Source organism: Diadema antillarum, unplaced genomic scaffold (assembly GCF_040938485.1).
Source record: "Diadema antillarum isolate AM-2024a unplaced genomic scaffold, OU_Dant_1.0 seq00000814_RagTag, whole genome shotgun sequence".
In the NCBI taxonomy this organism is placed as follows: domain Eukaryota; kingdom Metazoa; phylum Echinodermata; class Echinoidea; order Diadematoida; family Diadematidae; genus Diadema; species Diadema antillarum.
The window spans coordinates 466,137-582,892 of NW_027271693.1; the positions used below are offsets into that span (position 1 = coordinate 466,137).

Below are 116,756 nucleotides of genomic sequence, written 5' to 3' on the forward strand. Positions count from 1 at the left end.
CATATGACATGATTTAGGGAAATCTATCGTAGGATTTTCAACGCAAGTCAGAATATGAGTTACTCAAGTCTGTGACAACAGGCAATGCTATATATGGGGAAAGGTTTTTCTTTTTTTCTTAAATACATTGTAGAATAAATAGGAATGACTTCTTTATAAAAATCTAAATGTAATGGTTCATAGAAGACAGCGTATATAAAAAAAGAACAATTGCCATGCATGGAAATATGTTTTATACAACCATCACAAATGAAAACACTACCATACTGACTTTCTTCCAACGATCTGTACACTGTATTGGGAGTGGAACATGTTTCAACAACTTGTATCTACCTTGCAGTTCTATAACATAATGTATCATATTAGGCAAGTCTGGTCTTATATTACAGCATCTATAACATGACTTGGTAGAAGTGGCCACGAAAGTGTGTACTAAATAAGAATCCTAAAAACTTATGAAAGAATGAAAGGGAGAAGAAGGTTGGAGTCTCAAAAAGCAGCCTCTTACAGACATTCACTCTGGGTCACTTTGACTAGTGATCCGGAGTCATTTTGACTAAGTTTCTGACTCCAAAATGAGTGTGACCACAAATAAAAACAAATGTATCATCTAGAAGATACAAAACAAACAAACAAAAAATTAGTATATGACCAGTCAAAAATTATATTGAGAATAGAGTCAGAGCACAAAAAAAAAAAAAAAAAAAAATGCAACTGCCACCTATTGGCTTTCAAATTCACATGTTTAAAAAAAGGATAGAAATTGTTCCCGTGTCCTCAAAGCAAGAATACAGAATAGCAAAAGTTTGCTGGTCGCATCTCATTTTGATACAGTATATGTGAATCCATCCAAATTCAACTTTCTGTTTTAGAAATGACAAAATACACACAGTCTCAAATGTTGCTACTAGCAAAGTGAAAAGGAATTTTGCATGGAGAAAAACCCTTTTTGGAGAACGTTGTTGCTGGCAAGCTCAAGTGCAAAGAGTTGGCATTAAATCTGAAATGTACCAACAACAGGTTGTGACATAGTCTGCTAAATATCATCAAAATTTATTCTATCGGAGAACGTAGCATTGGAGCTTATTAGAAATGCTTTGATGACATGTGCATGGTACATTGTATCACACACTTGCATACCAGAGTGAAAACAATCATGGTAATTTTGACTTTCATGCCCGCCAATTTCAGCAGACTTCCCTCATTTATCATTTTGCAAGTGAGAGTATGATCTCTACGGATTGTAATATCTCTGTCTCAAAAAAAAAAAAATCATGTGTTTCGATTTCATGCTAGTTTGCCAGAGTGCAAAATTCAGAAAATTTGCAAACTGAAATGAAATTACACATTAACATTATGTGAGAAAATGATACATGCTAGACACGCTTCAGGATGAATATCTGGGAATCAGGGCAAAGGTTCAAAAGCAACTGGGAGAGAAACTGTAAAAGAAAAGGGGAAAAAAAATCTTGAATTATCTACTAGACTTTTGAAGAAATTGACACAAACTAAGGACTAAGGGATGCTTGATCTTTGTTCATCTCTCTCTCTCTCTCTCTCTCTCTCTCCACCATCTTCTGGTATTGGTCCCATCATATACAAATAAAGATCAACTTCAAAAGTACATCGATTTGAAAACATCACCTTCTTTTTTTTTTTTACCACACACTTTTTCTCTGTTGTTGTTGTTGACACAGACCTAAATGGCTGCAGACCCACAACAAAATTTTCAGCAAGCATGTTGAGCACCAAGAAGAAAACATTTAACGTTGGCAATAAGGCATACTTTATATCATTTGACAGGAAATTAGTATTTCATATTTTCATACTTGATAGCAAGCACTTATGCCCCGATATCTAATGGTACATCTACAACCATGTCAAAGTTACAGCTAAATAAAGTTGCATCGCATGAGAATCTTTCTGCCACTGGTCCAGAATATTTGATCATGAATGAAGTGAAATTCCCATAAGAGAACATGATTAGGTAGACCAGTTTATAAGCAAGCAAAACTAGGGTACCCTTGCCACTTAAGACTATGCACAGTAAAAGCTACATGTGTACAAACATAAATGCCAATATGTGGGGACAACATACTATATGTGAGCACAATTTCTTTCCAGTGAGTAACAGTGAAGCTATCTGATTTAAAACAAATTGGATTTCAAGGCAATATTGGTAGAAACAACGCATGGAGGTTTTGTGTTACACACATAAAGCGTTCTTCATGATTACCGGTATGTTGATGGAATGAACAGTCAAAAAAAGGAAAATTGTGTATGGTCTCCAAAAACTGTTAATTGCAATTGTCACACATAGACTAATGAGATCAATGAAAATGTTTGAAATGGCTGCAGTATAAACATCAACATGAATCTACATATAAATATCTCATATTAGGCCCAGTTCCAGACTAGCCCAGACAGACGTACGATTTGTAAAGAATTGTCACAGCTCAACGTCGACATGATCGACATCAGCACGAGGTCAACATTCATCACTATTAAGCATCTGTTTAGAACTGCATGCAACACACACACAGCAGTTGACTTGCAATACGCAAACAGACATTGCATTTCTAGTATCATATAAAACTCTTACCCGAATTTTGAGAAGGTTAAAATAGGCATCATCAAAAATCTCCATCCCCCTTGAAAAAATGAATTGAAAAAGGGGGAAGTGCTATTTTTCATAAAAATGGTATGCTTTCATAGTAGTTGCATGGTGACATATGTCAATGATGGTCACTTTTGTTTAATTACATATGATTATTTATCCACACTGTTGTTGGCAGAAGAATATATATTATTACTAGTCAAAAGTGAACAATTAGTAGTAATGATTGTATTTGCATAAAATGCAATTGAAGGGAAAGTGTGCAAGGAGTGCATTGAAGAGTGAAAATTCACATTCAAAATTTCAATATTTAAAAATTGAAAGTGATGCTTAAATGCAAGAAGTGAAATATCTATATCAATCATGACAGAAATGTATTATACTTCATTTGTTTGTTTGATTGCTGTTATTTCATTTGTGGGGTCTTGCAAGAAATTCTCAAGAAATTCGCTAATAGTTCTGAAGAAGTTTGAAACTTATATAGCTTTCAAAGCTTACATAGCTTACAAAGTTAAGAGTTTATTTTGCCACTTTACAGGTTCCGTGATTGCGACCTACTCTAGAAATAGTTTCAACACTCTGTACCCTTATTATCATATTGTGACAAGTGATAAAAGCAGTGAGAGTAACATGTGTACATCATATACTGACAAGACAGCAAAATATGTATTTCAACACAATCTATCCTTACATTTCCAAAACACATAACCACATAGTGCAATCACAATTCACCAAGTCTTGTACAGAACATTATTCCTTTATAAAATATAGAAATTTTATATGTATATATAAATATGATAGTATTCTCTTCTATTTTTCTTTTTCTTTTTTGTTCATATCATTTGATATCATTGAAAATAAGAATACATTTGTGAGAAACATTTTTTTTTCTGCTCCTTGCAGACAGAAAGAAGCATTTCAAATCACTTGAATTCTCTAAATGATTTGAGCAAATGCAAGACAAGCATATGTACTGCAAAATTGGAAATATTCGCGGTGTTGAAATTTTCGCGCATTTCACGCAACCAGAAACTAGCGCGAAAATAAAAGCACGTGAATATTTTTGCCTGCCATATGTTCCAGCAGTTAAGGTCTTGATTCCGCGGAATTAAAAAACATGCGAAACTCTCCTTACCCCGCTGAGTACGAAAAATTAGAAACATGAAAATATCCACTTTTACAGTATGCATAGCCACTACCCAATCTGATAGGCATAGCACTTTTGGGAAAAAAAAAAACATGAAGTTCCTATACTCGAATCAAAAAAGCTAATCACATGCGTGAACATTGTGTAGAGCTAGTATTAAAAGGAATGTTTTGTATTTCTTTTTCCAGAAGTAGCAAAAACTGTACAGCGTACAAACACAACTTTGCCGCAAAATGTCCCATCAACTTTCAAGACGTGTTGTGATCAAAGCTACATTTGAATTTTTAGTTCGTACTTTAAAAAAGACGAGCAAAGACAATTTTCTGTGAGTTTAAGCTGCACAGCATGCGCCATGAAGATATTTTGTGCTGCTTTGGTTGCATGAACCAAAGACTTTATGTACTTTGATGCCAAAAGCAAACCGCTGAAATGAATAACATAAGAAAAACGAGACAGCAAATTACAGAAAACTGACTGTGCAGTTGTTCAGCACTACACATAATGTACATGTACTTCCATTCGTCAAGACCGGTATATTAGTTCATGGGTTAACAACTACACAATTCAGATGCTAATATCAATGAGATATTAGCCACATACATCTACTGTACAATTTCCAAACATGGTCAAACATATTTCAAGTGAAGTTCTTTTAAGATAGATACACTTTGTAGATTGAACCAAATAAGAGGGAAATGCATTGATCAATATTTGGCGGCTGATATGGCGGGGAAAAAAAGACACAAAAACTGATAGTTCTTCACTTAACTCATTCTGGTCGACCTCTCAACTGCACAAATTCTCCTGAATATAAGTAGTCCTTCATGTCAGAAAACAAAACAGCAGAAATACAAATAGGATGAAGACCCGTGTCGCTTTCATGCAGGTCCTTCCCCCCGAAAGTCCAAGAACTCTTGTGGATATCGGAACGCTCGTCTGTCTTGCCCCATTGATCCTCTAATCTCAAAGAGTGCATTCTCACAAATACGATGGCTTCCGCACCAAAATTGGTTCAGACTGTGCCCCACGGGCATGGCATTCTGAAGAACAGTTGATTGATACCGCTGTCTAGAACTGTGACATTTAAGCAATGCATCAGCCTCGCATTGCTGGAAGTAACTCAAATATTTATTTTCTCCTAGCTCTACGCACAAAAACACAAACAAACAAACAAACAGTCAAAACAACCTGCAGCGACAATGACGAGATTGTGATACTATTCCAGGAGAAGGAGTTGGACCAGACAAACGCGCAAAGCTGATGATTGCTTTCCAATCCTGCTTGTTTCACACATCCAACATTTCATACATGCTTTTTTAATGTTTATCTTTCAATAAAACAATAAACTATTTTTCTTTTTGTAAACCAGCGGCAAACAAGAGATATTTAAAGAGCGACGTGTCTAGCGTAGAGTCTGGTCTAGGAGCCATAGTCAGACCAGGCTGGCGGACCCAGCCGACAAACGATTCCTGTTCCTCTCGTTTTGCTCCTCTTGCTCTGAATGGGTCATCTGGTTGTGGTTCCGCCGGTTGCCATCCCGTCTCATGGCCATGGTATACTGTGAATGTGCGACGAAAGTTGAACGACAAGAATGATAATCTTTTTCATAAGAAATACGTATCATTTTGGTATTTATATTCAATAAAGTATCATAATTATTATTACCTCATTGGACATTAAAGTAATTATAATTATCATTCAAAATGAAAATTTCAGGGCGTTTTAGGGGGATAAAATATGGGATTTGTATCTCAGTCATTCTACACTTTCGGTGTTCAAATTCCTTGGTATTCTTTTGATGGTTATTCGTATTGCTTGTAAATCCCAACAAAACTTATCCATCCACATTGTATACAGAGAAATAATGAGAAAATTGAATTGCACTGAACTGAACTGAACTGAAATTTGACTGAAAAGACAAAAGCTTTTTTGAATGAGTATGATGAAAGCAACTTAACAGGTCAATAAAAGCTTGAGCGAAAGCAGAAATGCATCACAAAAGTTACGATGTCAGTCAGTAATTTGATATCATGTAATACAGGGACCTAAAAATAACTGCCTTGATCATGTTACTTTGTAGTCACTTGCTTAAAAATCCTCATTTTGTTCAATACCAGACCAAAATATAATTATTTTTGGACTTATATGAAGAAAACCTACTTCCCTGTTTAAAGGTCTACAAGTCCTATAGTACCCCTGAGGGTTTTTTTTTTTTTTTTTTGAGGAAAAAAATGTGTTTTGAAAAATTTGCAAATTAGAAGCATATCATTATACCATCAGCTGAGAACCAGAAGGGCACTATTGCATTTTTAGATTTGAGCATGAATACAAATACAACAATCAATTTTAATGATTTACATGAGCATTGTTCCAAATATCAGGTAAAATAGTGCCCTTGTGGATTAAATTCTGAACATTTTACTGAAAATGTGAATAATTCAAACTTGACCTAAAAATGTAGAGGAGATCAAGATCTACAACGTGATAGCAATAACTCGATACCCCCAAAATATAGCGATAGTGCCCTTCTGGTTCTCAGCTGACAATATTCTCAAAAGCATGAAGTGCTTTTGGTCAAGCACGGTCAGTTTCATCTGACATCACTGAATATTTGCAGGTAGCCATTGAAATACATGGATGCCATATGACTCTAATGACAATTTAGATGGTCATAACTCTCTCACAGAAATCTGATATCGCTCAAGCTTTCATCTCTGAATCTGATTTTTTTTAAAATCATTATTTCAATGCCATCATGTCAAACAAAATATCTTCTCAGGTTACACTAAATTCATAAATGAGTGATTCACTGAAAAATATCTCCATGACATTCATGACAACATACACACTAGCACAACACACACAAACAAAAACATTGTGTGACAGGCTAGAGGCAAAAGACTGAGAATGTTCAAGTCATGGCGAGGGCTTTCACACTTACGAGGAACTCGTTTGTGAACATGTTTTGTTTGTTTTTTTGGTGCTGTTTCTCTTTTGGTAAGTATGCAAGCAAACTTGAATAATGTCCTTTTGCCACTTGAGTTTTGTTTGCAATTTGAGAGGTTGGATGTCCTATGGTCTGATCAAGGAAGTGGTGCGTAGCATGTTTTTGTATTCACTATCACTGCAGTGCATCAATATATCACACGTTCCTCACAGTTAGAAGTCAGCAAAGAAGACTATCTTTGTCGCTCAATGCTCAATAAATTATAAACAAGCTTAGAAATGGATTCCAGAAACGTGATTATATCCAAGTTTCTTTTGTAAGTGTGAAACCTCTCCATTATTTTTCCTCCCTTAATGACGTGAGATTATCTGAGCAATCGCTTTGAGGCAACCGGACACCGGATCTGTTTATTATCATTCTCGATCCCGCATTTGCGTCATCTTTCGCAAAAACACCGACGCGAGGAATGTGATATACCGGGCGTCATGATTTGTGCTGCTCACACACATCCTGCAGCAGTGGGTAACCAAAGATTTGTCGGAAAATCCACAAAAGTCACATCCCATATGATGCAATTTTCATCTTTGTTCATTACCTTCCTTTTTTTTCCCAAAATTCTTTGTGGTTCTCAGCAATGACATCCCGACATGTTTTGACTCAAATCATTCTCAGTAAATTGCCACATAGCCCTCTTCTCTCTCTCAAAAAAAAAAATTACAACCACCACCACCACCATTCCCATAGTTTTAATATCATAATAGGAAAATACTGAGGGACTGGAAGACGAAGTTAACACAGACAACAAGACAACAACGTACAATCACTCACAGAGTTCCACAAGACCCAACAACATCGTGACTCAACAAATCCAGCCTGCTCTTTACAAGGTTCCTTTCCCTACTGAACAATGTAAACCTTTCCTCATCACGAACTTTTCCTAAGTAAGGAAGATGCCTGCTGCCTCTTGGTTGTCTTTTGATATCAACTACGAAAAATTCAACGAGATTTCATCAATTAGGAATCAATCGCAGGAACAGACTCTGAGAGAGCCTAAAAGTGCAAGTACCAGTGATTACATGGGGGATATCGTCATAATTGTGAGATTCCAGATTATGATATTAGATCATTTTGTAATGCCTCAATCTTGCTATAGTAACAAATGTACATCCTGTCAAAACCAGTGTGATTATAAAAACAACAACAACAACCAATTTCTTGTCTGCCTTTTTGTATTTTTTTCAAAGATCAATTTGATAACTCGAACACACACTGTAAATTTGTACATACAAGGAACAGGTTATGAATCCCACATTGCATTTTTTGCAAGCATCAATTGTCAGGTTTAATCACTGTTTTATTGTGTAGCAGTTATTTGCTTGATACCCTACATGGCTTCAACAATTCATCACATTTTCTCCATTTCCCACAAGAATGGACCAGGACTTAGATTCAAGGGCCAATCTTAAGCCCCCACTCATGTTGTAAAAGCTTCATTTGTCGGTATCTTGTCTTTTGTTCACAGTCATGACAACGGATGCATCACCTAGCATCTACTCGCACTATTACAAGTTCTGGTAAACAGCATATGGACGAATCACCAAAATACCACACAAATCACATCTGGACTAGCAGACAGTGGGATAAGCACATCTCAATTAACTTGACACTCATTCAAATAAAAGAATACAAATTATGTCATAACAGCAGTAAAACACAGACACGCAGGCACAGAGAATAAAACTTGACTAGACACACACATTGCAAATGCACAAACACTCTGGTGACCAAAAAAGTCATGAAACTATGTGTGGAAAGAATCTTGCTGGATAACAGAGTCACATAACTTTTGAATGGTACAAATATTGAGTGATGCTACTTCTTTTCAATATGAAGAATGACCATTAAAATGTGTTCATTTTGATGCTACAGCACAGGGAGTAAAATCGGACAAACCAAACGGTAGAAGTTTCACCAAAATCAGGCCATAAATATGAGCGTGATGGAATTTTTAAAGTTTTAGAAAAGGTTTTCACCAAATTGTGATCTTTTAGAAGCAACGATGCTCAAATTAAGCTTAAGTTGATGATGTCTTTAACTCACAAACCTCTCCTCGCATTTTGTTAACAAAAAGTTTTGTATAAATCCTGTGTTTTGGTCAATGACTTAGCATTTTAGCCTTATTGCTGTAACAGTCAACACTGCTAGATTATTGCATCACAAAAACTTGAATGCACTGGCTACCATAGGATTTTTTTTTTATTTCATGCCCCCCCCCCCCCTAACAAAAAAAGAAAAAAGAAAATAGCACAGAAATTTGGCAAAGTTTTACAAAAAGGATAATGGGATAATTGCATAGCCACGACAAAATGACACCTCTGTTTAACGCTTTGCATGTGGTTTCCAATTGTGACCCTGTTTTATTAAAACATGGAACAACACTCAAAAAAATTCCATAACTCTCATACTCTAAATCCAATTTTGATAAAACAAATCTGTTCTGATTGATTTTACACCATTGATCCAAGCCAACACAAACACAATATGGAATTGCACTTTTATATGCTTCACATTTGAATAGTAATATCAACTAAAAAGTAGCATGAAAATGTTTGTATGTCCATCACTTGATGCGGATACTAGCTACAGAGTGACACTACAGCTACTTTACATCATTGTGTATTTTACGTATGTAATTGATTCAAAGGTGTTTTCTTTTTATTTATTTATTTTTTTTTTTGGGGGGGGGGGGGGCTATAGTAGTCAAATCTCATGTGGAGTTGGGCAAGTAGTACATGGCTTTGTAGGGAATGTGCTTTATAGGGTACTCGTGAACGTAAACACATCCTCAATTGAAGTGAATGCTAAATATCGTCTTGCACTGACTGAGTATTACAAATTTGAAAGTGAATGCTGGAGTGCAGACATGCAACAGGGCTGTGAATTTCGCATGACTTTTATAAAACTCATCCACATATAAGCACTCGTACTATTTGCAAACTTCTGTCTCAAACACGCACAAAAAATAACAACTGACAACACTGCACGCAGAAAACACAGCAGTGAATAAGATGTGGATACAGTACTCTGTACAATGGCAACAGAGGCAACACTTAACAAGTATTCATGCATGTGGGGGAGGGGGGACATGTGGGGGGGGGAGGGGATGATGGGAGGGGGTGAAAGGGAGGGCGGGGCTAAGCAGACAACACAGACGAGGGGGAGAGAGACGGAGAGTTTCACGCTCGCGACACTCACAGAAGGAGGGGGAGAGTCGTAGACGCCCCTTGAACTTGCCGGGTCTTCCAAAAAACTGTCGCGCTGATGGGAGACATATGATGCGCGACCCGAGGGCCGCGTACTCGAGATGTCGTGGAAGGGACTGTAGGATGGAAATCAGACAGGAACGAAAAAGGACAGAGAGAACGAGAGAGAGAAGGGAAGAATATGAAGAAGAAGAAGAAGAAGAAGAAGAAGAAGAAGAAGAAACCAACATTGATTTTATATATGTTAAATGTGTTGGGCTACTGGTTCAGTATTGCCAAATTTTCAATAGTGCCTTAACATTATCTCTACACCTTGTTTGACTGTGTTGTGCGTCTTACCTTTTTTCTTTTGTCAGGGAGAATGAAGAAATATAAAGATAGAAGAATTCTATCATTTGGGGGGGGGGAAGAAAAATGTTAGAGACAAAAAACTGAAGGAATGGAAAAAGGCTATGACTAATAGAATGAAGCAAAAGCAGACAGAAAAATAGACACAGAGTATTACAGAGAGGTATATTGACAGATGGTATATAGAAAGAGAGATATACAAGAAAGAGAGAGATATATAGGAAAGAGATATAAAAAGAAAGAACGTGAGAGAGAAAGAAAGACAAAGACAGGGAAATACCAGCATATAAGAGAGAAAATTTCTACCCAAAAGATTCTCAATATTCATAATATCTTAGACGAAAACACAGATAAAATTCATTTAATTTTGGTTCCCTTTCTTTAATCTATTCCCAGCCTTGATCAATTTCCTACTATACATTTCACGGCCTGCGTGGATTGATTTAAAAATGGGGGAAAAAAAGAAGAAAAATGTAAGAAAGATATCATTCAGAGGGGTGAAGGTCTAGGTGTTAGTTTCTTCAATTTGTCTCCCTCTTTAAATTAAATTTAAGATCGCAACTGCTGATCTGTAAATCAACAAACATGTCGGAAAAAAAGAAAAAAATGTGTCAGGTATTACTCTCCAATAACTGCATTGTTTGTGAATAAGTGCATGAATGCATGCAAAATTTTGCCATGTGTTTATATCAAGTTTTGCCTATTTTGAAAAATATTCTGAATATGTTACTTGTGATCATGTCTACCTCATTACAGGTAAGAAAAGTGAAATGATACAAGTCAGATATTACAAGTCAAAAGAAAGATGGTGGCTGAATACTGCAGTTTTTGCATTCAGAGGTGTTTCAAGTAAGGTTGCTTGTTGTCAACACTTTCCATGAGGTAGAAGACAAACATATGTCGTATCTCTGTCGCCCAAGAGTGAAGTAGTGACTTTATATATATATATATATATATATATATATATATATATATATATATATATATATCTAGGCTTGTATATTCTGTGAAATGTGAACATGGCAAAAACAGCTGTGACATCCCAGTATCAGTTTAATCTGGAGAGAATATCTTGAAAGTGACCTCTCTTGTTTTGTGTGTGCAGAATTTGAGAAAAAAATAAACCCAAGAAGTCAACAAGCCTTAAAGCACTGATCAATTCAGGACTTATTTGTGTCGATGTATGGCAATTTGTCAATCAGTTGCAATCAACAAGCCTTTTGTTCTTACACCAGTACATCATCACGCCTGACATTAGTGGTTAGCACTTCTGCATGGCATAACACTGCAACTATGATGCTGGGGTCCCTGTAAATCTTCCCTTCTTTTCATGAACAAAGCACAATTTAAAGTTGATCAGTGATAGTATCTCTTTGTTTGTTTTTTTTTCCTCAGAATGAAGGTGATAGAATTAGTTTTTACAACCTAAATCTTAAATTGCCATCATTCAGCATGACGGATGAATTGAGGGGTGGGGGTCGAAACCAAGGATATGAATCTCTCCTTTTTTGGACAGGCAAATTCTGCCCTTATAATTCTTTGAAGATCCACTGCCCATAAATCTCCTGTGAAATAAGTACAGTGTTGTTGCTGTGTTTCTATTCCTTCCTTCAAAAATCAGTACCTCGACTGGTTATCCAAAAGGTTTAAAAGAGCACATTAATTAATAAAGGTAATCAAGGTAATACATAAGGGCCACAAATCACATACATTTTATTTAAACAAAAAACAGATCCCTCTTTTGAGATCCATTTTGATCATACAGCTAGCATTCTTAATACTTTGCCGACCAAAATACTGAAAAAGAAGGTTGTTTTTTTCTCAATCATTTGATTAGCAATTTCACAAAAATCAAAAAGTAATTCTGTACACATTTGATAAGACTAGATAATATCACTAAACTTTACAGTTCTTGTTTTAATGTGGCTTCTCCTACGCACTAAAGCATTTTGAAGCCTAATCATTCCTTGTCTCTCGCTTATATGTATCTCATGGCCGAACGTCAGTTTCACAATGTATTCAGTCACCACCTCGACATTGTAAATCTAATTAAAATGGTATGTGATCCCTTAGCACAATGTCAAGGGGAAAATGATGGTTAGGATTTTTTTTACTAATCATTTTTCACGTACCACACGACCATGATGGTGTTCTTTGAGGTATCATCTTACAAAACGTTTGGATTATCTCCGGTTATTCTTTCTATGCTCTTAAAGCCCATGGAAAGTTATGAAATAGGCTTAGATTTGATGACGTCTGTTAAAATTTGTTATGAACAATTGTGCAAATTCCAATTTGAGAATGTAGGATAGGCAATTTAACAAATGACATTTTTCTCAGTTACAAAAAAAAAGTTTTCATTAAAAGAAAGACAAACTTGATCCAACTTTGAGTTGGAAAATCATGTGTGCATGTGTGTGTGTATCTAGGCTGAACTGAAAACTAATGTTAATTGACATTCACTTCCAAATCGTTGTTGTGAAATACAGGCAAGATAGTGCCATACTTCCACAAACGGTTCCGTTCCCCTAAGAAGTGCTGGTACTTTTTAAAAAGGCCACTGGTACTTGTACCTTTTGGATCAGTTTCAGTGCACTAATCCCTAGGCATGCAATTTCTCATCTTTTCCCAGCATGTTAGTGTGTCATGTTACCCACAGTCCCACACATTGCAATTATTGTTTGCTATGAAAATTGCTCCAAGATGCACACAAGTGGAATTCATACCGTACTCCAAGATGAAGAGTTTTTGTGTTCATGTATCCATGATTGTCTCTAAATCTTTCTCCAACCCATCAAACCAATATCTCTTCATCCGAGTGCCATTCCATATCAATGTTTGCAACATCTTGCCATGGTGACAAACAAAACACTTGCTGCTGACTGGTTCTGGTAGTTACCACACTAACATGGAAATTGCAACTATATTGCTCCTCAAAGTTTTTGTTATACATGTCATTTGAATAGGAGCCTGGTCTCGAGTCTGTACAAATCTGAAAGTGTAAAAGCCTTTGGGATAATTTCCTGGCTTTCTTTTCGCACTGAGATCTTGTTTTGATGTCTCATGTTCTCAATCATGAAAAACACTACCAGCTTGATGACTGCTATTCTTTCATCAAGACTTTCTGATTAGTTTAATTGGCTGCAACTTAATTTCTGAAAAAGTTGTTGTTGTTTTCTTTCTTTCTAGCCATAATGTCTCCCATCAAGATCCATCAAAATGCAAGGTGTGCACAGGAGGGTGGGAAAAGGAAATGAAAAAATTTAGGAAATGAAAAATGAGTGAAGATGAATATAAAATGAAGGCAAAATATGGACCAGGTACATCGATGCAGGTGACAAAATTAACACATATATCAAATGCAGGCATGAAATGAAACATGGGTATATATAATATTTCTGATGCAAGATGACAAACACTGAAGGAAAAAATCAAAAGGATGAAAATAAATCATATTGCAGGCTGGTAGGGAGGTTAGGAATGAGCATATGGCAGGCAATATCAATATCATACAATGATGACACGGCCCAGTGCATTACTCTTTGAAACATTGTCCGATCTTCTGACTGACTGTACTGATTGCACTTCTTTGAATGATTCATCAAATCAAAAAAGTTAAAATGATTCTTTTTATTGTTTCTTTTCTTTCTTTCCTTTTTTGCTATGAATTCCATTGCTTTTACAATTTAGTATCGGTATCACTGATGTTCACTGGATATTTCTGCAGGGAAAATGAAACAGTTCATAACACTTTTCATTTTCAAATCTTTACTAGCGAGAATATTTTTTTCCTTTTTTTGTGTGTGTTTTAGAAACACGTCTTTTCTCAGAATCAAAGTGACTTATTTTCAAGATTCTGATACTTTGTTCTACGATTTTGCTTGGTCTCTTAATTCTTTCAGTCCAGAACAGCACATATTTACCACTAGCATTTTGATAACGTCACGAGAAGAGGTGTCCCTTTAACACACATCATGTACTTGCGGAGGATCAGACAATATTGCAAAGAGATGCAACGGTACGCCGCCAACACCTGGCAGGCAAGTCTAGCATGACACATCGCATTCCCACAATGCTCTTGTGGAGGCAAGCAGCCCGAAATAAACGGTGCCCGCCACGAATTGGGATACTTGCGGCTCATATCTGTGGTACCTAGGCGGCGAAGGCATTTGGACTGACCTGTGGGACAAAGGTTTTGCGGCACATCTCTCATTTTTTACAAGAAACAAAACACTGCACACCTTTCAATATGTGGGACTGCATATTAGAATGGATTAATAGTACAGTTGCAGACGTGTGCTCAATCTTTATTTCAGATGCAACTCAGACAATCTATAACTGGGCATTGTGTTGCCAGATTAATTTGCTTTAAAAAATCAATTTTCTGATCATTAGATTAGTTTTTCCCTCTTTTTTTTTTTTTTTTGCCTTCAGTCATAATTGCTGCTGTTTTTTGATGAGCATTCAAAATCTGTCATTGTTTGTTGAAGTTATTGCCTCAAGGAATAAACTGAAGGCTTTGAATTATATAATCTAAAGACAAACATGTCCTTGGTTTCGAGTTTAATAAAGACTGGTCACACTTGGGAATATAAAAGACTCGATTAATCAAAAGCATTGCATAATAGAGAGAGATTGGGTAACAATTCAATAATACACAATACATTCGTCACTGCAAAACAATAAGCAAAATTGGGGTCAAAGGTTAGCATTGCACTGCAAATTTTTGTCGCTGTTAAAAAAAAAAAAAAAAAATATAAATCACTTTGTAGCAGGTAATCTTTGAAGTGAACTAAACTGATTGGGAATTTAATTTCTCATGCACGGAAAGTTGGTTAGTCCCATGAATGGTGGGATGTGTTAGTTCTTGGCATGGATCATCAGGCATATTGCTAATAATCCCAATGGTGATGCTAAAACATGGTTTCAGTTCACTTCTCAACACTGTGTTGAATGGGCATTGAAGGTCCTGGAATGAATGATTGAGGTGAGATGCCTCAATAATGAAGTTGTTGCCTTTGAAATGTGTTAATCCACAGAAAAATGTAAAAATATTTTGTGATTAAACTGTGGTGTTAACATGAACCTGTCAAAATCTATTGGGTATGATTACAACATGTTGAAGGCTAGATGTTTTCTCATGGAGTGGATTATTCCAAAGTTGAATTATGATTTGTGCTTAGATGTCACAGTCAAAACTCCATCCCACAATGTTTCCCAGGAGACTCTTGACACTTTGCAGACAGAAAAAAAAAGTAGAAATGATGAACTCATAATCTTCCAGATAACCAAACAAATGATATGAAAAAAAAATCTTTTGATAGCTAACCATCCCCCCCCCCCCCATAAAAAAAAGAAGATGTAAAAAACACAATATCTGACATGGTCAATATTTGTTACAAAATGTTTGGACCATCTACTGCAGTGGAGGGGAAGTATCAAATATACCAATTAAGTTTTCCCAAAATCTCTAATTAGTTCATGGATTTTTTTTTCCACAAAAGGTGTATGACAGGGAAAATTTGGCACCAAACAAGAGCCATTTTCATGACACGCAGTACCAGCAATGAAGGACAGTTCCTTTATAGTCACTCTGAGTTGCTTGTTACTAATTGGAATAACTATTCATCTATAGTCATCTATTTTACAAAGAACAAGATGGCATATATGTCTGTCTTTGGTCCATTCATTATATATCATCACTAATTCAATAGACTGTCATAATTGGAGCTAGCTGTTATTTCTTCCTGCTCTACTGTTTCGGTTGATTATTCATCTTCTTTTACGGATTCATGCCATCAATTAGTAGGCAAACTAAAAACTCCTTCTCACCATCCACAGCGATTAAAGTAACATCCTTCAAAATCTTACTTGATTCCAAGTTATGATTGTGTGAAACTTTCTATTTATAGATCGACGTTGGTCAATGTCTGGTGTGTCAGATTACCATTGCTAGACATTTTGTGTTTTCTTTTCTTTCTTTTTTTCTCTCTCTTTTTTTTTCTGACAAAGTTTTGAACTGAGGAAATAAACTTTACTTTGGTTTACAACTTAACAGGACATGAATCCCACCACTCCACCTGGTATCATGGGCCAGGCATGAAATATTAGGGAAATTGTGTTTCAATCATGAAGGGATATTTTAAGAAGCATCAATCATACTAGAAATCTTTAAAGCAAGAGTTACTAGGAGGCATTCAAATGATAGTAGGAGCAGCAAGCACAGGATTGAAAAGGATTTTATATTTTTGTAGGTAGGCCTTATATAACACAGCATCATAATTCCCTACAACGCTGCATTGTGTTTAGAATTCCACAGCAAATCAAAAAGAAAACATGCTCAAGGTTAGGATGATTAAAACCATTTCTCGACAGCACAAGCTTAGACTTTGGAGGATCATTTTAAAGGGTGTTGCAAAATACACACTTGATACGTCTTAAGAAACTGACAAGTTATCTCAAGTGTGTGAGGTTCTGTGGGAACTGAAACTTTATTCACCTACATGTAGCTTTCAAGGCAACAATATCATCAAGTTTCAATATGTACAGCATCCCTCATGTTATGTGTGTAAATGGACTGTGAAGAAATGTGCTTTCGTGTTGTTACTACATGTCATCAATGCAAGAGATGTAATTGCTGGGACTAATCAAGTTTTGGCATACTGCTGGGGGGAGAACATTTTGTCTCCACTGTGGCATGATTGCAATACATCTCAAAATAATAAGCCATAGTGTCTCTTTGACAATTCATTGGACTTTGCTTCATATCCACTACTAACACTCAATTTATATACATCAATGAAAAACCAGTAGCTACGTGTACTTCTGGAATCTTCATACAATATCCTTCAGATTTTATCAACAATGACAGAGACATATTTCAGCCTATAAACATCTCGGGACTGTGAAGATGAAATTTTTGTTGAATTCCTTTTATACTATGCCATCCTTTGCAGATTACAAAAAAAAAAAAAAAGAATTTGAAGGTTGATTTCACATTCATCTTCAAATAAGGGAAAGTTGTATTCTTGAACCATGCTATAAATTAAATTCGAGGGAAAAAAATACAATTCTTTGTAAATATTTCCTTAAAAGAAAAAATTCGTGACAAATTTTGATAAAGATAAAGTGTGATATCTATATCATTTAAAAACATCCTAATTGGCAGCTCTATTGAAGTAAATGGCAAAACTAGCATTATACTTGTCGGCCAAGGAGCACCTACCCGAAGCCATGTGATGATTGGGGTCTGGTGGGCGAAATAGGGGCAAGGGGTGGGGGCGTCTCTCGGGCGGAGTCGGCGGAGTCGTGCCCTCTCCGTCGGAACCTCTCAAGGGTCGCCGACGACGTCTGCGGGGGCAGGAAGGGGTCCTCCTGGTCCACCTCGTAATTTATTTTCCTGCAGCGGGAATGAGAGTGGAGAATGGCATAACAGGGAATGGAAATGGGAACATGAAAAGGGAATGGGAATGGAAAATGATAATGGAGAATGGTAATAGGGAATGGGAATGAGAAGGGGAATGTGGAATGGGAATGGGAATGGGGAATGTGAAAAGGGAATGGGAAATGAGAATGGAGAATGACAATAGGGATTGGGAAATGGGAATGGGAAATGAGAATAGAGAATGGTTAATAGGGAATGGGAATGGTGAATATGAAATGGAAATGGGGAATGTGAAATGGGAATAGGAAATAGGAATGGAGAATGGTAACAGGGAATGGGAATAGGGAATGTGAAATGGTAATGGGAAATGAGAATGGAGAATGGTAATAGGGAATGGGAACAGGGAATGAAAGCAGAGAATGGTAATGGGAAATGTGGAAAAGGGAATAGTGACAGGGATTGGAAAAGGTAAATGGGGACAGGAAATGAACATGGAAAATGGGAATGGGAAGAGGAATGAAAAAAAAAATGAAAAGCACTTCATTGTAGTAATATTTCCAAGTCATGTGTTGGTTAAGTGAAAAATTCATCACAAAGGGAAAATTTTTGTATAAATGATATTTCATCAAACTTCCAGGATCCTTTTCTAGTGAGGATTGCAGGCATTCCTCTCTTGAGATAAAAAAGCACACTGAGCTAAATGACAACAAAAGTATTTTTACCATTATCAGTGGGTGTAAAATCAAAATACACACACGAACATTCCTAAGTGTTTCCACTCTATGTCTCGAAGACTACAAACAACTTATCCATTTGCTTTTTGCATCCTTCTGCTTGCAACAAGAAAGAGATATTTTAGTATGTTTTCATATGGTGACTTTGTGGGACTCTTCTATACAAACAATAATTGAGAAGGACATGTTCCCCAAGTGGCTGGCATTAATTCTTTGAAATTAACTTTGTGAAATCAAGCTGGGATGTCATAAGCATCATGTAACAAAGCATATCCTCGTATTAGTTAGAGTGCAATTCTGCACCAGGTTCAAATTGGCTGTGATGAATAAATAGAGCGATATCACATGAACAGAATGGTTGATGTAAATGTTTCCTCAAAATTTGACCTAAATCTAGATTTTTTTTTTCATGGAAGTTTCAAGTTTCATGTGTTTTTATGACGAAGTGATACTTGAATAAACCACACCTACATCGTGACAGAGATGATGTCATCGCTGCACAAAGCTCTCACTAATTCTTACGCGAATATCCACTACACTTCTCTTCTTTTATTTCTTCCACTAAAACAATAATATATGTTACATGCATCAAATTACTGTGGTTTTGTCGTAACTGAGCAAACAATGCCTTTTCAGGGAGGAAGTGATTGTGGTTGATGTATGTCTGATCAAAAACATGATTTTCAATAACGTTTTTTCATGCACAAACCTTCGGAAGAGAAGTGCACAAATTTGTGCAGACTGTTCCTATTTGCTTGCATCTGGCTAAAACGTGAGAAAATTCCATGACTTTCTTACATTATGTGTAATTATCATGAAACTTCTACTTTTTTTTTATCTGACTTTATTCATTAAAATCAACTTGAACATGCAGTGGGAATGCACTTTACAAAAGCTGCAGTGTGTGACATAATTGACAGAACAGGCAACCTGCGAATTTGGCATCCTGTTTGCGAGAATGAATGAACAACCATCTGGAGAAAACAACAACAACAACTGTTATCTCCAAGGGGGATGTAATTCAATTTCTAGGTGAAAGTGCTCTTCTTTTAAAATGTAATGCTTCTCATTGCTTTATTTGCTCAATTTTGAGGCAAAATATATCATACTTTGATAGAAAAAAAAAACCACCCCACTGCATGTGTATATCAGTAAGATTCAATTCCTATTAGAGATGGCAAACTTTACAAATTTTCCCTGGCTTAAAAATATAGTATGTTTGCTTTTTTGTAATCTTTCCCTCTCTCTCTCTCTCTCTGACTCTGTTCTACATGGATAATTTACCTGTAACCTCACAAGGGAGCTTCACGTTAAGAAAGCTTAGCATTCACATCCATGCCGACACGCGTACGCACAAGCTGCAAAACATTTGCACCAGCACGTTTCCACAGCACGCATTACGGCGGGCTTTCAGGATTAATTCATTTCAATCTTTTCAAATGGAATTTCACTTTCCCTTCATTAATTTGATTTGTGCTACATGTCTCGGCTTGTAGATTTCACCTGCTGTTATGTCAAATGCACATCTGGGTTGAAGTGCATCATTTGATTGACGGACCAGAGAATGTCAAAATGTTGTTGTGGAACAATTCAAAAGAATCTTCTTTATTTCTTGTATCTGTAGTTATGTTGAGTGTGTGCACTCACATTTTATTTTCCTTCAATAAGAAAATATAGAAAGAGCTGTTTGTTAGAATCTTTGTATATGTATAGACACACCAGGTAATTCTATTTGAAATCTTTTACATTAACAATGACTGACTTTAACTCATGTGCTTGATAATTTCATCTCACATTCACCACAATCATAACATAGAATTAGGTGGCAGCACACGGCAGCTTGATAACTGTTTTTGGTTGAACTTCAATGTTTCATCATTTCAGCATGTATTCAAGATCTGATGGCTTTGTTGCATGTTTCTTGTAAATCTTGTGTACACTCATGAAGACTGCAATTATTGTAGGCTGCATAAGGCACATAGTAGAAAATACTATATATCATTTGTTTGCCACGATTAACCCATTGAGGACAGTCTGATTTTACTACAACACGCATTTCCCCTAGACACCTGCCCAGGACTCGTCCTCAACGGGTTAAAAAACAACAACATTGATACAATACATGGAGAAAGAGAGAGAGAAAACCACAAATTCTCAATATTCAACTGTTGCTACTCTGTATCTGTCCTTCATTATGTCGTACGCCACACGCACCATTCATAGGGAGTAGCCTGGCACAATTAATGTGCATGGACATGATTACCTGCCATTGGTTCTCACTGATTATCACACACACACACACACACAAAGTTTGAATTAATTGGAAATGTAAACTTGATGTACTATCAAAATGGTCAAGAGCACTATTATAATGAGATATATTACGCAGCTACTATACCATGGAATGATATACTGTATACGCTTTATTTTTGCGTACAGATATTTTCGCGAATGACTAGGTCACAGACATTTTCGCGAGATGTTGTTTTCGTGACAACGCCGATGCTTTATGTTAATGCTCTATTAACACATCGTATGGAGTCATTTTCGCGGGAATTTGCGATCCAGCTGTGATTCGTGAAATTCGCAAAAATTAAACCCTCGCAAAAATAACAGACTATACAGTACTCTACTGCGCATTACAAAGTAATGTAATCATTCATGCACAAAGAGTTTGGAATACAATCAAGCAGCCATTCTCATTTGGCAACGAGAACTGCCTCTGACGCTCAAATCTTGTTTTCCTTGGTTTACACTGCATAACGTCAGAAACAGCAGGAGGAAGAAAGAGGATGCATCTCACACGTACGTCATTTCTTGACTGAAAACCGAAAGCTGTGAAATATGTACTTCAAGAACGCAACAAGCCTTCATCATCATTATCTTATGGTCCACTCAGAGCTGGACTGAAGCCATACTCCATTAACCATTTGAAAATGAGATGCCCGTGGGTCCTGTATAAACTTTGTGGGAATCTCACAAATCTCATATGAAATGGGTTAAAAAGTTGCTACACTTCACATCACCTCTATCCCCACCCTGTATTATGAAACCCAGCAAATAAATCACCTTCCCACTTGGTGAATCCCACGTTATTGAAACCAAAAGATGATCTGATTAGGACAGAGAGTGACAGACTCATGAATGATTGCTCACGTTCGCACTTACTCATCGCGATTACTCTGACGGTTCATAGACTAGCAAAACCTACATTTGTTTGGTTTTTGTTTGTTTTTTTAATGGCAGGTTATCACAAGTTCATTTTAGGGCAAGAGATCCTCCCTATGTATTGTCTCTTCCCCTGAAGCCAAACCCCCCCCAAAAAACGTCATCTATGCAAATGAGGCTCTGTTGTGGTAGGAAGGTCCAGTGAGAGACTACCGACCTTCTGGCGATCCTGGAGGCCAGGGTGGATGACATACAGAGCACCAATGTGAGCACCAGACCCAGAACGACTCCACTCAGCAGGAGGAAACCAGTACCAGCTCTGGGAGACAAAAAAAGGAGAAAAGAAAGGGGGAAAAAAAGGACAAATTTTAACAAAACGACTCATAGTCAACCCTACAATCAACATCATCGTAAGGGTGGCAAATGTTAAAGGACAAGTTCACCTTCATAAACACAAGGATTGAGAGAATGTAGCAATATTAGTAGAACACATCATTGAAAGTTTGAGGAAAATCAGACAATCTGTTCAAAAGTTATGAATTTTTGAAGTTTTTGTGCAGTAACCGCTGGATGAGAAGACTACTGCAGTGTGTAATGTCACATGCGTACAACAATATAAGGACAATATAAAGAGAGTTTCACAAAATATCATCTTTTGAAAAAAGTACACATTCCCTTGACTCGTTACCAACATATGTTATGGGTAATATTATTCCCCCTGCCTTTAGAAAGCGGCAAGTCAAGTGCTCTTTTATTATGCGAAAAAAGTGAAAATATGTTGAATTTTCTTTACATTTTCTTTATACGGTTGTACGCATATGACATTACAAGCTGTAGTAGTCTCCTCACCCAGCGGCTCCAACACAAAAATTTTAAAAATTCATAACTTTTGCATCGATTGTCCAATTTTCCTCAAACTTTCACTGATGTGTTCTATTAATATTGCTGCATTCTCTCAATCCTTATGTTTATGAAGGTGAACTTGTCCTTTAATGCATTATAGTCAAGGAGATCCATGATATGCTTCTTCACATATTAACATTCACAAGTCACATATTTACAGATAATTTTTTTTTTCACTGATACATACTAAATTCTTAAGTTGTGGATGATACTGGGTAAACCATCATAAAATCGACGGAAGATAAATCATAAAACTAGTTTATGACAGCTGAAACAATATTTCACAGCAAAAATGGCCAGGCATATTCCTTACAGAGTGACAGTAGATTATCATCACAAGACCGTGTTTTCCTTTGACCCTTTGTGAGCTCTGAGGCACAGAAAACCACATAGCAATTCATACACTGTCCAAAGTCCCTGGCACGAAAAGGGTTAACGAACTCACAGTGTGTCGTAGCAGATCCCGTGCACCGCCGAGATGTAGTCCCTGTGGATGCTGTTGCAGTCCACCAGAGCCGTGACTTGCTGCGTGTACCCAATCACCTCTTTCAGGGTATCATTTACGCTGTTGGCATAAGACTGCAAAAGACACGGGAGAAAGGGAGAAAATAGAACCACCAGTAAACTAAAAAATGAAAGAAAGTGAAATGAGTATACTGATCTCTTTAATTTTGCCGTTTGAATTGAAAAACTCCACCAGATGGTAAAAGTTACAAAGAAACTTATGGCTGTTGTGACAGGAGAGGACAACAAAATTAGATATGTCAGTATTGCGGATATATCAAATTTCTCAGACATGACCTTTTTTTTATATGAATTATGAAGTTGGTAACGTAAAAAAATGAACATACACTGTTCATTTTAATAACATCATCAAGTTATCTTGAACTGAAGAAGCTATGACGGTCAGTCTGTGAAGATGATACTATCACATACATGTGTTTTTCTGTGAATAGAGTGGTATAAAGGAAATGAAACATATATCAGTTTATTCCAGTAATCTTGTGTCATGTTTACTCAATGGACTTCCAGTTCAAAGAACATAAATACTTCTCTCAAGCTGCACACGAAAATTCCACTTAGCCTATTGGTTTTCTTGAAACTCATAGGTGATTATGCCCCACGTTAGTATCACGTAACACCCGGATAAGATTGTATAGACTGGTCTCAGTTCTGATATATCATTTTGATATACATTGCACATTACAAAGTTGTAATTCATGCCTCATCAATTGTCAGCAGAGTGTGCATAAGACTGAGTTGTGATAACTTCTTCTTTTTATGACAAATGTACAAAAACATTTTCTCTCTCTCAGACCCATAGTCACATTTTAAATTCCCTTAATAGACACAGGTAACTGAAGAGATCTAAGTTTGACTAAAAAACAAAAAACAAAAACCACAAGTGTAATTTTTAGTTGAAGTTTAATGACTAAAACAAAAGAAAAGATATTCCAAATGCAATCTTAATAACAAGCAGGCCAGTGTTACGTTTCTCCAAGTTTTGCTGTTTCAAATGAACGTGGTATGAAGTATTATGAAATAGGTTTACAAATAAATAAAAATAACAAGCTCACTTAATAAATAACTGAATAGATAACAACAAATATGTATGGCATTGAGGTATTGAATGAGGAAGTCCATAGCGGCATGAAACCAAGTCATATACTTCATTGAAACCTTCCTTTGATCACCTCAATTCCTTTTTTTTTTGTTAGAAAAACAAAACAAAACATTTTATAGCTTCTAAAATGGGAAGTTAGGCACTCATTTCAAAAGATTTGTTTTCCAGCTCCGCTTGTTGAACAGTTATGTATATTTGTCACTGTGAACATATACCTTTTTGTATGATTTTCTTATACTGCAATTAAAAGAAAAAAAAAGTTACATACTTCTGACGAGGGAGAGTACTGCTTGATGAGGGCTTCTAGTGAGGCCAATGACTCCTGCGCTGCTGCAAGCTGGTTGTTGGCCTGCGTTATCGACTGCAAGGGATACGAGAGAAATGAGAATCAGAAAAATCCGTGATGAGATGTTTGATGTATGAGACATGATGAAAAAAAAACAACAACAACAACCAAGTACTATGGTGAGACAGTCCATTTAACCCATTGACGGCGGAGTGATTTAGGGACGACATGCATTTCCCATAGACACCTGCTCGAGTATACTCGGGGCTCGTCCTCAATGGGTTAATTAGGGTACCAAAGTGATGAAGTCCCAGTCTTTTGTTACAACATGGGGTGGAATCAGGTGCGAGCACGGTTTGCATCAATAGTGTTCACAGATATTTGGGCCAGGTGAGGTTGTTTAGAACCAGTTTCCATGGCGATGAATGGGTATGACATCACATTTTGGTACTCTATGATGATATCTGCAATATATGTCAGGGATGCACACTGTTCTAATCCATTTTTTCTACTTGTCTGTCCCTGTTGGACCAGTAGGTACCCAGTTTTTTACTGGTTCATTCCTGAAAAAAAAAGTTACTGGTCTGACAGTGATTTTCACTGGTCTGGACCATCGGAACAGTGCCAGTGTGCAGCCTTGTTAATGTATATATACATCTTCAAAACCTCAAGAGATCTTGAGGCATTCTCTCTTTTTTTCATTCTTTTTCATCAGATTTCAATAATCTATCTAAACTTGACCAACAATGTGTAGCTGTATAGTAAGCAACAAGCCCACTGTAGCAACATGCCTCAGACCAACATGAAGATCATGGTGACACACACAAGAGATTACTGATTAGGGGATTAGGTAATCTGCAGTCCTTAATGATCAATTGCCAGACATCTGCACCAATCAGCAAAAAAAACCCCAACAACAACAAACAACCAACACAAAAACAAAACAAAACAACACAAAAACAACAACAACAACAACAACAACAACAACAGCAACAGCAGCATACACACTCCAGCGTGTGTCCCAATCAGCAAATGAGACACAGTACGGGTTAAAACACAGTTAAAAATGAGCACAATTCTATCCATGCACTCATCTCTACATTTAACCCGTTGAGGACGGACTGATTTTGCTTCAACACGTATTTCCCATAGACACCTGCCCGAGTATACTCGCGACTCGTCCTCAACAGGTTAAGAGTAAAATAAAGTGCAGGTAGTAGTGAAAAGATGGGGGGGGGGAGGGAGACAGAGGGGTGTGGACAAGAAACCCGAGGTTGTAGTCATAAAGAGACATTGCACGGGCCAAGTGGTAAGGTGAGTTTGGGTTCAATGAGAAGGTAAAACTTATCGAGAGGGATCAAGTAACCACATTAAGCCTTTTGACTGGTACCCAGCAGAATACAGTTCTGGCACATCAGTGACACTGAAAAAACAGTTGATATTGTACAACTCTTTCCTGCTACTGTCTAGGAGACAATTAGGTTTCCTACTGGTATCTTTACTGATAAGCATGAAGAGCAGCAAAAGCACAAGATCCACAAATGATACCGAGTATCTAATGGCTGAACATTTTAGTGTGAAAGGGATGGGAGAAATATAACACCCCCCCCCCCCCCCTCTTAAAAGGCGCTTTGATTCAGGTTAAGTGAGTATCTAATGGCTGAACATTTCAGTGTGAAAGGGGTGGGAGAAATATTACCCCCCCCCCCCCCCCCCTTAAAAGGCACTTTGATTCAGGTTAAGTGAGTATCTAATGGCTGAACATTTCAGTGTGAAAGGGGTGGGAGAAATATACCCCCCCCCCCCCCTATTAAAAGGCGCTTTGATTTAGGTTAATCAACACTATGGAAAGGAACAGGAATAAGAGTTCAGCTGCCTGTTAAATTCTAGTGAGCAACCTTGTAAAAATCAAACAAATATTTGAGATATACAATAACTGAATACATAATATATTTTGCAGTGTTCGCATTTTTCTTTTGTTTAATGCAAATATGATTAGATAACTTATATCTATTCTTCTTCTTTTTTTTTTAAAGTTATGTGTCACCAGCACTGCATTTTTCACGTTGAATTTTACACAATGAGAAACTTTCTAGAAAAGACCACTATCTTATTGAAAATACAGGTGACAATGTGGTGAGGTTGACTTGTTTTGCTTTGTTTCTGCGATTGTTCGGCCATCCACGTAACTCAGGAATTCCTGGTGTTAGATATATAAGGGGGGGGGGGGTTTCATCTCGATTGTGTGTCTTTACCAAGAGTGCTTTGGAGTCAGCAGATATTCCATGTGTACAGTAGCAAAAGTTATCGCAAAGCAAATAAATCACGTCTCAAAATTTCCCACAGAAATAACGGTAGTACTAGTGCTTGGACAAGGAAGTGACATTTCAACATAAACTCCTGCTTCCCCCCAAAAAAAGTACAGTTATCAAGGATGAAAGTAATGTATCATATATCATTTTTTAGTTTCCTCCTCCAGTTTGCAGGAAATGTTTACGTAGGATTGCACAAATAGCAATATTTAAAGCACATGATAGCATTCCAAGTAAAAATTTAGACAGTACACTGCAAGTTGTTGTTTTTGTGACTTTCATGTCACTTACGTAATATGTTTTTCATAATGCATAGGTGATAACGATGTAAAATCATCTTTTAGACATATCTTTTTTCAATACTCCCATATCAGAAAAACAGAAAAATAAAGTAGGAATTTGTCTTGCTACATGAACAATAGTTATGTTATCACTCACAAAAACAATAGTATCATGACCATTTGCCAGTAAGAGCAGCACTTGCACGAGTGTCGGTCCACTAGTAGTCACAAGGTTTATCATCACAACAGAAAGCTATCAGCCATTGTCTTTTACCGGTGTCTGTATCACATTTTCACGGAAATGTGTTTTTTGGTGTGTGTGTTTTTTTTTTCCAAAACAAAACAAACCCAAGTAATAACCTAACATTAGATACAATGTACGTGTATGTTGTTATTGCCTGCTTTACAACTTGTATAAAGACTACACCCATCCCCTAAAAAAAGAAGGCCATACGGAAATATTCCTTCTACATACTGTCTGTAACATGGATGGTAAAAGTGAATGGCTAAGGGATAATTGCTCTATAGGGTGCAATCTTGCAGATCTTTATGTACCTGAGGATTTATGTTTTGGAACCACTGTAACCTGTATAGAGCAAGAAGTGACCCCAGCAATGAAACTAACATATCAAAATATTTTTTATTTTTACACTTCAGGATAAGCAATTCCCATACAGGTAACAGAAGAGCTTTTCTCATTTCTTTTTTTAGAGTGAGGGAAGCCATAAGTGCATGCTATAAGAGGAGACACAATTTTACTGTGTGCCATCTACACATATTTTGTGAAACAACAATCCTTAACACTGTTGGATTCAAAAGCAGAGGAGGCGTTTAAGTGCCATTGATTATTATAATCTTCATATTCGACAATCACCTTGCACAGTTTTCACATCTCTCCTGCCTACTTAACTACTGAATGCCCGGGCAATAACTATGACTGAGATAAACCATGCAGAGTGGCTATTTGATCCTGACACAGCGGGACATGTTTTCAATTCCTGAAGCTACCTTCCAAGCTGTCATTTGAATTCAGTTCGATTCAATTCAAATCGTTCAAATCATCATCTCTATCAGCCCATGGACCTAGTCCATGATTGGCTGCAGAATGCAGAAACTTGCCATATATGGTATATATTTCTATCAAATTTTGTCAGGGGTACACACATCTGACACATAATGCTGAGAATGTAACAGAACTGCTCACATGCTCTTTTGAAAAGGGAAAGTGTTATTCTTGTGATATCAGATTTCATCGGTGCAAAGGCAACACCCTTAAAGGTGAATATAATGGGCAGATGAGAGTTAGAAAGGGGCGTGGTAACATGAGTACTAAGTGCTACGCTAATACTTCTCACAGTCACACTGGCATCGGGTAAAGTACTCACCGAGCTGAATGGGTTTTTGATGCTGTCTGAGCATTCGATGTAATATCTCAGGATTTCTGTGAGTGAATAAGATAGAAAAGGAGGGTGGTCAAATAACAAATAATAATAACATACAAAACCATGCTTTTAAAGGAATGATGTAGTTTTGGCTGAGATGAAGATTTGGATTTTAACTTTTTGCGAGATAATTAGAAACCACTTACATGAAATATCTACGAGAATACAATTCTAAGAGGAATTCAAAATTTATTTGATGAAGATCGGTTTTGAAATGGCTAAGATATCCAAAAACAAAGTGGTCTTGATAAAACATGGGATCCATCTTTTATTAGGACCAATGTGTGTTGCCTTGTTTTTGGATATCTCGGCCATTTCAAAACCGATTTTCATCAAATAAACTTTTAATTCCTCTTAGAATTGTATAGTTCATATAAGTGGTTCAGAATTATTTTGCAATAAGTTTAGACCCGAATCCCCATCTCACCCAGAACTATACTATTCCTTTAATACACAGAATGAAAAAAAAAAGAAAAAAGAAGTGTATACTGCTATACTTTCGGGGGTTCAAAGGGCAAATTCTCAAGCTCATTTTGAATGAATTCAACCCTGGCACATATACCACACCTCATAATCCTTACTATCTATGAAACCTGGATGAGTCATCTTCTAAATATTAACATGACACAAACTCTGCACATAGTTTACGATGCTAAAGGGCCACATGAAATTTTGGGAAAACCACACACATACTTTTGTACATGGAAAAGCAAAACGACACCACTTCCTTTTCCCTTTGTAGCCTGGATAAACGGGATGTCACCTGATGAAATCTTGTCTACAATTTTCCATTTGCCTTTTTTTCGGGGGCATTGTAGGTGGATACAGACTGTGACAGATGTGTTTACATTGTCCAATAGCATTGTGTCATTTCTCATAGCTGCCCAAGAAGGAATTAAGCCAGGGTAAATCCGTACAGAGGCTGGAGCAATGCCACTGACGTTCACTGTCTATACACTTTGCTTATCTAATTCATTTTTTTTTAAAGTCTGAATAACTTCTGGCAGGACAAATACCACAGGACACAGAGCAATACCAGTATGAAAATAAATACCTTTGAATATTTCAGTAGCATAGTGTGTTTGTAGTATTCAAAAAACTTAACTCAAAAGTAGGAAAGACAGAACAGTTCCCATAGGAGTGCATAGTAAAATCATTGAGAAAAATAGAAAACTTCTTCTGAATCAAGAGCTGGGAATGGTCTAAATTAAGATTCTTTTCTCCAAATTTAGAATGGCTGGGAGGTCTGATAAACAGATAAAACTGATAAGATTGGGAATCAGTCGAATAACCTGCAGAATGGAATCAATCATTCATATGCAGGCAGTACAATTTTGCCAAGATCAATACACACAGACAATGCGCATTACACCATCTGTGTAAATGATATGAACAAAGCGCTCTGCTCTGCATTATATTTTGACAACATGAATACGGCAAGTGAAAGTGGTGGTATAGTTTTGGATGAGATGGCGTTTCAGATTCTAACTTTCTGTGAGATAATTAGAAATCCCATAAGAAATATTAAAGAGCACACAATTCTAAGAGGAATTCAAAGTTTATTCGATGAAAACTGGTTTTGAAATGGCTGAGACATTCTAGTACAAAGTAAAACAAAGATGTTCTTATAAAAGGTGGGTTCCACTTTTTACAAGAACCTCTTTGTTTTACTTTGTCTTTGGAGGTCTCAGTCATTTCGAAACCAAATTTCATCAAATAAACTTCTAATTCCTCCTAGAATTTTATCCTCTTTAATATTTTATATGAGTGGTTTCTACTTATCACTCAAAAAGTTACAATTCTGAATCCCCATTTCAACCAAAACTATACCATCCCTTCAAAAGTTTATTTGAGAAAGGGAGAGTGCATCATTTGCCAGGATTGCCCAAGTCAAGTCAAACACTTTCTTCTCCTTCTTTAAGTGCGACATAAGCACACAAGATCTTCAAGTTAATTAATTATTCAAGCCAGGGGACGAGATGCAACCCTGCGATGAGAAAAGGTGATTGCATCGAGAAAAAAAATATATGTCACTGTAAGCCTGCATCGCAAGATCTGTGTGGAAAACGGGAGGGTAGTTTGTAAAAATCGTCACCGCAGTCTTGAGACTGTAGGATCTGATGTGGTGATTTGAAAATCTGCATTGCAAGAGACAATGTAGTGGAAGGTTCATCCCAGAATTTCTCAAGACAGTTTCTCTTCCACACCCTTTCAGTCCTCTCTCCATCTCTCTCGTTCAATCTTATCCAACTGTCCATCAAATTTCCTGTACCATTTTTCTTTCAATCAACCTTCTTTCCAACTAATCAATATTCTTCTCCATCTTTCCTCCTCATATCCCTCGCTTCCTCTTCATCATATCTTCTCTCTCCCTCCATCTCTCTCGTAAGGTCTCTTCTGTGCTTCATTATTAATACCTCCCCTTCCAACTATGCCACCCGACATCATTCATTAAACCCTCTACCCATCTCCCTCCATTTTCTGTGTACTCTGTATATCTGTGTTCCGTTTTCTCTTACGTCGTCCTCTCTCTCTCTTTGTAACCCGTTGGAGACGAATCCCGAGTAGACTCGGGCAAGTGTCTATGGGAAATGCATGTTGTAGCAAAATCAGTCCGTCCTAAACCGGTTAATACTCATCGCTTCTGTGTTTCATTTTTAATTCTTCCTACTCCATCTGCCCCACCCCTATCATTCACTGAATCCTCCTCCATCCCTCCCCTCCATTTTTTATTTTCTTTATATCTCTTGCTCTAACATCTTCCCTCTCTCCATCCCTTCTTTCTGTTTCCTTCCTTTCCTTCTTCTCCTCTTCCTTTCTCCTTTATAATTTTCTCTATTCCATCCTTTACTGACATGCCCCGGAGAACGTCATAGCATTCTAATGACAGCCTGTTCACATCCAGTTTCTTCCCATAAATATTTCATCTGCAAGCAGAAAACGCCAGTCTAATAGCACCTTTTAAATATCACATATCCCCGCCTCACTGGTTCTCCCATCGAGTGCTCCTACATGCATCATATCATTTGCATCATCCTGTGAGAGCGCATCACGGATACGGCTCTTGATTCTTAACCCGTTGAGGACGGACTGATTTTGCTCCAACACGCATTTCCCATAGACACCTGACCAAGTAGATACTCGGGACTCGTCCTCAATGGGTTAAAGGGATGGTACAGTATTGGTGGAGATGAGAATTGGACTTTTAACTTTTTGCGAGATACCAAGAAAACACTAATGATATAGTACAGAGCATACCATTTTAAGAGGAATTCAAAGTTTATTTGATGAAAATCGGGTTTGGAATGACTGAAACATCCCAAAACAAAAGTAAAACAAAGCGATCGTAATAAAGTGTGGGTCCCACACTTTATTGGATGGAATCGCTCTTTCTTGGATATCTCAGCCATTTCAAAACCAATTTTCATGAAATAAACGTTGAATTCCTCATAGAATTACAGGCTCTTTCATATTTCATAAGAGGTTTCTCATTATCTCACCAAAAAATTTTAGAAACCTGAAATTAGGTCTCAATCAAAACTATACAATCCCTTTAAAGACCTGGTAGCATGGGCATACCATGGAGTGGGAAGGTTGGCCCAGCTTGGATACATTGTATATTTGAGAATTCCTGTAATGAATTGTGTAAAGCTCTATCACTGATCTCTGGGTAAGTACAAACACAGCCAAAGAATCTCAACTGGGGTCGAGAGTTACCAGTGAGCATACGCTTTAATGCACATATTCGCTGACCAGTGCTAATTTTGTTTTCGAATGTACCAGGGTCGGCAGTAAATTAATTGGGATGAATGCCCATGTACCCAGGTCTGTAAGTACAAGATCCCAAGTTCGAATCCCCCATGGTGTATACAACCTGGGTCAAGATGCTCGACCCACCATGTCCATCATGGGTCTGTAAATGGGGGTACCAGCCAGTTGCCAATGGGGAAGGGTTTTTGTTTTTGTTTTTGTTTTTGTTTTTGTTTTTGGAATATAATAACTACAAAGCCCACTAAGAAGCAGTGCCATGCCTTGAACTGGCTACACTAGGTAAATGAGAACAAGGTATTATCATTATCATTAATCATTTATCCACTCACCCAACTCCTGCTACATCCCTTCAACTACCTGGTACCATCCTCGCATCATCTACCGACCTGCTTCCCATATTACCCTTCCCCCCTTTCCATTCCATCCGATATCCTCTTCAATAAAAATATCCCCATAAAAGCTAATATACAGTATGTGTACATGCATACAATGGCAATGCTGGGGTAATGGCAATTTATATAACAGAGCTCCATGGAAGGATGGTGCTGCCAGCATTGAAAGATATGCTACCCTGGATAAAAAAAAAAAGAAGACCATAACATTTCCATTAGCATCATTTATTCATAAACTTGGTCCAACAGTAACCACAATTACCATTCTGTATCATCCCTCCAGCAACCCCCCCCCCCTTCCCCCCTCTCCACTTTCCAGGGATGCCAACCTCGTAAACAGCAATGCAGTATATTGAGGGCTGAAAACACATCATATTTTCTTCTTTTGGGAGAAACAGTATTTTCCATGAAACCTGCAGTATCTTTTTGGCAAGAAAACAGTACAATTTCTGCAATAAAAAGTAGGGCCTAACAGGTGGCATCTCTGCCTCCTTCCATGGGTCTCAAAAAATATTATTTTCTAAAAAAATATAACATATTTGACTTCAATCTTTCCCAGCAAAGAATTCTCTAAGGCAGCCATCTAATCTCCTCTACCCAAACATGTAAAAAAGTCTGGTTAAAGGTCCTGTTTATACCTTTAGGAGCAGTGATTTAAAAAAAAATGGTAAAGATATCACTTTTGATGCATATGTGTAGGTCTGTTGTATCACAAAACATCCTACCATATATAAAAAATGTTTGCAATAAAACCAATAACATAAGGAGATATTAGTATTTTTCTCATTATACCATAACTGTCCACAGTTTAGTCTGGAAACATTTCTATTACAACTGTTGTTCACATTTTGTGTATTCAACCATACTTAACATTGACTATATTGATTCAAATTTTTACAGTGGTTGTTTCTATCCCTAACTCACATTTTAGAACTATTTCAAAGCACTAATGCTGGTTTTTTTTTCTTCTGCAAATGGTAGATTATACCTTTATTGAAAAATCCCAGCTGTTTGCTGTTGTTAGTTGTTCTTTTTTCTTCATGAGGGAAGGGGGGGGGGGGCTTATTCTACTTTTTTTTCTTTATTTTTTGCTGGCTTTGTTTTGTTTTGCACTCCTGATGGCCAGAGAATATTTCACACTTCATCTTCTGCGGCAGCTGACAAATTTCTTATGGCTACATTTCTTTTCCATCTCAGGTAAATCCATTCACATGGAATAAGCATCTGCAAAATGCATTGCATCTGTTGTAGTGGTGTCAATATTACTCACATACACTCCATCAAAACCTAGGAGGAAAAAAATGACAGAGATTTCACATTCTATACTTGACAGTTCTGTGTCACTCACCCCCTGTTGTTTACTGTTTTCACTATGGTTCTTATGCACACTAGTGTTACTGTAACCTCTCTTCTCTACTGCCGTAAGCATCTTTGTTTGATGGAATGTGTGCGCCCGGGAAGAAGCCACTATTATCATTATTATTATCATTATCAAGGATTTTCTCTCATTTTTCAGTATTTTGTTATTTGACATGCAAAGGGTCTGGAAGGCAAGAAAATTGCTCGTAAACAATATTCCTACCGATGAGGGATCACTCAGTGAATATGGCAAGAAGATTTGCAAGGTCTCTTTTCTAATAGCACTCCATGTGACAAGAAACAAGTCTTTCCCAACATTAATGTGAATAGGACATACTTCAAGAAATACATAACAGGACGATAAATAGAAAAAAAAAGTGCAAGAGAGTATATGTTGTGGTGACGGATTGACCATTCAGCAAATATATGTCTCACACAATCTATCCAATATTCATTTCAGGATCAATGCTCAAGCATGTGTTAATGAAAACTGAAAGCAGATTTATGGGACTCTGCTTGAAGAGTTGGGTGATTTTGAAACCTCAAAAAGAATTATTGGACTTATCTCATCAGTGACAGCTTGGTCTTGTTGTAATCTCTGCAAATTTTACCCTCTCAGTTTCGTTGGGTAATACTTTCCCCTAGACTTTTCAAATATGGTGGCAGACGAAAGTTATATTCTATTCATAATAAAGTGACTCCTGAAAACTGCTCGCAGAAATCACACAAACTGGCTAAGTTTTGCTTTAAGTTTACTTCATTTTTTTAAAGGGGGGGGGGGGTGGTGTGGCAGCCTTCCCACCATATTCAAGAGCTGCACCATCTAATTTTGCCCATATTTGATCTAATACCGGTTCCATCTCCCCACATACCAGACTCGTTTTTTGCAATCCTCCCCCCCCCCCCCCCCCCCCCCTTGTGATGCCAGGTTTGGCAGAGTCGAGGGTGCGGAATCGAAGAAAGGGAAGGTAAACATGACCCTCAGATGTCCACTTGTTGACATAGTTTGGGAGCTTGCAACGGTTTGGGAGAGTCAAACGTGCGTTTTCACTCACCCCTTGTGAGGGAGCGCTCTAATACACGCTTCCATCCTCACCGGGGGAAATCAGAGTGGAAAGCACAGAGTGGTAATCGGAATTGGAATTGTGAGAAAAGAAACAGAAAAAGAGAGCTTGGCAGGAAAACTAACAGATGGCCCATTACTGCCACATCCAGATTAACAGACTAAAAATGTTTGATTTCTCAAATATGTGTTTGCTGGGGTGAGGGTACGGTGGGGGTGAGGGTATGGTGGGGTAGGGGGTATAAGAATGATACCGAGTAGATACTATCCTTGATATATGCAATCATGGTGGTGATGAGTGCAAGATGTTTACAAACGACATTGAATGTTACCCCACACAAACAAGTTGCCATCATATAGATCAAATCCACCCATCATCACCACAATGCAATAAATTACAAATTGTGTGTCTCTAATTTTATATGGCAACATTACATATTCCTTTAATCCTTTCTGCAAAGAACTAGAGCATTGATTACAATATCATACAAACTGAACTTCTTGCCCCCCCCCCCAAAAAAAAAAAAAAATAATAATAATAATAATCAAAAAAAAAAAATGAGAAGTCCCTGTGTCAGCCTTTATGTAATGGAGCTTGTCTTGTGTTACACCTGCTCCATTTGACACACAGTACGAGTCAGTTCATCCCACAAAGTTGGGCAGGGCTTTCAACTGCTGCTGAGAATGTCTTCCCCCCCCCCCCCCCCCCCTCCCCCATGATGGGAAATGATGTATGATACCCATTAGCTGGGCTCACATGCCTCATTACAAATCTAACCACTGCATCACTCATCTTGCTCTGCAAGCATATACAAAGAAAGATTACTTTTTAGAAAGTGCACGCTATCGATGCTATCAGTGTTGTTGGTTTTGTTTAAAGTGCTGTTGAAGGCTAATGTTCTACAAGCTCTCTCTCTATTCTTTTTAAGTCCAACTGCCTTGTTGTTGTGTTTTTTCTCCTGATCCTGTAATGATTTACAAGGGAAGGGATGAAAAGCATGGTAAAATTAACATCTGTTTGGGGACAAAAAAAAAAAATTAGAACACAACAGTAGAGAGGGATAAGGAAAGCGATCCCTTTCTCACAAACATCATTTTCGAAGGGGGGGGGGGGGAATATTTCCTAAGTTCTTTCAGCTACAACAGGATATGACCTTAAATGATCCCACATTGTTCCCCATTTCACCTTCAAAGGATAACATACCTATCCATCATAACAACATCCCTTTCTCCTATTTCCCCCTGTTTCCTACTCCCTGAGATACCAGCAGATCAAGGTTGAGTTTCAGGCAGGGGGGGGCACGGCCACCTCCTGGCCTGCCTGGGACAGGGGGCGGTCTTGACCAATTTATCCTGCCCTTAAACTCCCCTCAGATCACGACTCCTGGGTTTGGCTTGGGGTGGGGGGAGGGCTGAAGAGGGCAAAGCTCCAGGATTCACACCAAAACTGCGATATCATAATCCAGGTCATCAGGACACTGGTATAGAATAGCCTCTGCCTGACAGTATCAACACAACTATTTTACCACTCCTTCCCCCCCCCCCCCCTCCAACTCCAACTACCCTCATTCACAACTACAGAGTTTGACCCGGATGGCCTGCTCACAGGAAGAGGCTGCTTTCTCAATTTACTCCTTTATAATGTAAAAGTTGATTTTTTTTTCGCACTCGGCCGGGCAAGAACAGTTTCATGTTTTTAATTCCGCGGAATCAAGACATCATCTATTGGAACATACGGGCAGCAAAAAATATTCGCATGCTTATATTTTGAACTAGTTTCTGGTCGTGCGAAATGCGTGAAAATTTCCACTTTTACAGTAGTTTCTGGTATTCACACACACATGGCACAACTAGAAAAATGCCAAGCCCACTAGCATTAACAATCTTCATGCAATACCAGGTTAGTGAACTATGGCAGATGTTGAGTGACATTGGCTGCTCAAGATATCATCAATACATTTTTAGCTTGCAAGAGGTAGCATCTATATGTTCCCCTGGAAAACTGTCTTTTTTTTTCGGGGGGGGGGGGGGTCCATGTAGCCCTATTTGATTATGAACTATCTTCTCCCAACTTTCAAACTCAGAGGTGCTTTTTTTTTATCCACAACAGGTCTCTCGAGTGATTCTTACATGGTGAAAAGCAGCTGCCTTGAGTAAAATGCTAGTGTTATGACCTACGTGTATACCAAGGTTAAAAATGACAATACTCTGTCTTTCAATAATTAAAAGTGAGAGAGAGATAAGGGACAGAGAGGAGAGGGTGAGACTGAGAGACCGAGAGACCAAGAGACAGAGAGAGAAGGAGAGACAATGATGAGATATTGCTGTCATTGATGAGGGTATCACTTTCATTTTCAGTCATGTGCAGCTCTGATAGAATTCAATGAGCTTCCTGATTGTCATACCACTGACGGCAATTCAAGTGTTTGTGGGTGAAGTATCTCTTCCCATCGGTGCAAACACCACACCCATGGCATCTGAGTGGGATGGGTCAAATTTTTCCTCCTTGGGGTGAAAACTTTCATGGTGCACTCTCTGGTTTTGATTGGGGGGGGGGGGCATGTTCATATGGCACCGTATCGTTAATATTAACCCGTTCCATATGGGAACGAACCTGGTGGCCTGTGTATACAGCCCATGGGGGTTCCAAAATTCAGTATGGAACAGGTTAACTACCAATCAGGATGGGATAAATGGCACCATTCACCATAAGCTCTTTCATGCACTTGTGGGGGGGGGGGCGATGAGGATTATCTCTTATTATGGATCTATCCATTACATGGCTACAAGAACTCTAACAGGTTAAGAACATTGAGATAACTTCAAGATAACCCAGATTGAATAAAGTGAGAGAGCATTCACACAGATGTTCAAACTTCCTCATGGCTCAACTACAATCAAATTTAGCTAACCCCTGTCAACTTAAAGTTAAGCTAGCTCAATGTGATCTTGATTAATATTTTTGCATTTCTTGTGCCAGCTCATTTTTCATTCAATTTCCTTGTCTTCTTTATCCTCAAACCATCTACAATGTGGGCACTTGAATATCTACCCTTAAGGTGCACTTACTCTTCATACATTCATATTATTTTAATATACAAACTTATGTCAAACAAACAGACTTATAAATGTTTAATCAAAATCACACAAAAAACAACAGTTGGCAACTCTGCTTGACATTTTTTCAGCCAAACTAGAAACACATCACTTTCCCTAAATGCTGCTTTACTCTCGATGATAGGAAACTGATGAAATGGTGACGTAATTTTAAGATGTGTTTCCCATGCCACCGGCATTACCATAACGAAAACAATCGCTCCAACAGAATGCCCTCCGGTGTCCTTGCAGGAAGGAAATGTGGCTCACATTACGTTTCCTGTTCAGGTGTCTTTGCAATGGCAGAATTTGGGGGAATCCCCCATAGATCGAGCGGCGTCAACCCCCAAGCAGGCGGATGAAAATATTTTCTCACATTGCAGGGAGCACAAGACATAAAGATTCTATGAAAATAAACAATCTCCTTTCATACGGATATGCCCCTTGTGCATTACTACAGGGAGGTGATAATCACATAATGTAGATGCGATATAATGGTAAAATTAGCCGAGCGACCATTTTGCTTAATTAGTGTGAGGCTTGCTGTCATTGCCAAAATTGTGCGACTTTTGTCACACCACTTCAACTCGATAGCTTGATTACTTCCCACGGCCAAACGCAAAATGTGAATCGCAGCCAGGCTATTGTTTTCAACCACATCCGTCGTTGCATGCAAGACTGCCAAAACCATTATGCAAACGCATTACCATGGCGACCAAAAACTAACAATTTTCAATGAGTGAGTAACATCGCAAGTATCTGTTACTGCATGGCGGATGGAGGATGGTCGACATGGTAATAGGTTTGTCTGTTGTATCATTTCCCTACAAAAATGGACCCCTGGTGAAATACTCTAGAACCCCATAAACTTTCTACATACATTTATAATTGTTGATCTGGCATCATGCCACCTTGGGGGATTTTACATTTTTCACACAATGATGTACAGAACAGAACAAAGAATTGTCTCGACCAGGCTACGGTGGGGGTGTGAGGCATGGGACATGGGGGGGGGGGTGAGGTATGGGACAGTGGTAGTGGGGGAGGGGGATTGGGAGGGTTGAGAGGGGGCTGGGATTGGGCTGGGGGAGGGTAGGGTATGAGGGTTGGAAGGGGGAGGGGTACTCACCTTCTGATATTTCGGATCGTTTCGCAGCCTCCGAGATGAGATATCGATTTGGGTCGACACAGAGGTCACTCATACCCTGCACGAGCGACGATCAAAGCCCCAGGAGAAGAAAGAAGTACGAGGGGTTGAGTGATGAGATAGAAGGCGAAAGATAGATAGATAGATAGAGAGAGAGAGAGAGAGAAGGATGGGGAGGAAATAAGAGGAAGAACACAATAGGAAGAGGAGATATAGAAAAGGAGTGAAAGAAAGAAGGCAAAAAAAAAAAAAAAAAAAGGAGAGAATTAATCAATACAGTGGAAGAGGTCACCAAAGGGAAAATAACAGGTCAATGAAATATTCACATATACACAGAATATTACATGCTATGACAAGGTATGAAATACACATGGATATATATCTGGGGCATGGATGTTCATTATACAGTACATGTACCTCTATATTGTATGCACACACAGATACACAACCCTCCCCTCCCCCCCCCCCCCCAAAAAAAAAAAAAAAATAAAATGGTACTGTGATAAGATAAATCATGGCTTCAGAAGTTGTGCTTTCCAACCAAGACCATAATCAATCACAGTCCATTACAATTACTCATTAAAGTACCTCATATATTTCTATACACCCCCCCCCCCCATGGTTGGACATGTTTCACATCCTTACAATGTTTAAATCGATCATGTATACTCACAAATGGGGGGTAATTCTACAAGAACACCTTTTAAATACCTTTTCAAAAAGAGGTTAAAAATTTAGACAGAAATTGGTTCTTTATTGCGTCATCTGTCCACTCCGCAGCCAAAGCAAATGACACTGGTATCTTGACAGCTTAGGGATCTGGATACATCATCTCAGGATTGGGGGAAGGGGGGAGGGAGAAGAACATTACTGCAAGACAAGCTTGGTGTTTCCCAGGGTACTCCAACAGAGAAGAAAACTCTCGTTGTCATGCTTACGATTTCCGCGAAGAGTTCGGCGGCCACCATGCACCAGATGATCAGCAGACAGACGATGCAGAGGATGCTCGATCTGTGGGTGGGGAAATAAAAACGGCAGGAGAGAAGTGAGATGCAGTAAAGGTGCAGTGAGTTGCAGTAAAACAATGTTCAAATGGACGTAGACATGGTACAAAAGTCTTTAACTATTGTACTAATTCAGTAAAAATGTGAAAAAAGAAAAACATATTTTTCCCCTCAGTACATAGACAATGGAAAATAAGAGCCTTAAGTTGGCATGATCCCATCTAATTTCTGTTTTCACTTTAACGAGCGAAATTTAGAAGAAATTGGGCTGGCTTGAAGAGGGCGACTGCTACCTTTAAACTGAGTGTCTTTCAGACCGGCGGAAATTCTGCCTGGCCAGCCACCCACTGGGGAAATCACGATTCACAGAACGAGACCGAGACCGGAGTCTCTGGCTAATGTGAAGCGAAATCAATTCGTGATTTATGGATCGGCAGGTGACTACCCTTTGTTTTGCCCATCTAGAATTTCAACACTCACTGCACATTCACACATACGCACACTAACAAATACGCACACATGCACACACACACACACACAAACAACAGACACATACATCTATTTCTTGAAGATTTTTTGAGTAAAGAGAAATGCCTCCAAAGCCTCCTTTGAACCATACATCAAGACATGTCTCAGTAAATTGGCCTTCAAAACTTCCAGAAACTCCTAGAAGAAATTATACTACGGACATCATGATAATATCAACTAGAAAAGCACACTGAGAGCCTTTGTTATACGTCATCAACTCTCGCCCTAGCAGAAACTAGAGCACGCACTTTTAGTGCACGTATGAACACCTAAAAAATGCGCAGCTTGAACTCTGAAGTTCATTGACCCTCCCTGCCAAAATATTGAAAACCCTTCATAAAATCCATAAAAATGTCCGGATCACTACCAAAATTTAATCATCTGTTCCTTGTGTCATTCTCAACCTTTCCTGCGAGTTTCATCCAAATTTTTTCCCATCTATTTGAATTATATTTCACATGGACAAACAAACCAACGGTAATTAAAACATAACATCCTCCATTGGCGGAGGTAACGATAATGATGACTCTGACTCTGATAATGATAAAAATAATGATAGGCCTAATAGTAATCATCATCTTCATATTTACATTTTCAATAAAGCAATAAATGCATATATATTTCTCACTGCTTATTGAGAAAAAATGAACAACTAGAACTAGATTGTACAGATGAAAGGAACTTAAGAGTCAATCAACTTGAGTATACATTAAAGACATAAGTGCAGAAGTGTGTACTTGCTGCTAACCAAACAACTTACTCATATATGTGTCTAAGCGTGTGACACTGTGTGTATAACCTATTACTGACCAGTTTGACTCGGGCACTCAATTGAGTACCATTGGCTCAAATTACTTTTGAACTGCTGACTAAGAATCATATCACAACTTAGCATAGCCGAAGACTCTGCTCACATATTCAATACTGTAATGTTAAAATTGTTAGAAGTAATTGTATTACACCATGATTAGTCACCAGTGTGAAAGAGCAAATTAACATTATCCCCTTTTTAAGGAAAAACAAAAATACATGTACATTTTTCAACATTCATCATCTCAAATCACTTGTCTGGACTGAGCAGTCAGTGAAAAAGTAGATATTTTGTCCCCAAACAAAAATCACGGATTCAACCTCGCCTGAAAATAACATTATATGAGCATGACTAATGCAAAACAATATTTGCCACTGACGTGAGCATGATCACAAAAATGCAGCATTTAAGCAAATAAAACAAAACAAAACAAAACAAAAAACAAATCAGTCAAGAATTTCACTGAAATCTGACTCTACTTCAAGTCAAGAATGTAACTGAAATCTGACTCAGTCTACTTAAAACGTAAGTGACAGACCGCTTATAGACTTCACATTGAATTCATCAAGCAGTTTTGAAAACATTGCTCTTGTTTCGATGAGACTATAGCATCTCACTTTCATCACAGATTCCCAACATTTGATCGTGCAAATTTGCACTTACGCATGGCTGATCCTAAGAAATTGGTACCCTCAATTCTGATAACCGATGACTCGGTTTTTAACCAAGGAGGTTTAAGAGTTGGAGTTCCAGCTAGCTGTAACTATTCAAATAGTTGTCAGTTTTCTATTGATGTACAGAAGAATTCCACAGGTGCATTTGTGCCTTTGATGATCGATGTTCGATGCCACCGTCTTGCTGAGCAATCTGAAGATTCATTTTGAACGTTAACATAATTGTGGCTATATTTTGCTTGTTTATTTATTAAATGAAATTAAATCTCACTTCATGAAAAAGCATATAAAACAAAAGCCAATCCTGTCCAGAAAATGTGTGCAAAAGTGTAAATCAGAGCTGTATCATGGGAAACTATTCCATCCTGGGAGGCCAGTTTTATCACTTTTCCACTTAATTCCCACAAATAAAACTGATATGGAATAATCTTCAAGTATAATTCTTTTTTGACAGATATATCATATTAGTGCCCAGACATCTCGACTCGCATAAATTTCAGTTTTATTTCATTATTTTTTGTCCAATTTGTATTCGCGCATCCCCGTGTCCTTACCATTATATATCACCTATCTTTTATAAGAAGGGATAGCGAAAAGTAATTACCATCACAATGACATATCTTCCCCAGAGAGTGGCTGGTGATTATGATATGAGACACGAGTCAATTGTCTTCCTATCGCGCGGCAGTAGCGCGGCAGATCCAGTTTGGCACATGCTTCAAATATTTTTGAGTGGCGGCATCGAACATCTAGCAAAGGATATAAGACGGTTGTGACTCCATTTCCCTTGAACCTTTTTGGTTTAACTCTGGACAATCAATGCTTGAACATTACAATTTGCACTCACTGCATGCTATCTAAACTTGCATATAAATGAAGGGAAAATTACATTCTTTTTGCCAGACTGAATCCCAGCTTTGAAGTACTAGTAGGTTTTACTTACTTCAGACGGTGATCCTTAACCTCGAGGAAAGCTATCTTCAAGAATAAGCTCTGGCCCCCTAATTAAGATGTGCGTTCACACATCAAAGCTTATCGTTGAAGGTAGCCATCCTTGAGGATAGGTTTACTGCCCCACCCATCCCCCCCCCCCCCCCCAGCTATCAACAGGTGCATCTACACAGTGCTTAACTACGAGCTTATCCTCGAAGATAGCTACCCTCCAGGTTAACAATCACCGTCTGATATGAACGTAACTATAAATGTACATGCAGATTATTGCAAATTGTGGGTTCGATTCTTGCAGTTGCTCATAAACGATTATGGCAGAAATCATTACTTTGGTCCTGCATTCATTACTGTTAACAGAAAAGCACCGTTTTGCTGGACAGTGTCTGTGGGATACCAAAACAGTCCTTCGCTTGACCCCTTCTGTGCATCACTTGTTCAACACCCACACTGATGAGGTGATTTCTTCGCTGATTGGTACAGATGTCTGGAAGCCATCAATGGGTAGAGATTATCTTATCCCCCTAATTCCACTTGTTTCACCATGGCCTTCCTGTTGGACTGAGGCAAGTTTCGACACCTCAGTTGGCTTTGTAATCTACAATTACTAGGCCAAGCTGGGATAGATGAACTCTTTGCATGCCACGGTCCCACCCCCGACTCAATGGATGGCAAGCTAACTTCGCAAATTTTGCTCTATTAAACATGCAATCGTGCACAAACTGATCAATAAATCATGATATGCCAGGGTGCATTGAAAGTATCATGCCTGATTCCGTTCCCCACACACGGAGCTTGCCGTGTGTGGTGACTGAATAGCAGTGTTTCATAGGACTTTTTCGAGTAAATTTTGATAGTAATGACCCCCCTGTCATTCTCATAAAAGTACATGAATTATTATAAAGAGTAAAGTTTTATAGTCCGTTTTGGAGGTTCTGTTTTGAGTTTACTGCCCGCTTGCACTAAAATAATCATAGCTTTGTCATTTAACACTGACATCATAGCAAAGCTGGCAATTTTCTCTTTACAACTTTGCTGTACTGCATTTCTCGCATAAACAGTCTCCTATAAAAAGTGGTATGGCTTTGAAAAACAGAATGTTTCCAAAAAGCATTCATTCATTCATTGTGGTCCCAGAATAATGTGGCGTAAAGGAGGTTAATACCGTGGCACACAAACAATCAATGAATGCTGTTGGAAAGGCTTCGCAAGTTAAGCTTAAGGTGCCTGGACATATAGTTAACGGAGGATGTCAGTTAGACAACATAGGTCATTCAGCAACAATTTGGGGGTTTCTTTGCCCTTGCTTTTATGGCTTTTTGGCAGTATGAAAGTGAGATAGTGAACCATTGTTTCCCTTGTACCTGAAAGCTTCTATTGCATCAAGACACACCACAGACTGCAAACACCAAGGTCTGCCTACACTGCTTTCCCATAGATGCGTTTATTGTGTGGACGACAACTCTAAATCACAAGCACGAAAAACGTTGCCCAAAGAAATTCCTGTGCTTTGTCTTCTTTTCGCTCTCTCTATCAAGAGCTTATGCTCTGAAATCAAGTTGGAGGACAAACAGCCTTATTTAGGCTTTTTTTCTCTTCAAATTTTGATAAAGGTATTCATCAAAATTGGAGGACAAAAGTACCGCAAGTTTATTGGGAGAAATCATTTTATTTGTATTTTTATAGTTTTTTTTTTTTTTTTTTTTTTGGGGGGGGGGGGGAAACAGGGGAAATCATTTCTTAACTTTGTAATAAAGATTTGCCCTCATACTGTACAATGCATTACATTGCAAGCTAGGTATCAATTTTCATGAATATCTTCCGTAATATTACTACTCTCTGTCAAAATCTATCAAATAATGTGAATGGGGGAAAGAATCTTGTAACTGTCTGTAATTATTTTGTATATCGTATAGAATGAGGCAGTTTCTCATGTATGGATGGAGAAAGCATGCCATATATAAAGCGTGGCTGGCTAAAGGAAAGCTTTCACACTATTAGCATAATACCCATGTACATGTAGTGTCACTAAACATCGCCCTCGCTCAAACAAGTCCCTATATTTCTCTCAACCGCTCGTTAGTCGATCTAAATCCCCCCCTGGAAATATTACGGTGGATTACTTTGCTGCCGCGGCTGCGCCGACTGATAGCCCGGCGAGGCAGACTATTTCCAGCACTTCATCTCACGGGCATCCGCTCTACCGCGACATTGCTGGTAAATCACCACTGTCACATGTACAGTTGCGATCTCACGACTTGACGGGGAATTACCGCCAAAAGCCCTCCACGTAAATCGTCCCATCTCCCAACAGAGAAAACTTTGATACAGAGTTTGTTCCCCTTGGGAGTCAGTTTGGTTGTAGAGTTTTAACCTTATCAATACTGCCAGGAAAAGTTTGCCTTTGGAGTAAAACACACTACAAGCCATTTCCTGCGACAATCACATATCTCACCTAATGGCCAAATCTTTCATATTTCAGATTGTGGCCCAAATCCCCAGTGGGATTTTAGCCATGACTGCAGATCATAGTTATATATCACCGGTAATGAGGCAACAACACACACTTCCCTCATTCATTCATGCACATCGGTCGTGACAACTCTACGACTACCTGCTCATTTAACAGTGTATGGAAGCTAATCAAATCTGCATTAAACATGGTAATGAGCTCTGAATGGGAAAAGGAAATATAATTTACGCTAATTGCTGTATCATTGAAGCAATCACATTTTATGACGGAGATATGTTATTCCTTCTCACAGTCACATGATTAAAGCTGCATTGCATCTATTTACATATCGTTGCTGGGGTGACAAGACCTTGTATCTGCAATTTTGGTGAAAATGACTTTTTTTGATTAATAGTAAAATTATGGGTTAAGTGATGTCCTGTCCAAATCCCAACTGTCTTACTCCAAAAATGAAGCCACCACGGCATGTCAAAGGAAAGGCTATCCCATTCGCTATAGTGCTTTGGCCGCCATGTTTTTTGGCTCTCCTGAACATTTGACATTTTGTAGATACGAGGTCTTGTCGCTCCAGCGACGATATACTCCATCTCTTTCCAACTCTCCCCATCCTTCTCCAATCATTCCTTCTTTCTCTCACTGTCTATTTATGTTTACATAATATATTCATCTCTTTATTTCCCTATAAACCTCTACATATCTCTTCCTGGATATTCCAAAAGGAAGATGTACCCTGCTATTAAGCACATTTTCCAACTGGGACTTCCACCAGATTCTATGAATAGTCATTTTAGAAGGGCTGCACACTAACCCATTTTTTCTACTGGTCCGACCTGTCTGTTGGACCAGTAGGTGCCCAGTTTTTCCCTTTTTTCCTGGCCATTGCTGAAAAGGTAACTGGTCCTGAACTGTCGGACCAGTGCCAGTGTGCAGCATTGTTTTTGGTCATATCCAGTTTATTTTAGCTAATTTTTACCAAGGGTACCTGAAAAGGAATGGTCCTGAGTAGGCCACCACACTGGGCCTACTTGGACCATGAGAGGAATGGTGAGGTCCTGAGTGGCCAAACAGTCAGAGGTGACCTTAAGTGACCACAGTTGGCTGAGAATGTGTTCCAGTAACCTCCCAGAGGCTTTCAAGGTTTGTATTTCCATAAGTAGCCCTAAATAGCCCCAAATGGCACAAAATTGCCCAAAGTGGGCCAAGAATGTACAAAACATTTGCACCTAACGACCTTCAACGGCAGTAAGTGACCACAAATGGGTAAAAAAAAAATCCTAAAAAGCCCCAAATGGAACTTGGTTGACTTATGTAAACCTAAATGTCCCAAACTTGTACCCTCAATGGACCTGAGTGACCCTAATTAGCCTTGGATGGTCCAATGTACAAGTGGTTCTTTACTGGCCTCAAGCTATACACCCAATCTGGTGAACTTACAGGACCAGGAGATATCTGGAGGCCCTGGATGCGGCCAAAATGATCAGCAGACAGGTCACAAGTTGAAAGGTCAACAGCAGAATGATCCCCATCCACCTGTAGAAAAAGAAACAAAGAGGTCATTTTATAAACATGGAACTCAGTAATGATGGAGAATGCAGGTAGGTAGGTAGGTAGGTATAGAATGCAGATTCAGATAGCCAACATATGACCACATCTGATTCATATACACCATTATTAGAGTCCCCCTAACTAGAAGCTCAGAAAGACATGCCAGATGAAAATGTGTGGTTTTTTTTAAAGCCTAACTGGGGGGGGGGGGGGGGGGGGGCGCATTGAGAGAGAGACCCAATTTTTCCCAAGTTTCCTGGTCATTTAGCACAGGGTCAGGATGCAATGTTATGTACCTTTCTATGGAAGCTATGTTTCTCCCAGAGAGAGGGGCAGGGAGCCAGTTTCTCAAGCACTCCACCACATACAGTGCAGGTCACTGGAAGTGTGTGCCATGTTCACAGCAAGACCGTTTACAGTCCCCTCTTCTGCACAACCTTTTGCAATTGTGCTGGACGTCAGACTCACTATCTTACTTGCTCTACACTTGTGCTTTGTGCCATGAGGTGAACATGGCATGACTTCAAAAGGTTGTTTTGGAGGACTCTAAATAGGGTAATGCTTTGAGTTAACACAAGAAGGACCAAGAGATATGGTAAAAGGACTTTTGCCTATGCAGGTCCAATCCTTTGGAAGTCTTTCCTCGGTACTCGGTACCTCTTTGATAATGGAGCAATTGAAACATACCTTCAGTCCAGAGAAAAAGCAGGCAGATTGAAGGTAAATTGTTATTATTTGTTGCTAACCATGAGAGCTGGTTGATCTAGACTGTCACTCAAGAGCATGTAGAGAGAGTCGCATACAAAGCGTTACATGAATACCTCATTAAAAACTGGCATGGTTAGACCTGATCTCTACACAAATGACAAGAATATGGAGGAAAGTGTTAAATTTTGCTCTATATTCAGTTCCCCACCTGAAATAGTCGTAGTACATGATGTTTGCGAGCAGCACGCTTGCATCCAGCCCGCTGTGAGAGAGCTGGCCCAAGACGTCGGCCAGGTTTGCTGCCGCCGTCTGCGAGGCCGTCTTCAGTCCCTCCGTCATCGCCAGCATGGCTTCGAGCACCGTCTGGTTCGTCACCGTCCTCTGCAGCTGGGTCTCCAGTTCTTCGACCTCAGCAGGGATGGTGACGTCGAGATCGTCTTCGATCTGGTTTATCTGGACAGGAGAATTTTTCAAAAGAAAAGAAGACAAACATGGCAATCACTGTGATCGTGGTCAAAGAGAAACTTCACTCCATCCCATAGACCCGAATCACACTCATAAACTAAGCATAGTCTAAACAGGAATACCTGTGGTCACAACATGCTAAATACAAGTTATGATGTGAAGATTATCAAGCATAATGTAGTAATTCTTGGCCCAGCATTCACACTGGATCCTACATAGCCAAGAATGTCCCATGCTTCCCTTCCAAAAGCATAGTGTGGACAATCAGTGGGACATCTCCTTGAGCCCTTGCAAAGCTTGTTGGGTCCAGGGACAAAATTTGGAGGGGAGATTAACCTTGGGCTCCATATTGACAGCACTCAAACTGTATTTATCAAATCTGGGCCCTGTTTCATAAAGCTGTGAGTAAAGTTACGAACAACTTACGAGCGACTGGTGATCAGTTCTGATGTATACTTACCAAATTTCCATAATTCAGCACAAGAACTGATCACCAGTTGCTCGTAAGTGGTTACGAACAGCTTTATGAAATACCCCCCCCCCCCAGCAGATGTCAAATGATGGGGCATGTCTCTAACCGTGATTCTTCCCAATGCTTCAGGACAGTCGACAGTAGTAAGGACAGTCAATTGTAAGAAAGATAAGATTTCTTCTGATCGTCAACGTGACATGTAGATGTGACCCAATGTGAACATGAGGAGAGTGATAAAGGTGACCTCAAAATCACCCATTCATGCTGGCCTTCCCCCGGCCACCTTAATCACTCAACGAAAAAACATGTGGTATTACCACAGGTCCCTCATTAACGTGAATTGTCAGCATGGAAGACTTGAAAGATTACATAAGTGCCGAGGACACAACAACGTCCAGTGAAACATTGTTGGTAAGCTTCAAAACTCTCCAGGAAGTACAATGTAGCAGTCAGAGAAAAAAAAACAAACCCAGAAATTCAACATTGAGTGTGAACATGCCTGATTCCCACAACTAGTCCTAGAGTATAACGAGGTAGTCCTCTCTCCAATGTTACCATGACAACAGACCTGCCATAGTGTGTAATAAAATGCTCTGAAAACCCAGCATTGAGTGGATAAAAACAACAACAAAGAAGCCAGCCAAATCACACTCAAAATGAGCGCTCTCATTTTGCCAGTGTGAATGGGGCTTGGGCTTTTAATCCACAAAGTTAAAGTTGCATACTTTTGCAATGTACAAAAATATTGATACATCTGAAATTTCTGTGATATCAAAATTCTGTATCATAAGAAATTTGAGGTGCCAAAATGAGATTGATAAATAAAAAATGTAGAATCATCTACCACTCTGACAGGCAGTAGATTTGACACAAATTGAAATATGCTACTCCTTGTTATTTCACTTTAAAAAATGTTTAAAAAGCAACAAGCGCAAGTAAACCCTCATCTCAATGAATAAACACAAAGTTTGTCAGCATTTTCCTTTCCTTACTTCCTTCTGTCTACGTCGCAGCCATGTAAGTTACAAATTAAGTTTAGATGGTTGATGTTTATTTGAAAGCGAATGAGCAGAATCATGGAAACCCACACGCAGCAATTATGTCGTCAAACAAGCGAGCTTCTTGTTGATTTTCCACTTCCAACTTCCTCAGAACTTTGCTATCAAACCGCCTCCCTACCGATGAACTCCAGCCCCTTATCTATATCTATATCTATATATCTCCTACTCGATTAATGTGTCAGAAGTATAAGAAAGCTTGCAAATAACCTATGACTGATTTGTATTCTCCCGCAGCGAGCGAACGGTAGAAGTGAGCAAATGGGGTAAGGGGCCGTCTCCCCGCGCCATCAATTACGGCTAATTGTTGTAACCTTTCTCTCCCCTGCCAAATGTTTGGTGACCAGGCAAGTCCTCTTTGGGTTGGTCGATTAGGGTCAGTCAGTTGCCCCCCACCCCTCCCCCCTCTTTTTTTTTTCTCTTTCTTCAAGGAATGGGCACGATAATCAATCTTGTTATTATATCTCCACCATTAGTCTCTGATCCGAGATTGAAGGACTAGAGGAAATTAAAAACAAATAGCATGCATCAGCAACGAAATGAAATCCTACAGAGTGATAAAAAGAACCGGTATATATAGGAAAGGGCAAAGATAACCATCTATACTTTTCAGCGTTGCGTCAACAACCTCAACCTCAAAGTGCGTAGGAGGCTGAGGAGATGAATTGCTGGGGATGCGAACATGCATCAATTAAAATCACGGGTCCTTTGTTTGCAAATTTATGTGGGAGTAGGGAAATGGTGTGTCTCGAATGAAAAGCATGTGATACAAATGTCACAACATGCATTTTCACTACAAAGATGCAAAAAACATTTGCCATGCAATGCGCACCTTGTGACGTCCTTAACATCGTCGGGTTAAAGCCTGAACTCAGTTTAAAAGAGATATGAATATCGGGCATAATGCACACACCACAAAACTTAATTATTTAAGATGTACTGAATGGGTAGTGGGGCTGTTGTTAGTTGGTGCCATTTCCAGCATCACAACCATGACCTCCATGATGGCCATTGCTACTACAAACGCCACAAGGAACAGGCTTTTTGACTTAAGATTTTTAGTAACTCTACTACTGCATTACTCCAAAGATCCTGTTTCTTGGATTGGATGGGTTAAAGAAAGAGGCGGGGTTCAAACCATCACCTTATAATCGATCTGCGTGACTGTCTCATTGATCTCATCTGCTGAGTTGACGAAGTGATGCACTCCTATTGCAGAAGCCTCGTTGCCATAGTAACCGACTCCAAGCAGCCCTCTGGACAGGATAAAAGTGAGAACAGAGGTAAAAAAAAAAAAATCATTAAAGGGAACAATCCAACATCTTCAGTGCATTTTCTTCTATGGCAACAATACTCTAGATGTAACATAGAACATACAGAAATCATGCCACAGAATGGTGCACAATAATATTCTGGATGTGAACAACAATATTCTGGATGTTGAGGTACTCAGAACTCTAGCTCTAGACTATTCGACTTTGTTCATTAATTCCACTCATTTCTGTCCATATCATTTTACTAGCACTAAGTGACTGTGCTCTAGTCTAACATGGGGGGGGGGGAGTTAATTTTTTTTTTCCATTAGGAATCGTTATCCTCTTTCTACGAGGCTGTGATGCTGTGATTTTATTTTCTTTGAGGAGCCAACGTGGAAAGAGCTTGTTGTTCTTGCATTGCAAATCCGCCAGACAGTAATGATAGCATAGCGGTAGCTGGGGCTCGGGAAAGGAAAAGATGCGTCAAAAACCGCAGAATTTGTGTCATGTCTCCTCATGTACGCCTCGAGGTGATTAAACACACAACAATAACAGTAAGCTGAGCAGACCCTGGGAGCGAAATAACAACAACATAAACATAGAAAGAATGTACTCATATATTGAGAGCCTCAAATGCATTCAAATATAGGAACCCTTCCTCCCCCTCCTTCCACCTCCCCAAATTAGCTCGACAAGTATTATAGGACTATGTTTTTCCATTTATAACACAAGTATTATGACTGCATCTTTTCATTTATGAAAGGCTTCTAAGGGGAGAAAAAAAAGTCAAGGTTAAATCACTCAAAATAACAAATTCCCTGGGTCCATTTTACACCCCTTGTGTGCTCATTTTTGACTCAGCCTGGTGAGTAATACCAGTTGAGAACTTCAAGCCTCCATTAAGAAACAGTCTAAAATTAGAAAGAAAAATCAAGAGAATTCTCATTTTTGCACTGAGTGCGCTTGCAACAAATTGCAATAAAAACAACAACCATCACAAACACTTCGTCCAGTTATTTTGTTTTCAGCATAAGATGAAGGGAGTTTCTGAGATGATTTTCAGTATATTCTATCCTATATTACTGTATATCATACTCATTTATGTTAAGGGCCCACTCGCCATAAGTTTTTTACTTCTAGAGATGTGCCCCCGGCATGTCCAACTTGATCACATGGTTTTTGTACCTAGTATAGTGTTTGCTGGAAATAAATGTCATTGAACTGAACTGAACTGAACTGGACTGATCTTCTTCACGTGATACCTAATTGGCAAAGGGAACAGGAAGACACGAAATTGAAACAATGAAGAGGAGTTGCTGCTCCAATGTTTTCCATCATGTAATCAGTAGAAACGGGACTACATTTGCACATGGTGAATGAAAACAAAACAAAAACAAAACTTTGCACATGGTACATCTCTTTTTAAGAAAGAGAAAATAAACTTTTTCACTAGAATGTCAAGGGGGGCATATTTCATATATATATATATATATATATATATATATATATATATATATATATATATATATATATATATATCAAAAGTTTCATTCAAGCTCACTTGCAACACTAGATGTATTTGATGTGCTCTACCTCCAGCAAAGCTTCATATCTATCATGTACAGCCTGAGCAACGTTCCAATGTCTTCCCTGAATAATAGCCTACCTTAAAGGCATTATCAACCATTTGCAGATGAAACAAAAACCCAGCTTTTGTGCTGCAAAATAGTTCTGAAATGTGAATTAGGAATAGAAACAACCAATGTAAAAATTTTAATCACGATCACTATAAATGTTAAGTATTGTATATATGCAAAATGTGAACAATAGTTAAAGAGCCTGGCTGCTTAACTCTATCTCTACCAAAGGCAATCTGTTTGCACACGATGTGAATGGCTGCTTCGTGTGGAGGTTCTGAGAGGCTTAAAGCAGATGTTCTCGATGCGGCACTGCCACCTATCTGCTTTGCAGCTGACCACACACACGAACTACCGTGAGCCAAGGCTATAAAGATATACAACATGTGATCCACATAAAATTGATATCAAATACACTTGACACTTCATTACATGAAAATTGCAGAGACGAGCCAAGGAATACAACTTTGAGCAGTGGAAAAAAAAATAGATTTCTGTGTCTTCCTTTCATTATCAAGCACTTCTGCAGGTGATTCACTGTCTAGTTTCACTTCCTACCTCTATAACACTTTCCAAAATTTGATCATCCCCCTCTTCCCCCTTTTCCCTACCTGCCCCTTCCCCCCTCCACCCCCTTACCCTCCTTGTGTATAATGGGTTAATAGAAGGGGACTTCCTCCCTGGTCAAGCGCACTGTGTTATGAGTGAGTGAGTGGTTGGTTACTCCAAGGTGGGGGGGGGGGGGAATAGTCAAAGTTGACGTTAAAAGGGGAAATCAGCCATAAGGAGCTGGCAGGTGCCCAGAGAGTACCTTGAATTAAAAATCCCAGTAGTGTTGGGATACCTTGGAGTGGGAAGGCCGGCCCAGGTTGGATATATTCGAGAATCCTTGTTTAAAGAAATCATGGACAGCTTTATCACTGAACTCGGTGAAAAAAGTGCACACATAGCCAAAGAATCTTGACTGGAGTCGACCATTGCTGATGAGTGTACGCTTCAATGCACAAATTCGCTGGCTGGCGCCATTCATGTTTTTTTAATGTACCCCGGTGGGCAGCGAATGAATCAGGCAACCCATGAATCCCTACACTACTGGGTTTGTTAGAGATGATGGGGACCAGAACTTGATCCCATCATACACAAAGCTCAGCCAGCTTATCATTTCATGAAGAAATGACTCATCTATAATGACAATGAGAATAATCATAATCATATTAACCACAATGATATTAATGTGACACTGATAATGATACCAATGATAACAGCAACAAAACTAGTGAATTAAAAGTGGTAGTAGAAATAGGAAATCTCATTATTTCTACCATTCTAATTTTCATTAGCATAAGTAATATCATCTTCATATCATCATCATCATCATCATCATCATAATCATCATCATCCTAACAGAGTGGTTGCATGTTTCATCAAAAGAAAGAAAAAAACTGTGTGTGCAAGATCTATGACTACAAGCTATGATCTACCCTGAAAAAGCAAGTGACCTATTACAATGGTTAATTTTTCCCCCATAAGATTATAGTTAATGGTCATAAATCCTGCGCTTACATTGTATGTCATAAACTTCAGTATTTGTATAAAAACAACAGAACTGAAGAACATCCTCCACTTTCAGAATCCTCCCCCCCCCCCCCAAGAAAAAAAAAGACCACCAGTAACAATCCCAATGCCCAATATTTGGGGTTTTACACATATCATAAGAAACTTGCACATTTGTTACTAATCACATGACAATGTTTGACATGTGGTTGACCCTCCTGGTGTTGCCGAACACCATTCTTTAAAATCCTTTCCCTTCTCGTCCTTTGCATCAACCGCGCACTCCTCCCCCCCCCCCCCATAGTCGTCTTTCAATATAACTCATGATCTATAAATTCCCCATGGATTTAAAGTTTTTAGTCACGATGAAGGCGAAAAGAGCTATTCTTTGTGCTGCGATTTCCTGCTTATTCACACACAGAGACAAAAACAGGTAAACACCATTGCTGTGGTCAGGTGTGTTTGTGGTTTCGCTGACCAACTGTACTGCGGTCAAAGGGCAGTGACCTCTCATACTGCACAGTGGGGAAACATTTCATTAACCACTTGTCTGACATCCACAGGGCGAGTCATTCTTCTTTTCGGTTCACCAGAGTGACCTAAAGATTAGCTTCATGAATCGTAAACATGGTCGCCCAGTGGTTGAGGGCTTTCACACTGCAAATACCCTTCTATATGTTTCATGTTGATCATGAGTACTTTCTTTTTTCTTCTGTGAGTCTGGGTGCAAACTTGGCAAAACATCACTTCTGAAATCATGGTCTACAGGTCTTAATTTAGCTCTGTGTTTATGCACCTTGGGCACTCTACAGAGTGGATTTGGTGCAATATAAGTTTATACATTATTATTATTATTATTATTATTATTATTATTATTACCATTATTATTACTGTCATCATCATTATTATCATTATTACTATCATAATTACCATTATTGTTATTATTGTTATTGTTACTATTGCTATTATTCCTATTATTATCATTATTATTACTGTCATCATCATTACTTTCATTATTACTATCATTATTACCATTATTATTATTATCATTATTATTATTATTACTATTACTATTATTACTATTATCATCATTATTATCACTGTCATCATCATTATTATCATTATTACTATCATTATTACCATTATTGTTATCATTATTTCTATTATCATTATTTCAAAGGGTTCATCAATATGAAGAGATGAATATAAAGTGAAATGATTGTATTTCTCCTCTTTGTCTAGGAGCATTGCAAACCAGGCCAGCGTGTAAGATTGTAATCATCTGTCGACAGTGTGAATCACTCAATCAGACTTAATACCCGGATTACTCGTCACTTCTGGCACACAGTAGAGATGTCTGGAGTGCGGCCGATTCTTAAAGAGAAACTCCATTTCTGTGCTTGAATTGACCTCCACTAAACACATCTTACAGAAAAGTTTTCACTGAAATTAGACAATCTATGACAAATACAGGAAATCCTCAAAGATGAAAGTCTTCACCAACTTATCATTGTTGAACAGAATCAACAGGAAAAAACTGAATCCTTTGCATCAATTGTTCAGGAGTTTTAGGGATCTTAAAAGCAAGTTGGCGATGCCACACTTTACACATAGCGGAATCATGGGTGCAAAATCACTGGCAAAGAAAAAACATCCAACAAATAGCCCATTAACCCGTTCCATACTGAATTCTAATATCCCCATAGACTTAACACACAGGCCACCAGGTTCCCGTACTGAACGGGTTAAATAATCTTCACACACAAACCAATGGAAGACTTGTGAGGCAAGGATGTCATAACCTTCTTAGATATGCATATTTTGTACATGCAAGTGTGACAGACATTTTATAACCATGAAGACCTTTAAGCCAGAAGTGTGGAGTCCATAAATGACTAACAGCACCCAGCGAAAACACCTGTTGTTTATATGGACTGTGCAATATTGGCAGTCGGCCGACATGTTAAACTTAGCACGCTTGTATGACGACTTTGTTACCCGTCTTGTTTCTGCGCAGCGTTAAAAACACTGCTGCACTCTGTTGACAGGCAGTGCTCTGAGCGTTCACTATGTATAGATCAAATCTGGTACAAAATTCCTATATCCTCGCTCAGAGTCATATATTTTCAATCATTCAATTGGAATACCTCATTTCCTCAATATCCATTCCATATTTCTGTCTTATTTTGGGCATGTCCTTGTCCACCACCTCTCAGTGGTTCATAATTGCTGAAATTTCCCCACTATATCGTACAAAAGAATCCAAATGAATGATGCTATGATGGGAACAGAAAGATATAATCTAGTGTTTTTCAAGGTTTTCATGCCAAATGGGCAGGACAGTAAATTTTTCAGTATATATGTCACTCTTACTATGATAAATGTTCCATAAAACAGAAGAGCTCACATTGTACATTGCAAATCAATTCTCCGTAGGAATATGAGAGGTCTCACTTACAAATTATTAGTAAGAGGTGACTTTGTCTTGTCACACGTGTGTGTGTGTGTGTGTGTGTGTGTGTGTAATATTCCATGTGGTACATTTGCCACAGAGCAAGCAAATGTTGTTCCTGCTTCTGATTAATTTTCATCAGGATTCATCACCATTTGGTCTAAAATGAACGTGGGCAAAATTCACTTCTTATATTTAACATGGAAAATTTTCCCTCATTAAATCCCAAAGAGGTTGCCTCGGGGCAAAACTGGTTTGAAAAGGGGCATTTTATAGGAGCAGGGTCAGAAGCATTCAAAGAGGTAAAAGCAAAGGCCTCAGGGGTCAGTGGGATTGGCAAATAAAAAATTTTCCTCCTTGCTAGGATAGGCGTGTCACATCCTCTCAAAATTGTGGCCAATGTCAATCCTAGAGGAGTGCAGTCCTGAGGGGCCAAAAGAGTGCTTCAATAGGTACGTTCACACAGCATTCGTAAACTTTAAGATTAACTCAAAGTTTCAATCTGCAATGATTAACCCTTTTTGTGCCAGGGACATTGGACAGTGCATTCAACGCTGTGGAGTTTTCTGTACCAATCAGCACTCAAATCACATAAAGGATTAACACGTAGTTCAGCCCTGTGTATATCCACTGGAAAGTAAGCAATTTTAACGGTTAATTGATGATTAGAACCACAAGAAATCTTAAAGTTTATTTATGCTCTATCCACGAGCTGGGCCACTCATAGTTTAGCATTGTGTGGACACGATAATTAACGAACTTGAAAGTTTTCACGGCCTCTCAGTGAGCCCTATCCACCCCCCCCCCCCCCCCCAGCTTCTGGGGTCAAACTCCAGGGCGTTGTACACCGAACTGTATTACCACATATTATCAGGTTTATCGCTAAAATAGCTCTGCGAGTATGTATTTCTTCCGAATCTGTGGTTTAATCATCGAGTGAGACTCTCACTAAAACAAAATTCAATCTTTCAGATTGGGTGTCATTTGGATGCGCTTCACAGTTTAAAACTAGAAGCTAATTTTTTATGTTTTAACACCTTGAAGATTACAAACATGTGAACCTGACTATTAAGAATGACAGCAGCAGCAACTAGAACTTATGATAGGCAGCAGCTCAGGTTGCAAATTTTGGATATGTCTAAAGGCTATTTAAGGTAAGGAGCTATGGTTTTGCCACTGTGACACCGAACATAGGGCGGGGAGGTTGGAGACTGGGAAACTTGCATTTTTCTGGAAGACAGTGAAAAGGATTTTGATTGCTACAGCTGTGTAATAATGTTCTTTTCCTACAGAAATAGGAAACAGAAAATGTTATTAAATAATATTCATGTTCAGAAAGTTTCCCTGAGACAAACCTGACATGGCAGCAACTTAGGCACGCAAACTTAATTCAATGCATCAAAATGTATTTATATCAAAAGCCTTGACTAAATGGTTTGTTAAAATGTCAAGAGAGATGAAAAAAATGCATAAGTTTGAATATATTAAATTTCACCCCAGCTTGTTGCAACCCTCACAAAGCACTAATAAGGCATGCATGAGGATGGAACATCGGTAATACAATCAGCACTAATGCTACATGATATCTTTCAACAGTGTATTAACCTTGCGTAGATATCAGATGTAATTATATAGGGTTATGAAAAAAAAATGCTGGTGGAGGTTCATGACACAGATGATCTGACATGGGATAAATTGACTGTAATTATCTCTGAAAGTAGCAAGGGCATTTCCATTTGGGTTTGACATGGGCTTCACGCACAGAATAATTGCGTATGGAATATCTTTGCTAACTCATCTTGACAGATAGATGCCATGGCATCCTGCGAGAGAATGAGAGGTAAAATGTACCCAGGGGAGGGGCGCTGCACAGCAAACAGCGTGCTGGGAAGAATACTCAATAATTGGTCACGAATGCCAAGCGTCGTTCATGTGCTCTCCACATACGGGGGAATCTCTATGGATGAAAAGTAACGAACGTGACATGTAATTCTATTCAACCAGTGCAGCGATACCATACCATAATTCAGGCGTGTGCCTTGACAGAGGAAATGCAACCCTTTACAGGCAGTTTGGCAGGAATTTCCATATCAAACTTTTGCACAAATATATAATGCTCCTCACAGTATATGTGGTTTTTAAATATTCTACAGATTAAAAATAATAATTTTCTACGATGTACTTATCGTACTATCTCACGTGAAATGCAGGTGCTCTTTTCATTACCATGTTGCCCATAATTCCTCTTTGACATGAAGAGAAGTGTTCATCTGATGGAAATATAATGCATGCAATGCGACAGAATACACGCACAAACTACAAACCTGAGGGCCCCCTCCAACATAGATAATGATCACTACAAGATTAACACAAATGCAATAATGTTCTGCATCTCAGCCTGCAGGAGAGCTGTTTACACAGGTTTGAGAAATACTTGTTACCTATTCACACTCTAAAACTAGCGCACATATCTATATCAGCATACAAAGCGAGTATGATGAGGGGTGACTGGGTGTGTGTTTGTATGTGTTAGATGTAGCCTAGCTCGCGCCACACTGGATCAACAAGTCTTCGCAAATTCACAAGATGATGCCCCGGGGGAATACGCCAGATAAGCTCTGCGTTGAGAAGCATCACCCATCTTTCTACCGGTAGCGATGGAAGATGGAAAAAGAAACAATGATTATGCAGCCTGGAGGCATGCCACAGAACATTCAATATCTGCCGCTCACAATTGTCGTCTCTAAGACAAATTTCATTGTTTTCACATGCTGTTCAATCTCTTCCAGAAGAGTAACACTTTTCTTTCTCCGTTTTTTTTCTTTCTTTTGATAGTACCACAGCATATACTGGGTTTATGTATGCAGTGTGTGAGAAATTTTGAGACCTGTCTATAAATTCCACCTCTTCCTTTAATTGCCCATTCTTTTCATATTTCTGTGCCAATATCTTCAAGGAAAACTTTGGAATTTGACAGTTAAGCATCTTATCTCGTATACCATAAACAGCACCTCCCACACATCCGTTCACTAAAAGCTCAGATCTCAACAACTCTCTACCAAAATGTACTGCTCTCTCGACATCATTCTAATTCCACATGCATCCCTCTCTGAATGTACACAGTAGGTGCATCCATCTTGCTCTAAGGGTAATGTTTTGATGAGACGTGGGATGTGGGTATAATGACAAATCCCAGCTTTGTTGCCTGCTTCATTAACCTTTTAATCTGTGTTATCTCGCCCACGCACTTTGGAACACAAGACGAACGTTGAAAAACAAGCAGCAAAACAAAGGCTGACATACGTATATCCAGTTAACTCTATCTTCATCATCATGGGCAACCTGTTTACCATACATAACCCACGGCAGTTAAATATGTTGGCTGCATGACGGTTGAGGAATGAATTTCATTGCAAAAACATACCTGTGTCATTCGGTTCTATCAATAAAGTATAATGATGGGAGTTTCTACACTGCCTCTTTGTCTCCTACAAAAGGATGCCACAGAATGAGCTGAACATTTGGCTACTTGAAAACACAACAACAACAACAACTACATACACACACATACACAAACAAATACAACTACCCCACTCCGATGAACTCTCATCGTCATGGAAACACATCCATCTCCTCCACCCTGCATTGAGAAACTGATGCCAGTTACAAAAAGTGGCTACCGAGATGAGAATACGGTACTGTTTAACGCTGCGCATCCAGGTTCCGCCAAAGCTCAAGCTATGCCCGTCTGATTATGCATTTATACACAGGGCACATCAAATTTCACCCATGTGGATATGCTGAGCGTGCATAATATTCATCCCTCTACTTCCTGGAGAAAGAGGCATTGTTCGCAGCATCCTGTTTCACGGCAAAGACAAACTTACATCCTCCACTGGAAAGGAAGAAGACTGGTGATAAACCAATGAAAGGTTGAGGGATGTTACAAATTCTTTGGTGACTTCTTCTTGTATGAATAATCTACTGTAAAAGTGGAAATTTTCGCGGTGTTGAAATTTTCACCCTAGCGCAACCAGAAACTAGCGCGAAAATAAAAGCATGCGAATATTTTTGCCTGCCATGTGTTCCAGTAGCTGATGTCTTAATTCCGCAGAATTAAAAACATGCGAAACTCTTCTTACTCGGCTGAGCGCGAAAAATTAGTCGCGCGAAAATATCACCTTTTACAGTAATCAAAGACACTCCCTGCCCCTAAATATTTAAAGGCAAGTATTATTATGAAATGCATAGCTATGTTTTCTTGTGAATGGTAAATTTAAAAAAGAAATATATATATATATATATATATATATATATGGGTCATTCCATGGGGTTGGGCCTGCTCTAGATTTTCATGTTGTGCAGGGAATAAAAGTCATATTCTGAAAATTTTATCGAATAATTGCTTGTGGTTTGTGGTTATTCTTGGAGAGAGATGTGTGAAGAATTATTTGATGAATAAAAAACAAGCCTGTGTAAAAATTTATTTTGTCTGTGACTGTTTCATTGTTGATGTCTCATGGTTTTTTTGTGGTACCAGTTGTGACAAAAATATATGCCATTTTCATGGCAATGTAATACAGAAATACACAACCTTTCAGCATTATGCCTATCATAATTAAGAGAGGCAAGGCGACTTCTACAAAGACTATAAGGCACATAAACATGTGTCACAAAATAAGAACACCAGAGCATCTTGAAGCAACCTCATACCGATGTTACAAACGAAGTCCGTGGCGATTTTTGTTGTAACATCGGTATTGCATGGTTTTACATACACTTATAATCATAATATGATCAGAAACTTGATTTCTATAATTAGACTCATATTTTAGGAGTATTATTGTCCAAAAATTAGCATCAAAAAGCTCCAAATAAAAGAGAAAACACAGAACATATTACCGTACTTCCGTCCGAAGTCCGGCCTCTTCGTGTAACATCGGATAAGAAAGTCGCGCTCGCGACAAAAAGAAGAGCTACTAACTTCAGCAATCGTATTTACGTCACTGGCAGTACTTCCCCAACGGCGGGAAGACCACTTACAGCCCGTTCACACCTACCTGGACGGCGCAAGACCCGTTTTTCTGCTGTAGTCCGTGTTACATCGGTACGTGAATTTCGATGTTTCCGATCGGGAATTTCAATGTTTCCGATGTCAATCAGTAAGCTTGTACGCTAATTTACGAAGTAAATAACTTTTGTCACATTTTGTAAACTGTATTGGAGGAAAAAAACGATATTAAAACCACTAAACTGGCCAAATATACGGTGGACGATGATGCTGTTAACACGCTGTAGTCCCACATACTGAGATATTTGTTACTTGTTCATGTTCGTAATTGTGATCGCCAAATTTCCCCTTTTATGCCCGTCTTTGCAAAAGGAGCATGTGTCCCTCTCTTAGAAAACCGTACAAAAGTATGTCCAGTGTATCTTCACGGCAATATAACATTATTTTACCTCCCGATTCTTGTGAATTTTGGACCTTACTTATGTCATTCGTATCTACCAAGTAGATGTGCTGAACGTTAGTACGGTACTATGAAGTTGGAATACGTAGACGTCCAGACTGCGTCTGAGCTAAAGAAAGAGTTTGCCCAATTTTGTTGTTGATATTTTGGGAATTAAGAGCTGTTAGATTCTTTCTCTTGAACAGATTTACAATGTCAGTGTTTTCCTTTCAAGATTTCACTGACCTGTTAATAGTAGTGTTAGATGGCTTTACGGTGCTCTGATGAAGCAGTACATGGGTTCACCGTTTCCATTCCACGTTCACCCACCCACTGTAAAGTCTCAAAGCTAAAATGCCAGTTTCGTATTCATTTTGGGTAGGTAATTGGTAGGAAATAGTTCCATATGTACCGCAATTAAAATTGGCATTTTATAATATTGGTCTATCCTATCCTAAAAAGAGGGCAAAAATTTTGAATTTGATGGGGATTGAGTACCGTAAAAAAAAAAAGAAGGGGGCCTAGTATTTTGTTTGAGGTCTATTTGGAATAGGACCGTAACCGTAAACCTAACCCTATCCCTAACCCTAGCCATGACACTGGGGGCAGCGCCCTGCCCTTAGCCTTGCTAGCTTACATAGATGTTAAAAAAAAAATTAGCGTAGAATATTAAAATGATTTTTTACATGCTATATTATTATTAATATTATTAACATTACTGCTGTACATCATTTTAAGCGTAACCCATATTTTTTTTTTTTTTTTTTTTTTTTTTTGTGGATGGTACACATGGAACTGTAGCCAACTGGTATGACAAGAGGTAGAACGGTAAGCAAAATTGTCCAAATTATTTAATTCCATTCATATATACACAGATACATCAACAGGAATATAAAGAGTACACAGACACAATTTCTGTTAATTCTTTCATTTTATTTCTCTTCACACCTTTTGTCCAGTTTGTCGATGAATCTGCCATGGATCCTCCTCTGCCGCCGCTACGTGATTAAACTACGTGAAAGAGTGAAAAGGGCACAGCCACAGCACTCCACAAACAGAGAGAGGAAGCTGACAAAGCAACACCAAAGAAGAGCGAACATAACAAACTAGACAAAAAGAAAACTGCACGGAGGGAAAATGGACATTGTAGAAAAGAGCAGAAATTAACTTCAAACAAAGAACATGGAGAAGACAAGAAAACTTGTATGATTTCTCTTTATTAGTTTTCATAGTTGAGTTGACAGTTGATGAAGTTGTTAGTCAGAGTATATAAGGTCAAATTGTGTAAGGCTCGACATCATTCTTCTTATTATTAAGTCTACCTTCTTTCATACCAGAGTTACAAAGAATTGAAGTCTGTGTAACATAGGTATTGTTCCAAAGGTATACAGCAGGTATAATTCCAAAGAATTGTTACATTAGTGTTCTTCATGGGAACATACATAAAGTCTATGTGTGTAGGTTTTAACATCTGACACCACAACAAAGGAAATCAGTTGATATGTCGTAATGTACCTATGTTACGAAGACATACTGTCCGTGTAACATAGGTAGTATACTGTGGACAAGGTTGTAGTACGAAAACCCCTGATGATAACAATAAAATCATGTTTTCACTTGAATGTCCATACAACTCACTTGCCTCGACTGTAGTTTTTTAAAGATTGTTGTTATTGTGTCACTCTTGAGGAGAAAGTTAAACCTTTGGTTAAAATTGTAAATGGTTTATAGAAAAAACATGTTAATAAAAGTGTCTTGCAGTTGATATCAGAATGGACAATCTTACTAATAATGATCTCATGTGCCTGTCAGATAACATGTTGATGTGTTATGGTGGAAAAAAACTGGGATATGTTCATTGTTATCATTTCAGAACACAAAATTATTGAGGATGTCACAAAATGAAGTCCATGTAACGTAGGTATTTGTCATACCTGTTTACCCATGTTGACTGAAAGTGTGCGAAGTAATAAACAGATTTCTAGTGGAATAAGTTGAAGAATGGGAGTAACAAATCAGGGGGAAAAAGAAAATTTCAATTTACCCAACTTGAATTTTCAACTTGTATGTCACAATTTCAGTCCCAACCCCATGGAATTACCCATATATATATATATATATATATATATGTGTGTGTCCTTATCACTATTATCCTATTGTTGTATTAATACATATGTATACTTTCAAAATTGATAGCTGAACACTACATACTTCGTAACATCAATGAAATGGGTTCCAGGATTTGTATGTTATTTTTGATTATTGCAAATCATTGCAAAATATCACATTAGATATTCTGATTACCAGATTTTGATTGCCAAAGTTTGATCTTAGATTAGATTCAAATGTCTGCCCCTCACTTATTTATGAAGCAAATGTCAATTTTTCCCCAGCTATTTCTCAAGCTTACCCGCAATAACCTTTAACAATGAAAACAACCTGCCAAGCTGAGGGAGGGAAAAACAAAAGAAGGCAATTACAAAACATGAGATGGAAAACGTGCATTTCATGACGTGAAATCCGCACCTGCTCATCGTCAGTTGATTAATGACAACATGACGTGTGTGCAGAGCACATGATCCGACAAGCAAGAGGCCAAACAAAGGCAAGCACGACGCTGTCAACGAGCAATAATCTTTATTCCAAGTAGCATCCCATCACAAGTATGGCAACTCTCGTTTGGAGCTACAACTGCAAGCAACTGATATTTCAGGGATCACACATGCCAATATTTACTTTTCACACATTCGACAGCCACATACGATAGGGCGCGAGTTATTACTTGTGCAAAGTTGAAGGGAATCTACATGAGAAATTCGTCCTCAAAGATCACACTTGTTTCAACAATAAAACATCACTTTGAGGGGAAAAAAAATTAATGACTTGGTAAGCTAAAAGGAACTGGAGCTCCTAATTACTGTAAAACATGATATATTCGCGGTATGAATTTTTCGCGAATTGGAGCCAACGGCCTTTTTTGCGGCATGAAATTTTTGCGAACTGCTACTGGCATTCAATGCATATAGTGTAGACAAGAACTTTGGCGTGCATTTTAATTCCGCGAATCTTGGCGCTCGCGAAATTCGCAAAATTAAAATGCACGCGAACATTCCTCATTTTACAGTAATAGTCTAACTTTAATAAGTCTATGGAGCAAATGATTGACTAATAATATATTTTTCTGCCTCCATTTTTAACCTTCAGAGAAGCCCTGCCTGGAAATATCACTACGAATTTCTGTAGCTTAGTTGTCGTGGAACTGAAAGAGTTCAAGGCAAAAGTGGAAGAATGATCTAGAATGTTAAAGAAATTGACAACTATAAAAACATTGCAGATTGGTTTGTTTTAGAGCTCAAAGAAATGATAATTAAAAAAAACCAAAAAACACTAACTCAACATGCACTGTGTCTGCTGGAACAATTGATACAAAAAGCTTCATTTTTAAAAAAAAGATAAAATGAATCTCACATATCTGACTTGAAGAGATCACAATGCAGCCTTTAAAGTCAACATAAAGATTGAACTGCCGCATGGTCGCTAATCAACAAACTCGAGTATTGCTACCTTTGCTCTGTCTAGACAAACACTACACGACTCCCCTGCCTCAGCAAGCCACCACCACCCATATCTCCCTCCCCATCCTCCTCAGCAATATTCCACCATACTGTAAAGCAAGATATTTTCGCTGCATGAAATTTTCACAAATTGGAGCCAATGGTCTTTTTCATGGCATGAAATTTTGCTAACTGCTACAGGCATTCAATGCATAATAGTCTCGAGGAACTTCTGCATGCATTTTAATTTGACAAATCTTGGCTCTCGCAAAATTTGCGAGATTAAAATGCACAGGAACATTGCTGGTTTTATAGTAGTTGCTTTCAGTTCACAGAGAATGGTCCATCATGAAATACTGAAACCTTGATGAAAAGAATTTTGCAAATAAAAAAGAAAAAATATAATGATGACCATCTGTATGGCATTGATTCATCGAACAGTGCATTAAATACACATTGTATGTCACACAATCTGTTATAATGTGCTATTGAAGCACAACTATTAGCACTATATCATCAAGGCTGTCTTGGTTGCAACAATTGTGATTAAGTAGTACAAGCATAATATAGGCACAGAGTGCACACATATGAAGTTTGTTGTCATATTCCATGTTGAGAGTTAGCTGCCTCGATTTAATATTCACGGGGGACGGCTGTTTGGCATATAGGATTTCAGGAAAGTGGCTGGAACGCATTCAATCCGGCATCCTTCCAACCAACCCACCATGCACGGAGGCTGTTCAGGGAAAGCGCAAGACTCAAGTTTCAGGAAGTTTTGCACACCCTCCAGTTATTCTAATCATTCTTCTTTTTTTTCAGTATACTCCTTCTTTTTTCCTTTTTGATTGCGACGGCAGAGCAGGCGTGTCAAAATCCAGGCATATGAGCCTTTAGATTCTGCATGATAACATGCTTGATGCTCATACACATAACAGGCAAAGGACGAATTAGCTTCAAATGCTAAAAATAAATAAATAAACAAATGAATACATAAATAAATAAATAAATGAATAACATAAAAAGTTTACATACTCTTGTAATGCTTTATGTGACTTTTATGGTTTTCAATTCTCATTGCTCTCACTTAATTTGTAACAGTCAAGAAAAATTCAATTTGGATTACAATCTGGAATGTATAATTCTACTAAAAGTATTGGTTTGGGTGTTTGTTTGTTTTTTTCCTCTCATTTGAGCAGTTTTCAGAAGTCAACATATGAATCTAACATTGCTACTACCAAATGTCAATCAACATATTTCGGATTATTCTGCCCTACCTTGGCAATGAAGAATAGGTAACAAATCTCCTAAATCTATGTTTTTTATGCTTTCTTTTTAGATAGGACCTAGCATATTTTATGAGGATACAGAGTCTTGAGGAAGAAACACTGATTAAAACACAACACCAACTATACCATTTGGTTGCTATTTTACAGACAGACATTATATAAAGGCCTGACTGGTTTACATTGCAAAAATATTGTTACAGTTTGCACATCTAAATCATGCTAATGTAAGTGGTGGCTGAGCATTCCTCGTTTTCAATAGACAGCGCTTTTGCTGAAGAAGGGGAGTGCAGTACACTGAGTAAAAACCAGTACTCATGAACTCATTCATCTGTGAAGATATTCATCAACTCATTGGAGCATCTTTTGACACTTTCAATTATACTATCCTCAGTAGTCTCCCTCCACAGACCTTATTTACAAACACCTGACATACATAATATTTCAAAGATTTCATCTCAAGCACTCTTTCCTGCCATTAAAAGTTTGGATAACAGAAGACACACGTTGCCATGGCAACATCCATGATGCAAGCATCGAGCTTGAATTGATAATTCATCTTCAATGGACCACTGGACTATTAAAGGGGAATGGCAGACATCTTGTTCGGCGTCTTGCCACTGATGAAGGTCAGGGTTGAGATATTCACAATCCTTTTAAATGGCATAGGTCCTCTCTTGTCTAAACGTGTTCAGCACGACAGTGGGACAGTTGCAATGTGTATGGATATCAACAAGTGGCCAAATAGTGGTACTGTGGAATGCTAGGCTCCTGACAGCCAGCTTGTTGGCAGATGCCAGGGATTAGCAGGAGCATCTTCGTCTCCAGTTACAGGACAAGGAGATGCATTTTTTTTTTGCACATCCTCAGCATACACGTACATCAAAAAAGGAAGAAAAAAAATCAGTAATAGGAGATTAAGATTAAATGTCATATTCTTATCAAATTTCAGAAGGGTTGTGTCACTGGCTGACAAGAAAGACTACATTTTGTGTAATATGTCTTGTTCATGTCACTAGTACACTCTCAAATGCACCGCTCAACACAATGCCTTGTAATAAATCCAAGTTTCATACTAATACAGAAATGGGCACACTTTCACACACACACACACACACACACACACACACACACACACACACTGGCGACACAGAGATAAGTATGAAACAAACACGACACAATCCCAAGGCATAACAGCTTTGCTTTTCAGTGGAGGTGTCAGCAAACATGTTACCTGATCTGCAACTGATGTGAAATTACCAGGTAGAAAAAAGGACTGCCCTCCACAGTAGTTATTCTGATGTATACAGACCCTAGATGTCAATTATGGTGCTATCATCCTCCAATCATAGACATCTACTGCATGGTTCTCAAATATTTACAAAATTTTAAGGTAATAATGAATTTGAATGGAGAAAAAGGATACAGCACCTAGAGTATTCTTCATTTAGGATTTTACAGTATAGATGTCGATACCACTTGAACTGATACCGATTTTGCTGTATGACGACTAAGCTTATAAAAGGGTCAGTATCTTAAGACTAGCGACATTCTCTTCTCAGCCAACCCCTGGATAGAAATCTTCCAGATCTAGTTCATTACCATGGCAACACTGTGGTCAAGGTTCTTGGGACTCATTCCTATTCATGGATGGATTGGGACAGGGGTAGGAAGTAGGAGTATAAAGGGGGAGCTTACAGTAGTAGATGGAGAAATGGATGGATAGATGGATAGATAGACAGATAGATGAAGATAATCAATGGATAGATAGATAGATGGATAGAGGGATTGTCATAGATGGATGGATTGTAGGATGAATGGATGGATGGATGAATGAATGAATGAATCATTGGCTGGATAAGTGGATGGATGGATGGAATTGGATAGATGGATGAATGAATGTAGATGAATAGATAGATGAAAGGATGGCGAGAGGAATTTGATAGATGGGTGGATAGATGGAAGGATGGGTAAGAGAATGGCTGGATGATATAGGAAGAGATGGAGGGTTAGATGGATGGACACACAGAGAGATAGAAGGATAGATAAATAAATGGATGAGTGGAGTAGATAGATGATGATGGATGGATAGATGGATGGATAGACAATGGACTGAAGAAGAATCTGTCTTCTCTGAGAGTTAGAAAATGGTAATTTCTCCTAAATGACCTCTGCATGCCATCTGATTGACATTCCAATTTCTGTAGGTCAAGTGTCAATGCTTAGTGGCTGCTGGCCAGGTGTATTGATTGTACAGGCTTAACTCATCTACGAGGGAAATATTCTGTGAATAGCAGTAAAATCTTGCATTCCCACGCTATGAATGAATAAAAACATATCAGTTGTATCTCTCAGCATGAAGGCAGAACACTAGTGAGGCTTCTATTCATAAACTTCTTGAATACACAGCATATTGCACACACCGCGAGTGCTTTATTGGCAAGTAGGCTGACTGTCTTTCTATTCACTCTGCATCACAATGCTCCTGTTCTTTTACAACGTTCAATACACATGTAATTGTTTTAGTGCTTAGAGTTTGTTTGTCCATGTGTTTGACCTCAGAAGAATAATACAATGACTTTGATAGCAGATACATCAGATGCATCTCTGAAAATTACCCTCCTTTCTTTTAAAACTTTCATAGATATTGATATGAATTCAATTTATAATGAAAAAGCACTCCACCTATGCCTGATTTTTTCATCTTGCTTCCAATTTGAGATAATAACAATGACAATCTACAAATGTGATAATAACATTGATATTGATGACAATGGTAACAAAAAATGTCCAGCAATAATTATACTGATAACAACACTGTCAACACCAATTAATACAAGTATAGTAAACTATCATCAATATGATCACTATCAGCACTGTTCAAATTATAATCCTCATTACTACCACTTTTTTTCTTCATACTTCACAAATCATTAAATAAGTATACACATACACACCTAGAACATAGTCTTCAAAGATAAACATACATGTCTGTTTTTACTATACACAAACATGTAGGACCCCTACACATTTTTATACAAGGAATACAAACTAATAGTACAGGGTATGCAATACATTTGCATGGAATAGCAGTTTGTCAATATCCTTCCATGGCACAGACCTCCAATCAAGGCTGATTGGGTTCAGCGCATACCCTTGTTGATGAAAATAATAACAAAACAAAAAAATCAATTCATGAACTACCTGATATATTTCTCCATTACACAGAGTAGCCAACATGATTATCAACATTAACCAACAGCATATATGATTTAAAAATACTGGTCAATATCATAATCATTAATATTGTTATCATTATCATAATTGTTATCATATTCATTACTAGAATCATACTGACTACGACTCAATATCATAACTCATTACTATATACTACCAGTTATCATTATCATAACTGTTTATCATATTCATTACTATTGTCATCATTACTATCATCATCATTACAATAATGACTACTACTACTACTACTACTACTACTACTACTACTACTACTACTACTACTACTACTACTACTACTACTACTACTACTACTACTACTACTACATCAACTTCCACTAATATTTCTACAGCTACTACTATTACTACTGCTACCAGGCCATGGTTGGTTTAAATTTCTCATCAATCCACTAGCTAGGCAGATGGCTGCATTCGGAGGAAGATAGATGAGCTACGATAGGTGTAGGGTACAGCCGAGACACATGCGATCCACGGAGATTAGTTTTTAGGCCTCGTAGAAATAACGTCGCTCATGTTTCATTGACTGGGATACTATCAGACGAGCCACGCAGCTCATCAACCGTTAGCGTTGATGCACCACCATGCGTAACTTCCTAGTCTTCAACGTACAGACTTTTTGTCCGTTTTCATGCCATATGACACTCTATTGTATAGGAATCATTAAAATCAGTAGTTCCTTGAAAATAACAGCAAACACCATTATGTTCCTTGATGAAAATATCACGTTTCTCTTGCAGTTCGTTTTAATTTAATGGCCTGTCCACGGAAAGATCTGCTTTGAATATTTCTATGAGACAGATAGACCACCACCACCACCACCAAAAAAAAAAAAAGAAATAGAAACTTTTAACCAGGCCTTCACATATCATGCAAGGATATTGAAACTAGACATTGCAATATCTAGTGTCCATTCTCAAGATAGTATCTGCATGTTTTGCGCAGCATCTGTGAAACCGATCCCCAAAAGATTCGGGAGCTGGATTGGTGTGAATCTGTGCAGGTCTGATAGCGAATGCAGACCCCAGAATAGCTAACATTCAAGAATGGGCTCACCAGACCCTCATAATTACTCTGTCAGAGTGTAGGATCGCATCTAATTACAGTAACACAAGTCATTCAAGATCTCTCATGATCATGTCATGGGATACAAAAGATATCTAATGCAGATAAGATGGGATGTCTTCTGATCTATAGAAATCTACTTCCATACATAGATGAGATGAACACAGTAGGATATATCATCAATCTGATAACATCAGCACAACACATAAGCGAGTAAATAATGCTAAAACTCAGAAACTTAACCCGCTGAGGACGAGTCCCGAGTATATTCGGGCAAATGTCTATTGGAAATGCATGTTGTAGCAAAATCAGTCCGTCCTCAATGGGTTAAACTAAATCCTGTGCCACAAATGATTCAAAATCTTGTCCATCATACCACTGGTTCAGATCCTTTTCTTCCTTAAGTCAAAACCACTTCATTTGACAAATATATGATGACAGCAGTGTGGACACATGCTATTAATTATGCTTTCCTTTTCATCGATACAAATGTAAGGTGTAACTGAAATTTCTTGTTTCCCCAGTTTCTGCATTCATCCAGCAATAGGTTTAGAAGCCAAAGACTAATCTTTGAAACTTGCAGCGCAATTATGCGATGGAGCCTGCTGTTACTCAACCGTGACCGATACTCCACATCTTTCCTTCTTCGTCAGCGCTACCCGCAACTACCTGTATCTCGTTAATAAGGGGCATTAATTCATTAACGGCACCTAACACTTGATCATCGGCTGAGTCATACTCCAGACTGAACAATGGAATACCGCGTGGCGTGATGTCAGATGACCACTTGGGAGCTATTCCAGCTAATTACGGAAGAAGCGAATATAGATACCCCCTTATCCCAAATCGCTATGTCATAAAACATTTGACACTGGAAAAAAACCTCACAGCAGATTGCATGCTTTCTATTAGAAAATGCATACATTCCAACATACTCCAATGCAACATATGGCATGGATATTAGAAATGTTAAAAATAAAACAGCGCTATATGTTGATGGAGTCTCAGCATGCCAGTGTGACACCTCCTTTGAGTTGATAACAACAACATTGAGAAACAATGAGCCGAGCACTCTAATATGAAAGCAAACAAGTTGTTCTATTCAATAAATATATCTATATTGGGCAGGTCCTATATGACGAGCTGCAATAGAAAAGCAACAATGTAAAGTATGTGACAATGAAAACAAAACAGAACAAACACTTGACTATCAAAATGCATCCTGTTGGGCTTCTCAGAAAAAAAAGTTTTCTCCCCTGTATACCCTCATGGCACTACTTTGCATTGTATAGCAGAAACAAGGGAAGACATTTGGATTTCCTTATAAATTCCCATTGGTCCAAATACATTGTAATATGAAGGGTCACAGGCACACCTGCCGTGCAATTAATATCATGTCCAAGGATTATACATCAAATAAGGACCCCAACTCTAGAAGATTGTGAACTGGAAAAATTCAAAAGGCATTTCTGTAAAGTCTTGCGATCCAAAATATCTCAACTGTCATTAAATACTGTATACGCCATATATTTCGCGAGTCTAAATTCTCGTGAATCGGGAATTCCCGACGATTTTGCGAGTGGTTAAATTCGCGATCGTGGAGTCCTGTACTGAACGGAGAAATGTACATGCGTACATATTTTCGTGTGTCTTTAATTTCGTGAATAGCACCTGACCCGCGAAATTCGTGAAAATAAAAACCTCACGAAATATTCAGCGTATACAGTATTCAAAAGCCTCAGAACAGGTGTATGTGAATGTGTACTGTATATTTCAAAACCCTGCAGTGTTCTGCAGACATCATGTTTTTTTTTTAACACCATGTAAAGTTTTTAACAAAATAATTTTGGGAGGTTATTTTCCTTGAAGAACTACACTTTACATAAAAATACTGCAGCAACATGTGAAAGAAAAAAAAATGTATTCAACTCGACTGTTGATCACAACGTAGTGACAAAGTCCAGAGTCCATAGGCCCATTTACACTTGCTTGGAAAAATCGCGATTTTTCTAAAATCGCGACATTTGGGTGTAAGTTGCTAAGCAACTACACCCAAACGCCCTCGAAACATCGCCAGAAAAATCGCCAGCCGGAGTGCGATTTTTTGAAACATCGCGAAGTTTGAGGCGAAGTTAGCGAGTGTAAACCCAAGCTGCAGAAATATCGCGATTTTTCATCACGTGACTCTCGGTAGCAGATTGCACCGGGAGTTTACGCGCGCTCCCGATCCCACTTTGGAACGTGTAGAGAGCACGTCGGTCACTGGCCAGAGTGCTAGTACACGGTATAGACAGCTGTGTACACGTCTTAACGGCCGATCCTCGGTCGGCTCGTGGTCTCTCATCACCTCCCCCTCCCTGATCAAACTAGTACACTGTACGTGAAAACTACCAGTACTACTGGTAGCAAACCTGAAGTTCTCCAACCACGTATCATCACCCCATAACAACTTAACAAAATAATGTTCTCCCAGAAATGCGTTGATTCAGATTGTGGGACGAGTGCCCGTACTGCTCTCGATATAGCACGTTGTTTGTGGAATACAGGACTCAGGAGTACGTAACAAGTATAAGTTCTTGCTGTCGCCTGATAAAATACCAGTCCTAACTTCCAAGTCTTACTTCCCACTTTCGTCATATCGGCGAAATTTCATGATCCTCCTGAATGCTGCTGTAGATGAAGTTTTACACACCTACTACGTACGTGATCTAATATAGCAAGCTATATTATAGTTTTTATACCGTAAGTAAACAGTCTCGAGAAGCACAAATTTATGTGTGCATTGTACTGATAAAAAGCTCTGGCTCAACGTTCCAACCAGCCAGCTGTGATCAAAATATACTGCACATGCACATGCATTGAAAACGAACAGAATTTCGCGCGCTTCCACTCAGCTACCGTGTTGAAAAGAGGTAAATTACGCATGCGCACTATGGACCAAAAAATCGCGATGTTTCGTGAAGCTCAAACTTCGGGTGCTTTTGCGCAGGTGTAAATGGTGGAACCAAAATATCGCGATTTTAAAAATCGTGATGTTAGTAAGCGTAAATGCGGCTATTACTATAGTTTGTGATACTGCACACATGCACAACAATGTGTGAGTGACTGTAAGCACCCAATTGAACTAGTCTATAAAAACGGGGTCTCTATTACAAATCACCAGTGTGTCATCCACACATACTTACCAAATTAGTCTATCCTAAGTAATGAGTCACAATATATGACAGGGGGAAAGAATTGGTAGGGAAATGAAGTGTTAACTTTTCTTGCTTGAAGGAATACACATTGTAGTCTCAAATCAGCCCCTTTCATACTATTATAGATTTTGGTGGTATACAATTTATACCCTATTTTGTACACTAATGACTTAAAGCAAGTGCTGATGACATTGAAATAAGAATGCCATAAGTACACTAAGAAGAAATTGGCAGTGAAAATTTTACATTCTGCTAGTTTCATGGAAATTTCTCTCATTCTCGCAAATCACTAAAAAAGCACACATTCTTCGGCATTGAAAAATGTTCTGACGAAGCGTCGGATTTCGAGTGTCAGACAACAGTTTCCCCATGCCTCTCTCCCGGGGCAAATATTTAGGTGGAAGCCGACATTTTGCCTGACGAATGATGTATTGGCTTGAGAGAAGGGGGGGGGGGGGGTGAGAGTGTGTGTGGGGGGAGGGGAGGAGATAGTTCTAATTGGCCCACTACACTATCAGCAACCCTGTTCGCAGTACAGGAAAATGAACCTGGGGGATTACAAATGGAGGATACTAAAATATACACCGATAAATAAAAATATGGTTTGTAATCTTGGCTTAATAGCATCATGCAGACATTATCTACATTTATATTTAGCAGATATGCTGTCTGGAAGAGGAAAAAACTAAAGGGAGGCTTACAATTTGAATGCACGAGTGAATGCATGCCAGTAAAACTTACTAAAACCCTCTCTGATGTGATATGCTCTCCCCAGCTCAGGGGAATCTTTGGTATGGCTTTTTACAGGCAAAATGTATTCATTAGCTATTAAAAAGAATCAAAGAAAGTAACTACACTTGTATATGATGCACAACTCTCCATTAATGGGGTTACTGCTACATTACTCTGGATTGATAACCCTTTACGTGCAGCATAGGGGCCTATATATCTATCAGTCATCAATGAAATAATAATTGTATGCAAATCTAATTTACAAATGAGTCAAATGTGTCCTAAAATTTACAAAAAAAAAAGGTCTACATTCTAGCCAAAGATTTTTTTCTTTAATTCTTAATAGATCATAGCTAATTTGGTGTGGTCAATTGCTTGATACAATGGGTAAGGCCACAACACAAAGCGTTTAGAATCCCCGGGCCTCTGGGTCTGGCTTGCTCTAGGGATCTAGATCGGCCTCATTTATATACTGTATATGCTGAATATTTAGCGAGGTTTTTATTTTCGCGAATTTCGTGAGTCAGGTACTATTCGCGAAATTAAAGACACACAAAAATTTTTACTCTGATCCTCATATGAATGTGACGTACACGCATACATTGCTCTGTTTCAGACAAGACTTTGTGATCGCGAATTTAACCACTCACGAAATTGTCGGGAAATCCCGATTCACGAAAATTTAGACTCGCTAAATATATGGTGTATACAGTATGGGACCTTCCAATGCTTTTCACTTGTCATATAGGTCTGTAATAGCTTGATAGAGAAATTGTCATAGAGTGCAGCAACACAAGTGAGCGTACCATGTAAATGTACCTCAAACCACATTATTTTGTATCTACAGTAGATTGGTGTATAAAAGGACATCTGCTATGCACAAAGCGGACCTTGATCTAAATAGCTCCATGAAATATATCGATCTTATCACTTCCCGTACACACACATGGGGAAATGCCCACCATTGTTCTTGTCATATTCCAGGAACTCCGCCAGAGTATGTAGGCTATTCAAACATACCATACATGTGCAAAATGAAAATATTGTTGACCCCTATTATGCATTATTATCCATACAGAGGATTTTTAGAGCCCAAATACAAGTGTTATTTTGTCGACGCACCTCATAACCTTCAACCCACTTAAAAAGTTTGTTGAACTCGACCAATATTTTTTGCCGAGGCGACCAATATTTAAAATATTGGACGGCAAGAGGGGGATTCCCCAAAGTTTTTACAAACTGCACCGTGATTGGTTGAGATATATACGAGATAACCTGAAATATGAAGTAAAAACGTCTGTGATTGGTCAATCACGAATTAACTAGAATATCGTTTCTTCTAAAATTCTGTGTTCATGCAAACAAATTTCATATATCAATCAGTTGAAATTGTTTTTCATACAATTTTTCAAAATATCACTTCCATAACAGGAAGTTAAATTTAGGTTTGATGAAAATAAGTTGCATTTTTTTGTGTGTGCATGCAGGCGCAAGGCGACGATTGATCTGCAGCTCTGCATGCTCAGCGCTATACTGCTAGATAGCCCGCGCGCGATATACAAATACATGTAGCCGGCCGCCGCTTGCATTTGCATGCGCGATAATGCATAATCGATACTGAATGCCCGCGACGTGTACGTACACACTACAGTAGGACTACCAGTTACTAGTTGTGGTAGTAGCCTAATTCGATCTTTCACGATCTACGGTAGATGTGACGTGAATTGTTTCTCAGATCTCGGATACAAATACATCTAATCTTGGTCTAAATTAGCTAGATCTCGGTCTAACAGTAACACGACGGCTACCTTTGATACATAGATCACTGTTTTATCAGAGACTGAAGTGGATTAACTTGCACTGAAGAGTGTAGGCCTACTTCAACATACCATACCCCATGTCAGGATCACTACACAGTAGGAGACCACACAGCACTCGGAGTCGGAGACAGAAAGGGTAGGCCTAAGTGAAAACATTCTTTACTAAAATCCTCTGTAGGATAATAATGATGATATTGAATGTCCTATTTTCGATTAATACAAGGAAATATTGGACTCGCTAAGCAAAATATTGGACTCGTCTTCGACTCGTCCAATATTTGTGCATAGCTCGTCCAATATTTCCTTGTATTAATCTCACGGCCATCCAATATTATATAAGTGTATTGTGACGTACAGAAATAACATCCTCCAATATTCATTTCCTCTTCTGCACATTCATACACAGATGTAAAGATGGCATTAATACAACGCTGTATACACTAATCATACTAATGCCTGGACTTAAAGAATTTTTATTGATATTTGAAAAAAAAAATTAAAAATTCTATGACACTACAGTCCAACCTCTCCTATCCGGCCTCCCTTCATCCGGATCTCTCTATTATCTGGATGTGATCTCAACGCAATTTAAAAAAAAATCTAATGATTACTGGGAAAAGGGGGGATTTCAAATTCAAACAAAATTCCTACACAAACTCACATGAATTACATCTTATTCCCAACATAATTAACATACATTTACATCTAATTTTCATCTAGTTAACATGAATTCAGACATTCACTACCCCCAGAGCACCACAAGAACATGGACAGAAAACTTTTCATAATGCAAACACCGACAATTCCTGTGTGTGGACACACAAGCAATAATAACTATCACAATTGCTTTGCGATGTTATCATCACTCTCTTTTGATCATTTCTTTTGGAAACACACCCAACAATTTGCCTTGTACAGTGTGTATGAACATCATGTGAGTATTTTTTTTCTTCAAATCCTATAATTCAATTCACCAGCACTAAGCCCTTGAGGAAGGTACCTGGGTCATATTCTGGTCATTGTTAAGGCATGCACAGTTTAGGAGATTTAAAGCGCTTCACTTCTACAGCCAAAACAATTGTTGTTGTTGTTGTTTGTTTGTTTTTTTGCCACATGTGAAAAGTAGGGAGGAAAATTGATTTGTGCACGGCAAACCCAAACCAGATTTAACTCCTGCGTATGAATGAGCCTAGAGACTTCCATATTCATGTAACAAAAAAAAAAACAAAAGAAGAAAATTAGTGGGCCTTATTTGCATTTTATGGAGGGTAGAGGGGGAGAGGATGGGGATGCTTCTGACTATCATGCAATTAGCACACCTGATAAGACATTACTTGTGGACAGAGCAAATGATGACTGGATAATCAAGGTAAACACAGCTGTCTAATGCCCAGCCCAACAGACTTGTACATAAATTGTGAGAATGAAATAGCCTCCTGTCCAGCTACATTCCATATGTCATCAGATATAATAAAAAATAATAATGATACTTAAGGTCTTCTTTATCCAGGATAGCCTCTCCAGTGTTGTTACTGCTCTACCAGAGGGCCCTGTCATTATTATTACCCTAGTGTTGCCAGGTACCCACTTAGGACCTATACACCTGGGTCGAGAGGGACATGGTGGGTAAAACATCTTGTCCAAGGACGTAAGCACTGGGCAGGAATTGAACTTGGGTCCTCGGATTGGGAATTGGGAGTCTCATCCACTATACCACAGTGCCCCCACAAATTAATTTCTTTTCTGTCTCTTTTTGATATAACACTTTCACAATATTTTTATAATCTCTGACATTATTGATATCACTTTAGTCAGTAACAATTACAAATCTACAAAATTTCTTCTTTTCAGCTTTGTTGCCCACAGAGGAAGTATATATATTCAAACAGGAATGCATAATTAAATTCACTTCTTTGACAAGGATAGCCAGTACTGACAGAGATCTGAGCCCTCAACACAATAGAAGGACTAAAGCAAAAAGTATACTCTTCAATTGTTTACCAGCTTTGCATAGAGTCCACTGTAATAATAAAGCTGTTGTTTGTCATGATCTCAACATAATCTAATTTCCTTGTGGCTTCTACTGTATGTTCTAGGCTTTGATTAAATCTAGAGGGATTTGAATACACCATACACAGCAAACATTATTGGTCATAATCACATGCATGGTAACAAAAACCGACGATAATGTCTGTATCGTGGGACACAAACAAAATTCTACTGTATCAAAATACAACTTCACAACTCATCTATTTTACAAAAATATATATACAGTCACAGCGGACGGGTGCAATTAACTCACTGTTTTCATTTTGACCTGACCTCGCTTTCCTCTTGAATGAACACGTTTCGCACGAAAACCGCTGGGAAAGTGTCGCAGCAAAACTGCCGAAACTTTACTATTTATTCATATTTTTTGATAATTCAAACGGTTATGAAAAGTAAAAACCTCATTTTAACCTACCATTATGTTAACTTTTTTAAATAACGACGAGAAAATAATCCAAAATGGGGCATAACTTCACATTCAAAACGGAAAATAATTGTCAGAAATCATTGCTAAAATTTCACATTTTGACTTCGTGAACAACAAAAAACTTTCAAGTATGTTACTAAGTATGTATTTCTTTCCGGAATTCTAAAATATCACATTCGAGAAGTCATGCGTCCGGATATGTCTGGAAATAATCGAAAGTGGTGCACTTTCTACCTTCGTTCCGAGCACGAAATTTCATAGTCATTCGCATACGGGAAGACAGGGTACAGTCCCACGTACCCACATCTTTGTCGCTCTAACGTCACCTGTACTTCAGTGCCGTACGGCACTGCTGTACTCTGATCGTAACTCGTACCGGGAATTCGTAGTTGTAATGTTACTTACTATAGTGCAGTAAAATCTGCGTTAAGTCCGAATAATCCAATGTCAAGAATTTGCAACTGCATAAATGGTATCATAGCCGAATATATATTCAAATTTTTGCTATGGACAGTTCTGATAACGTACACTTGTAAGTGCTTGTCTTTGAGGTATAGCGAGGTCCCCAGCACACTGCTGTACATTGTACTTATCGACACACCGCGTCCCACTCTCATAGCATGCATGTGCAGTTTACTAGGCATCCGCAGCAGCCACCTCGCATCGCACAGTAACAGTACGCTGCAATGCATCGACCAATCAGCTCGCTGGATCGAAGCAGCATGGGAAAGTTCATTCATTGCGCAAGCGCAAATCAGTTTTTCTTAGAATATGACGTCATTATTCTGGTTTGCTGCTCCAAGATTTCTGACAAGATACCTCATTTATTTTCACTTGTAACTTCAAAAATAGGTCTTCGGCAAAGCGAACAGGGCTACATTTACGTCCGCACATGTCTTATGAATATGTATGTCAAGTTTCATGAATATTAAGTGGTGCGTCCAGATGTGTCTGGAAATAATCGGACGGTAGTTTTCCGAGACAGAGAAACATGAAATATTGAATAACTCTAAAAATCCTTAATCGTTTCTCGTGATTTTTCGTATGTAGATAGAAATCATGATTTTGCATTGATACTGAAAGTTTGAGCGATTTTGGTCAATGTATAGCGGAGATATGAGAAGGTGAAATTTTGGTGAAAATGAGAACGCCCGATTCGCACTGCCTCGGTGACGGTTGAAAATTCAAAACGTTTCGTGGGTTTCGGGGGAGTTAATTATAGTCGTCCGCTGCGACTGTATATATATATTATATATATATATACTTGCCACTACTTACAAAAACTGTACAAGCCTTGAAGATGTGGGTTGGTTTTGGGGTTTTGTTTTGTATTTTTCCGGACCAAGCTATGATCAACTCGATGGATACTTTGAAATTGTGTACGAGTACATTGTACGTATTTTGCACCAGACCTGGTGAACGACACGACATCAGCCCAGTGTGCGCGTCATGCAAAGCGGAGGTGTGACGCCAGATGGGGCAAGTAAGTTCATCGCAAGGTCAGCGTCTGGAGGGGGTGGGGGGTTAGGGGCAGAGAACATGAATCATACATGCTTCCTTCCATTCAGTTCAGTCTGGGAAGATATGTGTACAAAAGAAGATCCCAATGAAGGCAATCCTTCCCCCCCCCCCCCAAAAAAAAAAGGAAGGTCCACCTTACACTTCTGAAACAACAGTTGCACACGCGTATATAATCTTGGCTTACCTCACTGTCTATATCTGTTAAGCCATTGAAGATGATTTTCCAGATTTCAGGACTATTTTCTGTCAAAAATTTATGTTACAATCAACTTGGTGCCCTCAACGGGCTATTAGGTAGAAGCACTCACTTGCACTTTCTACAAAATATCAAAACACATGTTGGCTTCCTTTGAAGATAATTTGAATGATGTCTTTTTTTTACCTTAACCTGAGGTATACCAGAGTGACTTGTGTCATGTTCTCCTTCAGGCTATATCAATGGCAATGGGTGAAAACTCCCAAAGTTTTGATTCACTGCTGAAACCTGACATTTCATCAAGAAATTTCAAATGCTGTGAAGAAGGCCAGCTAAAAACAACTTGCTACCAGTTCGGAATGCCACAAAGCAGTGTTTGTAGATATTCTTCTTCATGTCTGTGAAATAATGTGTTTATGTCAAGAGGAGAATACAGAAAATAATGTCAAAAGTGTGGGAAATTTAAAGAGAGGTATGTGACCTGCTTTTTTTACGTGTATCAATTCTCATTCATGAATAGAAAGCAGATGTGGTTTGTACCATTCCATCACAAAAGCTTGGTACACATGGGGAATTTCCAGGACTTGTCACATCTCAACATAGTGTGGCGAAAAATGCAACTTCCATTTTGCAGCATTTGCCCTGTGTGTCTTGCAGAATGCAATGCATACTCCCATGAAAAAAAAAAAAAAAAAAAAAAAACATATATATATATATATATATATATATTGATGAAGCATCAACACATTGGCCAAAACTGATGATGTGACTTTGGTTGTTTATTACCCTGAAGAACTATCTTTTTTTAATGCGATCCCTGCTTTAAAATGTGCAGAAACACACAAATTCATAGATTCCAAAAGAATTGGTTAATTTTCCTTACATCTACTAAAAACTGATGATGAAATATTACTGGAAGACTTAAAAGTGACTAATCTGATGAAATCTCTACACAGCAACAACAAAATACATACTCAAATGAATATATTACTCATCTGTCTACACATAAACCACAAATTTGTGATGCATGAATTGTTGCCCCTTTTGTGGTAATCTTGTAGGAGGAGATGTCTTTTGGTATGTCCCCCCCCCCCCCCCATCATATCTCCCAAATCAATGAGAGTCAAAAATAGCGCATATTCGCTGTGATATGCAGGAGAAGAACCCTGGATATGATTGGGCTATTTCAGGCATATGCTGTCTGCCACAGTACCTTGTTCCTCCCATATGTTCAGAGCCCATGAACCCTAAGAGCTCACACTATAGCCCCCCGCCAGGAAATGAAAAGACATTTCAAGGAACATGACTGTCTGTCCTGAATCTATTCAGAAAAACTGTATATCCTGGACGGCAAACTTATTGAAACTTTAAAGCCGCACTTGCAGCGACTTATCGTCAGCGAATACGGTGGTATGTCACTCAGTTATTAAACAAAGATTTTACACATGCTGCACAAACATTACCCACTGTCACCTTCTCTCAATTCAGATTGTACAAAACTATTACCGAAAGTATCAAGCACAGCCGGTAACAAATTCAGCCTTGAATTCCATCACATCCACCGGCGGGGAAGGAAAGCAGCTCGACAAATTTGCATGGATGTCAGATAGATTGGAGCATGTCACTGCTCGTTAGGAGTCGCCATAAAAGTGCATTAGGGCTCGCCGGTATCATCGAATGTTAAGAGCAGTGCTGGCTGCAGACTGGTTGGTTTATGTAGGACAGTGCATGCGTCGTTTCACAAACATACCTATTATCGTACCTGCCCGTGACATTTCAGTCGGTCGAATACTCTCTCTATCCCTTTGTTACGTAGCAGTGGCCTCACCGTTTGAGCTTGCGGAGAACTGCACTTTATTGGGTAGACAAATAACATCGAAGCTGCTATATAAATTCTGATCAGAGTATAACAAATTCATTTTGTTGCCTGTACCTACTTGTGTGCGCAATAACATGTGTTCATTATGGTTTAGTTCTCTCTCTCTCTCTCTCTCTCTTTCTTTTCTTTCTTTATTTTATTATCATTATTTTTCTTTTTTTGCTCATCAGGTGTTTTTGTTTCTATAAAATGTAAATACCATACAGGCCATTTTGGAAGATTTTATAACAAAAGTTCCAAAAATGTCTGTAGAAGATTTTTGTGTTTTTTCACTTCTCTTTAGCTCTTTTAATACTTACAATAATAGTAGAAGCAGCAGTAGTAGTAGTAGTAGAAGTAGTACATGTACACTCATATGTATGCATGTAAGCATAATAGCATACAATTTTAAGTATGTATGCGCATGTATGTACGTATATATGTACAGTATTGTAGTAGGAAAGGGGGAAGCAATAGTGTACCGGTATCCCTTGCAGTAATAGCAGTAGCAGTCCTGGTCTATTAACAAGTGTTGGTTTTAGTCTTTAATAAAAAGAGACAAGGTATCCACAATTAAAAGAGGGTCTGCCAATTTTTGTATATGAATCCATGTGACACATAAAATGTATGCCGCATTCAAGTGCCAAAAGTGTGTAATACACACATCCTTACAGGTAATACACAGATTTAAATCAGGGCAAGTTTGTTGGTTTGTTGTTGTTGTTGTTTCCTTCTTCTTCTTCTTTTCAATCTGCAAAGTCACTTGGGACCAGCTGCCAATAAAGATGTTGCACTGGACTAGCCAGACAGCTTGAACTCCGGTCTTCCCCCATCCTCCGACACCAGACGCGAGAGCTAAACATCGTCAGATGCCTTCCACAGATGCTACATCGTCCACTGGAAGCAGATGAAAATCACACTCCACACTCCAGCCTCCGACGGTGATCGGAATTCAGCGCAACCATCGACGCACATCTTCATCTCCTCAGCTTCTGACTGACATGACACTTTGAAACTGAATCAAGATGTAATAAATCAAATCTGTCATCATTCTGCCATTTAACAGATGTTTTCATGTCATGTATAGATTTTTGTTGTCCTTGGGGATCTAGAAAGTTGTTCCCGCTAAATAATCATTTGAATGCTTTTAATCCAGCTTGCATTCACTTTTTATTGCTATGTCAGGCAAGCACGACTTTGTCTGGCAGAGCAAATGATGGCGAGCTTTAGATCTGCCATGTGAACCCTCAGACGACGCCTCCTTCCAGACTGGACAATGGAAACAACTGACTCATGCATGTGCAGAACAACATTTTTGGCCAAAAGCGTTATCTTAGCATTCATGTCGCAAATCTAAAGATCGCTAGTTTCTCCGGTACATGTCCCCAACATGCAGACACATTTTGACCCTTTGTTTGCTTTGAGTGAAGAACAGACAGACACACATTAGGCGCCGCCAAACTGGCAAAAGATCAAGAAGTTTGAGATCGAGAAGTTTCGCGGGAAGTCTGCAGTCACACTGGCTAAACTTTGAAAGATCGCAATCTTAAACTTCTCAATCTTTTGCTAGTCTGACCGCGCCTTCGTAAGTGGAGGCACAGTGGGTAAGACTCTTGATTGACTTTTAATCAGAGGTCCTCAGTTCAAATCTCATCATATGCCTATAATATGTCCTACGACAAGATGCTTCTACCCATGGTGTCCCTTATGACCCAGGTGTATAAATGGGTACCTGACACTTCTATACAGTAATACAGATGTTAACGTTAGGGCCCTCTGATAGAGCAGTGGTGCTACTCTGAATGAAAAAGGCCATTATCATACCTGTATTAAGTTTAGAAATTACCAGCATAGGATGTTACCCTCCCCCCACTTTTTTTTTTTACTTCCAAGAATACATAGAACAGTTCATTACACTAGTATTTGTTACTGAATTTCTCTCTCTATTTTTGAGGGGGGGGGGGAGAGAGAAGAAGAAAAAACAGCTTATTTCTTTTTCTGAATGATCAATTATTTTACCTATATCCTTGAATTTATGAAGCACATAAGGTCAAGAGAAATTATCAAAGTCTGTGACATATGCCCATTCTTAAACCTTTTTTTTTTCAATTTTGCTTTGAGTTTGAAGGAGACACATTACTGTCATCAAAAACCTGTCTCACGATTGAATGTTTAAATGTGAGGAGCACAGCAATTTTGTCATCTCATGTCAGTACATTGTACTAAATGTCCCTTTATATTTCCGGTGACTACAAAACATAAAAGCTTGGCACTTATACTTTTTTTTTTCCATTTGAGAATGACAGAGGGTTCAACCAGCGGTCAATTGATTTCCTAAGCCAGCTGCAGAGTCTTGCTCTACAGCATGTCGAGATGATTAACCAGGTGTTCGTTGCATTCCCCCCTCCCCCATCCCCACGACAGATTCGCAAGACTCAAGTGCAGTTAAAGAAATCTGGCAGATACATCGCTTTTGACGTGCGCCTGTCGCGTAAATTACTTTCATGCATCTCCTTATGGTTGCCGTATATCTGAAGAAAGAAAAAACCTCAAGAAAGTGCAGTTGCATTGGCATTTACTCTAGTAAAAAGAGAAATAATTATAATGGCACCGAGGAAATCTCTTCCTTACATGAACATCTTTAACCCATTGAGGACGAGTCCCGAGTATACTCGGGCAGGTGTCTATGGGAAATGCGTGTTGTAGCAAAATCAGCCCATCCTCAACGGGTTGACAAAGACAGCCCTAAAAAACGTTTAGCATATCATCGTTTGCAATCCAGGGAGACGGTCGTGAAATCTATGTCTTAAATGTAACTACATGGTAAACTAAGCACAATTGTGATTGAAACACTGCTGGCAATAAAGAAAAACAAAACAAACAACAACAACAACAACAACCATGAGATTTCATGCATCAACATTATAGGTTGCCTTTAAACGAGGTATACTTTCAAGATGAGAGTCCAAACCGAAGGTGCTACATCTCAGAGAGAACTTGAGCTGGTGTGACCCCAGCACCTAAGAAATGAAGTGGCGCATCACTAAGTAGAAGCGGCAGCCAAAATTACGGGAGGCCCCCCATTTTTTGGACAGCGTTAAAAGTGAGGCTGGAGAAGTCGTTTGCCGGATGAGGGGATGATGCGGGCAGCCACTTTAGCGACCATCTTGTCTCTTTATTCACCGAGGATCCATGCTGATGAGCCTGGCGTCTTGAGTAGCAATCATTGACCAGCTCTGAAGCAGTGATCCACGTGGGTTGGCGAATATAACGGAAAGACATGCTTCCTAGAGAATTGTTCTTGCCATGTGTAAATTACCCTTAGACAAGGAAGGAAGGGGGGGGGGGAGTGGAGCAGACCTCAACTCATCATTGTTATGGTATAGGGCTTACCTGGATATCACTCTGATGTAATGACAATTTTTCAAGCTGAATATTTGCAGCAACTGTCTCTGTTGGATTTGTTTTTTTCGTTAGAATTTTGGCTACATTAAATACATTTTCATATCCCAAACTCCAGCTTTATCTCTGGGAAAACAAGGCATCTCAAAGTGTTCTTGCATTCACATAATAAGCCAGGATGCTAATGCCCTCAAGTTGATGATAGTCATTAAAAATCCAGAAATATGAGATGTGCAGGATATAAGTTACTCTTCTTGAATAAAACAAAAATGAATAAATCTAACAACAATTTTAGTATAAGTCAATGATAGGCTTGTGATGTGATGACATCATCATTCCAATTTGATTATGACTGTGACCAATATCACTGAAAAAATCATAAGTTCCGTAGCTTCCATAACTTCATTATCTCTTCTCCATAAACTCTGTTCTGTTTGTTTGATTGCATTCCAAATATGGTCATGGCATAAATTTTTCATTTTCTTACTTTCCAACATCACCACATACAGCATAAGATACCAGCAGGCTTTGGTTGGAAGAAAGCAGTATATCTCGGCAAAGGAATCCCAACTTCCGAAGGATTCTGATCTCTCTTTCTCCTTCTATTCCAATTTCAGTAAGAGGCTACAGTGCAGACTCTCATCTCAGGTTGCACAGTGAACACCAAAACTGGAAGCTGGGAACAGCCAGAGATACGCATCTATGCAAATGAGGGCACGTCCTCCAGACATGTCAATCACAGCACAGTGTAGCAGTGGTATAGTAGTAGTAGTAGTAGTAGGGGGAATGGGTGAGAAAGCTCCTGCTCTTGAGAGATGGAAATTGAGAACTTCAGACGGAGGAACACTCGATGGGGCTGAAGTATTCCTCTTGCTATACATGGAAACCTTTTATGGGTTTAGTATTAGCCCTTGGCCTGTTTGCAGATCTTGATGGGGCATGAGAAGGGTCTGGAACAAAATCAAGGGTATCACATGCACCTTCACTGGCACAAGTAGGAAAAATGCTCGTTACTAAAATATACTATAGGTAGTAGTTCAAATAATTTGAGACTTTGACTCCCCCCCCCTTTTTTTTTCAGAAAAAAAGAAAGAATACAATATGCTATTGATTTAATAAAAGTGCTCAAGAAATTACTGAAGAAATGTTGGACAAAGCAGTTTGGGTATTTTTACGTAACAGTTTGATAGCCTTTTCTGGTTCAACTTCACTACCGAACTTCATGAAAAGAGGGTGTCATTTTGGGCTGAGCTCTTGAAGTTGGCATGGTAAGCTAGTATTAAAGATACAAACATTGCACTTTAGCACTTTTTGGAGCTCAGAAATATTGGGCATTTTTTACTGATTTCCAAGATGATTTTTATGAAAAAAAAAAACCACACACACTCATTGTAACTCACAGCAGAGACCAATAGTGCTTAAAAAAAAAGGTTTACTGCAAAGAAAAGAAAGCCTATGTTTTATGTAGCTCTGCAAATCACTGAAACTAGATCTTCAAGTCTTATCTCTGCATCTCCATCTTGGCATCCATCCTTTAAAAAAAAAATAATAATAACAGATGGCTGGATCTGGAGCAGCAATGAAGTTGAAAGAACCCATCTCCTTATAATAGCTCAGGGAAATAACAATAGCACTGATATACCATGTATGCCAAACATCTGTTATGGGGGCCACCTTGTTAAAAGAATTGGATACATAACAATCGTCTGAGGTACGAGTCTTTCTGTCTATTGAAAAGAAAAAATGGGTCAGCTAAGTTGTATACACGTACGTTTTTGTGAGTATAGGTTACCTGTACTATCTGTCTTTTCAATCTTGGAATTGCATGAACGTGCCTCCTGTTGATAATTTCGAATTGGCTTTGTCGCAAGTCCAATAGGAGAAAAACATTCACGAGGGGAAAAAAACAAACAAACTGGTTGACAAAATGCTGTTTGTATCATATAAATCATGTATCAAAGAAAAACAGATGTATTTAATACAAATAAAGATTAAAATTGGTACAGATATAAAATGCTCAGGCAATGAAAATTGCCGTGAAGTTATTTCTACAAGAAAATTTTGTGACTTATGAGGTAGTCATTTTTAAAAGGGTGAAGACAGTGCTGCCCTTTCTGCATTAACCCTGCATCATATACCGATACACACTAGCTGAAGAGCAAGTATCTAATGTAACTTTAATTGAGTATTAAAACATTAATAGGTATACATTCATTCATTTTTATGAATATGCATAGCAATTTTCTGAGAGGTCTCTACTACAAGAGAAGAAATGCAAGCCAGTGTCATGTTATGTATCATGTTCCACACCAGCCATGTATAAGGTGGTAATTCCAATTTCTTCCAATTTACAAAGAAAAACTAAACTAAACTTGGCTTTATATACTCATAGAACTCATGTATAATTCCTGTTGCAATCAGCAACCATGCAGTGCGGCAGTCATTTTGCACTAATCTACTACATGCGCAAATAGGAGTGTGCAACTGTGAAGACATTTTTTTATGTTTCCCCACATTTCAGAGTTTGTCTGGCAACCGCTGCCATGTCCTTGCCCTGACACCATCTCTTGAAGGAGGCCGTCACATATGCGCAATGCCCGTTGGTATTACACCGCATCTCTCCCCAGAATGAGGTGACGGGTGTATTATTATTGAATCCTTTACGCTTCATCTATCAGCATGACACTGATAATGATTTGCAACGCGTGAATTGACGAGGATGATTCCCTCATTCTATCCCCCCCCCCCTCCCCACAAATAGGTAATCTCATTTCTGTATTGTAATCACCGGCTTGGGTCGATACTGGCATTTTGGTGATGCAGCACAATGTATTACAGAGTCGGCGGTCTGTATGTGTATTAACATTCCTCGTCTATCAGCTGGGATTAGTAGTAGTTGTTGCGCTGTCATCTGTAAATTGTTTCATCCAAAGATTCCGGCAATCAGACTGCTAATAGGATAAGCTCTGAGCCCTCTGCTTAATGGTCTCTTGTCATTGGCAACCTGTCTTTACGAAATATTAGCAGCATTTGGACAGGGTGGGACTCAAAAGGTCATTAAGTATTATCAATGCACATTGCAATCATTATTTCAAAGAAGAAAATGACCCTTTACACAGTGGTATCACTTTCTACAAGACGCTTTCGGAATAAAAAACTTGTGCAAACACAATTTCTTTGTGGTACTAAAAACAACTTTTACACAGCAGTGCATAGAGACTTGGACATGAAATCAGATAAAAGAGAACAATTCTCTACATGAAAGAAGTGAAGCAATATACAGTAACAGAGTCCCCCCCCCCCCCTTTTTTAGTTACAGTTCAAGTATAATTTGTGCAAATGTTTAGACAGCTATGCCCACCTGATTGACAATTAAATCAACTTACATGGTGTCCTGTGAGTGTCTCAAAATCGTTGCTATGGTTACAAGCTGGTAAAGAGTTTTCCTTTGAATATTGTGCTTGGCACATGAAAGGTCAATGGTTCCTCCTTTATCTCAAAGGACAAGTATTCTTTGTGACTTGGCAAAATACATATCTGTGACATCAGTCGTTACGTAGTTAAAAATGTCAAAACAGTCAAGTCGTCGAAGTCGGGTGACCAAAAAGACTTTCTCCACACTGGACGAAATACTGACATGCAAATCATCATGACTTGCCTATTAAATGTGTGCTTTTGTCCTTGTGGAAAGATGTATCCCATATCTTTGCAATTATTACCAGAGGCCATTTCTGCATCTAACTGTGAGCAGGGTTTGACAACCTACGACGATTTATGATTTTGCCAGACAAATTCATTTTAATCCCATTAAATCATCCTGCTTGGGAATAACAAAGGGCGGCACTTTCAAGTGTGTCTTAATTGAGGACATGGAAGATTATCTACGATGAAATTGAATTTGATTGACATTCGACAGTACCTCTACATCACAACAAACCAACAGACTTTAACGTCTTCACTCGGCATTCTCTCACAGCGAGTGTCTAGGGTACACAAAAACAACACAGCGTCATGCAACCTAAATATACCGTACATAAACATGCGCGCACACACACATACACACACACACACACACACACACACATACACACACACACATATGCGTATTGAATGAGACACACAGACAGACATGTCCTCTTCTAATTCTGGGCATCTGCCCTGTCAACGCCTCCCGGTTGAGTCCCAGAGACTAGCGCGGCGATGAAAGACCGGTGCAGCGAGAGGGGTGCTTACTCATTTTCCTGTGTGCCTCTGGAGTGGGGCTTGTGCCAAATTAAAACCCCTTCTCATTGATGCAACCAACTGGCCCATGACGGCAATAAATGGCAAAACGAACGACAGCTTTGGGGGATAAATGAAGATGGGAAAGACAAGCTTTAAAAAAAAAAGAAAACAGAAGAGGGAGGACAGATATACTCAATTTACATCAGCTATACATTATTTTCATGGCAGACCTTAGGGGTCTCTTGCTATTCTAATGTATAAATTCTAAAAGGCAATCTTACTGCAGACTGCTATATTAAGCTCAATGCTGATATATAAATATTTGATATCTCCAATAAATAGATTTTGAAAGTAATAACAAAATTAAAGTTTCAAGAAAGTTGCCTACCTTGGGTAGTTAAACTAGAAAAAATCAAACACAGGATTCTCAAATTTCCTCTTTCCATTACAGAACATAGATTGGGCTTTCTGAGAATTTCAAGTATGAGATTAATATCATTATAAGAATGCCAAATGATATATGATTATAATGGGCTTCAGAATCTCTGAAATCTGATTGGTCAATTTTCATGCATTGATTTTTACTGATCCACACAAAGCCATGCATACGGTGAAATCTGAATGCATGGCTCAACCCTTGTACAGGTGTATAGTGTTGTAGGTCTACTGGACAAATGATGGGAAAAAGGTTGAATTTCACGAATTTACGGCGCATTTTATAAAACAAATGATGCACAGGCCTATTTCATGGATCAGTGAGCAGTGGATGCTCTCGTTTAACTTTGGAACAGTCTAAAACCCACTCACTGCACTCGTGGGTTTAAACAGTTCCAAAGTTAAACTCCAATTCTCACCGACCCACTCTGTCCTGTGCATCATTTGTATAACATAGATATCAAATGTTCTTAGAAGGAGCCATCTCAGAGATTACCACTTATTTTTTTTTTCCAAGAAGATCTCTATAATCATATCATTTGATGCCTATGGAATATAAGTTTTTGTTTACCATCCCCCTGGAGAAAAAAAATTCCTTTCTAGGAAAGAATACAGGACATTGAGTATTGAATCTAAAAAAAAAAAAAAGTCTGAAATTTCAGACATTCCATGGACAGAACATAACCATATACTGTAGAGGAGGAATATAATACTTATGATATTCTCTGTGAAACATTTCAATTCAATCTAATTCAATTCAAATATTAGCTGATATAAACCACTGACGGGGCTACCTAGTATCCAATCCCACAGGATAGCATGGTTGATGACAAAACTGACATTTTAGCAGTTGTACTGCAACTTTCCTGGAATTTTGTCCAATTTTGCGCAGACTTTTCACCAATCTGTCGAGGTAAAAATGATTGCCTTCGCTCGAACATGGATTTCTCATTTGGGATGAAATTCTCCATTAATGAGAGCCCATTTGGATGAATTGCCACCATCCAATTCAGGGTCATTCCACTGGGACTTGGGAATAATTGAAGGGGCTCTGCCAATCTCATTTCCAACTTTTTTTTTTTTTTTTTGGTAAATAATTGAGCGGTACCAAGAGTCGCATTCACACAGACAAGAAAGCTGGATAACGATTGTGATCCAAATACTGAGACCGTTTTTGCGGCTGTTCAGATGAACAGAAATACCCCGCTAATTGCCAATCGTGATGATTTGTTGACCAAACTACACATGCCCGAAATCTGTCAAAATGGTGACCCTCGACCTTGCGTTTGTGTGCTGTTCAATCGTGCATGTTTTTAATGACGGGATAAAGAAAAATCCCTAGACTTTTTGCTTCAGCATTAACACAGTTCTATTGCATTATTTCTCAAATTATCATCATAACTCCAAAATAATCGCAAGATTTCTTGGGATTTGGATCATGATGCTGATCGCGCTATTTAGTGGGATTTTTATGTTCACACAGGCAATAATCTTGAGATTTATATCAGCAAATATTTCATTATGGAGCTAGTAGCTCCATGGTGGTACATCTGGACAAGCTCACTCTCACAACGAGGGTTTCGCAGGAATGTAGAAGAGCCAGTAAATACTCTATGGACACCACGCTTTCAAAATATTTTGAAGTTTGCTGGTATTTCACAATAATCTTTGAAAAGACATACATGTACATATGTCTCACACAAATTAGGTATATGCTTTAAAGAGACTAGTTGAATTAACTGACTGTTGATTTGCTTGTATTCCATCTTTTTGTGAATACAAACAGGTTTCAGGAATTCAACATTAGCTGCATTCATATTGCCAACAGTTTAGACCAACTACAAGCAAATGTACTATTTCCATTTGAAAGGATACTGCATATCACACAAAAACTACTCACTCTCTGAAACCCATACCACTACTGCACAATTTTTTTTTTCAAATGCTGTGAGAAAACTGGGGAGATTGCATTGATAATACATGGTTGGGAGAGTTCAAGGTTTTTTGTTCACATTCAAGGTGTTTTGTTCACATTCAAGGTCGCCCGCTTGCTTTACATACACTCAGTTAAGCACACATATTTTTACCATCACAGGTCCTTCGCTCTCTCTCCGCTTCCCAAACAGGCAATGTAAGCAGAGATAATTTGCATAACACAATAATTTGCTTGGTAAGGCGAGGAAGTGACCTTTCCAATTAAAAAAAAAAGGACAGGGGAAAAAAGGTTGCAAGAGAAGCTTTTGTAAGCCGTATAGCTCAATAGGCAATGGTGTCTACTGTCTGTCTGTTAGCCACTGAAGTAGATACGTTGACGTGTGTGTTTTTTGTGCGATGATGAATTAAAATGCAAGGCATGTTGCCTGCACGTCTGGGTGAGAGAAAACTCATAAAACATGGAATGTATTATTGCGCAGTAAAAGAAACTTCTTAAATTACTGCGTATTAATGATAATCGGATCATGCTTTGAACAATAAAGGTTCTTCATTCTTTGCTATCAAAACAGGTTATACAATCAGAGATGATTTGCATAAAAATAGGATCAGCAAAGGAAATGACCTTGTCATGATCAAAACAATATCAATAAGGAAGGGGAAAAAATTACGCTACGTGCAGCAAAGGCTATTGTAAACCACACATCTCAGTGGCCAGTGCGTTCATCAATTCTATCAGTCATTGGAACAGAAACTCTCCGACTTGCACGCAAGCTTCAGTGAAATTGAATTGTGTCGATGAGTGAAACCAAAGTCAAGCTGAGTTACTCTCTTCTTGCCTTTCACCATCATTCAGTATTTGATTCTCCTCTTATAGTTTGTCTGATGCTACAAATGCTACCATGTTGCTTATCAAATACACATATTGGTCGGCAAAACAATGGTAAGACCCCACATACTGTAAAACCTGGGGGGCATTTCATGAAGCGTTTGGTCGGATATTTTTCTGACAAACTGTTACAAGCTAATGAAATCCTGACATCTGATTGGCTGAGGGCAAATTTGTCGGACAACTTTGTCAGACAAAATGCTTCATGAAATGCCCCCCCAGAAATTTTTGTGTGCATTTAAATTTTGTGAGAGCCAATATTCACAAAATTAGAACCCATGTGAAAGTTCTTGTCTACACTAAATGCCCTGAATGCCAGTGGCAATTTGTGAAAATTTCATGCCACGAAAAAAGGCCACTGGCTCCAATTTGCAAAAATTTCATGCTGCGAATATTTCTGGTTTTACAGTAGTATCCTTTCCAGGAAAATGTGGATGCAGATCAATACATGTAGCATGGGTGCTCAGCCATTGTAAAATAAAAAGAGATTTATACATGAACATGACTGGATTGCAGGGCTGCCAACATTGGAAACTAGTTGAGAGTGAGACTCCCATAGGCCAATGCTATAATTTAGGAGTCAAAATGAGTGAGATCAATAGAAATGCATGCAAATGAAATAAAGTTTTAGAGTGAGAAAGGACCAAAATGAGTGAGTCTCACTCTCAATGAGTGAGAGTTGGCAGCCCTGGGAATGTAATACGTATTTGCATTATTCTCATAAGAAGAGTTCTGCAACTTGTATAAATTCATCCTGATAATGTGATTCTACAAGGCAGAAGCCCATAAGAATTTGCTACAGGAATTCAAAAAGTATTGTAAACATGAACTGTTCGATGCATAATTGTATGTTAGGAGGCATTGAAGATATTGAAAGGAAAACTTGCTCTGTCCCTAGCCACCCTATATCCTTGAATGGTATGTTCATTATTTGTTCATATTATGTTGTAAATGAATGATTTCTGTATAATGCTGCTGCATTCTTCTCATTGTGATTCTTAAAGGCAATTCAAGATGCAGGCAGACAAATCTGCTACAGTTTGTCAGAAAAATATCCGACCAAACGCTTCATGAAATGCCCCCCAGGTTTTACAGTATGTGGGGTCTTACCATTGTTTTGCCGACCAATATGTGTATTTGATAAGCAACATGGTAGCATTTGTAGCATCAGACAAACTATAAGAGGAGAATCAAATACTGAATGATGGTGAAGGGCAAGAAGAGAGTAACTCAGCTTGACTTTGGTTTCACTCATCGACACAATTCAATTTCAAGTCGGAGAGTTTCTGTTCCATTGACTGATAGAATTGATGAACGCACTGGCCACTGAGATGTGTGGATGAAAAAAAAAAAAAACAAGCACAGCATCTCTTGTCAACACATGTATAAATATACATATTTATGTGTTATACACATTTACATAGGCCTATATATAACAGGTTATATGTAATTCTGCTTTCTCTATTTTAAATTCAGGAAGGTGCGTGGGATGTTAAAGATTGCCATTTACAAAGTGTTTTACACTGTACACAGTATCATAGTACAGGGGCAGGCAGCATGCTTTACACAAACGTGTAGGAGTTCATGGAGTCACACTGCGCGGTCCTAATGCACATACAGACACACACACATGTGAGATCAAGTTGCCCAAGCTCAGGGACGTCTTCTCACATGAAATATTCAGCATTCTCACCCTCCCCGCCAAGGGTGTGTATCAAACTGGGGAGCAATCTAAATTCCCAGGCACGTCCAGCATCTCACCTCCATCCTCATCTTGAAAAAAAAGACCCCAAAAGAAGATGAAAAAAAAAGAACATCTTATTTTCTCTCTCTTGTTCCCCCTTTCATTTTGTGTTAAACCCCCTCTCCTAACCTTCTTTATAGAGTTCCAGTTTTCTCTCCTTCTCTTTTTCCAACCTCGTAGTAGATGAAGGGGTAGGGAAGGGGAAGGCTAGCATGTATGATGCTTGACTTAAAAACTGGCTGTCCATCACATTCCCTCTTGTAAGTTGTGTGTGTGTGTGTGTGTGTGTGTATGTGTGTGTTTACTGGGGGTGTTTGTTTCTGCTGGTCCGTCTCTTTCTCAATTCTTTCTTCATGCTTTCCTTCAAAAGGTGGATAGGATGTATTCTCAATCAGAGAGAGAAAGAGAAAAGATGAGAGACATGTATATCTGCTGTATATCTATTTAGTATAGAGAGAGATTGAAAATATGAAGCAAGTTATAGCTGAAGTCATAAGCTATGTATCAGAAGAGATTCTGATCTGGAAAAAAAAAACCCAAGACAAACTGATTAACAATATGGTTAAAACAACCAGATAAATCAGATTTAAAAAAAACACCATGTAGCATACATTTGGGTTACAGTCCATTGATTGTTTGTGGGTACATGTACACCGTGTGTAGGTCATGCGCTCAGCAATTTAATCCAAGCTATCTGCAATCTGTTCATACTTGCTCAAAGGGATTGTATAGTTTTGGTTGAGACCTATCTTCATGTTTCTGACATTTTTTGAGAGATAATGAAAAACCTCTCATGAAATATGAAATGCATGTAATTCCAAAAGGGATTCAACATGATTGTATCTGATGAACTATGGTTTTAAAATGGCTGAGATATCCAAAACAGTGAAATTCTAATAAGAGGTGGGGCCCCACCTTTTATTATGATCACTTTGTTTTACCTTATTTATGGATGTCTCAGCCATTCCAAACCAATTTTCATCTAATAAACTTTGAATTCCTCTTGGAATGGTATGCTCTGTATTATTTCATATGTGGTTTCTTGGTATCTACAAAAAAGTTAAAAGCCTAATCCTCATCTCCACCAGTACTATAGCATCCCTTTAATACTGAAATCCATGTTTCCTAAACACATTGATTACATGGACAAGCAAATGTACACTGTACACAAAGTTATTAAGGCCCGGAACAGACTGCGTGTATGATGAAGATCTAGGCCATAATATGGATATCATATTTATGTAAGACATATCATTTCTCGTGGCTATAGTATACTGTGCCAGTGATTAAGCTTACACTATGCACAAACCATTCTAGAAGTAGTTTCTTTATAAATGCCAACCCACACCTGCCCACAAATGTGGTAAGACATCCAGAGTGTACTAAAGCAAGGAGAGTATAATATATCCTCACTCAAGTTTTGCTTTTCCCCATTTTCCAAAATGTGAACACTGGTGGCCAGAGCTTTACGTGATGATATGCTGGCAGCCTGCGTTTTATTTACATCGTAGGCACAGAATTTATACGAGAGAGCTCGGCAGACTATCCCACTTTTTATTAGGTCACTCCCTTTCTACGACTTTCAGTCTCTTGGGAATATTGACCTTTGACCTTTAAAACGATCCTGGAATATGCCAAGCAAGCACAGGCCACTTTTCTGAATGATGGGTCTCCCAAAGGTAACAGCGATATAAAACTCTGAGGGCATTTTCAGTGCAGAGATTGTGCTAGAGAAAAAAAAAAAAACGGGCCATAAAAACTTTTGTAAGAGAAGGGAAAATATATATATCACCCTGGCGAGAACAACGGTTTGTATTGTCTCGTCCTGTCTTGTCTCATTGGTGAATCAGAGGATACAGTGAACCAGAACACACAGCACAATACAACACAAGACCGACACTAACATCAGTGCATCCTTTTGACATGAGCCGACGACGGACTGGTAATTCTCAAGAAGGCTTTAAAGTGACTGTACAGTACTGGTTGAGGTGGGGATTCATGTTTTTAACATTCCTAAGTGAGATAATGAGAAACCTCTTATGAAATATAAAAGAGCATGTAATTTTAAGAAGGATTCAATGTTTATTTGATGAAAATTGGTTTTCAAATGGCTGAGATATCCAAAAAAGTGATAATAATAAAAGGCGACAGGCCAAGCCTTTTATTAGGATCTCTTTGTTTCACCTTGTTTTTGGATATCTCAGCCATTTCAACACCAATTTTCATCAAATAAACTTTTGATACCCCTTAGAATTGCATGTTCTTTGACATTTCATAGAGTGGTTTCTTAATATCTCGCAAAATGTTAAAAGCTAAATCCTCACCTCAACCAGAACTGCACACACCCTTTAATATGCTAGAAACAAGGTGGGGGAGGGGGAGTGTTTCCATTTGTTATACAGGGATATACAATGAAATACAAATTAATGAATCAAAGATGCCGCACTCAATGGCTGCAAGGCTGACTCTGACTTCATCTTATATGGGATGGGGAGAAGGAAAAATAGACTACGAAATGCCTGAAATGACAAAGACAATAAGTATTAAGTAAGCAGTCTATCTTCAAGCATAGAATCTTACTATTTAAAGTCACACAACTATGGCTTGGCATTTCACAGGGAGCACCCACCATTATTATTATGTTCATGGGATTCCAATTATTTTAGCTAAAAAAATACAGTTACTGGTAATAGCCGCGTGATGCTCATAATAGCTCTTTAGACTTTTTTAGCTCATATACAATGTATATCTACAATCAATATTTTTTGTCCAATGAGATCTTTTGACATTATGGTTTACAATTACACTGCCATCATCTTAAAACTGTTAATATCAGACATACACATACAACTTACAAGTTGATTTCACAAAAGATGCAGACACCATTTTATCACATGAAATTTCTTGTGATTTCTGGTTTATTACAACACGAGTTCCAACCTCTCCCTCTCTCCCTCCTTTTTGTGGGAGACATAGAAAATACTGGGCTAGCTATGCCATCCTATACATTCCAAACAGACAAGGCATCAACATATCATATCAAGAAAATTACTTTTGTAGTCAAGCATTCTTCACAAACAAAATACAACAGTTGTCCACTCGAGTCTCAATTTTACTTGTCAAAAATGCATTTAGCGAAATTCATCATTCTAATATGAAAAGGAACAAGTGCACTTTTAGCACAGTGAAATAATCGCATTAACCTCGAGGTCGCACAGAATTACAAAAGGGAACAAAGAGGGTAGTGACAGAACCGTTAGGTTTCACACTCGAAGGCCCCTAAAGGCCTGCTATGGTGGCCTGCTTTGTCGGTCTTCTGTACAAGTATGGTGGGAATACACCATATGGTACATGTGGGACCACAGGAGCTGCATGATTTCTCCACATTAGGGCAGGGAGGGTGGTCCAAGTCTCATTGATTCTCACACAACTGTTGGGCCATTTTCTCATGGTAACTTTATTCTTGATCCCAGCTACACCAACTTTCACTGGATGTGAAAGACATAGGCCTATATATGAAAGGCATCAATTGGCATTGGTGAGAGGGGTGACATTCCTTTCATTGCTAAAAGGAAAGCTACTCCAAGTATGATGATGCATATATGTGGGTTCAGTGAATGCAGAAATATCAAAAGAATGCATCTGTGAATTTTGAGGAAAATCACACAATCCATTCAAATGTAGTGACCTTTCAAAGTTTTTGTGGTCAAAACCATGTGTTGTCATCATTATAAGGATGAGAAGGCTACAAAAAACATGTGATATCACAGCTGGGGAACAATTATACTGCAAACATTTTATAACAATTCTTATCCAGCCATGACAGCTCATGGATACACTTCAAAAACTCAAAGCTTTTAAATGGATTGTCCTATGTTCCTAAAAATTCACTGATTGTGAACTAATAATATTTCTGTGTTCACTGAAGACACAATTATGTTTGGGATAAATTCCCCTTTGAAACCCTGTGTGTGCTTTGAGTGCCAATTGGCACAAAACAACAACAACAACAACAACAAAAACCCAAACAAACAAACAAAACAAACAAACAAACAAACCCAAAGCATTATGTACACTAACCAAAATCCCTGGCACAAAAAGGGTTAAGTCTGTGCAGTTGATGAATATACCCTTGTTTGCTCCTACAGAGAAATCTATTCCTTGCAAAATGCATACAGTAATATGGCATTCCATTTTGTAAAGCAACACTAACATCTATGCCTCGTCATGTCACTGTCCATTATACTGCTTCTTATACCATTTTTTCTTTGTTTTGTTTTTTGTTTTTATGTTGGGGTTTTTTTTACCAGGCTTTCAACTGCAGAAAATATTGCAGAGCATTCTTCTTTGATTTATGGACTAAAAGAAATCCTATGTAAATATGTAGTAAACACACAGTAAACATATTAGTTCTGATTGCAAGGTGAACAAATTATTCTTCAAAATAAGATCAAACAAAGGTGCATATTGTACGCTGTACATTATCACACAACACAATGTACACTAAATATTGCATGAAGCTAAATTTCAGACTAGTTTGGTGCAGATTCATCAACTTTCATCAACATAAACTCCATACAAATATCCATACTAATCATCTAATTGTTTTGCTCTCCGCTTCAGAAATAGAATCACATTTTCTAAAATGTATACCTCATCAAACAAATGCTGCAGCTTCAATGTGCTGTTTGCCCTACTACAAAGCCATCACGTCTTGTGGAACCAACCCGCGGCTCACATCAACTCGCAGGACATAATGTATGCCGGCGCAGATGCATCAAAACATCAATTTCCTAATTCCCCATCACGGATGCACATTGTCGGTGGGGATTTCGTGGGATTCTGAGAGATAATTGTTATTGTTGTGAGAGCAGGGCGGCAGTGTTTTGAAATGGCAGTCCCTACGATCAATGCGTGTGCGACTGGTTTTCAGAATACATGATCAGATTACCGTCGCACGGCATGCCAGATAATACTTTTGTATCGTGTGTGTTGTATGTATGCGCTGCAGAGCGTTGCGAGGCCCGATTTCAGTCTGAATCTTGACTCTGAATGCATGTTTTATGGACACATGAACTGGTGCCCTGGGAAAGCTGTAAGGATTTGTTGTATATTTTTTATTCCCCATCTTCTTTTCTCTACTTTTCCCTTTGCAAATATGAGCACCTCAGTTATGACATATGCCACTTACCCAGCTACACAATACCTTTACACAATGTCACAATACACAAAGTCTTCAAATGCAAAATGTGTGAAAAATATGAAATACATTATAAAAACAGAAATGCCATTGGCATAAGAGATGATGTAAAAATAGAATCAATAACAAACAAACATGAGTACGTTTCAGATCATGGACTTTGATCTCTTTCAATAGGGAACGGGGTAAAAATACAATGTATTTGCAGAGTACACAAACCATTAATGTCACTTGCGTAAATGAAACTGCTCCATATTCTCTGGGTGTGGCCAAACACAAGCCATAATTCACACAGCATTTGCACAACCTGCATATCACTCCATAATAGTCCCATGTAATAGATAGATATTTCCTCGTTATCCTTTTGTTGCAAGTATTTGTTGTAGATTTGTTGCAAGTATTTGTTGTAGAAATTAAAACTCTGAGCTACTGCACAACATGTCTTACGTATGGATCATCACAATTACAAACACTGAGCAGGGGAAAAAAAAAGAGTATTGAAGCAGCCCACCAGGCCACACAGAAGATTGAGTTCATGTGCATAATTGACTCTATGTCATTACAAAAGACCTCCAAAGAGACTCATAATAAATTAATAGCATGAGGTATATGTAATGTCTGTGTCCGGTAGAGAGTTCATAATTGGCATCAAGTCTATTAACCAGCTCGAGCATCGCAGAGCTAGCTTACCGCCTTAGTTTAGATTTCCTACCCAATGCACTTTACAAGCTAAATGACTGGCCACAATCCCATTAACTGAAGGTCAGCCCATATCAATTTAATCATTAATATTTCCAGAGTGATCATGAAATTAAAATACTGTATATTCCATGCATGCAACATGCGATCAGTGAAATGTGGTAGTTTGAAGCAATTCATATCACATAAAACAGTAAAACAACAACAACAACAACAACAACAACAACAACAACAAAAATGGGAACAAGTAAATTCCAGGCTTGGATATGACTTGAAAAGAAAATTAAAGAATTGGTTTTAAAAGAAAAAGACAAAATGCTAATTTCAGGAATTTCAATCAACTGTTAATAGACTGGAATCAATATTTTGCACTTGGTGTCTATGCAAAATCAAAGTGGTTTTTTTTCTTTGTGTTTTGTCTTTCCTTAATTTCTTTAATGTTTTATAGAAATCAAGAGGCAACATTGATATCTCACTTTCATGTAAACATTTGAGAGATAATATCCATATAATATCATACACTACATGCAATGGATCCCCTCATGCAGCAATTACAGGGATCAAGAGTTGTTATTGTTAGTCCAGCAATATGTCACAATAACATAAACATATTAGATTTCTATCTTCTCTTATAAAATATACATTACCTACTGTTCAGAATCAAGCTGCATGGAAAAGATGTAAACTTGATACGCTCTCGCCCACTGCCCACAGAGTTCAGGGCATGGTGCAGTACTGTTTGATGTTGAGGTCAATGGTAGTAGTAATAATCACCTAAGGGTATATCCATTTTAGCAGGGTCTGTTTTTTTTTATGGCCGCTTGTTCCTTAGATCATATCTGTTACTCAGGAATGATTTGTTTAACCCTCCATAAAATCCATTTAATTGGGGGGGTGGGTACATGTGTGGGGAGAAAGAGAGTTAAGGTTTCATGATACTGTCCCAAATTTGCTCTGAAATTTCTTCAGTTTATCGTAAATATTGGGTCGATTCTCGTTGCAGCATTCTTTCTCAAACTGCTTTGGTTTCAAGCATCCCTCTGATGTTGACTTTAATCCCGAGAAGGTTCTCATGGGACATGTTCGCACTGTTCAATTTACACATTGCAAAACACAGCAGGCTGATGGACGGGCATTTCAAGCTCTCCGGTGAACAAACCAAAACAAGAAAATGGCCCACCGCTGCGAGAGGTTGCATAGCAGGCAGGCAGTGGGGGTGGGGGAGGGGGAGGGGGTGCCCAACAGTTTACCAGGTCATTCTAGGAGTTTCATGCTGTGTTTGCAAGTCAAACTAGGAACTCACATGTGTATAATCCAAATGTAGCTATGACTTGTATGAACACTACTGTGTTGTATAAATCAAGGTTTGAAAAATGAAAGTGGGGGTGCCATCACTTTGTACACAACTGATGGCATGGGAAAGATATTGGGGTAGATACTTTACTGGCCTTTGTGCTTTTAGAATTGCCATAGATGTCAATACAAATTGCAGTGTTTACATTCATACTCTACACAAATAGCATATACCTTCTGGTTGAATTAACCACAATCAATTCAATACAGTGGGAAAAAAAAGTACAGGAGACTTTGACAGCGTTAACGACCTGTTTATCTCTTGTTTGACCCTTAACAATTCACTGAATGCAGACATGCTGGTTGCACGATACGACTATATAGCTGTACCTACTATTCAAGAACAGACATGTCACATGAACAGCAGACATGCAGCACTGTAATAAAAACAGATAAGTTGTACATGTCAGCAAATATCAGGACAAATTCTTGATGAAATGAACACTGTGTCTTACTTTGATTTTTTTCTTTTTAGTAAACATTGGCTCCCACACAAGTCAGTCTCCAGTACCAGTACTATGACTGTAATGCCCTGTCATTCTGGTACTTCTTTGACTCTTTCATCATACGACTTGGTATGATAACAGGACGCAATGCTGTTAGAAGATTGACCACAGGAGTTACTATGTAGTGATTTAATATTGATTGCAAAAACCTGCAGTCCAATGTTTCATTTTGAAGTTCACTTGGAAAAAATAAGTGACTGTAATACTTGGTATGTAGGGCTACACATGGGTGACAAACTGTAGATACAGGCAGACAATCCTACATCTGCATACTTGCAAACTCTACCGCATTTGGAGGTAGACTACTGCTTTTGAGAGATTTCATTAGCATTCAAGCCAGCGCTGCTCGCGTAGGCAGCCTGGATCACACCGCTTTATCAAATGAAAATGTTGACAAGTATGCATCTGCCAGTGCAGAGAGTTCTGGGTCAGCCATATTGGATGACCTCCAGTATCCAGAGCAGAGACCTTGCCGTGACCTTTGCCCAAATACACTGCACTACTCCACAGTCGCCTTCAAATGTGTAGGTCTACCCAGGGACTAGTAGGACTCCCTGGTCTACCTGTCTCTTCCCACCTCCCTGCTCTCATCAGCCTGGGAATAGCTTTAAAGGTACAGTTTACCTTTGGGAGCAGTGATTTAAAGAATGTTTGAGATATCACATTTGATGCATATGTGGAGGTCAGTTGTATCACAAAACATCCTACCATGCAAAAATGTTGCAATAAAGCTTAAAATATAAGGAGATATAAACCATAACTGGAGACGGTTTAGCCTAGAAACATTTTTACTATATCTACTGTTCACATTTTGTATGATTAACAATACTTAACATTAATTATATTGATTCAAATTTTTGCATCGGTTGTTTCTATCGCTAACGCACATTTTAGAACTATTTTGAAGCACTAAAGCTGGGTTTTTGATTCATCTGCAAATGGTAAATTATACCTTTAAATGGCATGCGAACTGACATATATTGGTGGTTAGGCATCAGTCTACACCTTGAGACCAAAAACCTTACAAAATGATAATTATGCTGGGGGGGTAAAGAAGGGGGACGAAAGAGCTGGAGGGAAGGGGATGATGGGGGCTGGATAGCCAGGACAGGGGAGGAAAGGAAAGGAGAGGAAGGAAGATATAACGATCCTAATTTAGCCCAGTCATGCACTGTCTGCTTCCTTCAACGGTCTGAGGAAATTTTTGGTCTGCAATTTCTACGAAGCCAAAGGTCCACTTGTTTTTCTCATTGCAGGCTCTATATTGAAAGTTGTGCAATGGAGCACAGTAATACAATTTCCCTTCTACTAATCTAGACTTTTTATCCATAAGTTCATGGGAAATTATTGATAATTCTAGTAAAACAAGGCTACTCAGAAAGTCCTCGCAGAAGTACCCTGCTCCACATGAGTGAGGGAAAATAAACTCATTCTCCCTCTAATTCTATGTTGAATCCGTGGTAAGAAGTGTAATGTGTTATCTTTGCTAGAATAGTAATGATAATAGAATGATCTGTATTAGTTACTATGTACAAAGTACACACTTACTGTATATAGGCCTACATTATATTTTCTTACTGTACATCATAGCAATTAATGCAAAAACTCTGCTTTAGTCAGAATGGGGGCAATGAGGGCTTGAGAGAGAGTCTGTAGCAAAACAACAGCAGAGAGAGCAGACCTCCATGCCTGGAAGGCTCTGACCCAAAGGGTTTGGGGAGGGGGGAGGGGAGGGCAATGACAGTCAGCCGCCTTTTCAGTCTGCTATTCCACGCCACCCATCATCACCTCCTACAGCTAGACATTCTTTCCCCTGGTGAGATGAACCCAGGCGGGGAGGAGGTCATCGGATTCCCCCAACATACCAGTCTATCTGCTCATCCCCTGGATGACTTCATCCTAAAGTAATCCAGACATCATTCATACATTGTACTTCAGGCAGTCCCATCCCTCCCAACCATTGTGAGTTTTAGAGGTAGGGGCCTACACGGTATACGGAAATACCAGAACATCATCTAGAGAGAATGTCAGTTCTTTCCTACATTAGCACACTTGACATACCAATGCAAAACAGTACAAACCAAGGTATGAATAAGTATGTATCTATGGAAACAGAAAGATGTATTTAGATGTCATCTATGCAAATAAACCATGGTGGGGGGAAAATAGAGATCTTCATTTCTACTCCCTTCTTCCTCTAACTCCCTATACAGAATGTGAAACTTCATATGTGGAGTAAGTCAAATAACGAGTCCCTTTACCATCAGAAGTCTTTTGCCATCAGAAGTCTTTTGAACAACTATCCTGAAGATCGGCACTTTTACCTACAGCCCTGTCATTTTTATTATTGCTCAACTTTAGTCTCTGCTGATATCATTGGGTGCACACTGATGATGGACAGGAAGAAAAACACACACACAAAAAAAATGGAAGTGTGGATATGCTGGGGTGTCCTGTATCTCCTGTTTGCTCATAGCTGAGTGGACACATCCACAGGATGTGGTAGATGGTAGCCATGACAACAGCAGGGAATATCAAGAAGTCTCCTCATCTTGGAACAGATGCAGAATATCCTCACATCAATCTGCATCATTTTGTTTGTTACAAACCTTTAAACATGCACCCTGTGTGTATATTCAGAGCATGGTCTGAATTTAAAGGGATGGTATGCACAGTATCAGTTGAGGTGAGGATTCAGCCTTCAACTTTTTGCAAGACTCTTAGAAGCCACTTAATGAAATGTTAAAGAGCACACAATTTCAAGAAGATTTCACAGTTCATTTGATGAGCATCGGTTTTGAAATATCTGAGATGTCCAAAACAAAGTAAAGCAAAACAATCTTAATTTATTAGGAACCCTTTGTTTTGGATATCTCAGCTTTTTCAAAACCAATTTTCATCAAATAAACTTTGAATTCCTCTTAGAATTATGCTCTTCCATATTTCATAATTCTCATTATCTCACAAATTTATCATCAAAAAATGTTGGAAACCTGAAGTCCCATCCTAACCAAAACTGCACCATCCCTTAAAAAAACAACAACATTCAGATCTATAATCTCTTTTTTTCTGTTTTGTTTTTTTTAATACAACATAGTACAACTTACAGGCAGCAGAATGCAGATATGATGAGGAATCGCTGGGGGCACCTGACAGCGGGCCTGGGACTGGCGGGGTCCACCATCCGCCTCCTCCGGCAGCACAGACAGCAGCTGAAGATGAGGGAGACCATCAAGGTGAGCAGGAGCCAGAGAATGGGCACACCCGCCCAGAAGATGAGGGACTGGTAGTGGTAGAGGTGGTGGTAGAGGTGGCAGTGGTGGTAATGGTGGTAGCAGTGGCAGCAGTTTGGAGACAAGATGGAAAAAAAGGGAGTGTAAATACAGTAGCAACATTCATGACACTGTACTGTTATCTCATTCTCCCCCCACCCCCATTTCCCCTTATAAATCATCCTAATCCTATTTCTTATTAGTATTCTACAGTCATTCTGTTTCTTGCGTCACTCTTGAAAAACATGAAAGGTCAACAAAAAAAAAAACCAAAAGATGATAGAATTACAAAAATACCTTCAGATGCAAATATACTTACGAGTGTGTACAATTGAATGAACATACATTGGATGTATAGAGAGAGTTGATTTTATAGAATATAATGTACAATGTATTCTTGTTTTGCCATCTGTTTCTCTTTGAAAAATACTTGTTACATGTACATCTACGCATACACGAACAAATGTATCCCTTTTCCTCTTTTACCTTGCTTTAAAATGACAAGCTCATTACATGCTCTGATGTACAAATAAATTGAGTTGAGAGGCAGAGAAAAGAATAACACAAGCAGCATACCAGATCAGCAATACAGTTTATATCATCAACTTTCTTTCATTATATAATCAGCCATAGAAACATCATATCACATGAGCACATGAAAGGTATGGGCGAATAAAATTTGCTCGACAGTAGAATGTTGATGATGATTGACAAATTGCCCTACAGCGATGTGAATCTTATGAATTTGAATGATTGAGTATTTAGGATATTTTTTGTGTGTGTTCATATGTTATTGGGCAATTTGAAGGTACGTTGTACAACGTAAGCTGCTTTCAGCAAGTCATGGAAATTTAAGTGATATAAAATCACAAGGTCAATCTCCCACATAATTACAGTACGTGTACATGTCTCTCACATAGAACAAAAAAAAATTGTCTCACCAAAGATATGATGTAATTACAGTAAGGCTTTAACACTGACAAATTGTATTCTTACATTTTCTCAACTTCTGACTACAGACACAATTGCACAACTTTTTAATAGCTAATCATACATTTTGAAATTATATACACTTGTATTTCCTCACTAAAGTGACACAAAGTCAGGCAGCATTATATCTGGTAGACCTACCTATCAAGAGTCGCATCAAATAGATTACGAGAAAATCAAAACCAAAACCAAACAAAAAGCAACAACAAATGCTTAAGAGAAATCTGGAAATGCTTGCAGTGCAGTGAAACTGAATTAACTATTCATAATGCAGTTTGTACATGACACTGACATTTTGTGAAGTTGCAGTTTCAAACATTAATGGTATCACATAACACAATCAAGCACTGTGTACCTACTTCAACAAACTTCACACGATGCCCTCCAGACAAGTACAAACTGCACGTACAGCATGTCCCCATTCTTTTATCACCATTTTGTAAACAAATATCTGACTACATTTAAAGGCATCTTGTCACATCCTGGACAAGACATAAGATTTCGCTGAAATATGGGACATGATACACTTAATTTTCTTTATGAAATTAAATATGAACATTACACAACACTTTTATTTTTCTACCAACTACAAAGTTCAGTTACCAGAAACTGGCAATGAATCTTTATCAACATACATGTACAGTAAGTCTGTTACTTGGGGAACTTATAAAGAACATCTATATTGCCATGGACAAGGGAAGGTCATCAAATGTACCCTTCCATACACTCCAGTGGTTATCTGAGTAAAGAGATAGTGAATGTACCATGGCTGTGATACACTTTACACTGCTTGTGTAAATTCAAATGCCTATGACTCATTTACAGCCAGCTACACACAACTCAAACATGGGACCAATTGTTTTGCGACCTTGGTCCAAACAATACATGACATGCCTGAGAAAAAGTTCGGTACACAACAGAGAAGAAGGGCAGGGTGGCCCACCCATTGAGTCATTTCAATGACAGTAACAATTTTATTAGCTTCTCTCTTCTTCACACAGGGCCCCAGCATCTTTTACTGCTGTCACTCTCGAGATCTCAGTTATGTATGAGGGGGATGGGGTGGGGGGGGGGGGGGAGTGGAAGGGAACTGTTTGTTTTTGTGTATGTAATGTTTTGTTATGTTTTCCTCCCATGAATACCTTCATCAACATCATGCGTGCCGAGGGACTCAGTTGCTGTTGACATGTACTGAATTGAGCAGGCCTGCTGATGATCAAAACATGTACCACCATAACCTTCAAAGACCAAGAGGAGATGCTGTAAACATCATCTCAAAATTTGTTTTCAATGCAGAATATCAATGTTCTTTTGCTTTGCTTGCCTTATTTTTGTCTCTGACCTCTCTTCCTTTCGCCCTTCGCGGCATTATAGCATTTTCTTTTTTCTTTCCTCAATTGACGACATAAATATTTTGACAATTTCACTATCATGGTACCAAGAGAATAATATCATGCAAATTTATACAGTGCAACATTTAAAACAAAACAGATCTGTATTCATATTTCTATCAATATTCAAATATTATGATTTTACTTACTTTTATTCAATCCTTACTCCAAGTTTTGTTTTGTTTTGTTTTGTTTGTTTGTTTGTTGTTGTTTTTTTGCCTTCCATCATCTTTTACACTTTTATTCTTATCATTATTATATCTGCATGGGGAGTGTCAGAGGTATGATTTGGGACTATTGTGTATTCAATATCAATTGTCACTTAGATCTATTCCCATGCAATTTTTACAATTTTTTTCTTTTATTTTTTTTTCTGAAGACCTGCTCACTTCAAAACTTTATGACACACATACCTCTTTCATAGTACTGCACTTGGATATATCTCAAGAGTGTTTGCAGTTTAAGTACAATCACTTAGTTTGGTCGTTCTCTCCTTCAAGTAAGAGCACAAATTTCCTTGTACTTCACCTGACCCTACATGCCTTCACCATGAATAACGTCCCCGACACAATAGCTGAGCAAGAGGGGGGAACCTAAGCCCCCTTCATCGATAGGATTTTCTCCATGAAAGAGTCTGGGAGGGGAGGGCAGAACCCATTGTATGGGGGCTCTTTTTTGAAAATTGAAAAGTATTATGGAGAGCCAGTTAGGAGCTAAAAGCTTGTGTACAGTGCATTATATCCAATGGCTCAATGTACACTGCAATGAAGGAGAGGGGTTTTTTTCTCTTTCTTTCTTTCTTTCTTTCCTTCTTTCTATAAGAGGGCAACTTTAACATCCCCTTTTCATCAACAAAGCCACATCAACTATTTTGATGACACCATTTCTCAATATTGCTAGACAGCTTCGAGTTTACCTACTGTATAAAGTGCAACACTGGTTTATCTGCCAGATGAACTGAGGACCGACGGTTAATTAGAAACACGTAGCCCTACTTCCTATTAAACAAAACAGCAAAAGAAAAAAAAAGGGTAGGGAATACTGTTCCCACATACTGCTCTGGGAACCATATGCTACAGTACCAGAGTACATGTAGGTAAGTCCTACATAATACAATTTTGTGTTTTATCCTAAATTGTGTGATATATGTAAAGGCAATGTTTACATAGTAAATCTATTTTATTTACAAAATATCATGTCATTGAATGATTAAGAGTCTTACAAGTTGTAAGTGCGTGTGTGTGTGATTGACCCAAACCAAAATGATTGTTTGTAGCAATATGTACTGCGTACATGTACAACTGTCCTATTGGGTGTTTATTGTCTCTTCATGCAACTCTTTGTTAATTCTTTATGGTAAACTAGCCTGCAGTGTAATTTTTTCTCTCCACAATTATCAATACAGGCAACTCCCTTCATAATGAAATCATCGCGATTGACAGTTTTCTTTCAGTATGTATCAAAATGTTTTTAAGGCCAAACAATTAAAGTATACTTAGATAAGATTACCTCGGGGCTGGAATTTTTATTTTGTTATTAAACATACTCATTTTATAAAAGAGGAGCGATTTGTACATAACAAATACACTGAGAATTTATGTACAGTAGGTGCCCCAAGAATATCATCCAACATCAACAACATGTGTTCGATAAAAACTAGGATGACTGTAGGTAATCAGGCAATCAACTGTTGGGGAGGTTATGGTAACTGAAGCTCCAAGGACTGAACATTGTGTTATCAGTTGGTGATTTGACTTGTCAATGACAGCTTTGCCGTTAAGCCTAAAAATAAGGACACCAAGTTATTGGATTCGCCATAATGTTCCATGAATTGAATCTAGATCTTGAAAAAAAAAAAAGCTGGTATGACCAGTGCAGGTGGTACATGTACTGGTAGAAGGGGATATTTATCAAGAAGTATAAGCTACACAGATGCCTTAATCAACAACCAGGTAGAAATTCCACTAACTTATGTATGATGCTGCGCCAGTTGCAACATGAACACAGTCACAAGATCTCACAATTCCTAGTGCAAGAACCCTGGCTCACAAACGTCCCTTCTTTCCAGATAGAGACTCCACCTTACACAAAATGTAGGCCTCTCTGCAAATCCCTGCCCTAGGAGATGGTGGGCTGTGCTATTCTCGACCAGTTCTAGAACAAGGTGTACAGCCAACTCTGCTAATAAAGGGACTGGGTTGTTTTTACTTGCTTTTCTTTATTTTTTTGGTTACTTCTTTTGACACACTATGAGCACTACACTGGCCAGCCAAAAGTTTGAAATATACACCAGAAGATGAATTGTACTTTACATGAAGGAAAAGAAGAAGAAAGGAAGGAAGGAAGGAAGAACAAGAAGAAGAAGAAGATAAAGACAAGGAGGAGGAAGGTTCATCTGACACACAGAGTGAGTGAAAGAAGGAGAACAGGTTCAAAGCATTATCAACTAATCCCCATGCTTCTAAATCTGAGCCTTTTTCAATAGGAGGCCCAGTTTGGCTTACACATATTTTTATCGAGGCCAAGTAAGGTTGAATACAAATCTTTTTATTTCATTTTTGGCTGACATCGTGCCTCACCTGTGAGAGTTGTGTGGACCATCGGTTAAGAAGGGCAGAACTAAACCACACTCTGAAATGCCCCAGCTTCAAAAATATGCAAGGTTCCTGCAATTAAACTCAATTAAAAGAGGAGACCCCCAAATTCAGGTCTATGCCTCATTTCCAGAGCATATCATGTCATGTCCGGCTCTTGTTCCTGGTGCAAAAATAGATGCTGGCAATGCTGGGGGGGGGGGGGGGGGGGGGGGGGGGAATGATGGCTGGGCCTTCCTGAAAAGCCATGCTGGCACTGAACAGGCTACCCCGAGGCCCAGTTACAAGAGATCATATTAATTGTCATTCATTATTATCATTTCATACAGGGTGACCTCAAGCACTAGTGACTATGAGTGTTCAAGGGGGGCAAAAGCTCAAGTCAGAGAAACACTTCCAGTTGTTCCCCCCCCCCCACCCGACTCTATCATTAATCTATTATTAGTAAATAGGGGATCTTTTTTTTTCAGCATTACATGAACGCTACATACTGTATACCAAAAATAATAATAATCTGTAGGTAAATAATGCCACAAAATCAAATGCATACTTGCCAACTCTACCAATTATAGAATACAGCCTTTTTAGAGATTCGAACTGACTACCAAATTTTGTAATCTAATATACAGACTTTATACAAAATGCAATACAAAGTATGGACCAAATCACACAATTTCATATTGAAAAACAAACAAGTTTCACATAATAATAGGTTGAGGGGACATCCCCTCGCTTTGCTCCTTTTAATCTGCACAATATACTGCGCAGCTCTCTTTCACTTTCAACTGTTGGCAACGTGTTGGATCAGAAACCCCTAAAACATTGTAAGTTCACTTTATCTTATTTTCTGTATCCCGAGGAGTTCACTGCGCTTATTGTTTTGATATTTTTGCTTGTTTTTTTTTTCCAGGACACTCATGCTACTTTGTAAATTACTTCCTGTCAGTGTTAACTTGGTTGATAAATTGTACTTCCTTTCCTTTCCAACAAGAGTGAGTATACAATATTGTAAGTGGGGTGGTATTGTTTTCTTCTTCTTCTTTTTTTTAAAACAAGTTTTCCAGTGTGAAACTGAAATTAGAACTTTTTCCCTTCCTTCACTTTCTTTAACCTAAAAAGAGTTAGCTTACAATTTGTAATCCTTGGTCACTCTTGTCAGCCAAACTATCCTGCTGCCTTGAAAATAATTATATCCTTGGAATAAGGACAATGAGTAGGCCTATATTGTGTTAAACTGCTAAGTTTTTGGGGACCATAAGAGAAGAATAATAGGGTCAGAACTCAGAAGTCATTTTTTGTTTTGGGGCAAGAAATGATAAAATGATTAATGTCAAGGTAAATCCTAAATTTAAAAAAGTGGCATGAACACACGGAGCAATTAATAGTCAGTTTTGGTAACATTAAAGCTGGATTTAATTCATAAAGCAGCTACATATCTCTCAATTGTCATCACACACACACACACACACACACACACACACACACACACACACACACACAAAACACGCATGGAGCTACAGATGGCACTGTAAAATTGTACCACACGTCTTGTCTTTCTTTCTTGTCCAATAGCACACCTGAAGCAGAATTTTGTTGTAACAGATGATAAATAAAGTGAGACTTAACATTTTACTTATAATGTAAAAAAAAAGGGGGAAGGGGAAGCAAGCGCAGGCAAAGGTTGCATCCATCAACTTGTACCACACATTCAACTTTCATAGAAATTTATAGAATTAATAAGAAACAGTATATTCCGGGTACCGGTAACTAAACATACATTTCTTTTTTTTTTTTTAATGCAATACATTGCATAAGGCCCTACATGAAATGTTTAGTTAAATGTTACACATAAACCAGAAAGAAAACTTCAGCCAAAACTTCCACTAAGTTTTGTCCAGGGAAAAGGGAAAAATATTCTATACAGTAATCTAAATCCCACCAAATGGTTCCCAAATCCTGTACACAAGTGCAAGTAGGCTGTGTTACTTGAACCTACAGCGAGGTAATGTAGCATCTTTGCTTCTGAAACTGTCATTTTGATAACCTTATAGAATCATGAACAGCATTCTGACTGAGAAAGAGGTGAAGAAATTGGCATTCGACAATGTGGGAAATATCACCTGTACATATGCGTCGTTACTGGGATCAAACGTCGGATTCTGTCTCTTCAACCCGTTGTAGGATATGTGCGGCCAACTGTGGAAAAAATTGGCGAGCCACATCGCCGAGTAATTTTGGGAATAATAATGTTCCACTAATTGCCACATCGTGATGCGATAATCTCGTCCGACACACGAAAAAAGGGAAACTCAAGAGTTAAAAATCCATTAAATCCTTCTGGAAAGACAGTCTGTATAATTCCAAATAGAGCGTAATCACTAGTAGAATCCACAGATGATCTGCGAAGGTAGGGAAGTAAACGTCCAAGTCCACGGCAGAATTCTGCCGATTTGATCTGTTACTAGTACACACCACTCATACCACTGGTACTCAGTCCGCCTGCGTGTTGTGCTTCCTCCGCTAACCTGCTGGGCGCTTTAATACCAACACACCGCTGACCCGGCGGCCCGCCGTATACTAGCAGTGCTGGGTACTAGCAAGGAGGTACATGTACTAGTACATGTACTAGTACACACACACACACACACACGAACGCTCTCTCGCTACACAGCCGGTGTATGAATGAAGAAACCGCTGAAAGTATCGACTTTACCAAGGAGGTACTAGGCAAGCTTGCCTATAGTACCTCCTTGACTTTACACAACGAATACGCACATAGTGTACCAGCAGTAGTATGAATGAAGTACAGTACATGTATAATATACCAGGGAGGTGGGAAATACTCCCTGAGTATACCCTACAAATCTACCACTTCAAGGTCTACAATTCAGTAACCATGTCATAACACTCTTTCAAAGAGTTAATTACATTTCGTCACACTCGTAGCAATAATGTAACTAGTAAGCATAAAGTAAGCATGCATTCTGAAAGTTCCTATGTTCTCGAGCACCTTTGTTTACTGAGATATGATTACGAGAAATGAAAATGATTCTTGCTATCTTGCAATTCCTTTTGACATGTTGGGATAAGAATCTAAAACGTTCCATCTTGCTCATAAATAGAGAACATCGCGAGTAAACCATGTGAACATGTCAGCATAAAGCAATTGCTGTTACATGTATTACTACTTTCTCTTTACATTGGGCCTGTATAATTTTGGAAGAGTTTATCTACGGAAATATGGTCCATTTATAGAATAGAAAATAAGAATCCTTTAGAGGGATAAGGAAGTACAAAGCTTCGCAATAGTTGAAGTGAAAAACAAGAAAAATGAAATATATAGAAGTAGGGCCTACCTTCTATTTGACTGATTTCTGCCTGTTTTGAAGAGCCCATGATATTTACATAGGATATTTTCATGATTTGCTTAGATTCGGCTTGGTTTGCGTTTCATTTCTTTCCGTCTTTAAAAAGTTGCAAAGATATACAGACACATATTAAGAGATGTAAATAATAGAAGAATGGTAGCGATCGTTGATGTATGCCTACTCAGTTTAAAAAAAAAATGGTAGTAATGAAAAAATGACTGAAGTAAAATCTAAACAAACATTCACTTGAATAAAGTATGCAATAAATGTTTGCGAAGAAAGACAAAACCCGGACCCTCTAGCTAATAATGATAAGGAATAGGGAATAAATTTGTATACATCTACCTGCCTGCCTGACCCGTTGTCCTTTTTTTTTTTGTCTATCAATCTCTTTAACGTAGTTACTCATTGTGTATTTTATTGTAAACAAGCTATAGATTGTAGAATTTGATTATCTGATTAATTATAAGTAGTGGGGAGGATAAGGACGATGATTCTTCATGATTCATGATAAGTGAATAATTGTTTGAACTTTTCTGTTTTGTTTACTGTATCAGCTTTTGAATAATTATGGGAAGGGAGGCAATGCATAGATTGCATAGGCCTACATGAGTCTGCCTGAGCTGCTGGTATTGGAGCGTGTTTTGGAAACATTAGAGAAGGAAGGTTATTGTTTGTCGCCCTCTCTTGTCTCTGACATTTAATTTTTCCTCGGCCTCCTCCTCTTCCTCATCTTCACCCCCGCTTCATCCGGACCTAAAAGTCTCCTCATCTCTCTTTCCCATAGGAGTGGTACCACGGAGGTGGGAGAGCTGGCGAGGCTGGTTACCACCTTATAAGTTACCTGTTGGCTTCGGACCGCTCTAGTATATAAATAGTCCAAGGGGAATACCCGGATTGCGCGCCGCGCGCGTTCCGCCGCGCAAGACGCTTGCACTGAGCGCGCCAATTCATACACCCATCGGATCCAACCTGAAACCCACGCACACACACGTGCAGCAGTGATGCTTTCGGATTGATGAGCAGGCCTACAGGTAAACAGGTTCATCACCATTTATGCAGTCTTTTTCTCAGCTCCGCCAACAGGAGGGAGGTTATAAAAAATGTGATCATCTGTGTTGGTTTGTCAATTTGCAATCAATAACTCAAAAGGACACAAAAAACATATAATTAAATTTCCGGTAAAGATCCGGGAATTTCAAGGGACTCATTTTTAAAGGTAGGGAATCCCATTTGCATGCCTTAAATGAAGAGTTGCATAAATACAGTGGTATGTTGAAGAGAGTATCATTTTAGAAACTCCCATAAAGTATTGAAAGTGGAAGGTAACATTTAGTACATTTTTTATCCGTTAGATTTTGAATTGAATTTTTTTCGGGGCTCACCGTAAATTCCAGTACATTACTAGGCTAGCTTTGCAGACACATGCACTGCATGAGTGTTCATCATATATATTTTGTGAAGAATGTTCATCAAAACTGACA

General features: G+C 38.5%; 1 protein-coding gene across 3 annotated transcripts; it reads right to left on the bottom strand.

The window, feature by feature from the left end:
- Nucleotides 1-1,246: 1,246 nt before the first annotated feature.
- LOC139739736 (protein tweety homolog 1-A-like) lies at nucleotides 1,247-114,412 on the bottom strand. 3 transcript variants are annotated; one of them, XM_071650339.1, is made up of 15 exons: nucleotides 114,025-114,412; nucleotides 106,765-106,940; nucleotides 51,115-51,226; nucleotides 48,184-48,428; nucleotides 47,157-47,252; nucleotides 40,223-40,295; nucleotides 39,267-39,342; nucleotides 28,400-28,455; nucleotides 24,404-24,496; nucleotides 22,957-23,090; nucleotides 21,826-21,927; nucleotides 17,548-17,721; nucleotides 14,457-14,501; nucleotides 9,967-10,090; nucleotides 1,247-5,322 (listed from the first exon to the last, which is right to left on the bottom strand). In XM_071650339.1, the coding sequence occupies exons 1-15, from the start codon at nucleotides 114,169-114,171 to the stop codon at nucleotides 5,197-5,199; spliced, it is 1,779 nt and encodes a 592-aa protein (XP_071506440.1). In that variant the 5' UTR covers nucleotides 114,172-114,412; the 3' UTR covers nucleotides 1,247-5,196. The 3 variants fall into 3 exon arrangements, with proteins under 3 accessions (XP_071506440.1, XP_071506438.1, XP_071506439.1); XM_071650337.1 differs by lacking the exon at nucleotides 14,457-14,501; XM_071650338.1 differs by lacking the exon at nucleotides 9,967-10,090.
- Nucleotides 114,413-116,756: the final 2,344 nt, after the last annotated feature.

Excerpts from the sequence above, each read along its gene's own strand:
- LOC139739736 (XM_071650339.1), bottom strand. The coding sequence starts at position 114,171 with ATGTGGCAATTAGTGGAACATTATTATTCCCAAAATTACTCGGCGATG. Across the intron at positions 47,253-48,183 it reads ATGTACTACGACTATTTCAG|GTGGATGGGGATCATTCTGC; the intron begins GTGGGGAACTGA and ends CTTTTTCTACAG. Across the intron at positions 14,502-17,547 it reads CAATCATCACATGGCTTCGG|GTCAGTCCAAATGCCTTCGC; the intron begins GTAGGTGCTCCT and ends TTTGTCCCACAG.